The sequence below is a fragment of the Setaria viridis genome, chromosome 5 (genome assembly GCF_005286985.2).
Source record: "Setaria viridis chromosome 5, Setaria_viridis_v4.0, whole genome shotgun sequence".
In the NCBI taxonomy this organism is placed as follows: Eukaryota; Viridiplantae; Streptophyta; class Magnoliopsida; order Poales; family Poaceae; genus Setaria; species Setaria viridis.
In genome coordinates, this window is record NC_048267.2 from 5393495 (window position 1) to 5515390 (window position 121896).

The following is a 121896-nucleotide window of genomic DNA, read 5'->3' on the forward strand; positions in this document are numbered from 1 at the left end:
TGATCCCGACCTTAAGAAACAAATTTTGGACGAAGCACACCTGTCCAAGTTCTTGATTCACCCCGGCAGTACCAAGATGTATCACGACCTCCGACAAAATTTCTGGTGGAGTGGGATGAAACCCGACATTGCTCGATACGTTTCAGAGTGCGATACCTGTCAGCGAGTTAAGGCAAGCCACTTGAGGGTAGCTGGCCCCTTGCAGCCGCTGCCCATTCCCTCGTGGAAATGGGAAGACATAAGCATGGACTTTATAGTCGGATTACCCAATACCTCCCGCAAGCATGACTCCATATGGGTTATAGTAGAGCGACTAACCAAAACCGCACATTTCCTTCCAGTACACACCACCCACACCATACAGAGATATGCAGAACTGTACCTTGATCGGATTGTTTCCTTGCATGGTGTACCTAAAACGATCATCTCTGATCGAGGTAGTCAGTTTGTAGCACGCTTTTGGGAACAGTTGCAGTTTTCACTTGACACGAAACTGATCCGCAGTTCCACATATCACCCTCAGACCGATGGGCAAACTGAAAGGGTTAATCAGATTTTGGAGGATATGTTGCGCGCCTGTGCTATTCATTATGACAAGAACTGGGATAAGTGTTTGCCATTAGCGGAATTCTCCTACAACAACAGTTACCAAGCTAGCCTAAAAATGGCACCTTTCGAGGCCTTGTATGGACGTAGATGCTGAACCCCTCTGAGCTGGTCGCAACCCGGAGAGAGAACGGTGTATGGACCTGACCTGGTCATAGAGGCCGAAGAAAAAGTGAGAATCAGCCGCGAAAATCTCAAGGCCGCCCAATCTCGACAGAAGAGCTATGCCGATCAGAGAAGGAGACCCATCCAATTTAAGGTTGGAGATTTTGTATACCTACGGGTTTCACCGACCAAAGGCGTACAACGTTTTGGAGTAAAGGGAAAGTTAGCTCCGCGCTATATTGGTCCCTACGAGATCGTAGAGACGTGTGGACCCGTAGCATACCGAGTACAGCTTCCAAAAAAGATTGCAGCGATACACGATGTTTTCCATGTCTCGCAACTCAAGAAGTGCATCAGAATTCCAACTGAAATCATTACCCCGGAAGAATTGGAGATTGAACCCGATTTATCATATAAGGAGTATCCAGTTAAGATCCTCGACCGGAAGGAAAGATACACTCGTCGGCAAAGGGTCAAGATGTACAAAATTTAGTGGAGTCACCATACGGAAGACGAAGAGACATGGGAGACGGAAGAATATCTCAACGCTAACTTCCGCGGTTTTCTTTTAGATCAAGGAGGTACGTTGCACCAGCCACACTAGTTCCTTCTGCACTTGAATCTCGGGGCGAGATTCCTTTAAGGGGGGTAGGCTGTAACAACTCTACCTAAATTAAGTGCTTTAATCCTAAACCAGTGTCAATTAAACCCCTAAGCTACGAAGTGAAATGACCTTTTTAAACCTAAGAAGCTCTCTTTTGGAGTTTGTTTTAAAGCTTGAAATTCTATATACAAACTTAAGTTTCTGCCCAAATAAGAGTTGTAAAACTTTTAATTTCCCACAACTTTTGTTAAAGGCACCTTGTCTAAGTCGGAGTGGAAAGGAGTCAGAAACAGCAACCCAAGCCGGTTCTCCTGCAGGACCCTGAAAATCTCTTAAGTCCTGGAATTTGAGTTTTCCTCCATCTTTGCAAGCTTTCATCTCCTGTTTTCCTATCTAAACTCGAGTCAGAGCCTTAATAGAAGTTGTAGTACCTCAAGAGTGTTCCAGCTTTGTTACACTGACCCAGATCCAAATCGGGCCCGAACTTGTTCAAAATCCCGGTCAAAGTGAGGTAAACCAGTCAACTCACCCCGGATGCTTAAAAATCCTAAGTCTGGAATCCCAGATTTTTGGCTAATTTTGGACGGAAATATCTTTGAATCCTTTCACAATCTAAACCGACACCTTAAACAAAGTTTGAAGGATTACCAGAGTCGAACAAGTTTGTTTAAGGGAGTTTCGGGTGTTGTGTTGAAAGATTCGGAGAAGGATCGCTCCAAAGCTGGTCTGGCTTGCAGCCCGAAGGGAGCCTCGATGCCCGCGCGCCCGAGCATGTTCGCTCGCGCGCCGCGTGGCCGCCGGCCACCAGCAGCTCGCCGGCGCCCTATACCCAGCGCGACAGCGACCGGACGAGAGCCACGGTGCCCAACCCGCACCCGCGACAGGACGGAGCAAGCGCAGGGCTAGCCAATCGCCGGCTGAGCGCAAGTCGCCTTCCGTCTGCCACGGCTCTGCTCCACCAATCCTGTTCCGCCCGTTCGCCGAGGAAGCTGAGATGCCCCCGACGTCCCGCGTCTCCGCCCGCTCGCCCAACCCCCGCGGTAGCCTTTCCGCCTCGCCCGCCCGACAGACCGGAAGCACCAGACGCTCGCCGCCCAAGGCCAATCGCCACCGAAGACCACCCGGAGCTCCGCCTCCTCTGCCCAATAGCGTCGTCGGCCAATGGCCGCCTCGCTCGAGCACTCGCCGCTCCCGGCCTTATCCTTTCCCCACCGGAGCCCCGCCTCGACCCTCCGCGCCACCCCGGGCCTATAAAAGGGGACCCCCTCACCGGCAATGCCACCCCTTGCCACCGCCCGCACCTGCGCCGCCGCTTTCTCCTCTGCGCCCTGCCTTCTCCTCTGAGCCACCGCTTTCTTTCCGCGCCGCGCTGAGCTTCTGTGGAGCTCACCCCCTTGCGCCACCACCACACTCCGGTGACTTCGCCGCCACCCCAAGCCGCTTCATCCGACACACCCGCCGCTGCTCCTCCGCGCGGTACTAGAGCTTGCTTGTGTCCACCAGAAGCACACCGCCGCCGGACCACCGTCGAAGTCTCGCCACCGCCCAAGCCTTCGTGCGTACAACCTTCCCGCCCCAGCCTGCTCCTGTTCGGCCCCAAGGCATCACCGGTAGACATGGAGGTAAGCTACTTAACCTCCCTGTCTTTCCGTCCCGCCCGACCCCTATCCTTGTTCGGTTCGTCCGACCCCTTTGTTTCGGTTCGTCCGAACCCTTTGTTTCGGTTCGCCCGACCCCTTTTCTTTTCGTCTCGCCCGACCCTGCCAAGTTTCGCCGACCCTCTCTCCGCCTCGCCCGAGGGCTCGGTTGTAATTCTTTTTCTTTGACCCGAGGGTATCGGTGAAATGTTTTCGGGGATTCCTCTGTGTTGAGTCTGAGGACCTCGGTACGGTTTTCCTTAAACCTGAGGGTCAGACCCTAAGTTTTCCCCAATCCAACCCTTCCATCCTACTCTCCACATGCAGAAGTTGAACTCCCCCACCTTTCCTGTAGCTTTGCTACAAGTGTCCGTGTTAAAGCATGGGAATGTTGAAATAACCATCTAAAATGTTTAACCCCTGCATTGCATTTCCGTGTAGAGTTGAATCTCGCCGACGGGACGTACGAGCTTCATCCAGCCCCGGAAGAAGACCCCGTCGAGGAACAACTGCACCCCTTCGAAGGACAGCCCGAGCCAGCGCAAGACCCCGAGGACCCCCAAGCTTTTTCTGAAGGCAAGCCCCGGTGCATGAACTCCCTGTTTTGCTTTCATGCCACTGATTGATTACTTGATTGCGCATTTACATTTTGAGGACTTGTAATGGAACCTTAGATGCATAACTTAGTACCTTGTTTTGAATACTAGTCTCTAAGGCCGAGTAGTTGCATTGCTTAATAGGTCTCGGTAAAAGTCGAGTGATCTCCTGTCACTCGCGAGTTATAGGAGTTGAATGTTTCAGTTTTGTCGCAACTATAAGGACGACGGACGGGGTCAGGCTTGTGTTCGATGCTTGGTGGATTGCCCCGTCTGTCTAAATGAAAACGAACTAAGGTCAAAACATGTCGGCGTTCGTGATCAAGTGATTGAAAGTACTAATCTCATACCTAGCATGAGATGGGGAAGCCTAGTACCTGATTGAATTGGGGCGTGGCATACCTTCCAGCTGTCCTTGGAACGTCGTTCCCATGGTGCATCATGTGGGTGCAAGTGCGGTCACAGTGCAGCACTAGGCCGGGACTGTGGAGCATTGCATGCCAAAGGAAGTTGGCCCTGACACGTGCCTAAGAGATCGATGGGGACGGCTGACAAATGAAGCGACCCTTCGTGGTGCGCGGATGTCGTGAGATTAGGTTTGCCATGCATGGTTAATAAATTCGAATCGATTCGTCTGCCTCTCACAGATTGGGACTACTTGATCGCTATGCTGCACTGAGTAAGGATGGAACATGATGAGGTTTTAAATCTTGATGTTTGATAAGTAATTGTCTGGAAACCATGTTTGTTTAGTATAAGTTGCTAATTTAGAATGGATAAAGAACATAGAACATGAGCTAAAAGGTTGAAAGTAAGGACTAACTTTAGACGCTTTTGGCAAGAAAAACCCCAGAGCCAGAAAGCATTGCATGTTTAGGTCTCGGTCGTGTCCTTCCGACGGGTCAGTCTTGCTGAGTACTAGTTGCTCAGCCTTGTTGTGGCTAATCTTTTTCAGTTAATGTCAGTAGCTTTGGTGTTGGTACCACTTGGCCGACCCAGCTTCCTCCAGGCTGGACCGTCGAGTGGGATCCTTCCTCGGACGGCGAAGGGAGGAATTTTTGATGTCATGATCGGATCCGTCATGATGTCTTGTATCAACGTTTAGCTTCCGCTAGTTTTAATTTGACCTCGAACCATGCAAAATTTCGGTTGAAGTTCCAAAACTCTGATGTAATAAATTGTTGAACTATGTTGTCATGATGGGATGTTGTAATCTCTGTGCTACTCACCTTCGCGTGAGCGATGCTTCTCGATCCTGTTTACGTGGTTTATCGGAGGAAATCCGACGGTCGACCAAGTTGACTTGCTTAAAGTGCATAATCGCATGTCAGGCGACTTCAATGCATTTTAGTCAGGTTAATTTGGGCGGTTCCGCCACACTGAGACTACTCCAAATTGACAAAGCCCGCTACACGCTCAGCGACCGGCTCCAGATCCTCCAAATACTGCGTGAACGCTTCATCGCTACAATCTCCGGTGATACCGTATGTGACCAACGTCAAGTTAGCGATAGAATACAGAATTATGATCAACAAGATACGAGTACAAGTACTCACCCTCCAATTTTTGCTACAAGGACTTGTTGGGCGCCACCATACGACTCCTCTCCACTTCAAAATCATGCCTTTTAATTCGAAAGGACTCAATGACATTTTCATACTTCTTCAGGAAGTCAGCAGTGCAGCGGTGCTCCTCAGTAATGTCCTTCTCCAACTGCGCCACAGGGCGCGCAGCCTCACCCTGCTCTTGGACAACTTGGATATTCTTGAGAGATTTTTCATACAAATCCTCCACAATCAAACAATTAGTACTCTTCACGAGTACATATGGTGCCAGGCTACAAAATTAAGCACTCAAATGCAGTACTAAGAACTCACCTGAGTATAAGCCATCAACTGTTGATGCAAGTTCACAAAGTCAGATATCGGTGGCAGCTCATCTAGGGGACTCTCAAAAATTTCAACTTTCTGCGACAATCCTGGAGCATCGGCCACCACACTAGCCCTCACACTCGACGTTAGGATTAGCTTCTGAGAAAAAGAAGCTCCAACCTCTGAAACATTCTTTTCCGCTGCTTGCTCAAGCACAGAAGTTGTCACTACAATCTCGGTTGCAGGGGGAGGATTGTCATTAACAACCTCGGAGGCTGGCAGCGCCAGACCCTCAAGTGAATAGATTACATCTCGCAATATGGCGGCTGCAAGAGTCACTGCACCTGTGTCACCAGTATGCGCTGGGTCTTCACTTATCAAATCGACAACAGGTGCCGCAGCAGAATCCGCGCCCGATGGATTTTCAACCTGTTCTGCGCTCACTTCTTCGAGAACAATATCCTCGGAAGTTCTAATATCAAACACGATTCAAGATTAAAAAAGAGACTACTGATCGTGAAGTCGGTAATCAAACCATTACAATAGAGTACTTACTTGGCCGACCGGGGAGGAACTCGACGATGTTTCTTCGCCACGGGGACTGGATGTACACTCGGAGCTGGCTCACTAGCCGGTACGGGTGGCAACTCCTCGGTGTTTTTGCCAAGATCTGAAAGAACCAACTCAGAGACAACGTACGCACGACTACTACCAGTACTCGCGTACTCACCGCTAGCTGGGACTTCAGGCAAAGTGGTGTCAGAAACTGCTTCGGGCATTTTCACAATTCCACTTATGGTAGTCTCTAACGAGTCGCCCGCTTCACCACTCGCAACTTCAAGAACAACGGCTACTTGAGTGGTAGCCATCTCGGGCATCATGGCTGCATCTTCAGCGGATGTCTCCAAAGAAATCACACTACCAGCCGCATCCTTAGCTATCGCGACTACATCATCAGAAGTAGTCTCGCCAGCTCTGTACGCTGCATTCGCGGCTTCCTCAATGTCTTCATCCATATCATCAACAACCTGCAAACACAAACGTCAAAACAAGTCAATTCGACTAGTCAAGGTAATTACCGGCGGTGGAGCCTTGAACGTCTCCAAGTGCTTGCTGACAGATCGCTTATGCAATACGGTCCGTCTCTTCTTTGGCATTGGAGCCTGGACCTCTCCATCACCAACATCTCCCGCTGGATGCTTCAAGGTATCGGTTCTAAATTTATATCCTTTGAGAACTCGAGACTGCATAGGGAAACATGATCAGACAACTCGGACTCAGACGATGCAAAATCTGAACCGCCAAGCATCTCAGAGTCCCCATCCTCCTCCTCCTCCTCTGAGGGATCATCAGGCAAGCGCACGTAGTACACAGATTTCACGTTCTTTGCACCATCAGCATCAGGGTGAGGAGGAGGAGAAAAGTATAAAAGGACATCCTCCTGCGTAAGGAATTACTGGTTGGCAAACATAACGACTATTAATTATGGGTACTCAAAAGGAAAGCAAGTTACCTCTCTGGGTTGATACCATTTGTCAAACTCCTGAATGGACTCATCAACTTCGGGCACTCCTTGAAAATTCTTCAAAAATTTGCTCAACAAGTCTTCAACCGCTTCATTAGATATATCTTCAATAGACATCCAAGATGGATCATCAAAGCCTGAGGACTCGTAGCCCCAAGTCTAGCGCAACTGCAATGGTTGTTCTCTTCTCTTCAAGAAGCTGGCTGCTACATTTATCCCTGTCAGCCCTGCTTTCTTCAATGTTGCTATCATCTGCAACAACTCAGCCACTTGATGATTGTCCTCAATGCTAGGCTCTTCAAGCCACTTGCTCGAGTACTTCGGGCGGTACCCGGTAATCACTGGCATTGGAGGCTCATGGTTCTCAATATAAAACCAGTTCTATTTCTAGACACCATGGGACGGCAGAGTCTCATATTCCAGATACACTTCGGAGTCCCTTAGCTGAAACCCTGCGCCTCTGAGTACTGCCATTCTATCTTGACTAGGCTGGGGCTTGCAGCAGAAAAGCTTACAAAATAATTGAAAATGGGGTTGTATTCCCAAATATGCCTCACAAAGATACACAAAGATTGCAATGTGCAGTATCCCATTGGGATTCAGATGAACAAGCTGAATGTCGTAAAAGTTGAGGATACCTCTGAAGAAATCCGATGTTGGAATAGCAGGTCCTCTCTCAACAAAATGAGCCCAAATCACTGTCTCTTTTGGATGGACCTCAAGGTTCTAGGCATTGGCATAGGCGCACCTCCAATTCACGACAACCTCCTCCTGTAGCAATTTTACATCCACCAACTCTTGGATTGCTTCCTTCTTCATGGTGGACATCTTCCAAGTGGATGCTTGATTTGGCAAAGCAGTCTGATCGGTAGGCCCACATTTGGGTGGAGGAAGCTGCGGCTGCTTCCCCTTCCTGGAATCTTTCATCGATTCTTTTATAGCTTTTCCCTTGGACTTGTCAGTCTTCTTCCCCATCTTCACATGCATCACCATGGGGCGTGTAAGAGGAGGAGGAGAAAACTACTATAACACTTAAAGTTGCTTACTTCAGATGATGGTGGCGGCGGCGACGACGCAAGTGGCGGCGTTAGGGTTTTGTCAAGATGGAGAATGACATATGCGAATGGCTGGAAGCATAAACAATGGAGGCTACCGGCCTTATCTTTTATAACAGCGCAACGGATCTAAAACAGCTCCACGATTCTAGGAACACAGCCGGTAATCTCGCAACGGTCTGATACTCTCAAGATTTATCTTGATATTGAAGTCCAACGGTCACGTTGATCATGATTGACCCCTTCATCACCTGGAAGTAATCGATCAAGTGCTCGAGGGCTGCATACACCTCGCCTGTTGGATAAAAATTTCTTTTTCTTCAGGGATTAAGGAAAGACGAAGCAAATTCAGTTTGACCCTCAGCCTGATTCTTCGATTCAACCTAAGGCTCGGGGGCTACTCCATATGAAGTGCGATTTTCGTCGCACTTCCATATTAAGGCTTGAAGACAAACTACTCAAAACCAATGTCAGAATGGGGCAGGAGTACCTTCCAGCCGCATGATAGCATTCGAGTACTCGAAGACTAGCCACGACAGAAGTACTCAACGAGCACCAAAGACTAGTCGAGCAACGTCTGCTGAGTACTCGGAACTGTTTCATTTGACTACAAAGTACTCGTGGTCTTGGCGACCATACATCCCCGAGCCCACCAGAAGATCTGTACGGACCCACTCAAGGGGATGTACTCGAGACGTATCAGAACATGAGGACTACGCTACAGGGCAATGTAGACTACATGGAACTTCTGAAGGACTAGTCGGAATACAAGGAAACTACTCTGCCAAGTTAGAGTAGGACTCTGTAATCTTGTCCGACTAGTACTCTTGTACCAAAGACTACCATATAACCCTGCTCCCCCGATATATAAGGGCGGGCAGGGACCCCCTCAAAACAAGTTCAATCGAATACAAGCATACAACACACAGGATGTAGGGTATTATGCGATCTAGCGGCCCGAACCTATCTAAATCGTGTCCCTGCGTCACCATCGACTACTTCATTTCAGCGACACCCACCAACCAAAACACTATCTCGGGTACTCCCTTGATAGGTTGCTGGGTTAAAACACCGATAAATACCTACCAACTCCATGAGGAGGTCAGAAAAGGGGGTTTTTGGAGCACCTCTTGAGGTATTCCAAAAAAACGTGGATCTACCCCCTGCTCCACCTTTTTCCTGGAGCCGCAGTTGCTGGAGCTAGACGCGTTTGGCTGCGAAATTTTTAGAGTTGGTGAAGTAAAGCAATTTTTTCTGAAGTAAAGTGTTGTCAAACAGTAAGACCTACTGTACATCGATGCAAAATTTACCCGATCGCTTATAACTTTCTATCCCGCCATTGCTGTTATTAGTAGTAGTTTTTAACTAATACTAGTATGCCACAGTTACGTACGGCGTCAAAACGGACGGCAACATCTCTCGGTGATCCCATCAACCCGCCCACGCCGCCACAGGGCCGCGCCCCGCACCGCAAGCTCGCGGGATTCGGGCGCCGCGCGCCGTCCGTGCCCACGCATGGGGAGCTCAGCAAGTTCTCCTACTCTGCCTGTCTGCCTGCTCTCCCGCCCGTTCGACGACAACGCCCCCGTGAACGGCTCGCTGGTTCTCGGCGACGGTGGCGGTGGCAAAAGCCGTCGGGATGCAGTACGTCCCGGCCCTTTGGTCAAGAGCGCGGCCGGCGACATGGCCCTGACCGGCGTGGTAGTGCAGGAAGGCCGTGCGGCTGCCGGAGCGGGCGTTCTCCGCCAAATGCCTGCGGAGCGCGGGGGGCGCCATCGTGGACTCCGGCACGACATTCGCGTACCTGGACCCGAAGGTGTTCCAGGCGGAACTGCTCCTGCCTCCGCGCCCGTGCGCCCGACGTCAGACGCAGCGGCCTCCACGGGCACCGCGCCCTGGCGAGCGCCCCGAGCCACCTCCGGAGCAGGGGAGACCCCAGACACGGAACCTGCGCGACAAGCCGGCGTACCAGGTTCGGGTCGGCCGGCTGCTTGGCCGCTTAGGCTTGGGTTGGGTATGCGCTCGACATCGACGGTTTCAATTTTCAATGGTATACAGAAAATCTTCTCATCGATTAAGCAGTCTACAAGAAATCACAAAACAAAGCAATCGCTAGGCAGCATAGCATCAGGCATCGTTAGCAACGTAAACAGCTCGTCCTCCGGCTGCTGTCCTGAGAAACAGGCAGCCAGAGAGACACGTCCACACATCACTCGCGTCTCGTTCTTCAGAGGAACCTGTCGAGGTACTCGTCGACGGTGGTGTACTTGACGTCCGGGTACAGCTCGCTCGCGTCCACCCCCTTCGCCGGGTCGATCTCGAAGCCGGCCTGCTCCCCCATCACGTACGACGCGTGCCCGATCGCCAGGATGATGTTCAGCGGCATCGCCGACTCTGCACATCCACGCAATTATTTGCCATGTCAATTAGCCAAACACACACGTTCCAAACGCTCCCACAGCTCCTCTCCCCGGCGGAGCCAAACGCACTGGCTGACCTTGGATCTGCTTGAGCACGGCTTCCTCGGGGATGTACACCCGCTCGAACGCCTTGCCGGTCTTCTTCTCCCACAGCGACAGGAGCTCGTTGTGCGACAGCGTGTTGGCCGGCGGCCTGACGTACAGCGTCCGGTTCTCGGCGCGCGGGTCGCCGGCGGCCAGCACCGTGTACGTCCCGATGTCGCCTTCCTCCACGAACACGGCCTTGGCGTTGCCGTCGCCGAGGACGATCGCCTTGTCCGTAGGCGCCGCCGGGGAGAGGAGCTGCCCGATGGTCGGGAGCGCGTACCCCGCGAAGTACCCGGCCACGGCGTAGGTGTAGGGGATCCCCGCGGCCTCGGTGGCGCGGCGGATCGCCGCCTTGCCGGACAGGATGGTCTTGGCCGGTTCCACGACGCCCGTCCGGTCCACGTCCAGGCCGAACTCCGATGGGAAGAACCTCTGCACACACAACGACCATCTAGCTAGTGAGAATGCGTGTCCAGGGATTGACAAATGGATGGACGGTGAGAACGAGAGCGAGGAGCCGAGGACCTTGACGTTGCCGGCCTCCTTGATGGCGTCGATGAGCCTGGTCTGGTCGGCGATCTGCTGCGACCCGACGGTGGAGATGACCACGTCGGCGGACTTGACGGCGCTCACCAGGCTGGCGTGGTCGTAGAGGTCGCCCTTGAGGAGCGTCACGCCGGCGTCCTGGAAGCTCTTGAGCAGCGCCGCCTTGGCCGGATTGGACGGCGCCGTGTCCCTGACGAGCGCGAAGGTCGGGTGGCCCAGCCGCGCGCTCGCCGCCACGACGTGCCTGCCCAGGTACCCGGTGGCGCCGACCACCAGGATCTTGCTCTTCTCCGACGCCATCCTGTGTCACTACCCGACAGAACCTCAGAAACTCGCTTGGCGTCTGATTGGCATCCAGCGCCACTGTATATAATGGTCTGATCGAGTATCACATTCACAGCTGGTTCCATCGATATTTTGTTTCGTCGACTGATGGTTGTGGTGAAGCGTGAACCTGGTTGTGTTTCCGGACTTGGACATTATGGGCCGAAACCTTGGTGTCGTCATTGTTCAAGGATGACGACATTTGTGTTTGGCCTACTTTTTCGGAATTGCTATATTGTGCCCGAGTATCTTGCTCTCTTCCACCCACTTCAAAACTTTTCTCTTCGCCCTATCACCAATTCTAGCGAGATTTTCTGTCTCCTCCGCCTCCGTTGTGTTAGCGATATCGGGATATTTTTACAACACGGTTGGAAATCTGGGGATGAACAAAAATTTATGTAAGAAGAAATAAAAAAGAGAAATCGGTGCATGAAGAGAAATTTTAAATTACCATTGTGGGCTTGTGGACACGGACGGGGAGTGGATGCTCTTTTTAAACTTGGATGTGGTTAGAGTTGGACCAATTTTATGCCTAAAGCAGTGGTCATTTTTTTCATTTCTTTCTCTCCTCTGCACTGGGAAATTATTCCACTAACAAAGACAACATTGAGTAGAGTTCATCAACAAAAATGGCAAAATTTGATAATGTTTAGTAGTCAGGCGTCTTCAACTAAGGTAACTTCCCGTCAACTGTGGCCGAGTCCATGGTCGGCAAAAGCAAAATTTGGCCAGATCCGCTCAGCCTAATTTGGAATTCTGGATAGAGCTTGGGGGCTAATGATGAGTGATGATAATGAAATAAGCGTCAAAGAAAGGTTTTAGATTGCTCAATTCAAGATCAAGTTCGTACTGTCGAGTCTTATTAGCATACACATCATCCCGACGAATTGATCTACTTGTATACGAGTAGGAGTTCATAACCGACTACGACAACAAAAGTGGTTCTCGATCGGTATATGTACGCATCATGGGGCGATGTACGAGACACATAAGCTTTTGGGCTTTTGGGTTGCATCTTGACCTAAATACCAAATTGTTTGTGCTCACGGTAATAGAAAAAACTCTTATACTCAAATCATGAGGCCTGAACCTGTATAAATCGCCCGCGTGCTATTCCGGTTCTTGACGCATCTTAATATTGATCGTGATCTTATATTGACACATCATTCCTTGTCGACTTAGATCACCAATCCTTGACAATTTAAATTACCAAAAATGATGAAAATTACAAGGTGCATATTGTTCTCGTCTCGTCCTTCAGAGGAACCTGTTGAGGTACTCGTCGACGGTGGTGTACTTAACGTCCGGGTACAGCTCGCTTGCGTCCACCCCCTTGGCCGGGTCGATCTCGAAGCCGGCCTCCTCCTCCCCCTTCACGTACGCCGCGTGCCCGATCGCCAAGATCATGTTCAGCGGCATCGCCGCCTCTTCAGCTGAATGAAATGAATTGCATATTTTAATTAACCACGCATCCACAGTGATATAGATTCAGATGTTATCCCCCGACAGTCCGACACCATGATCGATCGAGCCAACAAGGCACTGACCTTCTTGGGTCTGCTTGAGCACGGCGTCCACGGGGATGTACTCCCGCTGCAACGCCTTGCCGGTCTTCTTCTCCCACAGCGACAGAAGCTCGTCGCGCGACAGCGTGTTGGCCGGCGGCCTGATGTGCAGCGTCTTGTTCTCGGCGCGCGGGTTGCCGGCGGCCAGCACCGTGTTCGTCGCGATGTCCCCCTCGTCCACGAACGGCACTCTGGTGTCGCCGTCGCCGAGGATGACGGCCTTGTCCTCTCCCTGCCCGATCCCGATGGAGGGGAGCGCGAGGGCTGCCAAGTACCCGGCGACGGCGTAGGTGTAGGGGATGCCCACGGCCTCGGTGGCGCGGCGGACGGCGGCCTTGCCGGACAAGAGGGACTTGTGCGGCTCCACGTCCACGACGCCCGTCCGCGCCACGTCCAGGCCGAACTCCGCCGGGTCCTCAGGGGTGTTTGGATACACCACCTAAAGTTTAGCATGTGTCACATCGGATCTTTGGATAGTAATTATGAGTATTAAACATAGTTTAATTATAAAACTAATTGCACAGATGGAGTCTAATTCGCGATATGAATCTATTAAGGGCCTGTTTGGACGCGAGGTCATAAAGTTTATGACATGTCACATCGGATGTTTAGATACTGATTAGAAGTATTAAATATAATCTAATTACAAAACTAATTACACATATGGAGTCTAATTTGCGAGACGAATCTATTAAGCCTAATTAGTCCATGATTTGACAATGTGGTGCTACAGTAACCATTTGCTAATGATGGATTAATTAGGCTTAATAGATTCGTCTCGCGAATTAGTTTTATAATTAGCTCATGTTTAGTCCTCCTAATTAGCGTCCGAACATCCGATGTGACCCCTCCTAAAGTTTAGTACCTTGTATCCAAACACCCCCTAAGCCTAATTGGTCCATGATTTGACAATATGGTGCTATAATAACCATTTGCTAATGATGGATTAATTAGGCTTAATAGATTCGTCTCACGAATTAGCTCAGTAGTTCTGCAATTAGTTTTATAATTAGCTCACATTTAGTCCTCCTAATTAGCATCCGAACATCCTATGTGCTAAAGTTTAGCACCTAGTATCTAAATATCACTCTTAGAGATAAGTATCCTAGGTTGTTTACGAACAGAAGTTAAGTAAGAATGGATTCTATCCATAAGGATCCAATCCGAGTTGTCTTAGTCATGAAGTCAAAGATTCCCGATATAATTGAGGGATATGGACTCATTGAAAATAAAAAAGAAAGCAATTATATTTCCCTCGATCACTCTCCCTTTGTTCAAGCGCTGCAACCCCCCCCCCCCCCCCCCCCCCCCCCCACACACACACACACCCACACACCACAAACTAGGACTGTAACATGGTGGAGGAGCGAGCGTCGATAAGTGGCGCGAGCAAGAGATGGTGGCAGGCGGTGATAGGGTTCACAGAGGAGGAAAAAGGCTGCACGCAAGATCAGACGGCTAATCTCAAATATCGGAAGTCTCTCTTCTTCTGGAAGATCATAGGATCCGGAAGCCGACCGATCAACCAGGAGATTACTTAACAAATGGACCGTCCATTACAAAAGTCGTGGTACATACCAATGCAACAAACTGGATCACGAAAGGGATCGGATCTTATTGGCGTGGAATTGACGGGACCTGGCCAGTGCAGGTACCCTCGATCGATCAGAGACACATGGTACTATCGCGCATGCTGTGCTTCAGCAGTACAGGTGACAGTAGGCAAAGCACCAACAACCAACCACACGTCACGCGCGCCGTCTTCTTCAAAGGAACCTGTTGAGGTACTCATCGACGGTGGTGTACTTGACGTCGGGGTACAGCTCGCTTGCGTCCACCCCCTTCGCCGGATCGATCTCGAAGCCTGCCTGCTCCCCCCTCACGTACGCCGCGTGCCCGATCGCCAGGATGATGTTCAGCGGCATCGGCGACTCTGCACCAGAAAGAAACAATTGTTAACCACGCCATCGATTCCACGATGATCGATCGAGGCAGCAAGGCACGTTCTGACCTTGGATCTGCTTGAGCACGGCTTCCTCGGGGATGTACACGCGCTCGAACGTCTTGCCGGTCTTCTTCTCCCACAGGTCCACGAGCTCGTTGTGCGACAGCGTGTTGGCCGGCGGCTTGATGTACAGCGTCTTGTTCTCGGCGCGGGGGTCGTCGGCGGCGAGCACCGTGTACGTCCCGATGTCGCCTTCCTCCACGAACACGGCCTTGGCGTTGCCGTCGCCGAGGATGAGCACCTTGTCGGCGGGGGGTCCCTGGGCGAGCAGCTGCCCGACGCTGGGCAGCGCGTATCCCGCGAAGTACCCGGCCACGGCGAAGGTGTAGGGGATGCCGGACGCCTCGGTGGCGCGCCGGATCGCCACCTTGCCGGACAGGATGGTCTTGCCCGGCTCCACGATGCCCGTTCTGTCCACGTCCAGCCCGAACTCCGACGGGAAGAACCTCTGCATATCCATCTCATTTAGCTTTTTATCTAGTGACAACGAGCATGCCGGAAGAAAGACATTGATGGCGGCATTCATGAGAAGGCGCTCAAGCAAGAACAAATTAAAGAAAAAGGAAGGACCTTGACATTGCCGGCCTCCTTGATGGCGTCGATGAGCCTGGTCTGGTCGGCGATCTGCATCGACCCCAGCGTGGAGATGACCACGTCGGCGGCCTTGACGGCGCTCACCAGGCTGGCCTGGTCGTAGAGGTCGCCCTTGAGGAGCGTCACGCCGGCGTCCTGGAAGCTCTTGATCAGCGCCGCCTTGGCCGGGTCGGACGGCGCCGTGTCCCTGACGAGCGCGAGGGTCGGGTGGCCCAGCCGCGCGCTCGCCGCGACGACGTGCCGGCCCAGGTACCCGGTGGCGCCGACCACCAGGATCTTGCTCTTCTCCGACGCCATCCTGATTGCTACTTACTGACGAGTGAGCTTGCTATCAACGAGCTGATCGGCCTGCCAAGTACTCGCTCAGTCTGCGCTGCAAATCTCGTCTGCCGTTGGATTGCCATCAGACTCCACGATATATAGTGGGGGAGTAGCAACGGGTTCCATATACTCGCATAGTCGCATCGGTGGTTGCGGCCCATAGCGATTAGGTTGGCTTTCTTTTCTGATTGATTAGGACACGACGCCTAAAAAAGTCATGCTACCTCCATATAATCATGGACGATTATTGATGCAGGCAACACTAGCTAGTGTTTGCCCTGTCATGCACTCCCTTTCGATTTTCAGGTTAGGCAAATGGGGAATAGGCCACCGTATGTTAGGCAAGAGCAGTCCCAACCCTCCTCCGATTAGGATGGTTTCTATAGTATTAATTGTGCAGCTACATAGAATCTTTTGCTTATGTGATTATATATTAAATAAGAGAGAATTGGAAGAACAAGAAACTGGGTCTCATGCAAGACTCAGTATCAGCACGAGAACCTAAATCCTAGACAGTGTTAAATTTGCATTGGAAGAAGATGGTGTCTTCATAATTGATGAGGAATTGAGAGGAGAGATGATGAATTAATTAAGGATCCACACTAAGAAATCATAGGTTGTAGAATGTAATTTCTAAAGTGATGTCTTACTTATGTGGCAGTATAGACACACAGATATCATGGGTTGGGACTACCCTAAGCATAACCTGTCTCCAACTTCTAATTGAGAGCATATCGACATGCACCAGCACCAATATATTTCTAGTTATACATTTTATGCTCACATTCATTGTATATACAGTCCTTTTAATTACTCCCTTGCTGTGTAATGAAACTGAGAAAGAGATAAGATAAATAATAGCCTGATTTGTTGGTGTCCAAAATTTACCATACTAAAATTTGAGTAGACCAAAATATAGGGCATGTTATATCAAAACCTAGGCAAGAATTTTAGAATAGGACTTAATTGATTGCCAACCAAGCGAATGCCAAAATTTATGGACTCGCTCTAGTTTGGCAGGGCAGATTTTGGGAGCCAACCAATCGGTCGTCAATGTTGGTACCGTGTTCTACTCATCATAAAGAAAAATGAGCTTTACCGGTGGTAAATGCTTCATTTCGGGAACTTTCTAGCGGTAATACCCGGACTAGCTTCTAGAAGGCACGCATGCTAACGTGTCGTGACAAAAGCCGGGGAGCTAATAAAATATCGAGGCCAATCCCTTTCAAATCAGACATTTTATAGTCAGTTTGTTGGTAGCACCATCATCAGGCATCAGCTCGCACTGCCGGGTGCCTGATTGCTTGGCCCACCCCCACTACTGGCTGTGTGTGATGATTGGTGGATACGTTGTTCTCTGGCGTTGCCAGTGAACCCACCACTCGAGAGGGTACAGGCAAACCTTATTCACATCTAAATTTAAATAATTAATATTCATTTTTTACTCTCTCCGAGGTGGATAATTAACTTTGTTATATATATATATATATATATATATATATATATATATATATATATATCCAATTGATTAATTGTACCTTATTCTATTCATTTCTAATGAGTATATAATTTTCTACCCACACCCTCCTCATTTGAAGTAGGTGTGGATTTGGGGAGAGGGAAGCGGCACGTCTAGCTGCTAGTGCACCCGGATAGTGACGTGAATTGTTTTTTTTCCGATCTTTTTTAATTTTGGTCTTAAGAAAGATTTTTAATTTTAATTACCAGTTCAAGTACACTTTCACACCCCGCACCCGGACGTGGTTGATTTCTCGTCCTGGCGTCCCCGATGAACCTGGCCAAGTTCCCGGCCAAGTGGTTCAGTCGACATGTTCGTTGAACCAAAGACTGGCCGTCCTGGAACTTGCGATTGAGATCGAGTACAAAGGTCCATCGCAAGCCTGCAGATCGGTCGGATCGTGGGTCATTTTCGGCTTAGGATCGGAATCGACCGATCATCACTCGGTAACTAGCTAGAGTCACGATCTCGCGCCAATAAGCATCTGTGCGTAGATTCTTTGGCCATTGGTGTCTCACCTAACGCCGTCGACAGTGTGACGACGGTGGAGGTTCGTAGATTCTTTTTCACACCTGATTCTTTTCTTTTTCAGTAGTAATTTGCGCGCGCTTGGGCGCGCGTAGAGCTTACGACTTCTATTGATAAGCATAAACTATTATTGGAATATAAAAAAATATTTAAAATAAAAAAGACACATTTGGTTAAGCTACATCTTAAGTGTATCGTTCATTTATCACGCGGAAATTGGAAACTTCAGAAATCAAAATCCACAAGAGTCGTTGGTTTTAGTTTTTTTTTACTAAACACATAAACCAAGATTTTACATAGTAAGCAAACAACGGTATGGAGCGAAACTTTCGCATCTACATAAGCAATTCAGATCCACCAAACCAGAAGAAAAAAAGTGCAATGGCGATGTCCAGAAGCTCAGGAGACGAGAGGAGGCAACAGCCGGCAAAGGAGGAGGCTAGGCCGATCGGCCTGACCTCCCCATGCCTATCGGCACCACCCCCTCCTTTGGCCGCCACCTTCACCCTTCACATGGAAGCCAAGAGGTGCGAGTGGAGTCCGAAAACTCCGCCAAGGACCGCTCGTAATGCTCGCATCACGTTGGAGGCAAGACGCCATCTGGAAAGCTCGCAGATCGCAAGTTCATCGTCCTCTCAAGTGATGATGAAGCATATAAGAAGAAGAAGGAGATTGTTGTCGCTCCCACAAGGCGTTCAGCAAGGTTCCTCGGGATCAAGCGCAAGAGCTATGTGAAGAACACGTCCGAGTACTCGCCGGCTGACTATGGAGGTGATAGCGATTGGGAGGACGATATGAGCCCCAGATCGTGGGGTGCTGCAGGCCATGATGATGAAGAAGATGACAACACGTACTGGGATTGGGGTGAAGATAAGAAGAAGAGCAAGGAGCAAGATGGCTACCATCAAGATAAGGGCAAAAAAAAAAGATCTCGAAGACGACGAGCCAAAACCAGAGGAGCATGAACTAGACGAGCATTATCATACGTGTTGTACCGCTTGTAAGAAGAACATCCATTACCTCTTCAACACTATCGGCGACATCATGGAAGCCTTGTAAGGTCTGGATCAGAAGGTAGAAGACAATGATCGTTGTCAGGAGGATGACTTCAAGTTCTTGTAGAGGAACATGAGAAAGCTCTTCGGGATATGTGGCAACAAGAGGAAGAATAGAGCTCATGACGAAGGAAGCAGCAACCATCCGGTATGCAAGCAGTGCGGGTAGCGTCACTAGTGTGTTTGCAAGCGCCTTTCCCTTTGTACTTCATGTGGCTACGATGAGGACGTCATAGATTTTAAGCGTGGGGTGGGGGGAGATCATCACTTGTACAAGTTTTTGGATCTAGTTTGGTCGAGTCGAGTCGTGTGAGAGTCTAAATTAGTGTTTTTATTTTAATTAAAAGTAGATAAAGTAGTAGTCTTCTTAAGCTTCTGGGAAGACTTAGGACTAGATCGCAACTTTAGCGTCTTTGTGAGAAGAAGCATGAATAAAATTTGAGGATGGTGCGAGTGTTTTTAGTGTCTACCTTAGCTTGCTTGTCTTTATTTTGTCTGTGCAACTTTGTATCATGAGCATTATCCTGAATTCTAAATCTCTGTTGTGGAATTGAGTAATCGGTTTGTTTATACAATACCCATGCTTTATGATGATCAAGTGCTTTGGTTTTGATTATGCTTTATGAGTAAGACTTGAATTGGAGGTGACTCAAAATTTTATTGCTTATCTAAAACCTCTGTAAAAACAAGATTGATCAAGATCTTTTAACCAGATTGAGAGTTATTATTTATGCTACCCAATGCCTTGAAAGATTTATTTGTACCACCAAAAGCAAGATTTGACGCTTTGAATTGAGTTAGGATCGTTCTCTCTTGGTTTGCTTTAATTCTGAGCACCGATCATATCCTTTTTACCATCTCTGATTGCTAGGCTCGTCAATATTCAGTAATGAGATTTCTTCACTGGAACAATCATATTTTCTACTGAATTCCTAAACCTGAATCATAAATTTCCCAATTTTATTACCTATTCCTTGAACACAACCCAATATACACAGATCTGTTTTATTTCTGGTCAAGTTTTATGAAAAATAAGGAAAGATACAAGATAAGGAAGCTTCACCAGAAAGATAAGCCAAAGGGGAGGAAAGGAGAGGCTAGGCCGATCGGCCTGGTCCCCTCCAGGCCAATCAACATGGGGCTCCTTTGCCTCGGTTCACGCGTAGAAAAATTGTGGAAAGCCTCTGGAAGGATCTAAAACTAATTTTTATGGTGTGGTGTTTAGAGGAGGTTCGGAGAAAGAGATGAAAAATGAAAGAAAGAAAGAAAGGAAAGAAAGAGAAAACATATTGAGAAAAAGAAAATGAAATAATAGTGAAAAGGAAGAAAGAAATAAAGGAGGAGTTTTTACTGTCATGAAGATCAAGAGAAGTGCAAAGAAATATGACATTATTTTTGGAACGGATTTTCATTCCAACCATGTGCAATCCGATGATGAGGACATCGCTTGTGCCTCAGAGTCACTATTTTATTTGCCTTTGCACATGTCCACCATTCTATATCTTCTCATCCTTGAAAACCTCATATTATATGGATATTCTTTTGATCATTGGCTCAGAAGGTAGGCAACCGTTAGAGAGTTTTCTTAATTCTATATTACAAGTGTTGATTCTAGCTAGCCATACCCAAGCTCCACCGTATAATTGAGTGACCTTTTGAGAGACGAGAGCTTGCAAATAAGTAGGATAGCCACCACTCATTTGAGCCACATGTAAGTACCTGGAAAAGAATTCTTGTTTCAATTTTATTGCAGGGAGATGGTTTTATGATGAAAGAAAAACCCTCCAAAGAAAGTAAGAAAGTAAGTGTAGTTGATTCCTAAAGTTACTTGGTTCTGAATAATAGCTGTGGGAGAATCTTTGCTTAGATAAATCTTTGAACACCCATACTTTGATTATCTTCGCTGCTCCTCTGATATTTTGTTTGGAGGCTAGGTACTTGACTCCTTGCTCAGGTTTAGTTCAAAATCTTTGTTCAATCCTGCTGGAGAAGTTTATAGTCGCATGACTTGATCGAGGATGAGCAAGAGCTAAGCGTGGGGGCATTGTTGACGCTCGTTATTGACACACTTTTAGTGCTATTTAACTAGTGTTTTCATGCTTATTCTTATACTAACCTACCACTTGGCACCTGAAATAACCCCATTATTGCATGTGTTGTATTTTGAACCATAAAGTATTTTGGCAGGAAATACGACATAATCAAGGGGGTTTGTATAAAGATCTTAATGGATATTTGGACATGGGTCGTCAAGGGAAGCCAGTATGAGGAAGGAGAGGGCTAGAAGGGCCAGGAAGCCCCCAGGCCGATCGGCTTGGGACCCTCTAGGCCGATTGGCCTGACCCATTGCAGCGCCCGATTGACCTCCCGTTTCTTTAGCGTGAAGTCTACGATGATCTCTAGGTTTTTTTCATGACATTGATCCAGAGCCGCCGCCTATTGGACACTATAAATATCCCCTCATGGACTTCAAGAAAGAGGAGTTAGAAAGAAGAGGAAATCACCACATAAACACCATCCACCGCCGCTACAAGTAGGAAAAACGGAGAGAAGATTGGATTCAGAGGAGGCCACGCGAAGAGGAGCACCAGGGGAGGAGGAAACCCCCTTAGCCGATCGGCTCAGAGGTGGCCAGGTCGATCGGCCTGGGTCTTCCCTTCCCCCGTTCATCATCATCTTCGGACAGGTTGATCTACAGGGCATCCTTTACCCCAAAATTTGTCAACATGTGTAAGATCATGGGGTAATACATTTGTTTGTCCTCGGGGTTGTATGGAGATCTTGATTCGTAATCGCCGAACCTTTGGTTAAGACCTATTTTGTTATCAATCAATCTTGATAATGCTCTTTCATGTAAAGGCTAGCCAACCCTACTTTGGGTTGCTTATTTTCTTACCTAGAATAATCATCTTGATGTGTTCTTATGTTCCGATAGTTGAGTATTCCGGTGTAGTGACAGTATTGCGGGTGAGAAAGTTTTGGGCATGGTTCACAATCACTCACGATAACACCTAGATCTAATTCATTCATGCATGACGATTGCATCTACAAGTGATCCTAGATCCCTAGGACAAGCATTTAATCTATCTTGTTCACAACCTTTACTCTCTCCATCTTAATCTAGATTGCTTAGTTCTTTTGTTAGCATAATCATATCCTATATAAAGACCTTTTGATTACATCGATTAGTGCTTAGTTAAGCACGCAAATCCCTTTTTCTGTGGATTGATAAACCTTGGGGGAATCTCTAAGGGAAAAACTACAATTTGGCATGCTAACTGTCGTCAACATCTGGGAGCACCGGTTCTACCGGTATGATAAGCCGGTCTGACCGGTCCATGCAGCATGTGGCTGTGGGCTGCTATCAAGAGAAGTACAATATCATCCACATCAAGGTTCCTCGTCTCTCCAATATATTTGACAAGGTATGCTTTGCAAGTAATTCCTAATCAGATCATATATCTTCAGTTAATTCATCTATTAGTGATTCTATCACAAATAATTCCAAGAGATCGATTAAGGATAGTAATTTACTTGCTAGCTAGTAGTAGTATGCCTTCAGATTGTCTTAGCCAATGCATTGTGAAAGTTAGAAAGGCTGATCATAGTAATACTTTAGCATTTAAATTTTCTCCATCGTCATTTCCAAAGTTTTTCTCTACATGGTTTGCTTATGGTCATTCTAGATTTAAAAGCAAAAGATCAAAACTGAGAGTCATCATGAAATCCTATGCTAACATAGTGATAAGCTCTAAAGCATCGGGTATGAGAAGCACAAGGAGAGGTATAGCTGAATGGATCGGTGAGAAATTTGGAACATTTGCTTGCTTGGCCTTAAAGCTTTCACCACGTTGACTACAATTAGTCTTGATTGCAAAGGCTCATTAAATTGGTTAGAGTCAACTGGTTCATCTAAAGATCCAAACTTAATTGCCAAAGAGGAAGATTTGAAGCTCCCAAGTGATGAGAAGGACATCGTCCATGACTTGCAAGTTCAAGCAATTATCACGGACGATGAGCCTATCAAAATCCTAGAAGTTACTTGGGGGGCACAAACGGATTTTTCTCCATCAAATCAAGAACCTATTGCTCCTGTTGTGCTAAGCGAACAAGTCATACCGGTTTGGCAAACAGGTCTGACCAGTTCGGCCAATCAAGTCAGACCGATGTCCCAAACCGGTCCGACCAGTTCTAGTCTGAAGGATTTAGAGATGTCAAAAATCTGAACATCCTGTGCTGAATGGAGGTAAAGACCATGTTAAGCACAATGGTAAAAAGCTGAAGCTCACATTTGATGAACTTCTGGCTAAATATCAAAAAGGTAATGAGGCCAAGCGTGCTAATCGGTCAAGTCATGTTAAACCATCAGGATTATCTCCTAAACTTAATTCTGAGAATTGGAATTGGCAAAGGAAATTTTTTTATTCAATGGCATCATATCCTCCTTTTGGGCCATCAATGCTAGTTTCATATGCTCCACATCCCACTAGTTTTCATCCTTACTCATCATGGGGTGAAATGATCCATGGGCACATACTCCTTCATATTTTAGACCATATCATGTAGAGTATGCAGCTCCAAGAGAACCATCATGTGCAAGGCAACCATATGTTGAAAATGATTGTCTTGAGCAAAAGGACCGGTCTAGTGTTCAAAAGAAGAAAAGGGTTGTCAAGCAAGTTTATCGAGTGCAAAGAAATGGTCGCAAAGATAAGAGTTCATATCTGAATTCAATTAGTGAAAAGTCGATTAATCTGTTAAGCACTTCGGTTACTAATGGCAAAGGAAAGAAAATATCAGCCGTTGATCCTCAAAGTGCCAAATCTGAACAAAAGGAGTTGACAAATTCAAAAATCAAGGGAAAATCGCTGTTGTCCAAAGCTGAAGCAAAGCCAAGCCATCCACTTAGTTTATCAAATTGGCAGAAGAAGAAGAAGAAGTTACAGAAGCTTAGTGCTCAAGAGCTGAGAAAAAGGAATATGGCATGGGCTCCTAAAAGAAGCATTCAGATTCAAAACAAGGATGATGCTCAAGCAAAAGGTGTAGAACAATTGAAGAAGAAGAAAAGATACGAAAGACGATCTTCAAAACTGAGGTTTGCACCAAATCATTAAAATTATTGGTCATTACCTCATCCACTTGCTTTACAAATGTCATATATGCCTATGTCTTGGAATTCATCCTTGGATATGATTGGTCATCCCTCACACTCTTATTTTGATCCTTGGTCATATGGGTCTTTATATCACAGAGGGTTATCACCAAGTTGCTATGCATATTGATTAAATTGCAATAAATCTTGCCATTAATTTTCAAAAGCCAAAATATTTAGTTCCTAGAGATGGTTTAAATTCTTGAATTTATATATCTCTCTACACTTTTATTTCGGTTGCGCATACTCTTATGGATTAATTCATTATGGATGATATTTTATTATCATCCTTGGCAACACATACGGGCGATGAATACCTTTGGTCATCATCCTAAAGTGATAGCCTCTCGATGAGAGATCATTTATGACTTTGTTGATGGCTTAAATGCTCGGGGGCAAGATATTAGCAAAAGGAGTAATTTATCATCATGGAGTTTGTATTTTTTAAATCGGCTTGCAAAGTGTTTTTAAAATATTGGTGCTATGTTTATTTCACCAAATTGTGTTGTTTTGAGACCTTTAGCTGGTTGGAGTGTTTAGCATCAATAATCAAGCCAAATATGAAATTTTTCTATTCAGGCTAGAGATTTTGGAATCCATGGGTGGAAAGCATGCAAAAATATCTAATGACTTGTTGCTGGAGGTGCAGCAGGCATTTATGTTTAAATGAGCCACTAGATGTTTTTCTTGATATATATCTAGAGGATCATCTCAACTTTATAATGAGTCATGTATCTAGGCATAAAAATTTAGGATTAGCACTCTGGAACAATGAACATCAGGTCACAGTGTCCAAAAAGACATTTTCATAAGAAAAGACCGATGTTTAGCAATGCCAGGGGCACATCCTGGACAGACCGGTTTGACCAGAATCCCAAACCGGTTTGACTGGTATGGCTACTACTTTGGCTGTTGAAGTTTCAGAACTTGGTGAAGCCAAGGTTAGTAGCTGATGGAGAAAGTTTGTTGTTAGCTATTTGCATAATCCAAGATACATTGAAAGACAAGTCGAAAACAAACAAGAGGGGTTCAAGAGCAATCTGGCCATCATCAATTCAAAGGTAATTGTGTCATGTTCACCTTTTGGACTGATTACTCACCTTATTTTATTTATGGTCAAAATAACTTGTGGATGCCATATTGAATTAGTTTATCTTTCTCCATTCTTAATTTGAGAGATATTGCAAAGATCAATTGACATTATAGCAATTTAGCCGCTTTATGCATCCACAATATCTTACAGGTGTGAGAAAGACTTTGAATTAGTATTTCAAGAATCTGGGCATCATAGGAGTTTGCTATCTGAATTTAGGCAAACCGGTGAGACTAGTTTTACCATTGTGTAGATCTTGTCGAGGTGATTGAACTGCATATGTAGAATATCCAATTGAACTGCATATGTAGAATATCCAATTTGGAGTTCAGATGGGAGAGTTACGGCTCTAGCAAGATTCAGCCCTGTGCAGACCAGTCAGATTGGTTTGGATGGGCGATCTAACCGATTTGGCCAGCTTAATCCAAGTTATAAGTTGTATTTTGAGACGGGATTTATGTAACCTTCAACACCTACTAGGGCAAGACCTCCCCACCCTATAAATATAAAGGACCACGGCTGATCGAGGACAACCCAATCGAATCAATCTACTATTTACTTTTATCTCCTAAACCCTAATCCTCTTCCAACCTCCATGTTGTTTGTCCACTGATCTCCACGACCAGAGATGGTGTCCTAAACTTGCTGGTTGACCTAGGGCACGCCGACGACATCCACGCCCTGACGGGGTCCCTCCCAGGTGAGAGTTTCGATGATCTTTGCTAGTTTGCTCATAAATTAGTCGTTCTTCGTCACGTAAGTGCGTTGGTTATCCCTTTGTTGATTTGCTTGTAAACCTCGCCGTCCTCCATCATGTAAGCGTGGTAGTTATTCTCTCGAACAATCAACTCAGTCTAAACCCTAGGAAACCGGTCTAACCGGATTGCTGGACCGGTTTGACCGGTCTGGGTGGCATACTGTCGTTCGGTCTGTTCGAGACCCGCATGCTAGTACTTTTAAATTTGCGGCAACAAAAATACTTTGGGACGAAGCACATGCAACTCTCGTATGGGAGTAGATTCATGATTGAAATGCGAACCTAATCAGTGTTGCAAATGTTAATCCTTCTATTTAAGTATAAGTAAATATCCCAATTTTCGTCATTATGGCTGGGATCAATGAGGGGTTCTTTTAGGAGTGTAGCGCAGCAAAGTGAACAAGAAAAGACATAAAGCAAAAAAAGCAAATTACTTTATCAATGTTGCAAATGTTTTTTTACCACTATTTTTTATATAATATTTTTATTTCAGACCTATTTAATTTGCTCAAGGGGAAATCGAATCTCGACCTACTGGATATGCTACTCAGGTACTTATCTAACCACTAGGTTAGATATTATTTCGCAATCTTCCAAATGTTAAACCTCCTATCTTACTATTACTAATTGGAGGCTCCTTTTGAAGCCTTCAGGTGAAGCCACCTAGAATTTCTAGGTGGACACTTTAGAAAAAGAAAGAAATCCTAGAAATTCTCATAAAAAAGCAAAACATCCAACCATCGATCGATAGATTCAAATAATCATAGCCATTGGATCTATTATATTTTCTAAAAAATCACCCACATATACCATTATGCAAATAGCCTAAAGTAACCCTCTAAATCTATATATAAATTACCCACCTCTACCATTATATAAAACAAACTAAAGTAACTCCCTAATCTTCATCAAAATTACCCACTTATGTCATTATAAACAATATTTAAAATAACCCCCTAATTTGCAACCGAATTGCCCAACACTATTACTTCAAAACTTAAAGTAACCCGTTAAATTTGCATCTATATTACCCACACATGCCATTATTAAAAATAACATGATAACCCTACGTTTGAATCAAATAAGCTTAATTAAAAATATACATCAATATATAATTCTAAATCGTCTATATCTTGCACTATTGGTATACGATATAATAATTAAGGTCTATATGCATGATGTGTGTCACCATTTATAAGGATATAAAGTGATGGGAATATAGATTTCTATGCTAAAATTGTATCTCAAACTTAGGGTTCATTAAACAAATTCAAGCGCATACCTGCGATCCAAAAGTGAAAAATTAAAGATTATAAATATGGATAAAAATATTATAGAGTAATTACTAACTAAAATATATCACAATTGGATGAAGATATTAAGTATTTATCTACATAAGTATTGTGTTCGAATATTTAACAAACGAGAGGTAGCCTATGGTAATAGTTCTGTAGCAATGTAGTCTCATTTCTTTTTCCATTGGAGACTCCGCATTAGTTCCCACGAGACAAGCTAGAAAAAAGAGAGAAATTCTCATAAAAATTAAAAACATCAAACGCCAATCGTGTAAACTCTAATAATCATAGCCATTGATCTATTATATTTTTTAAAAAGTTACCCACCACTGTCATTGTGAAAATATTCAAAAATAAGCTCTAAACCTATATCTAAATTACCGAGCTCAGCTATTATAAAACATAATCTAAAGTAACCTCATAATCTTCATCCAATTTACTAATATATATCATTATAAAACATAACTTAAAATACCATTCTAAAATTTTTATCTATGTCACCCACGTATGTCGTTATTAAAAATAACCTAAAGTAAACATCTAAATCTTAATCTAATTATCTTCATGTGCATCATACAAAAATATCAAAAAATAAACAAATATATGTGTTGGCGCTAGAAATCGGTCAACCGAACCCCAGCGACCGACACACGACCCGGGAGAATCTGCTTAGCTCCTGTTCGGGTGAATGCCCTGGTGCGGTTCGCGCGGCGTGCCAGCCAATCTGACCTGTTGATTGGCAAGGAATAACACGTGTCAAATTCAGTAACCACGATCGGCTAAGTTTCCGATCGAGATAGCTTATCGGCAGATCGGCCGATTTACTGTGATGATGAAATCGGCTATAAGACAGCACGATCCCCGTAGCTTCGTAAACAGATAAATACTGAAGCAATCGGTACAAAGCTTATGAAAACAGTACTAGGAAAAGATCTAATCGGCAACGAATGGATCTGACTACAGAAAGCAACGAAAGCCGATACTACCGATTCCTAGCAGGATAACTGATGATAAAAACTAGAAAAACAGGTAAAAACCTATGAATCTAATTGATATCGATAACTGATGAATAAATCTAAACGAAACGACAGCGATGCGCCAGAAGTTAAAGCTTAGATATTACTCGATAAACGGAACTTACAGAATCGGCCGGAGATCAAGATGATGCAGCCCTGCCAACCCGCACGAACTCGTGAGAAGGAAAAGTAATAGCGAAGTCGCCTGCTTGACAGTAAGTACGAAGAATAAAGTAACTTGTTGTATTGATTGATTGTTGTGTTTACAGATTTACAAAGGTAGCTATTTATAGCCCCGTACACATAATCTTCTTAACCGACTAGAACTCTATCTCTAATTCAAACAGAAAACAAACATCTACCAGCACAATCCGTGCTAAACCAACTACCCCACACTTCGTGGGCTGAACTCCACCTTATCCCTCCATTTTTCCAAGCCCATACAGGCCCACCTTAATCCACCTTCCTGATCGGCCGATTTCTTATCAGCAAAGGATTGCCGATTGGGAACTCGGCGTATTCACTCTGAAGCGAGTAAAAGCCACTTGACCGATTCCGCACTGTAGCACCTTTTGGCCGATTCCCATCCGAACCCCTTCAATCTCTTTCTTCTTTGGCGCCGATTCTACTGATGACGAAATCCGGCGTCAACACATGCCCCCCAATTTCGGAGTAAAACATAATCTTTTACTTCTAAATTCTCTAATAACCTCTCCTCCGAAACGGCCGCAGTGAAAATATCCTTCTGTTTCGCGGTCTCCCGGCTGATCATTGCAATTTTTTGAAACGGGCGCCCACGACAGCCAATACCCCGAAAAACTCGATGCGCCGGCGCGGTGAAAATTCCATCTTTACCCTTTCTTCAGGCACCCTATAAATACCATTTCACCGCAACTCATCTTCAAGCTCACATCTCTTTTCCAGCGCGCGCGCCTCCTTCCTTTCAATCTTGCCATCGAAGTCTTCCAGTTTTCAGCTCCAATCACTTCTTCCCCTTTTCCCTTCAATGGCGACTCCTTCCGGCAATTCCCCAGCACGCGATGCTCCAGGGACAATGCCCCCGGTGGAGGTAGCGACGGTCGTCACTTCTTCAACAGATACAAGGGCTTCATCAGAAATTCCAATGGCGGTCCCCATAACAGCCCCATCATCTGTGCCAACATCGGCGACCACGCCGATTACTCAGAACTTTATCCCGGAGGTAAGTACCGAATCCCCTCCTTATCGGCAATATTTTAGATCTACTCCTTACATTCCTATGCCCCTTTTCCTTTTTAGGCGGTTAGAGATAGAATTACTATTCACCTCACGGACAGTCCTGGCCTTGTTTGCCTTGGTCCCATGGGAAACCCAGATCCGGCGATTCTTATAGATTCGGAAACTGACCGGATACCTTTCAAACGGTCCGATATGAACTTAAATCAATGGGCAAGTACTTTTAGATCCTGGCCGAATGAAACCCCAGGTTGGAGAGAATGGTACCAACGGGTGGCCGCATCAAGGAGCGTCTCATGGGATGAGCTTAAAATCGGCCAATGCATCAACCTTTCTTTGTCGCAAATGGAGAAAAATGAGCCGCTAGTGATGGCAGCTTCCTATTTTTGGTCTGATGCCCTTAATGCATTTTTATTTGGACATGGTCCTATGACCCCCACTCTGGCCGATGTGGTCCTCTTGACTGGCTTAGACGTATCCTCTCCTGACACGCCTTTCCAACTTCTAACCGTTCCTTCGCATCGGCTGGACACAAGAGGAATCGGCGGCTGGAAGGGCTTTATTAGTGATAACAAGAAGATCGGTACTGTTGATAACAGGGAGCACACCGCTTTCCTGATGATGTGGCTGGAAAAACACCTTTTCTGTGGAAGAGCCGCCGGCCCAACAACCAACACCCAATCTTTAGCCGAGGCACTGTCCAAAGGAAGTCACATTCCTCTCGGGAAACATCTTCTGGGTGCCGTGTACCACATGCTCCACCAAATCGGCACAAAACTTTCCAAGGGAGAACCAATCGGCAACCCAGGTGGGCCTTGGTGGTTTGTTAATCTATGGTTGAACCTCTATATGAGCAGGATTACCCGGCAGCCAGTAGACCATATGATGTTCCCCAATATTGAATCAGCGGAAGACCCTACCGAGCGTCGCCGATGCATGTCTTATGGCGAAGCAGCGTCAGCTTTTCCGGGTTGTGCATATTCTGCTACAAAAGTAGCCGAGTACTTTCGGTGCTTCTACAACGGATTCAATGAGGACGCTACTATCTGGTTCCCATACCAGCGAGACATCCCAGTCTTTGAGCTCCCCTCCTGTTTTGACTCGACTTCTGGCCGGTTTGATGAGGGTCTTTATGAAGAATTGATCAAACCAGGACTTTTACCGGCCAACTTCTTCTCGGGGAAAAATGCCCCCACATATGAGTTCTACAACCCATCTACTGCTGCTCGACAATTCGGCATGGGTCAATTGCCGATACGGGTGTATTTTGCCGGCCGAATCAAGTTCAGAGAAGCGCTTAAAACCGGCCTGGATTATTGTCGGTTGCGAGACCGAATTCCGGATTCCAGTACGATTAATTTGAATGAATGGCTATTATATCCATTTGCAATCCAGCCTTTCAAGCTTTGGTGGGCTGAATGGAAGCAATTCTTATTCTGCAACTCAGCATCGGCATACTGCAACCTCCTAGACCCAGCCAACATTGATCCCAACGCCGAGGTATTTCCGATTACCGATTTTTATTCCTCTCAACATAGTTGGGCACTAATGATTTCACTGTCTTTTTAGATCGAGAGTCAAGCCCCTCCAACACACAGCCGCAGTGGTCGGCTAATGGAGAGCTATCCGTACACCACTTATCCTCTTATCGGCTACGATGCTCCGTCAGTTGACATGATTGCTGGCCGATCGAAGAAGGTTCACAAGAAGGTCGTCAAGAAAACCAGTCGCCGAGTCCGGGCTCGTACGGCATCAGCGGACCCTCCTGTACCCGCATCGGCAGAAGTCTTGACTGCACCGTTCCCGGCCACACAAAGTGCTGATACTCAAGCCATTACGCAAGCCGGAGCGGCTGCCGCCTCACTATTGCTGGAAGCTTTACAAGTGAGTTCAAGCTTTATCACTTCTGATTTGTCAACTCGGTATTAATTCTTGTTCACTTTGTGCTTCTTAGGGCTCTTCTATGGAAATATCACAGTCAGTGACAGCTCGACCGGATGCCAACACGCCCCTGCCTTCATCCATTGAGGTACGGTACCTGTCTTATGGACTCCCTTTGGGTATTTGCATAACATATTTAACCGATCCCTCGATGCAGACCATCGGCACACCAAGCGTTTCTCGACAACCGATTCCTTCCCAGGGAGCCGGTCCGAGCACCGTGCCGATTGTCGTAGAGTCTTCTTCATCGGATGAACCCATGACTCAGGCCACTGAACAAGACACAACGGCTCTACAAGCGCAGCATGAGGAAATCCGTTTTAAGATGGTAAATTCTTGAACCAGCCTCACCAGCCGATTTACTCTGTTCCCCTGCCGATTTACCCTTTTTCTTTATTCTTTTCAGGAACAGGACTCTCCCAACAACAGTCTCTTCTCTTTCGCAGTCGCTCTCTCTGATGATGAGGAGACTTCTTCTCGCCAAGTGGCCTTAAGCTCCGTCCCTGACGACGTCCGGGCTAAGCTTACCAATATCCGATCCCTCCTCCAAGGGGATATCGGCCGATTGGTAGAGGATGCTTCGCCGATTCGGCAACTTTTTAGTGACGTCAGCGGACGAGTACCAGAGGAAGCGGAAGAGGCGTTGGCACCGGCGGCTTTTATTGAGTCCATGAGGATTCCCGTTTTTAGGGCCCTTCGTCATATGGCCGACCGCGCGAAACTGGCCAAGATCCGTGAAGATGAAAATGCTTTCAAGCACCAGGCTCAAGAAGCGAATCGGCGGATCCATGTCTTGGAAGATTCACGGCCGGCGATCATTAGTGAAATAGATCGCCTCAAACGACGGAGAGCGGACCTTGCCAAAGAGATGGAACAAGTGACCAAGGCCATCAGCGCCGAAGAGAGCAGACTTCAAGAATTACCTTCGGCTATCGCCGATTTGACACGGGAGAGGCAGCGTCTTGCTCAGGAGGCTCTGAGACTCCACCGCACCGCATCGGAAGTTCCTGGATCGGCAGAAGAAGACCAACGGGTTCTTGACTCCGCCGATCAGATCCGGCGTCGGGCCATCACGGCTATCGATACCCTTTTGGGTGATCTGTAAAACACCGACCGTTTTGTATGAACACTTACTGCCGTCTTTGACTGACCTTTCGTGATGCCTTCTATTTACTGCCTCCCTTATTACCGATGGGATGTGGCCTCAACAAATTTCACTGTATTTCCCCATAAATATCGACCCCGACGCTTCCCCCCGATAACATCGATTTGGCTCCCATCTCATTTTTCCTCTTCCTCTCATCGGCGTAACCACTTTGTTATGGCTTCGTCATCGTCCTCTTCCGTCAACCAGGTGACGCTTCGCCTTCTCCTTCCAGATCTTAGGAAATGAATGCGCCAACTTATTTTCTCTCTGTTTCAGCCTCAACGCCTTAGTTCGGAGCTTGTGCGCGCTATCGAGCGCCTACATTCTGAGGACCCTCTGACCCCGGAGGACAAAGTTCTGATTTTAGCTCATCGGGCGGAGCTCCAAGACCATATCACCGCAGATGCTCGAGTAGTCCTGGACGCCGTGGTGAACGAACACCGCCATATGTCCCGAGCCACGAGGGGTCATCGCCGCAACGTTCCTGGTGGTGACATCACTTCGTCGACCTGCACGATCCTGGATTTCCTGGAAAGGAACGGCAACTCGCAGCTTCCTGCCGATAGGGCTCGTCCGCTTCTTCGGAACCTGCGGCCTTCCACTGATGGGGTCCGCATGCTTCCTCGGCCCGTCATTCTGGCGGCGGCGGAGGCCTCGCGCCTTCCCGTAGATCTCCCCCGTCAAGTCGAAGCGGAGAGCTCAATGAAGGCCATAGAAGAAGAATACGTTCGACTCATGATAGAGTTAGGTCGGGCTGAGAGGGAGCGTAAGAAAAAGAATAATTAGTTGCTGTATTTTTTATTCTAAGGGCGACTTAGTGTTTTGTCGGCCATGTAATCGGTCGCCCGTACCGAACGAATGTAATCGGCCCGAATAAATGTAATCGGCCATGATAAATATAATCGGCCGTTCCGGTCGATTTCATATGTGTCTTGAAACCGAGTCGTGTCGGTCATTTTTGACTGTGTTTATCCCTTTAGGCCCCGACCCATATACTCGGGTAGTATCTTTTTAAGTATCTCCCATTCAGAGCCCTAGTGAATTCTTCTCCCTCTGTTGTTTCCAAAATATACGCATTCCCTGGAGCGCATCTGCCGATTTTATACGGCCCTTCCCAGGTAGGAGACCATTTGCCGAATTTAGGATCTTTCGACCCGATCGGTAGTACCAACTTCCATACCAAATCTCCAGGGGAGAACTGTTTGACTTTGACCTTTTTATCGTACCACCTGGCTACTCTCTCTTTATTTTCTTCGATGCTTATTAGAGCTCTCAGTCGTTGGCCGGCCAAGTCATCAAGTTCTTCCTTCATCAGAGCCGAGTAGTCATCGGCCGACAACTGATCCTGAAGTGAAATGCGCCTTGATCCTGCCCTTGACTCCCATGGAAGTACTGCATCGTGATCGTATACCAACTGATAGGGGGATAACTTGGTTGCCCCATGACAGGCCATTCTGTATGCCCACAGGGCTTCGGTCAAACATAGGTGCCATTTCTTCGGGCATTCTTCAATCTTCCTTTTGATCAACTTGATTATTCCTTTGTTGGAGGATTCTGCTTGCCCATTGGCTTGAGCGTAATACGGAGAAGAATTTAGCAATTTGATGCCCATATCGGTCGTGAATTCCTCAAATTCTCCCGATGTGAACATTGTTCCTTGATCGGTTGTTATAGTTTGAGGGATACCGAATCGGTAGACGATGTGATCCCTTACGAAATCGGCCATGATAGCCGACGTCACGGTCCTTAGTGGGATTGCCTCCACCCATTTGGTGAAATAATCAGTGGCAACCAGGATAAACTTGTGCCCCTTGCTTGATGGTGGATAAATTTGGCCGATGAGGTCTATTCCCCACCCTCTAAACGGCCATGGTTTGATGATGGGATTCATGGCCGATGCGGGTGCACGCTGGATATTCCCAAACTTTTGACATTCCTGACACCCCTTATAATATTTGAAACAATCCTCGAGGATCGTAGGCCAATAGTACCCGTTGTTTCTGATCATCCACTTCATCTTGTGTGCTGATTGGTGAGCTCCGCATACCCCTTCATGGATTTCTCCCATCAGAGTCTTGGCTTCTTCTGTCCCAAGGCATTTAAGAAGAACACCATCGATCGTTCGGTAGAACAGATCATCTTCGAGCAACACGTACTTGGTAGCATGAAAACGCACTCGTCGCTCAACCTTTTTGGACGGATCTTTTAGGTAATCGGCAATTTCCTTACGCCAATCATCAGCTGCAAGCTCTAAGGCCATGGCGCCCGGAATCGGCCGATACCCAGATGCGTGTTGAGCGAGCTTGTTTGCTTCCTCGTTGTCGTCTCTTGGGACGTGCTCGATTACTGCCGATCTGAATTCTTTCAAAAGCTGTAAGCAATCTTCGTGATGGATTCGCAATATGTCATCTTTGCACTCAGCTCTTCCGGTTAGTTGATCCACAATCAGCATCGAATCTCCGAAGACCTCAACAGAATCGGCCTTGACTTCCCTCAATAATCGTAAGCCTTTTACAGCTCTGTATTCTGCTTGATTGTTTGTGGCGGCGTTTTCTATCGGCAGAGAAAAATCATATCTTGCCCCCCGAGGCGATATGAGGACGATGCCGATTCCCGATCCGACTCCGCATGAGGACCCATCAAAAAATAACTGCCAAGGCGCTAGTTCCAAGAAGGCGATCTCCGGCCCACAGTGCTGTGCGACGAAATCGGCCATGACTTGGCCTTTGACGGCTTTTGCCGATTCGTAACGCAGATCAAATTCTGATAAAGCTAAAATCCATTTACCGATTCGTCCTTTCAATATCGGCAATGACAGCATGTATTTTACCACATCATCTTTGCATACGACTATACATTCTGCCGACAGTAGATAGTGTCTGAGTTTGGTGCACGAGAAGTAAAGACACAAACACAAACGCTCTACTGGAGGATATCTTGTTTCGGCATCCAGGAGTCTTCTACTAACGTAATAAATCACCCGTTCTTTGCCTTCAAACTCTTGGACTAGAGCCGACCCAATAGCTTTTTCATCGGCTGATAAATATAGTTTAAACGGCTTACCCGTTTGAGGGGGAACCAGGACTGGGGGTGAGACCAAGTATCGCTTGATATCCTCTAACGCCTTGCGTTGTTCTTCTCCCCATATAAATTCCTGGTCTGGCTTCAACTTCAGAAGTGGTGTGAACGCCTGAATCCGTCCAGATAGATTAGATATAAACCTTCTGATGAAGTTTACCTTGCCGATTAGAGACTGTAATTCAGTTTTGTTCTGTGGAGCGACGACTTTGTTGATGGCTGCTATGGTCTTCTGATTGACTTCAATGCCTCGTTCGTGCACCATGAATCCTAGGAACTGTCCGGCGGAGACGCCGAAAGCGCATTTGTTGGGATTCATCTTAAGACCATGTTTCTTGGTACACTCTAGGACCTTTCGCAAATCGGCTAGGTGTTCCTCGTGGCTTTTGGATTTGACCACAACGTCGTCGATGTAGATCTCCACCAGGAGGCCGATGAGTTTGTGGAAAATATAGTTCATGGTCCTCTGATACGTAGCGCCAGCATTCTTCAAACCGAAAGTCATCACCACCCACTCGAATAGACCAAGATGGCCTGGACATCTGAAAGCCGTTTTGGGTATGTCCTCTTCGGCCATAAGTATTTGATTGTATCCGGCGTTCCCATCCATGAAGCTAATAATTTTGTGCCCCGCGGCAGCGTCGATCAGTACATCGGCCGTAGGCATGGGGTAACCATCCATCGGTGTGGCCTGATTGAGATTTCTGAAATCAACGCAGACGCGCAGCTTCCCGTTTTTCTTGTACACCGGTACGATATTAGAAATCCACTCGGCATAACGACATTGCCGAATAAATTTTGCTTCAATTAGCCGAGTTATTTCGGCTTTTATGTCTGGTAAAATTTTAGGATTGCATCGCCGTGCGGGTTGTTGGTACGGCCGATACCCTGGCTTTATGGGTAGCCGATGTTCAACAATAGACCGATCTAATCCGGGCATCTCGTGATACTCCCAAGCAAAACAATCCTTGAATTCTCTTAATAAATTTGTCAATTTACACTTGTACTCCGGATCTAAAGTTGCACTAATAAAAGTCGGCCTTGGTTTGGTCCCGTCACCTAAATCTACCATCTCCAATGAATCGGCCGACGTGAATCCGTGTCCCAGCTTCCCGTCTTCTCGGGCGAACTGATCCATTTATTGCGCTTCTTCGGAGCCGACTGCTCGGATCGGCTGTAGGCCAAAATCGGTGACCTTTAGGAAATCGGTTTCCCACGCCCTACCTGATATGCACCTAACGGTTTCGCAGCTCCACTGCTGTGCGTCGGCTGCTGCGATGCTGTACGCGGAGTCGGCTTTGACCACCTCGATGTTATCACCGACCCATTGCACAAGGCATTGATGCATAGTTGACGGGATGCAGCAGTTTGCGTGTATCCAGTCTCGGCCAAGAAGCATATTATAGGACCCTTTGCCATTGATGACGAAAAATGTGGTAGGAAGGGTCTTACTGCCGATAGTGAGGTCGACGCAGAGAGCACCGCGAGCGTTTGACACCTTGCCTTCGAAGTCCTTGAGCATCATGTCCGTCCTGGTCAGGTCGTCGTCGCTCTTTCCCAGCTTTCGGAGTACGGCATACGGCATGATATTGACGGCAGCTCCCCCGTCGACCATCAATCTGGTGAGGGGGCGACCGTCAACATGCCCTTTAAGGAACAGTGCCTTCATATGTTGACGTTCGTCGTCTTCGGGCTTTTCGAACGTGGCCATCATTGGTTCTAAAACCAATCGTGCTGTTCGTTCCTCTATCGCCGACACGTCCTGTTGATCGGCAGGGGTCATGAATTCCATCGGCAATATGAAAACCATACCGATTTCGGCTGCCGATTCATCGCCCACCGACTCATCGTTGCCGTTGTTGTTTCCTTTGGGGCGCCATACCCGAGGCCTTCCTTCCTTCTTGTCCATCGCGCTCTCTTCTTCTTGCTGCTCCCATTGGCGAAGGCGTTGGACTCTTCGTTTTTGTGATTTGGTTAAACCATCGGGACACCACCTGGGGTTTATTGGCCTCCCTTCTTTCCTGGCGCGTTCCCATTCTGGCTCGCGTCCTAACGGGTTCTCGTCTGTTACCCGAGCATCGGCCATGTCTTGGAGCCGACTGTGAACGCTGGCTTTGCTATTTGATTGATCGTGTCGGTCGGTCCTGCCCCCCTGCCTATTATGGCTTCCACTTTCTGACCGGTCATATCGGTCACTTCTGCCCCCCAGCCGATCACGCATGGAAGGGCGCTGATCATCTGGGTTGCGCCGATTCCTGCTGATCGATTCTGGCCTCCCATCTCTGGAGCGAGACCTGGTGAACGGCCGATTGCTTCGATAGGGACCGTTACACTCTGGGCAAGTATCGGCCGATGGTAGTCTGAGGTTATTTTCCCAACAATGGATGAAGAATGGGCATCTCCAGTGTTCCTCGTGCCGCCGCATCGCTTCCTCTCGGGACCTCGAACGTTCATGTTGGCGTTGGTACTTTTGGAGCAGGAACTGGGAAGTAATGCGTGGTCCTTCTGACTCACCATCATCGGTCTCCATTCGTCGTTTTCCCTTGACATCCTCAGACGTGACTTGATTTCTGGGATCGACGGCACCACTCCTTTTTGCCGATTCGGATGTCAGCACTTTTGTCTGGGGGGGATTTTTACCCGTATCCACCATGTTGGTAGGAAAAGGATGCTGATCAATCTTCATTGGTTTGGCCGGTTTTGCCGGCACTTCAAATTTAAGTCTGCCCTGCTCAATGGCCGACTGTATTTGTTGCCTGAAGATTTTGCACTCGTTGGTATCGTGTGACGTGGCATTGTGCCACTTGCAATACTTCATCTTCTTCAATTGTTCGGCAGAAGGTATCGTGTGGTAAGGCGAGAGTTTAATCTGCCCTTCCTGGAGTAGAAGATCGAAGATTTTGTCCGCTTTAGTTGTATCGAAACCAAATGCTTCCGGCTCCTTCTTGCCGAACGGGCAAGATATCGGCTTCTTTCCCTTAATCCACTCTGCAAGTCCGATGTCGGCATCTTCCTCATCCTCTACTTCTTCCAAGAATGCCACTTTCTTCTGGAAATTCCTTCTTGGATCAAATGTACGCACCTCTTGCCCGGACAATCGGTGTACGATCTGGCTCAGGCTCTCGAACTCTTGTGAAGCATATTTTTCTTTAATGTGTGGCAGCAGGCCTTGAAAAGCTATATCGGCCAACTGTGCATCGGTTAGAGCCAGGGAGTAGCATTTGTTTCTGATTTCCCGAAACCTCTGTATGTACGAGGGTATCGGCTCATCACTTCGTTGCCGGAGGCTAGTCAAATCAGACAGCTTCATTTCATGGACTCCAGCATAGAAGTATTTGTGGAACTGCCTTTCTAGATCGGCCCATGTGATAATCGAGTTTGGTGGCAAAGTGGTGAACCATTGGAAGGCCGATCCAGACAAAGATGACGAGAACAACCGTACCCGTAATGCATCTTGAGTAGCTGCCTCTCCGCATTGGATGATGAATCTATTCACATGTTCCACAGTAGAGGTATCATCCATCCCCGAAAATTTGGTAAAATCAGGAACTTTGTACCGATGGGGAAACGGCAACAAGTCATACGTAGATGGATATGGCGTCCTGTAGGTATAAGTTTGTACTTTCGGCTTCAGGCCGAATTGTTCTTGCATTACCTCCGCGATTTGCGCCGTCCAATCCGGTTGTTGTTGGGGAATAATTGGCGGTGGAATCGGCACATGTGGATAAATCGGAGGTTGAATAAAAGGAGGTTGATGAAAAGGTGGTATCTGAGTATAAGCCGGCGGTGTAGTAAAGGACGGCTGCTTGTAGGCGCCACTCGTTTCATCATATAGCGTGAGCTCTGACGTCTTGTTGACCTCCGGAGCGATAGGCTGGTATGGTGGTATGATCGGCCGTGTGGCCGTTTGTGAGGGTGTCTGGAACGGAGGATTTCCTTGGCTGACCGATTGATTCAAACCGGTCGTATTTAAGGGTGCCCCCCAGGGTAAAGGGATGACTGGAGGGAGTGGTGCAGTGGACGGCTGGATGGGGCCGTATCCCAAAGGAGTTGATGACGTGGAAGCACCGGACCCTCCGACAGAGGATTGGATCGGCTGTGAAGTCTGATAAGCCTGATTTGGTGGAATCGGCTGAAAATACGTAGGCCCCCTGTACCCCTGTGGTATACCTCCGGCGAAGGAGTTGACAACAGCATTGTGCACCATGTTTGAAAGTACCGGGGATTGGTTGATGAAGGCGTGATGAAGAGATTGTTGAATCATATCGGACATTTTGTCCGAATCTTCTGAAATCGTGATCTGGCGGGGAGTAGGGAAAGGAGACTTTTTAACAGTTTCCCCGCTCCTGGAACGACTGAAGGATTTCAAGCAAGTTTTCCAGACTTGCTCCAAATACTGATTCAGATCTTCTTTTTGGTCGTCCTTTAGATCTGCTTCCGTCACTTCGATGACGTTATCTTCGGAGACTTCAGCAGCTTTCGACATTGCGGCGGTTGTAATGGTCCCACTGGGCGTGCCAAAAGTGTGTTGGCGCTAGAAATCGGTCAACCGAACCCCAGCGACCGACACACGACCCGGGAGAATCTGCTTAGCTCCTGTTCGGGTGAATGCCCTGGTGCGGTTCGCGCGGCGTGCCAGCCAATCTGACCTGTTGATTGGCAAGGAATAACACGTGTCAAATTCAGTAACCACGATCGGCTAAGTTTCCGATCGAGATAGCTTATCGGCAGATCGGCCGATTTACTGTGATGATGAAATCGGCTATAAGACAGCACGATCCCCGTAGCTTCGTAAACAGATAAATACTGAAGCAATCGGTACAAAGCTTATGAAAACAGTACTAGGAAAAGATCTAATCGGCAACGAATGGATCTGACTACAGAAAGCAACGAAAGCCGATACTACCGATTCCTAGCAGGATAACTGATGATAAAAACTAGAAAAACAGGTAAAAACCTATGAATCTAATTGATATCGATAACTGATGAATAAATCTAAACGAAACGACAGCGATGCGCCAGAAGTTAAAGCTTAGATATTACTCGATAAACGGAACTTACAGAATCGGCCGGATATCAAGATGATGCAGCCCTGCCAACCCGCACGAACTCGTGAGAAGGAAAAGTAATGGCGAAGTCGCCTGCTTGACAGTAAGTACGAAGAATAAAGTAACTTGTTGTATTGATTGATTGTTGTGTTTACAGATTTACAAAGGTAGCTATTTATAGCCCCGTACACATAATCTTCTTAACCGACTAGAACTCTATCTCTAATTCAAACAGAAAACAAACATCTACCAGCACAATCCGTGCTAAACCAACTACCCCACACTTCGTGGGCTGAACTCCACCTTATCCCTCCATTTTTCCAAGCCCATACAGGCCCACCTTAATCCACCTTCCTGATCGGCCGATTTCTTATCAGCAAAGGATTGCCGATTGGGAACCCGGCGTATTCACTCTGAAGCGAGTAAAAGCCACTTGACCGATTCCGCACTGTAGCACCTTTTGGCCGATTCCCATCCGAACCCCTTCAATCTCTTTCTTCTTTGGCGCCGATTCTACTGATGACGAAATCCGGCGTCAACAATATGATTCCAAATTACCTATTTATGTCATTGTTAATATAAAAATACTAAGTTAAAGTATATACATATGATGAGTGCCACCATTTAGACCATTTATGCATATACATGCGAAATCGATGAAAAACATTGATTTGTATGCTAAACATAATGTATGGAGGATTGGAGGTGTGATACAAAATGGAAAAAGTATGAATATGGATGAAAAAGTGCATAGAGTAATTATTAATTAAAAATCAATCACGACTGGACAAAGATAGGTATATAAGTATTATGTTGAAGTATTGAAAAAATAAGAGAGCAGTAGGTAAACAATTTTGATTATTAGCTAAGAGTTTAATTTCTAAATAATTTTCAATAAAATAGCTTCTAAAAATATTAGCCCGTGCGGGAGCACGGGTTGATGAACTAGTTAAAATAAAAGAGAATAGCTCATTTTTCCTCATTATTATCACCCTATGTTGATTCAGAGCGAGTTGCTAAGCTCTTGAGATGACTTCGTAGAGCCTCTCAATTGACAGAGGCATCGCATCTGTTCATCCGTGTACATATATATATGCAACTCACAGTCACAGCACAGCATACATGTAACCGGTGACTACCGACGCATGATCAGTTGATCCCTGCGCACTCTCGGTCAAGACCTGCGAAAGCGCGTATCAAACGACTCAGAGCCACCTGTTGAGGTACTCGTCGACCGTGGTGTACTTGACGTCGGGGTACAGCTCGCTTGCGTCCACCCCTGACGATGGGTCGATCTCGAACTCGTGTTCCCCCTTGATGTGCACCGCGTGCCCGATTGACAGTAGGATGCTGTTCAGCGGGATTGGATCTTCTGCAGAATTCATAACCCCATTCATATCATATAACAGTTCATCTTCCACAGTTATATACATACAAAAAACTAGTCTATAGCCGGAGGAATCCGGTCAGGTGGCAAGCAAGGTGTCTGACCTTGGATCTGCTTGAGCACGGCGTCCTCGTCGAGATGCACCCGCTCGAACGCCCTGCCGGTCTTCCTCTCCCAGACCGCCAGGAGCTCGTTGTGCGACAGCGTGTTGGCCGGCGGCCTGATGTACAGCGTCCTGTTCTCGGCGCGCGGGTCGTCGGCGGCCATCACCGTGTACGTCCCGATGTCCCCCTCGTCGACGTAGGACACCTTGCTGCCGCCTTCCCCGAGGACGACGGCGGGCTTGTCGACGGGGGGTGACTGGGACAGGACCTGCCCGATGCCGGGCAGCCCGTAGCCGAAGAAGTAGCCCGTCCACGCGTACGTGTAGGGGACGCCGGCGGCCTCGACGGCGCGGCGGACCGCCGCCTTGGGGTTGATGATCAGGGACCTGATCGGCTCCACGGCGCCCGAGCGGTCGGCGTCCAGGCCGAACTCCGATGGGAAGAACCTCTGCATATGTAGTGTACACATAGCCGTGTGTATGAAGAATCCATCGATCAGACTAACAACAAACTAAGATGTTGCTAGAAGTTAGTGTGGTTGATTTCTCTTTATCACCGTCGAAAACACTGAATTTCGCCAAATCATCTGAAATTTTGGGGAATTTTCGTATTTTCCGAGGGATGAATGATATCTTCCATCCAATACCCAAAAAAAAGTGTGAAATTTTAAACCCTGAATACGTCCGCAAGAACACACCGCTAGCGAATTTTCCAATCGACGTACCTTGACGTTGCCGGTCTCCTTGATGGCGTTGATGAGCCTGGTCTGGTCGGCGATCTGCCGTACCCCGACCGTGGAGATGACCACGTCCGCGGCCTTGACGGCGCTCACCAAGCTGGCGTGGTCGCCCAGGTCGCCCTTGAGGAGCGTGACGCCGGCGTCCTGGAAGCTCTTGAGCAGCGCCGCCTTGGCCGCGTCGGAGGGCGCCGTGTCCCTGACGAGCGCCAAGGTCGGGTGCCCCAGCCGCGCGCTCGCCGCGACGACGTGCCTGCCCAGGTACCCCGTGGCGCCGACCACCAGGATCTTACTCTTCTCCGACGCCATCCTGGCTCGTGAACTGGATGCCTCGATTGGTTAATGGCAGTCGTGGTCTGGCGAGGTGGAGCCGTGGAGGAAGAAGATTGCAGGAGCGAGAGTGCGAGACTGGTCACCTCACTTGTGGCAGTCTTGCTCTGCGTCACTCGTGGCTTCGTGAGATCAGATGGCGACAGACAGAGCAGGCCAGTGCAGGCCCAGGGCGAATGCCTGCGATTTTTTTTTATTGACGCCTTCATTTTTCTGTACTTGTCGTTTTTCTAGTGCGCCTGGACCGCTAGACGGTAGTCTTGTAGAGGCGAAGGTCGTTTTCTGCTCATGAAGTCATGGGTGATTAGTTGATGTTTACGACAGCAGGACATAAGATGCCCGTCAATTTGACTGTCCAAAAGGTCAGCTAATAATTCCGACCAAGGGGTTCAGTATTTTGTTTGGTCAAAGGAGTTGAAGGAGTTCAAGGTTTTAGCTTTTAACTGATGGGAGCATCCGTTAGTTAGAGCAAGTACGTTGGTGTCGTCTAATAGGTGGTCTCATGCATTGACACGTAATCTTGAGACGATTCAACAGGCAACCCGTACAATGGGTTGTCCTATAAGTTGTCTGGTAGTGGTATATAATTCCTTAATTTGTGCATAAGAAAAATAAAATATTATGAGTTGCATGGCAACAATAACTCGTACAATGGTTGTTAAGTTGTCTCGTAGTCCTACAATTTAGCTCATGAGGTGGTTGTTTCGCGAAGCAACGACCTCTTTCTCTCTCCTCGCTCTTCTCCTCCACATCATCAAAAATCCTACGTGGCACTGCATGAGATGACCTATAAGACCGTTGACGTGTAGCAATGTACTTGCCCTTAGGCCCTCCTCTAGTCCATGGACTAAAGTTTAATCCATTAACTAAATTTTAGTCACACCCTTGTTCGGTTCCATGGACTAAAATGGACTGAAGTCCATAAATGCTGTTAAACAAAGATCCTTTTACCCTTCTTCCCTACTCCTTGGTACCCCTACGCCTACTCATTCCTGGCACAAAACCAACCCAAAGCGTCCGATTTAGAAGCGGCCGGAGCCGGAGATGTGGGCCGTCGCTGGATCTGCGGGTGCCTTCTCCTCCATCCCCGTGGCCGGCAGCATCGTCCCCCAATCAATCCGGCCCCCGACGAGCTACCACCACCACCGATGATGGCAGGCGAGCACAGCAATCAGCAGCGGCTGGGGTCGCCACCGGTGGTGGCACGCTCCTCAACCCATCGCGGTCGGGCCCCACCATTATCTGCACCTAATCTATTCGGGGGCGACAGCGGCGACTGGCGATGGCGTCCGCTCTCTCCTCCTCTGCTGTTGTGGGGTGCTGCGCTGGAAGGGAGGGCGGCGGGTGGTGACAGGCGGCGGGATGGAGGGTGGCGGGTGGTGACGGCGGTGGGTGGGAGGGAGGCCGGGTGGGAGGGAGGCGGTAGGCGGCGACAGGTGACAAGAGGGAGGGCAGCGGGCGGGAGGGACGGCGGCGGGCGGTGACGGCGACGGGCGGGAGGGAGGCCAGGTGGGAGGGAGGCGGCGGGCGGGAGGGAGTTGGGTGGGAGGGGCCAGTAAATGAGGGGTAGGGGTGTCCCTAACACTCTTTAGTCCATTTTAGTCCAGTTTTGTGGACTAAAGGACTAAAGGCTTTAGTCCTACTTTTAGTCCAAGTGTTTGGGTGTTTAGTCCAACTAAAGTGCACATTTTAGTCCAAATTTTAGTTCATGGTGGGAACCAAACACCTGAACATACTAGAATCTGTTAAACTAACAACTCACTGGCTGCAGCGTATATAGACAATCACAATACCTTAGTTTTCTCACACACTTTCAGTAAAATCAATAGTAGTTCAGCAGGCAAGAATAAGCGTGTGTTTGGATTGAGGGTCGAAGTAGGTTGGGATAGGTTCGACCTACTTTGACCCATGTGTTAGTTGGAAAGTCATGTGGGTTGGGTCGAACCTAGTAGGGAATATTCCTTGTAGATGCGGGTTCGTCTCGTCCGCCCAGAACGTGCGGACCGCGTCGACCCACTTTGTTCCCCTCGCATGCCGTCTGACTCCATTCGTGGGGATGGGCTCCAAGTGTGGTGGGCTACCGTGCAGACGCAGTGTGGAGGCGAATCCAGCGGAGCAAGACCGTGCGGGCCCCGTGGCATGGAAGCGTCGGCCGGCGGAGGAAGGGCCACCCCAGGGAGCTCCGTCGCCGACCGCCCTAGGGAAGCTCCGTGGCCAGCCGTCCCAGGGAGCTTCACCGCCGGCCGGCTGAGGGTTCCGCCCAGGGGAGCTTCGCTCGCTAGCTGGGGCTGGGAGACAGGCGACGGCGGTCGGAGCGATAGGGAGAGGGTAGGTGAGTGGTGGGCGGCACAACGCAGGGGAAGAGGCTGGCCAGGGCTAAGCGATGGGCGAGCGGCGAGGAGAGGCTTGGGCGTAGGGAGGCTTCGGGTGCTTGACTGCTTGGCCCAACTAGAGGAAGAAGATAAGGTGCTGGAAAAAAATAAAGAATGACAGATGGGACCCACATCTGACAGGTGGGATCTGCTAGTAACCGATGCTAACGGTGTTAAAGAGGACATCTTCCATCCCTCTCAACCCCTCCAACCAAACAAAAAATTGGAACGGACCCATCCCTCCAAACCAAACAAGATATAGGATGAACCCAACCCAGAAAAGTGGGTTGGACCCAATCTATTCCATTTCATCCTAAAACCAAACACACGCCAAGATGGTGACTTGATCATTTGGAACCACAGTTCAGAAGTCAAGAGTGACAGTGACTTGTGGCATTGCAGAATAGTACTCCATCCGTCCTAAATTGCAGGTCGTTTTGGCTTTTCTAATTGCATAGGTGTTTGTATGCACCTAAATATAGTGTATGTCTAGATGCATACAAACATCTATAAACTAAAAAATTCAAAATGACCTACAATTTGAAATGGAGGGAATATGTATTACTGGTTTCTTTAATTTTTGAGTGTAACAACAGAGTGAACCTCAGAAAACAAAGCACAAGCACTCCATCTCAGCCTTCTCAGGTTGAGTAGATCCATCGGCTGGAAACTGATCCTAATTGGCGTTACAAATGTCAATTCTCCTTTTACGGGATAACTGAATAATCCACATTTGCACACTATCTTGAGACTTTTTTAACCTATTGCTTGATGTATACATATCAACGTATGTACGTATATGAGAAAATAAATCTCGATTTCGACATGAGTCCTAGCTAGTGCAATTGAAAAAAAATATGGGAAGTGCTAGCGCCCGGACATCCGATAATTTTTTTTATCGGACGCTCCGTCGCAACATTAAAAAATAACTATCAAAACATCAAAACTAAATACTTGCAACAACAAGGATTGCAACACCTTTATGTGCATGAAACATCACAAACCGCTTCGTGCAACATTCAAAACAGACATATTGCAATAAAAAAAAGTATCTCTTACAGCATTGCAACAACGTAAAGAAGAAGAGACCGAAACAAAGAAAACAACTATATGCAACATCATGAACAAGTTGGTGCAACATCCGATTGCTGGCAAATCAGACTATTGCAAAACAGATGAAACATCAAAAGCCACCGTTGCAACATCCAAAAATAACCATTGCAACACCATGAGGTACCTATTGCAACACTCAGATCCACGACAAACAGCCTGCCCGTTGTCGGCCGAAGGAGAGGAGATGCTGCCGGATCTGAGGAGGCTGCCGCCGGCAGGGGAGGGTCAGGGGCTTGCTCAGATCTCGCCGGGGTCGGGAAGAGGGCCACTGGATCCGAGGGCGTTGGGCGCTCCCGGTGGGTTGAGGACGCCAGAGTGGGGGGAGGGGCGCCGCCTGGGTGGGGGACGAGTCCGCCGGGGTGGAAGAGCGCGACGCCGTTGAGGTGGGGAGGAGGACGCCGGCATGGGGCGCGGGTGGGGGACGAGGCCGCCGGGTGGGGGAGCGCGACGCCGTCGAGGTGGGCAAGGAGGACGCCGGTGTGGGGCACGGGTGGGAGATAAGGCCGCCGGAGTGGAGGAGGAGGACACCGGGGTGGAAGGTTGAAGAAGAAAGAGGATGGGGAAGAAAAAGAACTGTGGGAATGGATAGGAAGCGGAAGGGAGCGGAACAACGTCCGACACGTCCGGACGCTCGGACGGTAGCGTTTCCGAAAAAAATATATAGCATCTCTTTATTCCACGCTTGAGCCCAATAAAGTTTTCGTGCGAAGGGAAGAATTGAATTGTAAGTGACATGTGCACGTTTCCTCACCAAAGGTCCACAAAAGTAGCTAGGTACCTCGATCACACACAGACAGCACCCTGAACGCATGATCATCTCCATATCAAAGACCGTACACATCCATTACAATCAGAGCAACCTGTTGAGATAGTCATCGACGGTGGTGTACTTCACGTCTGGGTAGAGCTCGCTCGCGTCCACCCCTGACGATGGATCGACCTCCAGCTTGCTCTGCTCCCCCTGGATGTGCGTCGCGTGCCCGATCGACAGTATGAAGTTCAGTGGAAACGAAGCCTCTGCGGCCGATCGAATCGTCAACCACTCATATAGGAGTAACACATATCAGTTCAAATTTCAGCACAGAGAAGTGAGAAGCCATGTTGTTCTAGAAAGAAAGCTTCTTATTACCTGGGTTCTCCTTGAGCACGGCGTCCTCGGCGACGTGCACCCGCTCGAACGCCCTGCCGGTCTTCCCCTCCCACATCGGCAGGAGCTCGTCGTGCGACAGCGTGTTGGCCGGCGGCCTGATGTGCAGCGTCCTGTTCTCGGCGCGGGGGTCGCTGGCGGCGAGCACCGTGTATGCCGCGATGTCCGCCTCGTCCACGAACACCACCCCCGTGTCGCCGTCGCCGAGGACGAGGGCCTTGTCGACCGGGGGTGACTGGGACAGGACCTGCCCGATGCTGGGCAGCCCGTAGCCGAAGAATTAGCCGGCCAGCACGTGGGGACGCCCGCGGCCTCGACGGCGCGGCGGATCGCCGCCTTGCTCGCGTTGATGAGGGACCTCGTCGGCTCCACCGCGTCCGAGCGGTCGGCGTCCAGGCCGAACTCCGACGGGAAGAACCTCTGCGTCTGTGTACGATCCGATCGATCAGACGAGCAGCAAACATTCATCTAGCGAATTTTCCGGCAGGGTCGATGCGTGTACCTTGACGTTGCCGGCCTCCTTGATGGCGGCGGCGAGCTTGGTCTGGTCGGGGATCTGCATGATTCCGACCGTGGAGATGACCACGTCCGCGAGCTTGACGGCGCTTACCAGGCCGGCGTGGTCGTCCAGGTCGCCCTTGAGGAGCGTGACGCCGGCGTCCTGGAAGCTCTTGAGCAGCGCCGCCTTGGCCGCGTCGGACGGCGCCGTGTCCCTGACGAGCGCCAAGGTCGGGTGGCCCAGCCGCGCGCTCGCCGCGACGACGTGCCAGCCCAGGTACCCCGTGCCGCCGACCACCAGGATCCTGCTCTTCTCGGCAGCCATGTCGATCCATGCTTTGGACACTGATCGCCCGGCTGCGACGCAGTGTCCCAAACTGGCCTTGTATATTCTTCCTCAGTACTCACTGTGTCGGATAGAAGTTGAAATATGCTTGCACATCGCCTTCGCAGCGTCACTCGTGAGATCAAATGGCCAGGCAGCGTCACTCGTGAGGTCAAAGGGCAACAAAGCAAGCCAATGCAGCGAGCGCCGGCAATTTTTGTTTTATTGTATATCCCCACTTGAAATTATCTATTCTACCCACTCCAGTCACTGATATAAAACGGTTTAGGAAACTTGCATAGCGCGGTTGATCATCGATTTGCGTAAAAGTTTGTTATCGTAAACAGAAAGTTTTATATGTTATGAAATTGCATTTTAGGATGAATCTTGTAGCATCAAACTTGGGGTATTTTTAAGTATTCATGATGAAAGCTAAGCAAAACATACTTATTTGTGTGATCGGATAAAGTAGTAGTTTCAAGTACCTGGTTAGAGATTGTGAAAAACAGTTTGTAAATCTTAGATTGTGGAAAGTCGAGGCTTCAAAAGCTGGCAGTTGTTTGGCAAAATGGATTGTAGCTTATGATCATTTTCTTTTCTCTTACTTACATGTGAGCACAAATGACACGTTGGGTGAATATTTGTGCCATACTCTAACAAAAGCTGGGGGGGGGGGGGGGGGGGGGGGGGGAGGGAATATATTATTGGATTGCACAATCCTATCTATTGCGCATTCTAGAATTAAATTTTGGTCATTTTCGTTTATGTTAGGGCTTATAAACAAAGCCTTTAGTGGACCTGGACGCCAAACTGGCAAACTGCCATAGTGCCCTGCCGTCCGGAATTAACTGCCATCCTTTCCGGCCAAGTGGAACACAGAAACACGCCCAAGTTCAGGTCAGCAATTAAGGCGCTTGTGTGATCATAGACTTATTGGTAGTTAGGGCACGTTTGGATTGCGCCAATGTCTTCTTTGCCAAAGCGAGGGCTTATTTGGTGCAGGAATTCGCCGTCATCATTTTGCCGTTGTGAAATAAAATTAGCCATCGATAATGGCCTAATAAACTTCCATTAAAGATTGACTTTTTTCCATTTGAAATATGTAGGCGGAGTATTTGGTTTCAAAACATAGGTCGTTTTAATCTTGTATGAAGTCAAATTTCTCTAACTGCATTTAGAAATATATATATATATATATATATATATATATATATTGACATTTACAATACTAAATAAGTGCACTATCAAGATATATTTCATTGTGGATTTAATTAAACAAATTTAAAGTTGTAGATGTTGATGCATTATTATAAAAATGGTGAAATAGATAAGTATGAATAATTGGGAATGCAGGGAGTATTCGACTTGAGCCTATTATAGTACTTGAATTTATATTCTGCTTGGATTTTAATTGAGATCATGAATGTGATGCAATTTTAAATGGTGGTGAATAATGAATGAGGTACCTACGAACAACTCGGTTGGTTAGGTTCCTTGTGGAGGAACATGTTCACGTGAGTTCAATTCTTCGATTCAACATGACTACTCGTATTTTTATGAATTTATATTAGAAACTAACGGTTGTTCTTTCTCTTTCAATACTAGAAGACATGACCGTGGACACTGTCATGGTGACTTCGTCATGATCTAAATTCTTGGAGGTACTCAAAATGATAGGTTTGTCTGCATGTATTCTCTATAAGTGTGCTCAAGATGTTAAATTTGAAGTATTTGTATGCATAGTAATAAGTTCAGGTTTAACCTATTTAGTCCATAGGAAGCTCTTGGTGGGGTGCGCGGGATACTATTGCTTGTTGGATTCTGTACACTCACGGCTAGTTGGAAATTTGAATTAGTGCATTAGCTAGAAGCTTGAGTGATGAAAATTTTTGAGGCACCGGAGAACTAGGTGGATTTAAAATTTGGCGGATCTTTTCCAACTCTTAGTTTCCACTCATTCATTTAAGGTCTCTTATCACCTGGTTACATTCATAGCCATATTCTAAGGTCAAAAGAAAGCTTTGCAATATGATAAACATATTTATGTGACCCATTGTGTCTTCACATATCTCTTCACCTCTTTAGTACTTCCAAAAGCCATCCATGTCCATGGTGCCCATAGACTCCAGGGTTGCAGACACCATAGACGATATATCCATGGCATTGGTCTGGTGAAGGCTCATCCCAACATCTTTCTGAGACAAGATCGATGAAGCCTCGCTCTGCGGTGCAGCCATGAAGGTGCTGGCACTTGCTGTTCCTATGCCCAACTGGTGGGAGAAGGGCATCGGTGGCGGAACGGCCATCATGTTCCCAAACAAAGCACTGTTCATCTGAAGCATGTCGTTGCCCGTGCCTGCAGTAATAGGTGGAATCACGGGTGACAACGACGAGGAGCTCACACCAGCAATGGAGTAGTAGGACCCCACCGGGTCCATGGTGAAGTTCGGTAGCATAGGAAGTTGCAGCGGTGGGGGCATGGGGATGCTGCGTTGATCAATCCCACTATCGACAATAGCATGATTGTATGGAGGTGGTGTAGGTGCCTTCTTTATCCCTGTGGCCTTGCGGAACACACGACAAACCACCCACTCATCCTGTGTAAATTTCAAATATAAACCAGCGGAGAAATTAGGTTAGGGTAAGCAAAATAAGTAGTATTGATGCATGTATGCTAGTGCTACCGTCGCCTCGGAAGCTGAAGATGATTTCATGGTGGTGGAGGTTGAGCTGGATGAAGGGTGGGGGGACTTGTTGTTGCCTTCGAGCCTATACTCGTGCATGACCCAAGTGGTCTTTTGGCCCCTAGGGGCCCGTCCTGTGTAGAAGACGAGCGTCTTCTTCATACCAATGAGTACCCCTGTCATGGCCCTGTAAATCTCCTTATCCTTGCCCGTGGCCTTCCAATAACCGCCCTCTGTGGCACGGTTCATCCTCAACCCCGTCCGATACTTACGGTCCTTCTCGTAAAAGAAGTACCATTCCTTTTCTCCTGTCTTCGCCTTGCCTGTACCATGTAATTCAAGGACTCAATTCGCAACTCATAAGCTTGTGTCAATGGACCAAATAAGAAGTACAGGTGTAAGCAAGCATACCAGGGAGTTCACATGGCTCGGTCCTTTTAAGGTCAACCTCTCCGATGGCGATGCAGGTGAAGCTCCTTTGCTCCACCTTGGGCTTAAGGTAGAAGGTGACGATCTCTTCATCGCTTGGGTAGAAGCGGAACCCCGGAGGCAACTCAAGGTCGTCGCCAACTCCTATCCCATGTGGTTGTTGGTGCTGGTCTCCCGTGGTTCCTTGATCCTTAAGTGATCAGAATCACCAGTATATAAGCTAACCAATCGACTATACAAAGCAAAATGAATCTATATAGTACTGAAAAAAGAGTAGTAAACCATACATGTGCAAACAGTACTCCTTGATCCGCCATTCAGTCTCGATCTGTCAAAACAGAGATTGAGGCTGAGTTATTGTGGTGCAATTAGCTGGGGACTGTGGCAGCTTAAATAGGCAGGAGGCGTGCGTGACAGCGTGAACAAGGAACTTGCAGCAGAAGCCTCTCTCCCACTCCCTGCTTTTACGGTGATGTCAGTTTCTACTGGCAATCGGCGTTTTCCCCTTTCCATCTGTGCGACGCTTATCCTCGCGTACCATACGGTCCCTTTTGCACCGGGCTAGGTCTGCTGGCGACAGGTATCCAGCATCTCGAAGCTCTCTGGTTGCGTACCTACTGTGATCCTCCTCCGGTTTGCCTGCCTCGGTTTGCGATTTTAGTGAGGTATGCATTGCCAATGCATGCGATCTCCGACCATCGGTTTGCATTAGTGTTAAAGCTGTAATGCACAGCCAAGGGCCGGCCACTTGTCATTATGCGCGTGCTTTAGCATGTGTTCAGGGTCTGCAAGGCCTTTGTGATGCAAAGTAGACAGGCCAACACGAGTTTCTTGTTGTTCTTACATCGGTTGTGGGCATCCATTTGGAATAAGGCTAGTGACAAGTTGTCATGATGGGTAAGCAATCATTCCAACTGTCTTGCCGTTCAGTATTAGATGTAAAGAGTGTGTGGTGTGTTGGTCCTATATCATTTGGTGCGTGATTGTTGTTGTTGTTGTTGTGTATCTAGGCAGTCGATGCATCTATCTGTTGAATAATGTTCCGCTTGTGTCTATCATCACATAGAAACCGAGCATATATCGGTGTCAAACTGAGGTCCTCTTTGGCACGGCTTATTTCGGCTTTGGCTTCATCTATTTCACGCAAATCGAGATACTGTAGCGTGAAGCCGTTTTGTAAGCCGGGACTAAAATGAACTAGAAGCCAGATAAAGCCAGTTTTTTTGACTTCACCGGTGAAGCTGTTTTGGGATAAGCCGTGCCAAGGGGGTCTGAGTGTTGGATAGTTGTCAAACTGGCAGGTGTCCCTCTTGCACCGGGCTAGGTCTGCGTGCCAGTTCTGGTAACCATGGGTAGTTTGCCTATTAGTATTGAGCTAGGTTGGGCAATCGGCGGCTACTCTTGATTTGTGCATCCATATATGAGATTTACTTTCCTTTTTTTCTATTTTCACCGCCTATGTGTGCTTTCTAGGCCGAGTGAAATGGCACGAAGATGCTAGATTTACAATTAAACGTAAAAGTTGTGGTCATTCACAGTTTGTACAGTTAGGCGTGCACCATTTAGCCCATAAAACATAAGGCATGAGAAGCAGATTAAGCCCAAGATCGGTCGAGCCTCAGCCCAATTTTGTTCAAGGGCTCCACTGACTTTTTGCGTGGCCAGACCCGCCCACCCCCCCCACACCCCCCCCCCCCCCCCCCCCCCCCCCCCCCACACACACACACACACCATGCGGCGGGCCCCAGTGGCAGAAACAGCGTTTCTGCCCGCGCCCCCTCGCCGAAATATTTGAACGAAGCAAACAGAAATTCCCCATTCCCCAAATCCGAACCCGTCTCCGGCGAGCCCATCCCTTCGCCGCCTCAGACGCAATGGGAGCGGAGATGGAGCGGTCCATCTTGTCTCTGTGCGCGTCCCTCTCGTCGGTGCTCGACCACGCCGACTCCTCCTCCCGCGAGCTCGCCGACGTCGTCTCCCGCCGCCCCATCCACCTCGGTAACCACCACGCGCACCTCCCCTCCTTCCCATACCCGTATCCGGGGATCCAGCGCTCCTACTCACGGCGGCGGGACTCGCAGAGTCGACGACGACCGCGTTCCTGCAGAAGCTGGACCGGCTGACGGAAGCGGCGAACGAGGACCTCGCGCACCTCGACTCCATGACCTTCGGTGCTGTCTCCTTCGAGGAGCTCCTCGGCCACTGCGGCGAGGCGCTCAACGTCTACGCGCGCCACGCCGACGCCATCGAGTCCCGCCTCGCCTCCTTCGGCTACGAGCCACCCAGTAACAGCGCTGATCCCATCGACTTCACTTCGTTTCCCAAGCTCTGCACTATTTGTTTCGCGATGTTGAGAACCGATGTTGGTGCGCTCACGCAGAGGTGGAGCCTGAGGTGGATACGGAGGTGCAAGATGGTGATATCGGGAAGCTTGGGGACCCTGCGAGTGGCTGCTTCGGTGTGTCCAGTTCATTGCTGAGGTCCAGTAAGGGGCGGTTCCGCGATGACGAAGACCCACTGTATCCTTCTCTTTGGTTTCATTTGTTTGGAAAACTATAGTTTCAGGGTGTCGCATTCATTTGTTTGGAAAACTATAGTTTCAAGTGTTGCATATGATAAAAAAAAATTCGAACTAATTGAAGGAGTAGCTGCTAGATTCCATCCCTAGGAGTTGTTTTGAGTTATTTCTTTACTACTAAATTACTAATTAGATTTGGTGAGTCACTGAAGAGTCTTGGGTTTTCGGATGCTTGTCTAGCCACTCTTTCCTCTGAAGGTATGCAAGGAAATATTTTGGTTGTCCCAGCTGGTTAATTGCATTATGCTTGAATTAGTATTTCCTGTCAGATGCTAATTTTTGGTTTGAACAATGATACTTTTTTGGGATTTTGCAGTCACGGATAATGGTGAAAACCTAAAGGAGCTTTACAAAGATCCTGAAAGGTAATAGAAAGAATTACATTCATATATCTAGTATAGTATCTATAGTTATCTGCTTTCAGGTTTCCCTGCTGTTCTTTGTTTACATCTAATATTTCTTTACTTATTTTAATCTTATCTTATAATGATGCAATTTATTTATTTAATGCTCTATACTGTTCAGTGCTGATGAGGGTAAAAAGATCATGAAGGAAGCTGAACTTATAGCTCCCCAAAGTAAAAGAGATAATCAAGGTGATCAGCATGAATGTCTTGGACATTTTAAAGACAGGTCAAATCTTACTCATTCTGAATTTTTTTTCCGCTGTTGATTCCATGAAGGTAATTCTTTCAAAGAAATGATAAGGGCATCAAAGGAGGAGTATGAGCAACTTCCTCCTTACATGAAGAGTCTAGCATCATGGGAGGTCTGAATTTCTTTATAACTACTTAACTTTTGTAATTTTACCCATAGTCCTTTATGTGGATACCGATGGTTGCAAAATCACAGCACATAATTCTTGAAATTAGTATATTATTTTACTTCTAAGAAAATCAATTGAAGACAAATACTCTGCAACATCTTCACTTCCTATTTCCTCCAAGTTGTTGATTTTATTTTTCTGTCGTTGCATTCTTGATCATGAATGGACCTGTGGTTTTGTAACTCATGAGCCATGAAGATAGTTATGTTATCCTAGATTCCTAGTACCTCAAAGCAATTTACTATATGATAGCTTCGTCATCCTAGACTCCTAGTCATCTACCTCAAAGCAATTTACTGTGATGATTTTTTCCGCTTTCTATTGCATCAGGAATTGCAGGAGGGAATATCAAAACTAAATTCATACTTCGGTAGTGACGAAGCCAAGGGAAGCGTTTCGTTGAATCAAGATGATGTTGGAGCAATAGGGTTGGGTATGTGCAGTTACTTTTCTTAGCCGATTGATTTGAAAGATATCAAATGTTATAGCACTCCGAACAAAATCTTTTTGTCAGATTGCTGCTCCATTGACACATGCTCTTGATGAATTTTCTGTTGTGGCTAACATCTTTGTGGTGTTTCCATTCTGCATTTGTTCCCTCTAGGGCGCAAAGGAAGAGCCTGCTTGCTTATGCTGCTCCGGCTGAATCAATTAACTATGGAGGCAGTTGATGGATCTACCTTTTACACCCTACGCAAGAACAACTCGTAGTCTATTTTTGGAACTCTGGGAGGTGCATCGAATTTGAATAGTCGATACTTGATAGCCTGATACTAATATAAGAGTGTTGTGTATTAAGTTCTGGTTCAAATCTTGTGTGTTGTTAATGCATACTCAAACTCAGTTGAAAAGGTGAATTTGATTGCACGAGCAGAAGCTCTTTGCTCGTGTTATGTTTACTCTCTTTCTGCATGCTTGTATGACAAACAACATATGTGGCGGACTAACATGGTCTTCGATTTGGCACGGATTCGTCGATCCGACGATAAGGCATCCAGCGGCCCCGCGGCCTTTGCCAGGTCGAGCTAGATTTTATTCCCGCTGCCAAACGCGTAACCTTGCCGGGAACAATAACGGCACTTGTTTCGTTTGGCCAAAAAGAACAAGGCAAGGTTCTAACTCAACGCAGACCATAGTTTATTCACGCTTTCATTAACAATAGCAGTTCAGCCAGCAAGACACTGACTCATCTTGCCATCACAGAAACGAACAGTGACTTGCGCTGGCTAATGATGCGCGTAGCATACATACAGCAACATTCATCCACACGTGAAGAATGGTGGGAGGGTCGAATGCACCAATCTCGTAACTGATTAAGGAAGGTGGCCGAGGTATCATCAACGGTTGTGTAGACGACATCAGGAGGTGGCCTCCACACCAACCGCTGGATCGATGTCGAAGTTGCTCTGGTCACCCCTGGCGAAGATTGAGAGCGCGAGGGACAGCAGTATGTTCAGTGGAAACACAGCCTCTGCATGAACAGAACAGGCATCAATCATAAGAAATTAAGAAGTCTCTAGACTGATGTGTGCATCATAGGGCACGCAGGCAGGTAGAAGGTGTGCAGATGAGATGGGTGAATCAAATTCAAATGCCCCATGTGAGCAGTCAGCACCTTCGATCCACTTCAGAATTTCCTCCTCTGGGAGATGCACCTTCTGCAAGGTCCTGCCGGCCTTCTTTTCCCACATCGAAATGAGCTCATTGTGGGACACCACATTCGTGGGCCGCCTCATGTACAGGATCTTGTTCAGGGTCCTCGCATCATCAACCACCCTCATTGTGTAGGTGGCGATGTCATCTTTGAACACAAACACAGCTGCATCAACATGTGTGCATCAACAATCCAGGCAGCATTGATATATCTGCTCATTCTATAGGGAAAAAGGATACATCGGTACGCAACTCATTGGTTCTTAGTTACCTTTGGCATCACCATCTCCTAGGATGGTGATCTTGCTGGCAGGAGGGCCAGCACCGATGGCCGTGACATCGCCGATGCTTGGGAGGTAGGTCTCTGCGAAGCTGTTGCAGCTGACATAGGTGTGAGGTATCCCCTCTGCCTCGATCACCCGCCGGAAGTTGGCTTTCAAAGCACATAGTGACACCGCTGGATCCACCGTGTGGAGTCGGTCCACATCGGAGCCGAACTCAGATGGCACAGACCTCTGTACAACAAAGTCTTCAGTGTTTGCAGAGATCAATATAATACAAATAAAGGAAGAAACTCCATTAAAAGTTTAAAACTGACCTTAACACTGCCTGCCTCCTTGATTGCAGCAACGATCCTTGTTTGCTCGGCAACCTGATGAGGCCCCACTGCCGAGATGACAATATCGGCACACTTGATGGCCTTTACCAGGCTCTCATGGTCAAACAGATCTCCCTAGCATACACATGTGGGAAAGGTATGACTCTCAAAATGAGCATGATGTCAGAGCATCCTTGTGACAGATAGTGAATTGGGCAACTCTTAATGCCCTAATAATGTATAGGATGCATCAGGTTTATTAAAATCCACTGAAGGAGTCTGTCCGATAATATTTCCATTGCCAGTTGGCAATTGAAGGATCTTGAATTGACATGTTGGGACAGCACACCACATCGGAGGTTAAGATTATTCAGAGTAGTTAAGAGTTAAGACTTATTTTTTTAAAAAAAATAAGTGCTCAACTTTCAGCAAACAGGGGAACAAAGTATATCTAATACTAGCCCATTGGAGATGATGATGCATTGATGATTATTGGTACCTTGAGGAGAGAAGCACCGGAATTAACCCAACTATTGAGGAGCTGCACCTTAATTATGTCAGATGGTGCAAATTCCTTGATGAGGATGGCAGTTGGGTGGCCGAGGTGGACACTTGCAGCAACTATATGCTTGCCAATGTCGCCTGCGCCACCAATGACGAGGACCCTGCTCTTCTCCATGTCCATATCCTCCTTTGGTTCCATACTCCAGCTCTGAATTTGAGGGCTTGACCACATTATGTATGCTACAGGAGCTCTTTAGCTGTGGTCTCAGGTTAGGAGAGGTCGTGAAGTTGTGCGATCATGTCAAGCTAACCATTTTCTTACTTCAAAAGAATCCTTCAGAAAGAAATGACTAATAAGTTTCAACAACCCCCACCAAACGTTTACATTCCCATTGTCCCTCCAAATCATCTTCTTAACTGACTATTAACATCGCAACAGAGATTCATAGACATGCCAATGATTCTTCTTCATCCCTGATTTTCATCTGCAAAACTGTACGCTGAACCATGGTGATTATCTCAAAACAATAGTAACAGTATAAACTATACCCTGCCAAGTAAGAAAAGAAGAAACCGTACAAATAGAAAACTCCCTGTCAGCAAGGAGTCTGTTCAGTCAAACTCTGTCCATTGTAATTTTCTGTTAAGACAATAACAGTGAGCCAAGATTGCCTATGTTCAATAAGGAAGAAAGCTACATTTGCCTCAATCCAGATAGCCTTATATATATGACCACAATAGCTTCTGCCAATGACACAAATTGGCAAAGAGGAGGCTGCACAGACATTCCATTTTGACACAAATAAGATCACATGAATGCAGAATAGAGTATGCAAAATCATCAATGTTTAATACAGTTAAAATCTCCATGATTTAATACAGCAATGAGAAGCCAAAAGTACATTTCAAGTAAAACACACTAAAATCTCCATGATTTAATAATACAGTTAAGAGCATAAGCAACAATCTTGGTAGACACTACTTCAAATCGAAAAAGCATGCACCATTACAAATACACAAACTCTAAAGTTGATTAACAGGTGAAATTATTTTATTTTCTAACCTAAAGAACATCAGTTCATACTTAAAAAATAAATCATTTGAGACACAAGAACTGTCAGCATGACGTTGCTGCCAAGGAAATCACACAAGAAAACTGCATGTTTTGTTTACTGTAACGAAACTATGACACAGATCTGACAAGCCTCTAGGGACAGAGCACCTCAGATGCAACCATAATAATCAGTAAGGCAATGGAAGAATGGATCAGAGTTTGTGTAAGGCTCCTACTAAAACTTTCAGAATTTATACTCATAACACAAAATGGTCAATTCAAAAGAGAGCAAATTTACATCAAATTGCAACTACCGTATCTACAAATATAGCCAGCAGCATAATTCTTCCAGCTTCAAAATCTGAAATTAGCAGTCAATAAAAACATAAAGAAATGTTTCAGTTTGCACATTATCTAGAATTCTCATATCCTGTTTTCTTTAGATACCATCAACATTTCTCATAACACATTGTAACACTAAATTGAGAGCATTTCAAGTGACATTAAATATGGAAATATCATTGCTAGAATCGAATCGCCATGGCATATGAATCGGATGTTACATAACAAAACTGTGGAGTCTAGCACAGTGGCAAAAAGAGCCCAACCTCACCAACCAAATGGAGGCCTAAAATACAACAGCAAGAACAACCTCACCAGTCACAAAATTCCCGTACATCTCCAATCAGTAAGGATTCCCCTAACTAATCTTAGGATTACTTCCGTTGCTTCTTCTTTGTATGCTCTACTTGCTCCAGAGCATTATCGTCATTGTCACCTCTCCCCCTCTTCTTTTTCCTCTTCTTCTCACTGTCCGGACCACCATCACTGACCATTTTCTCCTCCTGCTTCACATCCTTGAAGTTGACTTCCTCCTCTTCATGCTTCTTTTTCTTCCTTTTCTTCTCCCCACCAGCAACATTTTGTTCTAACCCACCATCGTTGACAATTTTTCCGCCCACTTTATTCACATCCCTCGCTTCATCTTCTAGTTTTACACGACCCTTCTCCTTTTTCTTCTTGCTCTTCTTCTCACTCAACAATTCTTCGTCCACTAAATCAGGCTCCTGCTTCACATGGACGATGATTTCCTTATTTGAATGTTTCTCCTTCTTCCTCTTCTCGCTGCCGATTCCTGCTGAAGAGGGAATGTGCGATTCAACGCCAGCAGCAGCTATGCCCTGCTGCCGATCCTCTTTATTCTTCTTCTTCTTGCTCTTCTTCTCACCGGTGGCAACATCTGGCTCCACCTCCGCGGCGGAATCGCGCTGGGAACCACCGGTTGGAACAGCCATGTCCCCTTTCCTCTCCCGGTCTTGGTGCTTTATCTCGCCCTCATAGTCATGGGCCTGGAGATTGGCGGCGCCCTGCTGCTGATTACCGCGGAGCCCGCGGCGGAAGAGCTCGTGCTCCCTGGTGGCCTCGGTGGCGGTGCTGAGGTAAGTGGCGCAGTCGGCGGAGGGGAGGTCGGAGGCGGCGGAGTTGTAGAAGAGGTCGAGGATGCGGAAGGCCTTGGAGAGGGAGCAGGGCTTGGAGGAGACGACGGCGCCTGTGATCGCCCTCATCGCCCCCGCCGCCGGCTAGTGAGCTGAGCTGCGCTTTGGGGGTGGGGGTGGGGTTAGGGTTTTAGGAGGAGAACGGGGGAGAGGAGGAGACGAGAGATTCTATGATGGGCTAAAAAGCGTGCCGGGCCAGCCCAGTAGTTAGCCATAGCGGGCCCAATGTTAGCACTTGCATATTGTGCCCAGCATCCACTTTATAATTTTTTCTGAAAGACACTACTGTATTAGTATTACTATTGATTTGATTCGATTGCTCCATGTCGATGAACCTGCAAATTGATGTGATCGCTCGATTCACATTTGATTCCAACTTTACCCTGCGAATCACGATTTGTAAATAATTGTTCTTTTGCTTAGGTTTTTCTGACTTAAAAATCTGCTTACTTAGTACTAGTTACGCACCATTCAGCACTTGTTATTACGAACTCAGATCCATGTACATGCATACATCATACATAACGATGGGCACTGAGCAGGCTCGAGCACTCTGTTTGAATGCACGCCAATGGTTGATTTCCCAAGTTGATCAGTGATAGCCATGGGCAAACTGGAAGCTCAGATCATTTCTTTCGCACAGCAGCAGAGGCAGAGCCACTCTTGCCTCCGGCTTCGTCGCCGCCGTCCCCCTTCTTCTTGGCCTTGGTGTACAGCTTGAGGTGCACCCCCGGGTCGCCGCCGTTGCAGGAGCTCTGCAGCAGCAGCGAGTTGTTGATCACCTGCACGTTGCTGTTCACGAACGCCGTCAGCCCCCTGCTCCCGCCCTGCTCCTTCCCGCCAGCGACGCTGCCGTCGAGCTTCTGGCCGCGGCGCTCCTTCCCGGCCGCCGAGTCCGCCTTGCCGTCGGCCACGGCGGCGCCGTCTATTTTCATGGACGCGCCCTTGTTCTCGCCGGCCAGCGTGATGACGGTCGTCCCTGCCGCGGCCGAGGCAGGGCGCCCGTGGCCGCCGCCGGACGACGGTGCCGAGGCGCTGAGCTTGTGCACCATGTCCGCGACGCCCTCCTTGAGCTCCTTGTGTAGCTTGCTGCCGTGCTCGCCGGCTACCTCTTTGCCTTTGTGCTTCTTCTCCTTCTCTTTTTCCTTCTCATTGTGCTCCTTCTCCTTCTTGTCCTTCTCTTTTTCTTTTTCCTTCTCCTTTTCCTTCGTCTCTTTATCTTTCTCCTTCTCCTTCTCTTTATCTTTTCCCTTCTCCTTCTCTCCCTCCTTGCCTTTTTCTTTCTCTACGGCCTTGCTGTGTGTCTTGGAGTCTGCAGGCGGTTCATGGATGATTTTCTCCTGCGGGATGGTAATGTCTTTTTGCTTAGGAACTTCATGGGCAATAGGATGAGGAGTGGCAGCTGGCTTGGGCTCCTTGGCAACAGGTACAGGAGCCGGCGCTGGAGCTGCTGCTCTAGCGTTGGGCTCTCTGATCGGCGAGAGCGGCGGCGCGCGGGCCGGCGACGGGGACGGCCTGCTCGACAGCCGCGTCGGCTGTGGATGAGCCGGCAGAGAAGGGGCGGCACCAGCGCCTCTGGATGGCGGCGTCGTTGCCGGCTGAGGGTGCGGCTGCCGCCGCGACGGGGATGGCGTTACGGGAGGCGACGCCGGCGGCGGCGCCGGGCGAGTGTCCCGCCTCGACAGCTGCGGGCGGACCGCCGGCCGAGGAGCGGGTGCAGGCGGCGGCGGCTGCGGGGGCGCGGTCCAGTACGGGAACCAGTACCGCTGCGCCGGCGGCTGCTGGTCGTCGGCCATGCTGCCTGAACGCCGGCGATGGACGTAATCCCTCCTGTCAGAAGATGATGGAGAGCACGATCGGTGATCTTGGCTGGTTAGTGGTTACACAGATGCGTTGCGATTTGCAATGGCGAGCTCTCGCATTTATAACTACGGATGGGATTCACCGGACGATCGGCAGGGGTGACCGGAAAACTGGTTTCGTGAGGCATTGAATCATTTCCGGCATCTGATTCTGCGTGCTCTTTCGGTCTGCATCTTATCGTGTTGCTGGCGTTTGCTCTTTTCTTCGCGGTATTGATCGCGAGGGCGGGTGGGGTACGTGTGCGTTCCTTGCTTGAGGTCGTTGACGTACTCCTGTCTCTGCGGCTAACCCTGCTTCCAGCATTTGGAATCTCTGTCAACGTTGTCCAAGAACATTTCCTCCAGACTGAAGATTTCGGCTTTCTTTCACCGGCATTTCTCCTCTTTGCAGATGAAAAAGCAGTGACCTATGAGGCCTGTTGTCAAAGGGAATGGGATATCTTTTGCTTTTATAGCTTTTGATTAGATACCGAGCGTGCTTTTTTCAGCGGATGTTATAATGTAAAATTTGAAAATCACCAAAGTCTCCCAATACAAAAATATAATTCGGACTATCATTTATCTGTGCCGTCTACTGAGAATTCTCAAGTTCAGTTCACTGTAACCATGTAACGTGCGAAGTGATACAGAAACAGGACAACTAGAACTCTAGCTTCTTTTTTTTAACACGCTGAGCATGTTTGAGAAGGGGAAAGAAACCAGTACAAAGCATCCCTCCGAAGCAAAAGAGAGAGGGAAGAAATAGAAAAGAGTAAAATGCACGGGCGGTACACAAATTTGGCAGAGGGTATCATACTATCATACAGCTCCCCGAACTCTCAAAATGCACATTAGAGTCCGAGCAGTCTGACGTCATCCCTTCAACAACGGGTTGAAAATTTACCCAGGGATAAAAAGACTTCACAAAGCTCAAGACCTGCTTGGAGATAGATTTCGTCATCTTCTGAATATTGCCATCAATCTTCTCTGGCGCATCCTTGAGTATCTCTGATAGCGGACGAGGCTCTACACCTTTAGCTGGGGGCTCTATCATATCCGCAATCAGTTGGGCGGCCTCACAAATCTTATTCAGGGTGAATGTGGCAGTTTTCGCCTTAGCCTCGCGATCTTTGATGGTCTCCATGGTAGTAACAAGATCAGCCTCACCATCCTCGCGTATCTTCTTCTCCTTCTCCAAGTTATGCTACAACTTCTCAACTTGCAAGATAAGTTTGTTGTGCTAGTCAGTCACACGATAAAACACATTGGTCCAATCGGTAGCTTTCTCCTGGAGTTCTTTATTCGACTTCTCAAGCTCTGCATATTAAGGTAGTAGAGGGTCAGTACCACAAGCAGAATCAGTATTCGGAAAGCAGCAAGAATAACAATTACCTTTAATCCATTGGTTCAAGAACTTGTTGTGTCCGCTGAGTCGGTCTTTCTCTTCTTCAAGTTGCAAAACGTGATTCCGGTATTCAGCGGCAGCTCCGTCATACTTCATCATTAATCGAGAACAGTGCTCCTTCTCCTTAGCAAGTTCTTTTTCAAGGGCCTCAGCACGAAGTACTGTGTCCCCATATCCTCCAAGCATCTGGGATTTGCGGCGGGAGCGCTTGATGACATCCTGCGACACACGCAATAGGTACTCGTATTAGTACACAACTACAAGTTACAAGGCAATCATCAACAAATCAAGTCAGAAAGAAGATACCTCTGCATAATTACCGATACGGCGGTGCATCTCCATCATTCCAGCGACCACATCCATATTCAACAAGGGATCATCAATCAGTTGGATTTCTTCAAGATAAATTTCTCCGACCAGACCTGGCTCCAAGGATGCGTCGGCAGCCATAACTTCCAGAACTGTCGCGGCTTCAATTTCCACCTATGGCTCGGGGGCTACAGGAGCAGCCACGGTGCTAGAAGTAGTCACCGCCACTTCTTTAAGTACTTGTCGCTTGGGGGCTAGCGGCACAACATCAGTCAACGATGCCAACACAACGAAGAGGGAGAGGAGATCACCACGAAATCACCATCCACTGCTGCTACAAGTAGGAAAAACGGAGAAAAGATTAGATCTAGAGGAGGTCACACGAAGAGGAGCACCAGGGGAGACGAAAACCCCCTGAGCCAATCGGTTCAGAGGTGCCCAGGCCGATCGTCATGGGTCTTTCCTACCCTCGTTTGTCGTCGTTTTCAGTCCAGTTGATCTACATGGCATTCTTTACCCTAAAATTGGTCAACATGGGTAAGATCATGGGGTAAAGTCTCTGTTTGTCCTCGGGTTGCATGAAGATCTTGATTTGTAATCTCCGAACCTCTTCGTGAGATCAACATGTTATCTTTCATATCTTGATGATATACTTTCATGAATGGCTGGCCAACGCTACTTTGGGTTGCATCTTTGCTTTCCTAGAACTATCATCTTACCGTGTTCTTGAGTACCCCTATGTAGTGACTAGTATGCGGGAGGGAAAGTGCTGGGCTTGGTTCGCACCCACTCATGATAACACTTAGATCTGTTTTGTTAACTCTTGGCGATTGCATCTGCAAAGTGATCCTAGATTCCTAGGACGAACGTTTTATCTATTTTGTGCACACCTTTACTCTCTCTCTACCTATTTTGATCTAGATTGCTTAGATTAGCTAGATCAATCTCATACACCAAGTGCTTTCGGTTACTTAGATTAATACCTAGTTAAGCGTGCAAATCCACTTGTTCCACGGATTGATAAACCTTGGGGGAGTATTTTGAGGGAAGAGCTACAACTGATCCGAGCGTTTGCTGTTCACAAATTGGCATGCTAACTACTGTCAACAAAGACCAACCGCCCCGCTCGGGAGTGTTCCGCCCCGCGCCCGCCACTGTGCTTTCCCCTCCAGTGACTCCTCCGGCTGCCGGGGCATCACCAGACCGCCATCTAGCCGCGACTCCTACCGTGCGCACCTCCCTGCTGAACTCGTCGTCTGCTTGCCATCACCACTTCGCGCGCGCGGCCGTTGCTGTGCTGGCCCTGCCCCGAAGAGGGGAGAGAGCAGAGGGTGTGGGGAGGGGGAAGAAGAGGAGCGGCGCCTAAAGCTCACCGCCTGCCGCCCGTTGACCATGGATTTGGAGCTCAAAAGTCCCGTTGTGCGAGCAAGCTCGGTGGTCGGCCCTCAATCCCGTTCACCCAAGGTGTTAGGTGCTACATCTGCAGCAACGATCCCCGCACACGTCGATTCGGAAGGAGGGAAGGTAAAGGAGCGAGGATTGCGTGTTGATTTGGGGCGAAGGGCAGTGGAGGAGCTAGGTGCGGCTACAATTTAGGATTGAGGGGAGCGGAGGAGATGGGGCGGCCGTGATTTGGATGAAGGCGAAGTTGAAGCTGGGGCATACCCGCAATTTGGGACGGAGGATGGTGGAGGAGCTGTGGCCCAAGGCGCTTCGAGGGTGGAGGAGCAGGGTGGGAGAGCAGCGACCCGGGTGCTGCGAGGAGAGGAGCAGGGTGGGGCGGGGAGGAGGAAGAAGAGGCGAGGGGGAGAGAGGAGGTCAATTCGCAAATTAGCTCTTGAAAAATATTTTATTTGTGAATTAGTCCTTGGATGAATTTTAGGTATCCAATTTTACTAGAGCTGTTGGATAGAAAATATAAGCTCATCACGCGTCGGTGGCTTGGGAAGGACATCCCGGTGCCGGACTGGTTGGTTCCGCGTCTCAAACCAAACACCAGACGCGCTGATCAGAAATTGTGTGCTGCCGTTGCCACGAGGAGCAGACCAGCGGTGCGCCGCGGCCGACCGCCCGTCCCCGAGGTCGCACCCGACTACCCGAGCTGGCCGAGACCCCCAAGATGCGCGGACGGCGGCGGACCACCTGAAACACCTGCGCTTCCGTCCCGGCGGTCCCGCGTGCGTGACGCCGTACGTGGTAGATTCCCCCAACCAAATGGGGCGCATCATCATCCATTTCCCACGTCCTTTTCATCCCCACCCCACCACTGAACCCTCCTCCATTTGCCACTCATCACTCCATAGTGCGGTTGCTAGCTTCAGTCCCCGTGACTCGCTCACACCCCGAGGCCGCGCCACCCACCCGCACGGGCGCACCCCGCCGCCGCCGCCGCCGCCAGGGGCGGTGAAGGCGGCTAGGTTTACGCGCCACCCCCCCACTGATTCCCTTCCCCCATCCGGCCCGGCCGCCCGGCGTCTCCTCCCCCTACCCTCCGCCCGCTCGCCCGCGGCCCCGCGCCGCTCCCAATCGAATCCGATCCCCGCCCGCTCCCTTTCCGCTCTCGTATTCCCCCACACCCCCACCCACCAATCCGCACGCCACTCGCCGCATCGCCTCCCCCATTCCGCTCCCCGCACCAATGGAGGCCAAAACCCTAACCCCTGACGCGGACGCGGAGGCGGACGCCGCCGCCCAGACCCTAGCCGCCGGGGAGCTCGTCTGGGCCAAGCCCTCCAAGCCGCGCCGCCACTGCTGGTGGCCCGCACGCATGCTCGCCGCGTGCCCCGCCACTGGCACCGCCGCCCGGGACGCCCAGGTCTGCTACTTCGGCGGCCCCGCCCCCGCCCCCGCCGGCTCCGGCGTGCCGTCGGCGCCTCCCGCGCAGGTCCGGCGCTTCGCCGACCCGGACGCCGACGTGATGGCGCAGGGCAGCGTCGCGCGCGTCTTCCTCGCGGCCGTCGAGGAGGCCCACGCGCGCGCCGTCGCGGCCCTGCGCACCCAGCTCACCTGCGGCTGCATCCCGCCCCCGCTACCCGGGGAGGAGGGCGGCGGCGTCGGCGTCGTCGCCGAGGTCGCGAACCTGTCGCCCGCCGAGTTTCTCGCGGCGCTCCGCGAGGCCGCATTGGGCGTGCGCGCCTCCCCCGTCGGCCTGGTGGACCGCGCCAGGCTCAAGAGCTGGGCCCGCGCGTTCGGGGAGGGGTGGGGTCCGGATGGTGCGCGGCACTACCCGCGGCGCCCGCTGGAGGACCTTGTGGACAAGATCGATCTTGATGTGCCCGCCGGCGAAGACAGAGATGCTGACGATTGGCTCGCTGAGGACGACCGCATGCCATTGAAGAGACCACTGGAGACACCAGTGCAGAAGAAGCGCAGTGCCCCCTCAGTGATGAAGGACCTGGATATGGTGGAGGATGAGGACCAGAGTGACAGCCCTGGGCCTGTAACGTCCAGGAAGAGAGAGCGGAAGAAGAGTAAGTACCTCTCGCCTCCATACACCAACTTGGGTGTGGATGTGCTCCCCCGTAAGCCGGTTGGTACGCCAAAGGCATCTGTGCCCAAAGCTGCTGAAGATGGCAGTAAGGTATTGCAATTGCCAGACAGCATTGTTGTGGAAGATGTCTTGCTGCTTGTGCGGGGCTTAGGGAAGGACCCCCACCACATGGTCATTTTTCCAGAGGCTGCAGAGGGATTTCTCCGTTTGTTTAGAAGCTCAGCGTTCGTAGAGGGTGATGACTATGCGTCTTATAACACGCATGAGTGTCCAGGGGTGCGTACCCTTAGAAATGCCAGCATGAATATTGCTCCGGGTCGGGTTTCTGATTCACATCCTGTTCTGGAACAAGAGAAGCGTGTGCCAAAGAGGGGCAGGAAAAAGGATGGAGATGGGAGTGGTGGCTCTTCCATCAAGAGGAAGAAGCGGGAGAACACCTCTCCTGCACTTGGCTCTGGTATACCAATTACCCCTGCGGTTCCTATCAGGCAAGTGAAAGCAGAAGATATAAGAACCCTAATGAAGGCAGGAAACAGCGCAAGGGGTATAATTCAGGATGAGAAAAACAAGCTATCACTTTTCAAATGTCCTGTTTCAGCTACAGTTCCTGGGGCAGCAAAACCAGGGCATGAGCAGGTCAAAGAGAATGATAAATCTATTCTGGAGAAACCTCAGGCCTTGGGCAATATGCTGCCTGAAGAAACCACAAAAGATATTGATGAGGCTAAATTGGGGACAACAAAGTCAGAAACAAATGTGCAAAATGTTGCTGTAGGTGTGCCTGTCAGAAATGTTCAGACAGAAACAATGGAATCAGAAGCTAATATTCACATAGATGTGAATGCACAAAGTGTCAGTGCAGATGTCCCTGTCGGATGTGTTTCGAAGGAAGCAACAGAGCTAGAAGCTAGTTTACACAGCAACAAGAATGTGCAAGGTAATGTTACAGGTGTTCCGAAAAGAATTGTTTCCAAGGAAGCAACAGAGTCAGGAGTTGATACCAGCATAGATGAGAATGTGCAAAGTGCTTTTGCAGGTGTGCCTGACAGAAGTGTTTCGAAGGAAGCAACAAAGTCAGAAGCAAATATTCACATAGTTGAGAATCTGCTAGGTGCTGTTGCAGATGCGCCCATCAGCAGTGGACCATCTCCTATGCATGATGACATGGCCCAGCCCCAGCCTATAGATGAAAATAAAGAGCCTGGAAGTGTAGAAGTGTGTACGGTCCAGCAATCTTATGCTTCTCTACAAGCCCTGGTGCCAGAAATGCTTAAGAAAGAGAACACTAATGGCACAGATGTAATCGCTATGAATCACGCACTCAAAGAGGAGTGTCCAAAGGATGAAGCACCTGTCCAGAAGGTGAAGCTACCTGCTGGAGCTGCATCAAATCATTCCTCTGGTGAAGCTGTGAACGGCACTTGCCCTGATCCTGCTAATCCTACTCCTAATAAAAGGAAGAAGAAAACTGCACAGCACTTTGAGAATCCAGCAGCCATTCTGGTGGAGTTCACACCTGGTGTCATTGTCCCTTCCAGAGAGGAGCTACTCTCCGCATTTGGCAAGTATGGCTACTTGATAGAGTCTCAGACAGAAATTGTAAAAGCTGACCGCAGTGCTCGTGTTGTGTTTGGGAAAAACACCGAAGCTGAGGCGGCATACCGTAACCGAGAACTTCTTGGTCATTTTGGGGCTCCATTTGCAACACTAAGTCTCCAGTATCTTCCTCCGATCAAGTTGAGTGTGCCTTCTCCATCTCCTTCGCCTTCACCTTCACCATCTCTTGCTTCCAAGCCTCCACTGACAGATATCAGGAAGAACCTTGAGAATATGATTGCAGCCCGTCTTTCAGCTCTAAACAAGGCAACCCCATCGGACGGGTTAAATTCTGTCACAGATAAGCTTCTGGGGGATATGCAGGGCCTTTTGGCAAAGGTTGACAAGATACTCAGTGAGCCATCTGCTAATACTGCTCCTTAACTGTGCCATGCTGTGAGAATTATGGCTGTAACCTTTTGGTAGTTAGAGAACGTAGTGTTTCAGTGTCTGTTGGCTGTGCTGTTAGTTGTAGCTACTTCATTTTAAGTTTATGATGAACTATATCATGTGGCCATTTCAGCAGCTGTGGTTCGGAACTCCTCTGAATGCTAGGGGGCTACTGTGTCACTGCGTCGTGTATTATATGCCAATAAAAGGTCGCAGCTTTTTCTGGTGCCCGGATTTTGTGTTATACTAGAAAATATGGCGCCACGCCTTTCTATGTTTTTGGCCAGTGATACTAAGTTACTCCCTCCGTATATGAATCAAAAAAATCAAAACAACTAATAATTTGGTATTAGGACAGGGAGTGGACGATACTTTGACCATTCATCTTTTATGTACCAAAGGGAAGCATTATATATATTAAGCAGCAGGATATATTACAGATAATATATTGACAATGTTTCGATCTTGGTATGTAGAAGCACTTAATAATATTTGTGACGTGATATAGCTAGTAAAATAAAGTGGGTGAGGAAGAAGCTTTTGATCCTAGAAAACGCTGAGTTTCCTTGATGTGGATTTGCCTGATGCATGTCATATGTGTTTGTTGATTAATCGGTACTTTTTTTTATTGTCCATTCATGCCTGTTCATGTCACTATGTAATTCACACTTTTTTCATCCACAAAGAACTTCCATTAAAACCTGATGCTAGTCAAATCGCTAGCCACCGGCCCATTTATAGAAGTCTGGAGCATCATCGCCCCTCGTCCAGGGAAAAATTGGTTCTGCACCAGAAGATTGCCATCACAAAAGATATCATCCAAACAATGACTGGATGTAGCATTCCGTCACGTGTCTACTTATCCTAGTGACACCCCTCGGCGCTATAGAAAAACCCCGGGTGAGGCTCCCGCGCCGGCAAGGCGGCAACAGCGCTGCGGGAGGGCAGCCTCAGCCCCCGCTCGGCTGACCAACCGAGCCCCACAGCTCGGTCCTCGCGCAAGCATACATAGTTACTACCTCCGGTTTCATATATTTGACGTTAGAACAGCAAGATTAGTTCGAAAATGAAGCTGTCCCAACGTCAAATATAAAAACGGAGGTAGTATATGTCATTCCAACTTTTTTAAGAGTTAAAACATCTCAAATTTGACTAAATTTATATAGTAAAATACTAACATTCGTGATACAAATAAATACAACTAGTTTTTTCATTAAATAATTTTTATAGTATATCCGGTATCATAAATATTTGTGATGCTCTATAATTTTGATCAATATAAAATACTTTAACTTTAAAAAAAAAGTTAGATTCAGACATATACATGTATATGGGCTGAAACTATCCGGAAGTTTCGTGGGCCACTAGAGCCTGATTGCGCGCAGCCCACAGCTTCCTGGTTTGGTTCTGACTCCCGAGTCCCGGCGCATCGCCGCCGCCGCCGACCCTCCCCGTCCCCGGCACCTCGGCCCCTCAGTCCACTTCTGTGGCGGATGCGCTGCTCCACCCTACCTTGGTCTAGAGTTCAGCGGAAGGGAGATCTGCTGGCCAACTCTGGTGGGCAGTGGTAGACGGCCGGCGACGAGGTGGGTCCTCCTCCTTGCTCCTGCTCCTCGTTCCTCTCTCGAATTGAGGCATGGTGGTGGCTGGGTTAGGGTTTCGGTTCGGGGTCGTCGGGGTTCGTGGTCGTCGAGTTGAGGCATGGCCGGCGGGCTTAGAGGAGCGTCTGGCGGCGGCAGTAGGCACGGCGGCGGTGGCGGATCGAGGGTGGCGAGGTGAGGCTGCGGGGCGCCGCAGGCAGGGCGGCGGACGACAACCGGCGGGACGGGCCGACGGCAGGGGCGAGCGGGTTTCTCAGTTAGCGAATGGCGGGGTGGAGGGCGGCTTGTGGGTGGCGCGGCCGGCGGCGCCATTGCCGGCGGTGGCAGGGTCAGTCCGGGTTCATGGAACCGGGACTGTGCATGCCGTGGCCCCAAATCTTGCATGTGCAAGCGTCAGTAAAGTCCATTTTGTTTTTGTGAAATAAGGTTTGCTCAAGGAGGGGGGACGCCATGGTTGAAGGGGACGTGCTGCTGGACCTAGACAAGCTCCCCATCAAACGCCTTGAGGCCATCGATGAGGCTGGCAACGAGCACTATCCACCGTAAGCGGTCTGCAAACCCCTCAGCTGTTCTGCTCAAATCCACCCTGGAACTCACTTGCTTCTCCATTGCTCTGTGCTTGTTGGGTTGTCTGCGGCTGCAGGGATACCAGCAACAAGGAGCAGCACCTTGCAGCCATCCGCCGGATTGACTTCTCCTGGGTCATCGAGAAGGATGCTAAGAAGGCCAAGAAAGCAGCTGAGGCCGACACCGCTCAGCAGGCATGGCCGTGGCAGGGCCTTATGGAGAGCCTGCAGCAGGCGCAGCAGGAGCTCTCTGTCGTGATTGACCTCATTGGCACGGTTGATACATGCATATACACATCCAATTTCAGTCTCTGTGAATGCCATGCAGGCAACTGTTTCTGACTATGCTGGAAATTATGCTGCAGGTTGAAGCAAATGATGCAGTGGCAGTCGCCTCGACAACTAAGCCCAAGTCGCAGCCAAACGAAATACTTGTTGACATGGCAGTCTCTGCTGCCACCAAGCTCCAGCGCCTTCGGGTATGCTCTGTGCCATCTCTATCCCATTTAATTAGATAGCATATTTTGACTTTTGCAAATAATAAAACCAGAGTTGAAAGGAACTGTAGTAGAGAATGTTTCTGTATTGATGTTTGAAGCTCTGCTGTTTATTATTGTGCTTACTGCTGCAATCTTCATTTGCGCCTTTTGGGACCTCTCAGCATTTGTCAAGGTACTTCAAACAATCTGCCAAGACGATGGAGCAACAATTTCAAAAGGAGACTAGGTTCTATAATTCGTTAATAAGGTACTCATTTTTGTTGAAACTTTGAATCTAAAAACTCTTCGAAATTGAAGCTTTTGACATAAGTGATTATGCTCCCGCAGATTGCAGCAGAACTGGAAAGTGAAGCGACAACGGGTTGTTGGGAGTGGTCCAGGAAGTGAGGGCTTCATGTTTGATTTAGTTGATAGTTATCAGTTAGACACAACAACGATGCCTCGCGTATCACCATTGTCTTTAGTTCCAATTGATCAAGACTCTTCAGGCACTTTATCTGTTCAAATTCCGCAGAAGTCTTTCCGTTCATTGAGCCTTCAATTTTATGGAGACACTGCCAATAATGCAGAAAGCAGTGCCAGCAAAAAGAAAGAAGACACTTTAAGCAGCAGTTCTTCTGAAACCGATAAGGATGCTTTGGAGAATGATGATGTCAATAAGTCTGTTAAACAAGCCCATTCCATTCTTCGCGACATCCACAAGTCCATATTTGAGGAGCAGGTAGGTTAAATGCCTATGAGTTCTTGAAAATTTCTCTTCTGACTAACTAGAGCAACATTTCTAGATATAATAACGGAAGTCCTTCCTTCGCTCTTTGGCTTATTTTTGTATACCATCACACTTAATTTAGTGCATATCTCGTGTAGGTATTTGATATGGTGATCCGTGACACATTTACCCAATCTCAAGGCATCAATGTTACTGGAATGTGCGAAGATTTTCTCCAATTAGCAATTGGCCAGGAGTGTTCATTGTGTCTTTTGCTTGTGCCCTCTGGACAGAATAGTGACTCAGAAACAGTAGGTCAGGAAGATCATATGGACTCGGAGTATTCTGGAAATCTTGCAGTAGCCACTGTAAATGGGAAGCAGGAATCTTTGAACAAGGATTTGAGAGGATTTCCTAACCCCAAAAGTTTAGAAATTTACCTGTTACATATGTTCCATGAGAAGATTGTTAGAAAAATCAGGGAGAAATCACGTTTTGTTGTTCGCTACCAGAGTCCTGCTCAGATTGCACCTGAAGAATGTGGCCTGCTTGGTCATTTCTGCATGACAGTGGCTCACAGGATATTTTCTAATAAAGTACACTTGGAGCTGGAGAGTGTGGTACAGCTACTTTACTGTTATTAATCAGTAGGGACATAATTGGGGTGTAGACTGGCATTCTAACTCCCTTTCTCTATTGCAGGTTAGTAGGGTTCCTTATCTCCATCTGTGTTCTCTTCCTACATGGCATTCTCGAACATCTTCTTGGTCTCTCTGCTTGAAAGTTCCTCAGCCTATCCTGGCTGCTGATCGAATCACAAAGCCTTCAGATGTTCACGAGCCTAGGTACAAATCCAGGTCGCAGTTTAATACAAAGGTTATCTTGAAAGATGGCCAAATTAGTTTAATGGGTGAAGGCTCACCAAGCATTGCTGGATCATTGACTGGGAAGCCATCTGATGGACGTTTAATAAATAGTTACAATTGTGACTTGGAAGACCTCCCAATGATGCTTCTGCAGCAGGTAAACGTGTGACACCAATCTTTTGAGTCATTCTTTTTTTCTATCTTGTAGATCTGTGTGATGAAATTATCCTGTAAACTACCACTGGAATTAATTGAGGAGATAAAAACAACAGAGTAATTCATTTGCCCATGAGATAGTGCATTTTATCATGCCAGGGTCAAACTCTGCCACATAACTCTGCATGATTAGAATATTGAATCGTGGCACTTCAAATCTTACCTCATGCCCCTCCCGAAAACCGATGTCCATTGTCATTTGGCTGTATCACCAAACTCTGCAATCTATTTCCAGTGCTATAGTGAACCTTATTCTGCAAGAACAGGTTGATAACTTACCTTGTGTCTGCAGGTCGCCAGCCAAGTGATCCACTGGCTTCATGAAGAAGCGATGGTTCTTGGGATGAATGTGACTAGAGATTTCCTGTGCCTTTACTTCGATCTTGACCAAGGCGAAACGCTTGGACTTGTGGCACATGTTGATCCGGATGATGCCTATGGGTGCATCTCGTGGTACCTCACCGTTGATCACCCGACGGAGGAGGGAAAGATGTCAGCTGATAATCTGGAGTTGGAGAAGCGTAGGTTTTTGGGGTATCTTTCTCTGGAAGTGTTGTACTCCACCCTGATGGACCTGATAAAATTGTGCAGCACAGGTGTCCAACACTAAGACTGCTAACAGCTTGGCCCGATCAGATTTGCGCATTGCGCCCCTTGGTCTACTTAAGCTGAAGAACTGATGTGTATTCCTGTTGTATTTGAGAGCATGTAAAGCTTTGGCATTTTGTGCACCTGATGTGCCTTCGTTAAATGATAATGATAATATGCTAGCCTTTTTTTATGCCACGTGGTATCAGTAAACTGGAAAAGGAAGAGGAAAGCAAGGAGGCCTTACGATGTGTTTTCTTGATGCAATCTTACCAGAAAATATATTTAATATCCTTCAGAAAATGTAGATGATAAAATAAAAGAAATCAAATGTAAATCTGGGGAACTACAATTCTAAGTTATAACAAAATCCTTAAAATGCAAGCTGATCTAAGAGATATAGCTTTCAAGCCAAAATTTAATATTTCACGAAAGACTTTACAGGAAGGTCAAAATTTTATGGATGTCGCGAGAACAATTGAAACGTTTCCCTGGAAATATTTCGAAAAAGCAATCGCAGACGTCCCACCCTCCCGTGTCCTTCGCTTTCCTCCCTTTTCTCGGCAGTTTCCCTTCGCGTCCCCAAAACCCAACCAAAACCCCTCCCTTCTCTCTCTCCGCCATCTCCATCCATCTCTCCGCCGCGCCCGCTTCCCCTATGCCCGCGGCATCCGCCGCGGCCTACCCGACGAAACCCTAGCTCCGATTCCCTCCTTGATGGCGGGCGTGGCGACCGCGCGCGACGTGGAGGAGGTCATCCAGAAGCTTCACTCCGATCGGGCCAGAGTCCGCGATGTGAGTGCCCCTCCCTCTCGCAGAAACAAACAACTGTTCCGGCCTGCTTTCCGGCTGACCGCTTCCGTCGTGTCCCGCAGGAGGGGGTGAAGCTGCTGGGTACATGGCTGCAGGGCGACCGTGCCGCCTCCTTCTGCCGCCTCCTCGGCCGCAACACCGCCAGGGTCAAGCCTGGCCACGGCCACCTCACAGGAGGTCAGCTCGTGCATTTCGCTTCGCTTTTGTGGTATCATTGCCTTATGAGCTCTCGCTTTTGTTTCCGATGATCGCTGATCCTGTTTACTTGCAGCCACCACGTGGCCACTCCTCATCCTGGCGCTCCTCAACTGCGTCAAGGAGGACATCTCGGGTAAGAAGCGCGGGGCCACCAAAAGCACCGCCGCGCGTATGCTCCGCGTCGCCATCCAGTGCGCCGAGGACGTCAAGCTATCAGGTTTGCTCCAATTCGAAGGGCTTCAGACATCTGCAGTGCTGTACAGTGTTTGCTTTGCTGCGGTTAATTGAACTTCACCAACATATGTTTGTAGTTCAGTAGAGATGAGGTGATGGTCTTATTTGTAGTCACTTCTGATTTTTATCTCTCCACTATAGTATAGAGAGTGGTATTCTTGCATGTCAGTTTGTGACTATTGGAATTCTGGCATGTCACTATCAGTCTATCAGTTCAGATCAAAACCATTTCCAGACCATGCTAGAGTGTTGGTTGTTTCCAGATCATGGTATGGATTTACACAACAAAAATCACATATGTTTTTGTTTTGACCAAGCATGAATTGTGTTAGATAATGTATCTCAATTGGCAGGTGACTAAAAAAACATTTCTTGTAATCCTTCAAAAAGGGAATATAATGTCTTTACATATTGAACACGCGTGCCTTTTGCTGTCTATGTCATATACCCAGTGTATCCCGTAACATGACACATCTTATGTTCTTGTTATTATCAAATTTTGCAGTAGGGTGCTACTTCCTCATACATTATGATGTTTATTCTCTCCACATCTGCCTGCTTATATGAAGTTTCAAATAACATGTAACTTAAAAAAATATTTTATCATCTAACACTAGAGATGTCTTTTTGTTATAGCTTTCAGAGCATGTAACGTGTTCAATAGCATTCAATTTCGTATAGTATTGGATGAAGGTGCCTAGGCATATTCAATGTATAATTTTGCTAACCCTGATCGTAGCTTGGTCTTAGAATGATGGTAATTTTCATGTAGTCTTGGCATTTGTTCGGGTTGTGTGTTTCAGCATTCTGGTAAATTCTTGTTCTAGATGTATATCTTCCACTTTCTAGCATCATGTTTCTGATGCCTTATGTGCATGCAATCAATTTTTCAATATCTCTGAAGAAAAATATATCCTGCATTTCATTCAAGAAGAAGCTACCTGTCATTGCAGGGCATTCCTTACTTTTGATCTCAGTTGCTAGGCAACTTTTCAGTCATGTATGGGAGGTCGTAAAAGATGGCCCCAGCTTTCAGTTAGAGTACAACATGATTCTCAGACAACTTTTAGCTGTTAAGGAGTACCGCTATCAGATGAAACCTCGAACATATAGCAGTGAGTTTCCTTATCCAAGGTGCTGTATGCTCATATAATAGCACTCATTTGTTTCTTATATTTCCCACATGCTTGTCAGGTTTTGTAGCGCTCTACATGAAGAAGGTTGCTACAGTTTTCAATGCAAAATTCAGCAACCAGGCGAGCTCCAAGGATGAATCCTTCCGTTGTACATTAACACTTCACGTTCTACTTGAAAACCCACCGGGTGATTACCCTGATATCATGAGGGAGGAGGTTATTAATGGATTTTGTGCAATCTTTTCACATATTAGGCAAGTAGTCTGTGCCCAAGTGCTTTATTATATTTTTAGTTACTGTTGGTATATGCCTAGAAAACTTTATGGTCAAATCTGTGCTTTGGAGACTGTTTGGTCATCCTAAACCACAAATAATCAGACAGGAGTTAATAAATAAATTGATTCTGTGAAATCAGAGAGGAGGAGGGAAAGCTGACCCGCAAACTTATGGAATGCATTAACACCTTTTTACTGAAGGATGGGCCAAACTTGGGATACAAATCTGTGGAGATTCATCATGTAGTTCAAGAGTTTATATTTCATTGTTGGCCGGCAACTCTTGATCAGGCTTTGAAGGTTCTGGTGACCTGACTTGCACTATTGTATACTTTGTTTAGATTATAACCTCGTCACATTTTCTGCCTCATGTATTTGATAGTCATTTCTGGTTCCAGAGTTTGTTCATCACCTATGCAAAAGTTCAGCTGAAGCTTGCTAGGGCTATTCCAGAGATTTTGGAAAAACTTGTTGACATCATCATCAAGGAACTGGACAAAAATGTTAACACCGGACCAGGTTTTCTATGGTAGTGCAACTTCTGTTACTGACAGCACCTTATGATTTTGAGCTCTTCATTGATCAAGTTCAATTAATGCAGGTGTGAGGCACCTCGAGATGAGAAAGCTGGGTCCTTAAGATGCTTCCAAGAGGAATGCATGGATCTGTCTGCTACTGTTTTTTATCTGGTATGAATCTGCCCATCCCACCCTTGCATATGCGCACAGACATCCCCACCGCCATGCAAGCACTCACTGCGAATCTTTTACTTAATACAACATGTCATCTTTGCACGGTTACAATCAACATATACAAACATTTAGGCCCACAAATGCACACTGAAGACACAAAATAGGGAGAAAAGGTTGAAGACAGAGCACATTATGAACCTCATCGTTGATGGCCTTTTGAAAGGATCTCTGTTTTGGTAAGTTTATTACTCATCATCTGTAACCCATCAAATGAAAAACATCCTTTATATGGTCATTTATTAAAGCTTAGGTGTGTACCCTTAGTTTTGTTCCTCCCAGGCTTGAACCCACCCTTACTGCTGTAAGTACTTAGATCCAAGAGCCGCTTGTTATAAATGCCACCTTTTCTGCACTTCTCCATGGCTCTAAATTTGGTTCCTTGTTTGTGTGGTGGCTATAGCTTCTTCTGACAAGAACATACGGTTTTCTCACATATATCTGTGTAAACCAAATGAAGTTTTTCCCTTTACGATGCTCATGCAAGCCTTGCTTCCCTGAACAGAAAATCTTCCATCTTGTGTAAAGTCATTCTATTTCAGTGTGTTACCTGAATCCTCCTTACCTAAATCTTGGGCACCATTATGTTCTAATAAATGTTAGAAGTTTGGTACTTTGGGGTACTTTCGTCCATGCACACCCCGGCATGTAATGTGCTGTCTAGTTGGACTGTGTGTCATGCCCCTTACAATTGATAACCTTGCTGCTACAATGATATGTTACAATTGAGAATTTTCCTGGTGCTTAAGTGGTGAGAACAACATTTTATGCTCACTTTGTGCTTTTCTTATGTTGGTCTCCCACAGGAGCGGCTCTGTTTGTTTTCTGATCCACAAGTATGGATATCGAGTGGAAAAATCTTTGCTAATTAGTTGGTTTGAAGCAAGTTGCAAAGCTTTGAGAAGGTAACTTTACTTTCATAGTTTTTTTCCCTTACGTGATAATTTGCCATAGCTAGTAAATTGAACACTAGTGCTTCGGTTCCTTCTTTCTGATGCCTGCTTGCAGTAAATACTTCTGCTGTGATGATCTTGTGGTTTTCAGATGTATAGTGTAGGCATTCCAGATATGTGGCATTCCAAATCACATAGTTGAAATTACTCTTCAATGGTATAGAGAAAAATACACCAACTCATAAATGAGCTTATATAAATTCCAATGCATGCATGGCTTTTCTTCTCTATTAAAGCTGGATGAATGAAATAACTTGCTATTTGCTCAACACAGACAAAGCATGCTAACTGAACATGACCAACATCTTTAAATTTTGAAATTGAATTGAACAATAGACGGTGGATGTCTCTAAAGTTCAATTATTTTCACATGCTTTCAATAATTACTAGGTTCCTAGAAGATGCTCATGTTAACTAGTTTATACTCTGTCACTTTGGTTGTTCTGTAATATATGATTCATTGGCTACTGCTGCTATGTTGTACAGTGTCTTGAGCCATGCAAATGCCATAAAGTTTCAGGACTCGATACTCTGGCTTCTCAGGTTTGTTTTGGTTGTACTGATACCTCCTTTTGTCCTTTTTGTTTTTCTTTTCTTTTTGTGTTTGGGGTTTGGGGGGGGATATTCATTTATAGATTTTTGAAATGTAAATGGGGACCAAGTAAAATGATATAGAAATCATCATCCACTGCTTCAATCTTAGCTTTTAGCAGTTTTTAACTTGTCATTGTTCTTAACAGGGCTCTCAAGGAGTTCTCCATGGTGCTCATGTTCAATCCTAGGGAGGAATCACAATTTTGTTTAACAAAAAGCGAGGTTAGATTTTCAAATCCACATTTTCTTTTGCATGTGCTGTTTGAACTTCAGGTTGTTTTTGGTGCTTAGCTTCTTTGCTCGAGTTAACTATTAGTCAACTAGCCTGGGTTCTCCTTATATTACTTACTAATTACTATAAGCATGCCCTAAAAAAGTTTGCCTCATCATCTGCAATCTCGTAATGTCCAAAAAGAGAACATTCACAGAGTTGTAATTGTCTGGGAATATCCATTGAGTGATAGTAAGATTGTACACAACTCTATATAGTCTGGGAATTTTTCTTCCTAGATTTGTTTGGGGGAAACTGCTCCAAAGATCTATTCTCGAAAGGATCAATGATTACATAAGAGGTGCTACTTTTTAAGTTTAAGTGATCTCTGTTGCATTTTGAGTCATATGCAGCTCATTTACACTACAGTCATCTAGATATCCCCTTGCCTTCGATTTTTGATCTAGCTGAAAGAACAACTTTTGTTGCTTGCAACCACACCATCTAACTTGTGGAGATTTTTATAGGAACATATTATTCTCGGCCAGTCAATAGACAACCCTTTAAATTGTATGCATATATCATGAATTGGGACCACCCTTTATTATATGTTAATAGCGTAAATGCTACTGCTTTCCAACTGGTTCATTTTAAAGTTTGGACACCCTCTGTAGCTCTTGTCTAATGCTTCCTCAGAGCAATAACTTATTTTCCTATTGTATTTGATTATAATCTACATTCGTTCTTATTGTTATCAGCTTGCTGAAAAATGCTTCAGTGCTTTTGCCAACCAAGTTTTACCCTTTTTGTAATGCAGTGTGAACTTAATGTTGTGCGATAATTTACTTGTTTATTGCAGATGTCAATTGTTGAAAGTTGCTGGCAAGACATATGGAATTCTCTTATTCATGCACTCCCTGTGTTTAGCAGCACAGCACTAGTTGTGAGCACCCTTAATATCTATATGGCCTTTTTCTTATATGGTTGTATTGCTACTATATATTTTTTAAACAGTACTTAGCCTAACGAAATGGTATCTAACTAGCCATAAGTTGTGTGGTGTTTATTGAACAAACATTATACTCTAGCAAATTAAATTGGCAATCGCTGTGGACTGTTTATTGGATAATGGAGTTACAAACAGCAGGATAGATCGGCTAACTCGCCCTCCGCAGGAGGCTCTGAGATGCTCTCTTGATCTATTTTCTGCTTACCTAACCTAGGACTCACGGCAGCCTTTTATAGACATAAGGCACCTAACAAACCTACTAAGAAATCTTATCCACGAAACTAACTGATCCTATTTGCTAACAAACTTGAACGACTAATCCTATCTGTTGCTGCTGAACTGGTTCTGGCTGGGGCCGGCCCACTTTACCATAACAGCAATTAAATGGAAGAGTAATATGACTCTGTTGACTTCTTTTTTGGTTATTGTATTCTATTTCCATTTCTTTCCTTTTCCACAATTTCCAGGATTCAAAACTCTCAAATGCAATGATGTCTTTGCTAGTCCGCATACTGGATGGACTATTCTATATTAATAGCTTCTGTATACTGATGATGCCTCACTGTTTCTCGCAAAGCAGTGAACTATCACCATAATTGCTTGAATGCAATTAAATTTCTCTGGTACTGCATTTGAGTATGTGGAATTCAGAAACTTTTAAAATTTGGCCACATTGTTATTACTTATAAAACTGCGTTTGAAGTAGTGACCTCTATCTGATTTACCATGGTTCATTACATTTTTTTAAAGACCAATCAGGCTGCAATTGATAGCTTAGCACCACAATCAGTTTATTTTTTATAAGTTTATTTGATGTGACAAGTTGGATGGTTATAAGATTTGACTGTTTTATGATGCTTCCAGAGCATGTTTTGGAGTTGCTGTTTGCCTAATAATTCTAGGTAGAACTCTGTTTCTTTATGTACAATAGCAGTCTTTCGCTGGGAACTGTTTCTGTCCCATCTTACAAACAGTTCTTAATTCATTACAGCATGTGGCACCTATCTACTTCTACCCTTTGACTGTGTAAACTGTGTGTACTTTTGTAGGCTGATTCAGCGCTGATTTTGCTTGGTGGAATGATTGTGCGGGTTAGTTTGTCATCCTTAGTTACCAATTTACCGTGCAGCACTTGGTATGAATAAACTTGTAGCTAGCACTTGGTGTTTCTAATATTATGTTCTGTTTCCCTTCTTCCAGGACCAAGTTCATACATCATTTCTATCAGAAGATACATGGAACCTGCAAATATTTAAACAAATGCCATCACCGTATGCCTTCTTGTTTCTTTTTTTTTCTTTTTAATTATTATCAACTGATTTATCCTGCCTCAGTTTCTACAGTGGCATTATTTTAGCTACTACTTTTCTTAGTTGACACTTCCATTTTTTGTTCTTTTCATTGATTTCTTTTGACATATGGACTGCACCTTTCTTTTTTATTATTTTGATAGTAGATGACAGATAGATAGAAAAAACAGCAGAAGGTTCCATTTCTTGAATAATACCCGTTTGGTTATTGGAACTCTAAACTGACTGCTTTAAGTCACTCTGAGATTATTCAAATGTTACACAGACCAATTCACATTATTTGAACCTAATTAACTGCAGAGTGATGTGAAATTGCTCAACATATATAGATATACTCCCTCTGTTCCAAAAGTAGTGCTCTTTAGCTTTGTCCTAAGTCAAATCATCCTAAGTTTGACCAAGTTTATACAAAAAAATGCCAGTACTTATGATACCAAATAGGTACCATTAGATTTGAAATATATTTTCATATACCTATTTGGTGTCATAAATATTGTTGCGTTTCTTTATAAATTTGGTCAAGCTTAAGATAGTTTGACTTAAGACAGCCCTAAAAGAGCACTCTTCTTGGGCTGGAGTATATTTTATGACGATTAATTTAGAGAAATGGCGGTTACTATTGCTTACATGTTGACTGCAATAGGAGTCAGTTCTTTGAATAAGTGTTATGCTGTTAAGACAGTTATGCAGATTATAAAATTACCATTTACATTTCATAAAGATTGTTTAAAATGGGCTCCAATCGCTACAGATATGTACATGTACATCTACTTGTTAGCAATTTCCTTGCCCCCCTTGGCCGGTACTCTGTTACCTGGCTGGAACGCTACAGGCTGTTGCCATATTGTGCGTGACCTCCCTGGTCTCCCTTCCCTTGATTCTGTTTCCATAAATCAAGGTGGTTAGGATTGCACCAATCGAGATCTATATATTGTAATCCTGTGCTATCAGTTGAATACAATCCGTTTGCATGAATTCATCTGCCATCACTACTGAGTCGAGACTATCGTTGGATTGAAAAAAGAAGTAATTCTTACATTATATATAAGCTATTTAGGCTCCTTAATGCAATGATGGTACATTTTATTTATGGGAACTGGAGAAGAATTTTTCCTCTCATAAACCTGAAACTGAAAGTAAAATTGCAAACATATTGTGATCAAGTGTTTGCTTGCACCAAGAACATAATGGATTGGCTGCGATTGTGGAGAAAAGTAACTTGTGCACCATTGATTTGATTCCTTGCAATTGTCAGGTGAAGTCATGTTCATGGTGGCATAGTAGTTCTGGCGATTCATTTTTATCATTCTGTTATATGTCCGACATCTTTGCCTAGTCTTTCATTCAACATCCTTTACTTAAGTGGATGTTGTAGCATATAGTCGTTTTCAATATTCTGGCTTATTGCGAGTTAAATTCCTAGGCTGTCATGTTGGTTACTATGGAAGTGATGCTTACAGGCTTTGTTGCTCCTAATTGCTGTTTTAGGTCTGCTTTGTATTTCATTGCTTGTTACTTCTCAAGGATAGGCTTTCAGGTATGTTTGCTATCTTATGCTACTTTTGTTACTGCAACTGTTCTTCTATTTGGAAGTACTGTTCTCCTATATATTTTACTCCTGTAATTAGGTAAAGTCAACAGGACGGGACAGTAGAGAACATTCTGAGATCATTCTTTCAATCCTTTAGTTTAATTTCAAAAATAGTATCAATTGATTTGGTTATGTAGTTGAATCTGCAGTTCCCAAATGGTTGTTTGATTTTTTTTTTGGTATTTTTGTTTTCGTATTGCTCAGTGATCACATGCAACATGTTGCTGGTTATTTTGAGAACTATAATGTGCATAATTGTATTCATAGTTATTAATGGTGCTTATGCTGCAATTGATTATCCTTTGCCCATTTTGCCAACAATTAAACCTGAGTAATGAGTAAAAGATGAGGATTCTAATCTTGAGTTTTGTGTACTCTCCATGCTTGCAAGACTACAATGTAGAAATGATTATTGTAAATCAGTCCATAATAGCTAGCATGATAATGTGTATTGATAAGACCAACTGAAAAAAGTTAATTTCGTTTGTGTTTTAATAATGTGCGTGGCGAGCATGTATACTTGTGAATGTGTTGGGGTGCGTTGGAGTGTGTTTAATGTCTGGTTTGTACTCTTTGGTATACTTTCTTCTTAATGAAATGGCACACAGCTGTCCTACATCGTTTAAGGAAAAAAGGCAACTGCAGTCACTTGTGAATTAGTTGCTATTTATATTCTTTATTTCAAATATGCCAAAAATAATGATTCTTTTCTTTGATAACACGCTACGCAGGGTGACTTATCCAATTCTATCTTTATTCGGAAGAATCTGCTAAGATCGACTTTGGAGCTAGTTCATTCAAAGGTTATTGCTTTATATCTTCTTAATGCAATAACAAGCAGTTCACTGCGTGTTCGAGGGAAAAAAAACTTTCTTCTGGTTATTGTTGGTTCCACTTTTGTTCTAGTATTCTGCACTCCTTGAGAAATGACTGTATTCTTGTTTTTGCCGAATATATGTCCTAGAGTGTGTGTACATATTGTCTGTTGTGATAGATAAATAAAATTTGTGCCATAGTGACACATTTAGGCAAGGGACATAATATGTATAAGCATCATCAACTTGATTTTTGGACATTTATATACAGAAGTGAATTTTGTGATTCATTGCGATGTAGCTGCTGCATTGAACAAAAACACAGATGGATGATGCCATATGTATACAATGCTGTTATTGCACTTCAGTTTGGGGCTTTTTTGTTTACTATATGCTACCATGATGATTAAATTTGTGCTATTTTTACTATAGGCTTTTAGTCTGGCCGTTTGTACTTGTTTTTGGTGACACGCAGTTCTCCTGCGTTGTTCGAGAAAAAAAAACTTGGTAGGGTAGTGGATTCGCGGTATTACATTTCCACCTACTGAGGTTCAAATCCTGGTGGCGTACCCTTACTCATGCGTTGCATTTTGTGATAAAATACTTGCCCCTGTACGCGAGTTTATTGTGTGATAAGGGCACACCTGGGTTTGTGAGTTTGCTGTGCATGTGTAGTAGTGGGTGTGCATGTGCCTTTTCCTTGTAATTGCCCCACAAAGGTTATAGTGCTATATGGGTTAACATTATGTTGAATAAGAGAGGTAAATGGACTTTAGTTCACTTTTAGAACTCCATAATGTATTTGTGATTATGCTATGCACTACTATATCCATCTATAATTCAGGTGGAATGGACCATCCATTATTTCTTCCTTGGGATATGCAAGCTCAATTACTGGTTCATTTTTATGGCAGGAATTCTCTCTTTTGAATGAGCAAAATGTTGTTCTCATTCCTGAAGCTATTTTCTCACTGTGTGCTGCTTTTTCGTCATTACCAATTAATTCATCAGATACATTACAGCTGTTTGGTGATTGTAAAATTTATTCCAAGGTATGTTATTAGTTAGTGATCACAAGGTTTTACAGATTGCATCGAGTATTTTTAAGCTTATTCATTTGTTGACCTTGTGCCAATTCGGTTGTCATAAAGTCTCTTGAGGACGAGAGCTGGGTTCTCAAAGATGAACTGCTCTACTCAGTGGAAGCTTTATCAGAAATCACTCTGGATAGTTCTGCCAAGGTGCTTTACTCTTAGTCCTTTTTTGTTTCTGAGTTACTCTGCTAGTAGTCCATTTAAACTTCATGAATGGTTGAAACACACTTTGCCTGGTAATGTATTCTTCTATTTCTTCTTCTCTCTTTGATTTGGTTTGAACCTGTGGCTGAAGCTTTTTGGGACAAACAATTTTTTCATATTGTAACTAGAACTCTATTTCCTTCCCCAGTGAAATGATACATAGCACTTCCAGATGTTGATGGAAACCAAAGCATGCTTTGAGCTGCATGGCTTTTTTATACTTTTGCTGTGCACATGTTGGGAGATGGAGGGGTCTTTCTCTATATATGGTACACTTACGGACCACCTCCACAAAAGCTCATCAGACCTGAGACTCAACATGGCACCAATTACACTTTGTGCAATTTAGCATGGAAGCGGTTTAATTGAAAGAGTTCATCTGACTTTGCACTTTTGCAGTGCATATTGGTGCCATTTACTATTAGTTAAGCGTCAGTGTACTGGTGCATTCCATCTATTAGTGCTTGGTATTTTGAATGGTTCAATAAAGTTTAGCAAGGGTTGCAACCATGGTTCTCTGTCTTAGTAAATCATACTTTGGTGGTTGTAGTTCATGAAATGCAATTTCTGTTTTATTGCTTCCATCATAAAGTCACAGAAGATGCTTTATTGGTAAACAGGTTATTTCTGATAAATGCCACCGCGTACACCTTCCTGGGACTATCCAGCAACCAATGCTTCTTGAGCTCATGGACTTCATCAAAGGATTTGTGGCCTCAAATGAGCAGTTTGAGAAATTGGACTTACCTAATCTTGTATTTGTTTGTTCTCTTCTCTGCAATCTGGTTCATCGTGCATTGTTGTCAAGGTATTTTTTTAATTGTCATCTCTTAGCCTGCATTTATGTCTTAGTGTATCATTGGTACAATGCTTACATCTACAAGAAAAATTTGGATCAAATGAGATTGAGTATCATATCTTTATAAGTTAGTTTTGCCTTGAGTTGACAGCAATATAGTTCTTCCTATAATTCATAATTTTGCCGTGTATAGGGAGAAAAGATAACGCCCCATTGGTGGGATCTTGGGTAACCCCATCCTCCCCCATTTTTTTATTCCTTATGCATCTATCCAAAGTCTTGACCCAGCCTTGGTCCAGTCCACGTGGTTCTCAGGCTGGTGAACTGGGTGGTTCAATAGGCCGGTTTCCAGTGGTTCCATGTAAAACTGGCACCAACCAGTTTATTCTGGTTCACATGCATGGGCATTGCACTGGCCGACCCTGGTTTAACTGCCAGCCTGGTCTGGTTTAATGGCTCAAGCTATATCTTGAATATCACGCAACACCAATAATTCTTATAATATTTCTCTATCGTTATGCTTAACATCCTTTTTGTTTCTCTGAGGTTTTTCCAGGGCCATGGGAGATAAATCTTCACTTATGCAAGAAGTATTAAATTATATCACCAATATTCTAAAACATATTGTGTCATTTGTTATGAAGAGGAACAATGAACTTTCTCATGGTCTCACTAACCTAAGTTTACCATTGGATACAACGGGCTCTGCTTTATCCTCATTCAAGAGCTTTCTATCTTCTCCATTATTTAATCTGTCAAGAGTTGATAATAGAGTTAGTTCTGTGGTTATCAAAGGTGTTACTGAATTACTTGATGAACTCTTGGTGGCAATTTCTCAGCTGTTTTCTCAGCTCTCTAGTTTAGTGAACAGTTTTGATGGAGAGAATGCCGGAAAAGTGTTGCCAATATCTTGTGTCAACTCACAGGATCTAAATCCTATTGTTGACTGCAAAAGTAGTGTTGCTGATATGGATCTTGATGTGATGGACTCTGGTGAAGTAGATTCTGTCACAACTAGTGGGAGTGGAAATATGGGTAGCTTCTTACGACCATTGGAGTGGAAGCTAGAACTAGTTAGCATTATTTCAACTTTTTTCTCAGTTTCGTCGCTTCATACATGGGAGATCTTGTACAACTTGGTGGAGAAAGAAAGTGACGTGAAGGTACACATTTATAACACGCCTCTTACGTTCTTTACTGCAATGCTATCCTTGTAACATCTGGTTTCTTTTTGCAGGTTTGTCAGGTCATCTTGCTTAATCTTTGCAGAAACATCTCTGCTTCATCTAAAACTGTATCTTCCATGGTACTGTCTGCCTTATATTTGCAATTATACCAAATTTATACCTGCACTGCTGGCTTATGTGTTTAATTTTAACATGTTGATTTTGCTCATGCAGGTCCACCTTATAAATGATACGAGGGACAGATGCACAAGTTCATTACTTAATTCTACAGGGTGCTTAGCTTATGTACACGCTTTGTTAAGAACATTGGTAGCTCTGCGTAACAGTGGGCAAAATACTGATGGAAAGCAACAAGGATGCAAAGGGATTTTCAGTGAGGTTGGTATTTGACATATGATATAATCTGACCAGCCCTATTGACTTTCCGTGTCACACTTAATTTGTTTGAGTCACATTTTTTTTGTAGCTTTTGTCTTGTAACAGTTTATTTATTGTTTTAGGTATGAATATGAGCTTTGTATGCTGCAACTTTTAATTTTGTATTTGATGGGAATTTTGATTTATTGAACCAAAATCTCAGACTAGATTAGACTTCTAGCAGCCACAATAAACCATGTCATGAAATTGACTTTCATTTCTTTAATCATGAAATACTTTCTAATCAAGTCGAGCAATTATTTAAGGTATAATTTATGCACGTTTTCTTCTGCTGATCTGCTAACTTCAAACTTCTTCAACTTCTTTATAGTTGTTTAAATTTTTACATGATCTATTTCTGTACTACAGCACCATTTCCGAATGTTCTTTTCTGGACCCTGGTTGGATTGATCATTCTAGACCAGCAGTTTCAACTAGTGATGAGCTTATATCTTTTATCCTCCATTGAGTTTTGTGTTAACTGCTAGGTATATTCCTATTATCTGCAGAACGAGGATGTCCTATTAGACTTGGTAAATAAGGCTACAGAGATAAGTTCTGCAGATTGGTTTTCTCGCATCAAGCTCATTGATTGCATCTCATCTTTTATTTGCCTGTTCCCTGATGTTGCCCAGGTGATTTATATATTCTTTGTGTTCTCAGAACTGTCATTTAAAATGACTACTATACTAGTAATTGGTTTCCATTATTATGATTGCAGGATCTGATTGGATGTTTGCTTGACATGCTGCATGATACTGATTATCGTGTCAGGTTGTATTTGGCCAGGGAAATTGTTGTGTTATTCCAAACGTGGGAAGGGCATAATGAATTATTTTATGATGTTCGGTAGGTATTTGACAACTAACATCTTATGGCTTTGTGTCAATTTTCTGAAATGAATTAAATATTTGATATAATTCTTACAGTTCTGGTTCATTATCATTTATCTTAAACATGTATTTTAGATAGTAGCTATTGCTTTTCAGATCATAAACCAGCACCTAAGCCAAAAAAGTTTGCTAATACAGTTAGGAACTTAGGATTGCTGTATGGACCACTAGCAGATGGCTGACTGCTATGCTACATGACTGGAGCTTTGCTATTTTTCCTGATTATATTGCAGCTAATTCTCTACTTCGACGGTAGCATGGTAGGGGAATAACGGTTAATTGGGTAGGGGAATGCATAGGGAGAGGGGTGTCTATTTTTGGTAGTCAGCATTTTTTTTTGTATTTCAGATAGGATTGGCAATCTGTTGGAGCACTCTTATCCCCTGAATTGTAGTTCTTTTGGCATTGGGGACGGGATTAGTAATCTGCTGGAGATATTATCATTACCTGGAATGAACTGGCTAGGAATAGGTGCAACCTTGTATCCAGTGTTTTTCCCATGTTGTTAACATAAGACTTCTGATAGTAGGTTTATCCTACTTCCCTCTGCAAGACTGATTTTCTTGTATTTCCGACTTTCTGTGCCCTGTCACTTAGTTGAACTACTGAAAAGGTGATATGTGTTAATGTAGATAAATCATAGTTGACATCCAGATGTAGCACTATTATAAATGTGAGTATTGACTTACCAATTTTTTCTCAATATCAGCTCAACTATTGGTGCCAAGATGGTGGCTTTCTCAATTAACTCTCCAGTCACAGCTAGAGAAGTCTTAGCTGTTGGTCCACAATCTGTTCTTGTAATTGAAACTGCCCTCATTACACTAGCTCATTTGTCTGTGCACAGTGAGGATGTTGAAGTTGAGGTATATTCTTGTTTTTTCCATCGAACATGCAGGAGAGCTGCGTATCTTTGTATTAAGAGCGAGTGAATAGTCCAATTACAAAAAAAAAACATCATCTCACCTTGGGCTAGAGTGAGAGATGATGGTTTTGAGCAGAAAAATAAACCTTGAACATTAACTAAAAGGGTCTGACAATTGTCTTGATTCTTAAGATTGAAGTATTTATTTCCCGCTTTTGATGGTGATATCTTAAGTCTTGTAGAACACGTGTTGTCTCGATTTGCTTACACTTGTGTGGTCTCACAGAGCAACATACGTTGATTAGTTTCGGTTCAATATGTTCATGATGCATATTATATTCTGTATGCAATTCGTATTTTGGTTGTTCAACTGAGCTTTATGTCCTTTGACTTCTCACTCTGCAGTGCGTGTTCATGATTTCTGCTGCTGCTGCTATAGAGCCTTCTCAGCGGTATTTTCACAACCTATAGCTGTATTTATGTTGATGCATGATTTTTTAATGATAACTGGGAACTAATTTGATGCTTCCTTTACTTTTATGCTGTTTCCTTTTCAGAGAATTAGCTTATGCTTTATTTGATTCCATCTCAAAAAGGCTTGGTTATGCTTCACGAAGCAAGGTGACTGGAGATTGACTCTGAAATAATTTGCTTATAATTTATTCTAAAAGAGAATGACTTGCTGGCATTACAGTTCACATATTTTGGTTACCTTTCTGGTATGCAGTATCTAGACCAAGTGATGGGTCCGATTCTTTTTCGATGGGTTGCTTGCGAGATGAGTCTAGTTTCACTTGTTGAGGTAACTTTCTGTTCTAATGCTTCTGAATATGCTTTCAATGTCAGCACTGCTTCTCAATATGATTTTTAGGTCTCTGTAGTGCTATAAATGATTGTGATTGTGAGATTAACCAAACTTTAATCATGTGAACCTTTTGAATGTTTGATCACTTTAATTGGTAGTTATCCATGGACCGATTAGTAAATATATACATGACAGTGTAGATGAAACGAGTAAAAGCCTGTATGCCCCTGTCTATGTACATTTGTGAAGCACATACTTGAACCATCATACCACCCTAGCCTTACACACGGCAAGCTAGATTTTTTTTCAAACACGCACTGCTAGCTAGATTCCTATTTTTTTATTTTCTGTATTGACTGCAGTTTGATGCATCTTGTCGCACTGGGGACTGAATTTTGAAAACCATTATCATTTTTGAATTTTGATAAGGCATAAGTCACATTTTTTATATCCACAAGAACATTAAGCTGCTTTACAAAATATTTCTCCCCTCACATTTCCTGGCTGCACTTTTCCATCACCTCTGTATTGCATGTTTTTTTTGCTTGGTTTAAATTACTAACTTTTATAATTGGGGGGAACAAGTTATTTATGCTTGATGCCATGATGATGTCCATAAGCTATTTTTTTCAGTTGTTACCATATTTAATATACTTAATTTTTTTCAAAGTTGTAATGTCCTATACTGCTGACGCAACTTTTACAGGTGCAAGAAATGTTTGGTTATGGTTCGGCTGAGCCAAAGAACTTTGTTGAACATTGTAGCTTATGGCTTCTGCCTTTCCTTATTCTCAGGGGTGATGCTGCTGACCTGAATTGGATATCGAAGGTGAATGCTTACTGTTATTCTAGAAATACTAGTCAGTACTGAGGTAGCATCATTTTAAAGTTACATAGAACACCACCTTTCCTGTTAAAGCATATTTCAGAGACTAAGTACATCATTTATTCAATCATATTTCTCTAAATAGGTTTCACCACACATTTTACAAATTTTGTGTTTAGGTGCTGTCTCCATGCTTTAATCCCGTTTTTATATATATTTGTGGCTCAGATTTTATCGCAACCTTTGCCCGTCATTATCAAGAGATACTTTGTTCCAATCTTCGGATTGTCCATTGCCGCCAGATGTGGTACAGGGCCAGAGAAGGACTTAGCGGAAACTGCCTTGTGTGAATCACTTTTGCAGCTCGGTGAAATTTCTGAGCTTGAGCGTGACGATCTCATCAAAAAACATATGGTATGCTGCTTGAGTAGAACATCCCTTAATCCAGACACTTTTATGATGTTCCCTAGCCATTGTATTTTATCTTGTATTTATTATCATATCTTGTAAGTATTTTAACCGCCCCTAAACAGGGTTATTTGTCGCATCATGTTTCCATGACACTGAAGTAGCATTATTTATGTTCTTTTTTTTTGTGATTATGGTGTTGTACTGTGCCATGGATGTGATACTAATTTATTATTCAAAAGGAGTATGTAGAACAGATTTGTCAGAATTGTTGAGGTCATTTTGGACCTGCGAATCGAGGATGGCCAAATCTTCATAGCTACTAGGATAATATTATCCTGGCAGTTGACATCTGTCGTCTTTGAAAATTACTGACTAAAAGTGCAAAACAGAAGTTTCATGAATGGGATGATCTTTGCATTACCTCAAAGGCACAAATTGTGCTCAATGCCAGCATATTCTCAATTTGTAGTTTCATCCTTAATTATGATATGGTTGGCTTTCATACTGTCAGAACTTTCTGGTGTGTCTATTTTATTATCTACAATTGTGTAAAGCCACTTCAAGCTTTGATTTCTTATGACACTCATTCTTCTATTTTTAGGTTTCAATTGTTGCCCTTTTGCTCTCGGTTTCATCATCTTCTCATGGGTCACAAATCCCATATTTCTCCAAGGAGGTTGTTGCACTTTCGGTGAAAACGGTCGTTGATGGATTTGTGGATACCATGTACAACCTCATTCATTGGCCGAATGCATTTCTAATAGCTACATTTTAATGCAATGAACTATAGTATCATGACTGTTTCACATTTCAGGGACGATGATTTGGCTCACACAGTTGTTATTGATAAAATTAATATCTTCCGTGCTGACAGAGTATTTAAGGTATTCTGTTTTATTTCTTATCTTATTTCTCAATTTGGAATCTCCAAAGGATAATGCATCTGTCCAGCCCCTAGATGCTGCAGTGCCTTTTATTTTAGGTAGTATCAGGTTTCCAAAATCTGGTACCGTACTATTGAGGTACCAATGCTTTTATCGTGTCAAGAAAACGGAAAAATATGAGAAAATAAATAATAGAAAAATGAAATTAAAATTTGCCCTATTAGTTTCCAAAAAAGTGTGGTTAGTAGCCCAATTACTGCATCCACTGGGTAATGGGATTGACCTAAAACTGAAAAGTAGAACCCTACTTACTGGTAGGATGTATGGCGAGATATAGACTTCATAGTTTAGCATCCACTGTTGTTGTTATGCTCGGATACATAGATAACTTCCCATTGAGCAGTTATTTTATGTGTCATCTTAGATATAATTGTTCATATCTCTTAAGTATATGGATGTATGTACATGGTACCAGGTACCTGCGTAGATGATTCTTTTGCAGTATCCTTCCTGTGCTATAAATTATTATTTTTATCTGGTACAAAAAAGGGGATATGGAAGAGTCCTGCTATACATATGACTGGACTGTATGACTAGTTCAAAGCAGGGATTAGATGGAAGTAGCTATATACACACCAGATTGTAAGGCACCAGTGTTTCTGTGTGGGTCTGAATCCTTAATTTGAACCACAGAAGGCACCAGAAGTTCGATCATACAGTCTGTTCGCATGTGTAGCAGGACTCGATTAGATTCACAACTCTGGTGGTACAACTCTGTCGTGTGTATATTTATTTCTGATATGGAACTCATCATCTAGGATAGGTCATACTTTAATGATAAACTCGAAACAACTCAGATATCAACATTTGGAAGTAAAGAAGATACAACATCAAAAGGAAATTTCTTTGTATAAGATTCAATAGTTATTGCTAGTTGCATATCCATTGTTGTCCAATTTGTTTGTATACTTGTATTTTTGCCGGTTATGTAGATGTATTTTGGTTTGCTTACACTGTGATTAGAATACTATATGTATTTTGTTCCCTCTTAGAAAATGAATCTTTCACATTTTTTCACCATTTATTTGGTATTTGGGTATATGGTGTTTGCCTTACTATCTTATTTATTTATTCTCACAAATAGTGATGCATGTAATATCTGTGGCTCATTCTGTGATTGTGACCAACTTCTATCTGCATTCTTTATTCATGCAGTTCCTACTTGCAATACACCAGCAAGTTGCAGATGCTTGCCATCCCAGGCACATGGGTAACCGGCTTTGTGCAATTGAAGTTTTGATAGATGTACTTGGACACAGAGTGGTTCGTGAGAGCACTTGCTTGTGAGTGTCTTTTTTGAACTGTTTCCTGTTTCAATACTTGTGCTGTGTTTGCAAGATGTCTGCCTGTTTGGCAGTTCGGGTAGTACAACAACTATGCAATTACCTGGCCAAAAAAAAAAATAATGTAGCAGCTACCATGGCAAAAGAATCAAGCCCCCTCCAAGAAAGGAAAAGAAAAAAAAATAGCCAAAAAAAACCACTTGTTATGTGGTTCCTCTATAATGATGCTCATGTTAACAGCCATTGGAAATACATTGTTCAATGCTTTATGAGGACAAGTAACTTGCCATATAACAGCACTTATATTTTCTAGGTTCTAAATTCCTATCTTAGTTTGACTTTATTTGCTGTGAGTTAATTCCATCCTATGAGCCTTAGTTTAATCACCGGTTGGTGTTATTAATTTTCAGAAAACACCAAGAAGGTAAGACTCATGATTATCATTTTTGGAAGATGAGAAAAAACACTTTCCTCTGTTATCCTAGTGGGTCCTGCTCTTCTGTTTTTCCTTTTCTTTGTTACAAGAAGATTTTATATAAAAATAAGTGCAGTTACCAATTGCTACATATATTGCATGCTGTAACTGATATGGTAGAACTAGGGATAGCACGAAGAACCTATTCGTCACCCTCCCTCGTACTAACAAAGATCAGGCGCCTACTAACAAACCAACTAACAGATTCTATCCAAATAGCTAACCTGCTAACAAACCTAAACAAAACTGAACCTTATCTTGTGGTACTGTTCACGCGCTACAGTACAGTGGGCCCGGGCCTAGAGCCGGTCCCACTACCATAACAGTAACTATGTCTTAGAGATAATTGTGAGTTTATATGGCTTTATGATTATCTGAACCTTCGAGATATTTTATGTTTATACTGCAGCTATATTATTTGTATAGTGGGGAACTACATCCAGCAAAAACCATTGCAAGGTCAATGCTGTAATATTTTGTCGAAATTGTTGGCTTATTTTGATGGAAATTCCTCTGCCGAAACTGTGGAAGTGCTTGGCAGGCAGCTTCAGGTGGATTTCACAAACAGTTCTCTGATACTAATTCTGTTTAATGAACTTCTGGTTACCTGTGCTTCCAACTGAACTGTTACAGGTTTTAGTTCCAAAATTGATCACTGCTTGCCTAACTAATGAAAAAGAAGAAAGAAGTGGTATTGCAGATTCATCAAGGGTTCTTTCTTTACTTCGGCAGTTGACAGTGGATGCTGATCCTATGCTTTATGATTACATAAGAGTATGCTTCATCTCCTCTATGTATCTAATGCATTCTTACTGGTAGCTTTGTGCTATTCTTTTCATTAGCTGCATAATCATTTCTTCTGTTGATTTATTTCATTCTCAATGGCCTTACAGGAGTTGGAACCACTTCCTTGTCTTGATTGCTTGAAAGATATACGAGAGTTTCACACTTCACTTTCTGCCTCCTATGCTTCAAGAGATCAGTTCTTAAAGGTTCCTCCCCTTGTTATTATTTTCTTTTTTTCCTAATGTTTATTATGAGCTGATTCATTATGTTTTACTTCCTGTAGTTTGTTAATAGGGCTCCTCATTTGCCACCGGAACTGTTCTTGTTGAGGTAATATTTACCTATTTGTCTCTGCATGTAGTGCTTTTTAAAATGGGCCTGTCAACTGGAAAGTGCAAAATATGTAGCTTAGAAAGTTAAAAAAAGTGTTATGTTTTTCCTTTTCCATTTTTCTGACATCACTTCTTTCACGCTGTTCTTGTACTCTCAGTCTTCGTATGTATCACAACAAGTTATTGTTGGGAGAAATCATCAGTAGAAGCGATCTATCTGCTGCTGATACGGACATAGTTAACTGCTGGTGCAGTGACCCAGATGTAGTTTCTGCTGTATGGACTCTTGTTGACATTTGTAGCTCATCTCCTGTAGCAAATGAAGCTTCTCCGGTGGTTGCTGATTTTATCTCCAGGGTGTGCTTTCAGTCTTTCATCCCTTTTCATGCTGCAGTATGTTGATGTGCATTTTTCTCTTCTCAGTTATTTGATTTTTCATTAATATTCACACAGGCTGGCTTATCTGATGCACATCAAGTAATATTCCATCTGCCAACCCTTATTCGAAAGCATCCTGTAGAACTACATAGTGGTTCTGCTTCCAAGGATGATAAATTGTGCTCAGACTATGGTATTTCTGATGATATTTTGGTTGAGCTTCTGAAACTTTTGAAGACTTATTTATCTGATGAATCTGTAGAGATAATAGATGCCGCTTCACAAACATTGAGGGTATGTGTTAAACATTGAGTAAAGCTCTGACAAATACTGCGACGTCAATGCTGCCGCAGCATTTTATACCTTCATACCACTTTAGAATAACTTTTTATCTAGCTTGCACACAAAAATGTATCTAATGATATTTGTGGTATGGTGATTTAATGTGCACCAAAACCACGTTGAATAGTGTCATCCAAAAAATAGCTTCCTTAGAATGCCATATATTGCAGGTGCACAAACCCTCTTCTGATCAGCCTATAGTTTTGAGTTTCTTTTCTACCCTTTCTACATTTTAATGTGTGTTGGAATTGAAACTTTTTCTTTCTCGAACACACAGGAGAATTGTGTCTCGTTGCATTAAGAAGATAGAATTGTTTGTTACAACTGTCATTCCTGTTTCTTTTTCTCGAACATGCAGGAGAGCTGCGTATCTTTGTATTAAAGAGAGAAGATAGAAAGAAACCTGGTCCCTTACAAGCAATCACTCTGGCTCACCTAGTAGAATAGAGAGATTGCAAAGAAACCCGGTCCTTCCTGTTTCTAGATTTACATTCCCACCCTACCAGAGCCTATATGCTATCCTCTGCTGGCTGCTAAAGCACCTACCCTTTTGTGCCAGCATGGCACTGGATTGAAACCTTGAGTGCTCGTTCATTTGGTGTCTCTAATAAGTGTTTCATTACTGACATTCTATGAATGCAATCTTGCATGAGTAATCCTAAGCTTGGTCGCACTGGTATTATTGGAAAAAAGGGAAAACATGTTGTGCCGTTGGGTCGCTTGTGTTGGTTGTAGTGGGATTTACTTGTATTTTGAGGCCCGGGCTTGTGTGTTGGTACTGGGGCCAATGATCAGCGGAAACTATGGTCAAGAAAACAGAGAACTAGAAGGGCTGTAGCCTAGCAAGATTAATTTATTCCTCCTGTTTGAATCTAAAGGGAGATATATGGCATAATATTCATCCATTTGTTACTACATCTATATATGTTGGCTTGCCTCTTAGATCTAGTACTCATAATCTACTATGCCTGAAACCTTTGCAATACCAAAACTTGTTCCTCACGTTGCTCAGTTTTGAGCTTACATGCGTGAACATGTTGAAAGCCTTGTTGCTCGTGTTCTATATTGGTTTGCTCTCTGTTATTTCTCCTTTCATAACACCAATCCAATTAGGAGCCATCAACTAAAGACAAATCAAGTGAACCAATAGATCTCAAGAAATTATCGTTCATTAACCAATCCTACTATCCTAGCCTTCAACTCTCAATTCTTTTTTTTCTAGGCAGATGAACTGCAGAGAAAAAAATGTTTGAATGCTCACATTTGAAAAATGTACATGGAAGGTTTCTGGTTCCTGTCTGTACTTTTTTTTTCAGATGGAGCAGAATCATTATGTTTCACAAAGTACTCTTGTGTTTTAGAATTATAAATTGCAGGAAGAAGGGCTTCTTTTTGGATTCTAGGCATCAGTAGCATCATTATCCTGCAATTCCCTTAATATATTTTTCATGCACAGGGTGTTCTGTCAACAACAAAGGGGCTCAATGCTCTTCAGAGCCTTGATTCTCTTGATAGGTCTTTACTGATGGTATGCATGAATTGCTGTATCTCATTTGTTTTGTTAATTGCATTCTTCTGTTAATCCTGTTCTCTGCTCCAAAATTACTGCACATGCAGGTTCACTCTAGAGGTGTAAACACCCAGATAGTTGAACAGATTATATTGGGCATGGAAAAGTATTCTGGTGGTGAGTGATAGCTTACTAGCGTGATGTGTTGGTTCATTTTGTTTTTACTAATTTCCTGAGCGCACTCAGTTTCGCTACAGTAAAAGTGTATGCATATGACGTAAAAATTTGCTTTCTTTGTTTCATTACGCTGCAGAAAAAGTAGCCTCCTAACTAGATGTTTTGAAGACCTATGCCAGATGTCCAAAATAAATATCCACCCATACATTGAGATTCTTGTAAAGAAAAATTTTGACTGATTGCTATTTAAATCAAGGTAAAATACATTCTGCATTTTGCCCTGGAGATTGGAAACTACAGTTTGTAAAACTTGCAAGTTCTTCTCTACTCATCTCCATACACAATAGAATATTTGTAATCAAAGTGCTCTTAATTTGGCTATTGATACACATCAAATTTCATGGGCGATTCATCTGTACATGTTGTGGACGCCTTTGTTGGGTGCACCTACAGGTGGCGTAACAAGAAGGCGCCTGCAGCTCCAGCAACTTAGGCGCTCTGTTGGTTCAGATAGGCGGCAGGTGGTTAGCAGTAGATGGTCTGGATGTTATCCAGTCCTTGGTTTGTTAGCAGCTGGCAGTATATAAGCCGGTTAGTTCATTGTGATAGGTATGCAGGGATTGAGTAATTAAGATTCAGAGCCTCTTTGAACGGAGAGTCAGACTCATTCTTGCCATTGTTTCCCTTTTCCAAGATCAATAAAGCTAACCCAGTTCCTCGCCCATAACAGTACAGTAGAATACCAAAAAAACAAGCTGTCCCTCTTGCATTGGTTCGAAATTTGTCTCTCTATAATCTGCATAAATTGTGTATTGATACTTTGTATTAACATAATTTTGATTTTCGACATCAATGAAGAGACTTTTTAAAGGTGCATCAGATGTATCTTTTTAAAATTGGTCATTTTTTATTTGGAATAAATTTGTGTTGTATGCCATTTATCTCAGATTAAGTTAACTGCTTTTTCTTGAATGTTGATTCTGTAGTTTCACTTGAAGATTCAGACATGTGGCAAACTGATGGTCGAACTTACGAGCAATGGTTGTGCACCCTAGTGAGCTCACTCATTTGCCATTGTGATGACATCATCTTGAGGTAATTTTCGACTAAAAAAAGTGATCTTAACATTGACAAAGCTTAAATATTAATACTCTTCAATAAAACCTTAAGATGTATGGCTTCTTGACATTTATATTCTTCTCATAGACTTTGTAGGAGTCTTGCTTTTCTCAAAGTTAAGGCTGCTGAGCTTTTGTTTGCAAGCACTCTCTTGAACATCGCTGGCAATGTTGATTCTAATGCTGCCATCTGCAGATTAATTTCAACCAAGGTTTGTCAATTTCCAAAATACTCCCACCGTTCACAAATATAAGGGATTCTGGGACTTTTATGAAAGAATAAGGGGGGTAGAAAAAGGCTCGCATGCCCCCACGTTAATGCCCTAGTGCCAGCTCCTGATTGGCTATATTAAGGGGGTCTGTTGGGGGTGAGCTCCTGATTGGCTAGATAAATGGCTAAATTGATGCCTTGGGGCCAGAGTACCTTATATTTGTGGACAGAATTTGAACCCTGGAGTCCCTTATATTTGTGGACAGAGGGAGTATTTGTTACTTTAAAGTTGCTATTAAGGGTTAATCTCAATCAATTGATGATCTGCAATGTGCTGTAGGTTGAGAAAATAATTTTTTCTGACTCCAATCATTCACTGAAGTCAATCCATCTGTTTTTGGATGCACTTAATGTCATTAGATCCTTTTATGTTGCTGAAAAAGCCAGAAGTTGCCCTTCTAATACTTTCCAGGTATGCATTTACTGTTGGTTTCTAATGAAGTGACATGATGCATTGTATATTTGCGTTGCATATAGTGTTTCACGGTGAAGCAGTCATTAAATTGATCGATCATTCCATCACCATGCACCACAATCAAATGTGAAGTTGTGGATTCATTTAAAACTTAATGAGTACCATCTCTGAGTTGATGAGTATCAACTATCATGGCTTATACTTCTGACATGTGTAAGCCAAGGAAAAATTGATGGACCACTGTCACTTTAATATGAAGCTTGTCTGTGATAATGTCTTGTTAATGACCTCTTTTAAGGTAAATACAGTAGGGGCCCCTACTGTGGTAAGTATATTAAATTAGTGTTAAAAAAATGTACAGAAAGAAGAAAAGAGGTCAGAAAAGATCTACAAGGGTGAAAACGATTAATGACCTCTTTTGATTCTTTTTGGTATTGTTCAGCACTTTCTAATGGCCCTCTCTGTTAGGAAAGGGGCACATGTAGCCTTTTTGATCATACAGTACCTGGATGATATTTGTTAGTTGTTACTACCTTATTCTAAATGTCTATTTGCCAATTTGCCTCAGAACAATATTATGAACTTGAGGTACTTGTTTCTCTTGGTTTCACCTTTTGAAGTCCCTTTGATCTTCACAGGATGGTAGATCCGTTAGATCAAAAAGTCGATCACCGGCAACAACTGCATCATCGTCGTGGAAGAAGGCAAACATTCTACTCATATTCTATGTTTTTATTCCAGTAATGAGCATATCACATTTATTTATCTGTGTGAGTTCGGGTTCTGTAAAGGTTCCCTAAACCTGTTTGGTACTTTGGGTTTCTAAACTCTTTTTTTCTTCTTAACATATTGATACGCAGCTCACATGAGTGTTCGAGAAAAAAAATCACATTTATTCAAGACTTCTACGCGTGTTTGTGGAAAATTTATGTTCCTGCTACTGCTATCTTTAGACAAGTTATCCTCTTGTGTCGTTTCTTTGAATGTTGTTCCTGTTAGAAACAAGAATCATTCTGTTCGGATTGGGATTAGGTCACTCAATTCCTCTCTTTGCTCTCTCTATCTCGAACACACAAGCATATGAGAGATACCATAAGTAGTAACTCAAAACTTTATAGATTCACCTACAAGCATACAACTCACTTGATCTTCGCAACCAAGCAACTACTAGTGTGATCTTCACAACCAAGCTCTACCTTCTATATCTCTTACACTCCTCACTAGCTTACCCTTTGTAGCTTCTACATTTCTCGCAGTCCATTTCTCATTCATTCACAGGACATGTCTACTACATGGGAGTGCAGGCTCCTTTTATAGACATATGGAACTGTCATACGCACAAGAGCACAACTCATCCATAGTTAAGCACTAGCTAAGACACTTTTACAACTCATGTAAATCTAGCTGCTAGTACTCAATTTCTCTTTTCCAGGAGCTAATTTGACTAATCCTTCCAGCTGCTAGAGACTTCCCATGACTATGTAAAAATCCCTAACCAGATTACACATGCATATACACATTCATGCTACACCAATACATCTACATGACAAGATTATTCCAAACAGTTCCAGGGGTCCACCACAGCAATGTCTCATCATTCCAGAAAATAATCTTATGAGACTTTGTCTCATGCATTTATAAGGCTAGACTCTGTGACTGGTAGATTTATCATGGATGTCATGTTTGACCATTGCTTTTCATAATGTTTTTTGTTATATAGAAACAAAAGCTTATGAGAAGTGATTATCAAACATGTAAATCGGAGGTTATATTGATGTCCGAAACAACTAGTTTCTTCTTTTTTGTCGAACATCCCAAACAACTAAAAAAAAGAGATCAGAGGCAAAATCATTATATGGTGCGCGCATGTTGGGAGTTGTAGCAGTGAGCACTAAGCACAGCGCCTCACAGAAACGGAGAAGAAGAGAGGGGTTAGGGTTTTCGGTGTTCGGAGTTGTTGGGCTGTATCCATAGCCAGCAGGCTTAGTGGGAGGGCCTGGGGTGGCGGGTAGTGAGGCAAGGCTGCGAGAGCACCGCCGGTCAGGGTGGTGGACGACAGCTGGTGGGCCATGCCGTTGGGGAGGGCGAGAGGTGAGGTTAGGAAGGTTGGGCTAGAGGCAGTTGTGGTGGGAGTTGAACGGCAGCCACCGGTGGTGGTCGAGGCCAGTAGCAGGGGGTGTTACTTGGTGACGTCGATGAGGAAAGGAGGAAGAGTGGACTGATGTAGGAAGAAGGAAGAAATGATGAAATGGTGGAGGAGAGGAGGAAGAAGAACAGTAGATCTGCTGCTTTGGTCTCTGCTAGTGGATAGCAATGCTTGCACACTGACTAAGGGGGGGTCATATTGCTTTCGCTTGTATGGATTCTTATTGGTACATGCATGTGCTATATTCCCGTGTCAACTGACACATGCAAACTAATGTTTATTTCTCTAAAAAGATTTTCTGCATCCAGTGTTCATTTTTCTAACATGTTTATTCTCTAGGTGTACTGGCTTTCAGTTGATTATCTTGTTGCGGCCAGAGCTGCTAGTGTAAGTGTGCTACCTTTTCATCTATTATCAATTTTTATCTGCCTATGTATTTTGTTTTTTTTCTTGTATTATATGCGATTCTCTCAATAGATAGTCATCAGATGCCTATTTAATTTCCATTCAATTTATTTTTTGAAACTAGGGACCCCAAGGTTCTATTTCTATTATGTTTTTATTGTTAGGCCTGGATCATTGGAAACCTGTATGCTGTTTTGTGGGAGTTTCCTATTTAGTGATCAACCACTAGATAGCTAACTAGCAGTCAGTTTCTCTTTTTCTTATATTTGTTTGATTCCCCTCAGGGCTTGCTCCCTGTTTTGGCTTGTGATCCTACACACCCAATACTCATGTGTTTTACGTCCCTTTTCTTTTTAGTATTTTCCTGTGGAGAAGCCCATCCCTCTTGCGGTTGCATCCTGATGTTTTTATATTCAAAATTTTCAAGTATTTTATTGAACACTTTTGTTGCTTTACTGCTTACAAGATTGTTGCTTCAACAATTTGAAATTGTTTTCTTTTTTTAGATTTAACATTTTTACACGATATGTTTTTTATGAATTCAACATTTATTTTCTGAGGTGTTGACTCAATATTTATTAAAGACCGATCATTTTTTTATCAAGTCAATATTTTATTCTAAGATCTACTTAATCAACATTTTGTTTCGTTAGGCTGGCATTTTTTTAAACATGACATTAAAAATTTCTGTGATGCTTTAATATTTGTTATGTGAGACCGTTAATTCAACATTTTTTTCAAATAGCTTGAAACATGTGGGCTTTTTTATTTTAGTTTTTGCATTTAATTCCTAAAAAAGTTCCTTGAATTTCTGTAAATAAATACTAAATGGTAATGGCACCAAAATTTAGCCAACGTTCACAACCACTCCTAGTGTGTTTAGATTTTTTTGGAACTTTTTGGCATGATCTGGATGCACAAAAGAAACCGAAAGCTAAATTAAAAACTGGTGTGCGTCCACACACGCATACAATTAAATACATCATGCAGGAAGAAGGTAGCAACTAACCAGTGCGCTGAGTTCAAAAGCGCACTAGTATGGGCCCTGTGCATCTGTGTGCCAATGCTCTCCACTGGGGCTCACACCTGCTGTTCCCCTGCGCTCGGAAGAACTGAGCAAAAAGGTGACACAAGTTGATTAACAAAGGCAAAATTTGCCACAGGATGCTGAACTTTGGTAGCATTTGCTATTTCACGCTGAAGTCATATTTAGCTGATGGACACTGTAAAATCGTGGCCATTTGCCATCATTAGAATTTAGAATAATATTTCCTTCTATTTAGGCGAGAGAAAAATATGAGGAAATGTCTTCCATGCCCCTGGAGGGTGCCGCATCCGCTTGGGCTGGTACATCTATCCCCTATCCATACACATCCCAGCGCCTCCATTCCTGCTAGTCCGTCATGACCAATGCCAAGGAACCATGTTGATCTGCCTTCGTCCCACATGGCCTCTAGCTTAGTTGGTTAGGTGGCTCTAGTAGCACTCCCTGGGTTCGACTCCCGTGGGAGCGAATTTCAGGCTGAGGTTAAAAAAATCTCCTCGTCTGTCCCACGCCAAAGCATAGGTCTAAGGCCCGGCCCAGGTTGTTGGTCATCTCACACGGGCTACAGTGCCGCTATGTAAGGCTGGGGCAGGGGTTCGGGGATTTTCTCGACCTGCGTGAGAAGGTCTTCTTCTTCTTAGCAAAATGCCCGGGGGCTGTCTTACCCCCCGCAGGTTGAGTTTTGAATGGGACTGCTGCCTCCATACTTGCTCGTATCCCACTGCTACAATGCCTGTGCAGACTGTCAATCCAGGGCTCCTGCATCGCCTCAGCATTCCTCTCGTTTGTCTCCCTGACCCTCCTCACTGCGCCATCTCCCTGACCCACTCCTATTCTTGATCTCCAGTAAGGAAGAGAGATCATCAGATCAGCAAGAAAGAGAAGAAGAGAAATCAGTTGTGCCAGGTGCACCTCCAGTCCTTTCACTTAGCTCTAGTTGAGAATTAATCCAGTCTTAAATGAAAGCTTATAAATCTGGAGTCTGGAGTATATCTCCTACAAACATCTCCTTAAGGATTCCCCTTTTTGGTTCATGTCATTCCTATGGAAGGAACATTAGTAATACATAAAAGAAATAAGCTTTCACTTCTGGAAAACACTGATGATCAACTGATAGACAATGCATGATAGGTCTCCTATGGGATCTAAGATGTTCCTGGCAGTTTTTACTTGAAGCTTATTATCTGCAGCCTGCTCGAGTTGCAGCAGCGATAGCAAAATGCTTGCCTTGTGGGCTTCTGAACCTAAAATATATATTTTTTCAAGTCTGACTCATATCTAAACAGATGATTGTGTTGACGATGGCTTCTTAATCTTCCCAGAGATGCTCATGTGACTTCACTGCACTAATGTATGTTGAACTATGGTGTGAGGAACAATTCAACAGGCTGGCAATAGGACCTCCAGATTTTTCACATGAAGAGTCGGTGAGCCCTCTTTTTCGTTTCTCCATGTCTTTTATTTAGCTCTGTCATTATGTCACATGTTGATTTATACTTTTCACTGTTTTCAGCTGCCACCACATGTTGGTCTGTTGGTTGCTGCATTTACTCGCATAAATGAACCTGATAGCATTTATGGGATCACACTAGCCAATGAGGTTATCTTTAAACTTTTTATTTTGTTAATTTTCAGTTTTATGCATGAGCTCTGTCGTGCTTAAGGTGGCTGTGGAAAGTTTATCTGCTGGCCTATTTTCTGTTATAATCTTTCATGCATCCCCCCCCAATTTGGGATATTGACAGCCTGCAAAGCGTCGAAACTCTGTTGGTTATTTTAAGTACTTTTTTATTTCTAAATTTTCATCGGATATGTTTTACGATTTCAAAGTTATGTACCAAGGTTGTTATTCTTGTTGTCTCCTAGCAGATAACATCTCAGATCATCAGATACGAGCATGAAGGTGATTGGAGTAGTGCTCTTGAATATTATGATTTACTCGTAAGGTCAACACCAAAGGAGCACCTTGGAAATTTAACAGGTTCAGTGTTGACTGGATCATCTGCTTCTAGAGCAGAAGATAAGATGCTGAACTGCAAAATGCACAAAGGTCTGATGAGATCATTGCAGAAAACTGGATGTAGTCATGTGCTTGATGTCTACTGTGAAGGTTTGACGCACCTAAAAGGGTCTCTTCAACAAGATGCAGAGTTTATTGATATACAAGTTAGTATAGCATCTCTCGTATAACATATTTGCATTATATTACCATTTTTTATTAATTTGCTACCTGTTTTATCATCTACCTTGCAGTATGAAGCTGCTTGGAGGGCAGGAAACTGGGATTTCTCTTTTTTCATTCCATATTCATCTCGTTCTTCAACCCGCACCCAAAGTTATTGCCTTTTCAATGAAAACTTACACAGGTTCATAATTTCCATTATCCCTTTTATTTGTAGTCAACATTCTTTACACTTTCGATCTGAAACAAGGGCATAAATATCTGTAGCATTGTCTTAAATTTAAATGTTATAGTAACTAATTATTGATCAAGCCTTTGGACCTTCTAGAATAAAATTAACTGAGGTTCCAGATAGGCTTGAGTACCAACAATTTAATTTTTATAATACTAGAAAATATTCATATTGTTGTTGTCATATCATCATCAAAAAATCACTGTTTTCATGTAAGGTATGACTGTTCTTAAGATAGAATATCTGTAGGCATTAAGCATTACTCACCGGCAATGTTACCCTAAACGCTAAACAGTCGGTCACCTACCGTTTAGCTCTTTATTCGTTCTAAACGGCCAATTAAACAAGTTAAACGGCCATTTAACAGGCTAAATGGGTGATTAAACGGACACGGCTAGGCACTGTGTAGCGTGTAAATAGGCTAAACGGCCGTGTATGCGAACACTGCTCGCCGGAAGCTATATCATGAAGTGTATGTGATATGGCTAGTTTATTGGGCAAGGAACACAATAGCAGATCGGCAGGTACCTACTCGCCCTCCCTGGGAAGCTCTGAGTTTAAGGTCTGTCTCTGCTTGATTCTAATCTATGGCGCCTAGGGCCCTTATATATTGAGCCAGCCAACAACTCTTATCTGACTAGGACTCTATCTCTAATCTAATTCTGTTACAATTCTTAACTAAATAGGAGGCTAATCCTTATCTAATTCTAACTGATCTGCCGAGCCAGGATTGCCTGGCCCTTTGTTCCTTCAGTGGAACTTCTTGCCAAAGTTGTCCACAACAGTATGGCTGTGTTTCTTATCTATAAGGACAAAGTCCATTTTACTCCCTTCACCTTCACTTTGTCCGTCCCACCCCCTCACCAAAATGTTGGCTTAATTTACTCCCTCATCCTATTGGTACCGGCTTAAATTAATACTAAGTGGCATTTGCATCTGGTTTGTCCTGCATGGCATGGTTTTGACCATTTCAACTCAAAGTTGTCTGACGTGGAAAGCTTTGCCAGAGCTGACCTGACCCAAGCGCCGAGCCCATGCTTTTCAACTTCCAAGCTGAGCTGCTCTGCACCTACTTTGTCGCTACCAACAATGCTTTATCAGCCAAGACAAGTAGATGTGTTATGGCTAGATTAGTGGATACTAATGGCAGAATAGATCGGCTAACTCGCCCTCCCGCAGGAGGCTCTGAGATGCTCTCTTGATCTATTTTCTGCTTGCCTAACCTATAACTCACGGCTGCCTTTATAGACTAGGCACCTAACAACCTGCTAACAAATCTAATCCAAATAACTAACTAATCTTATCTGCTAACAAACTAACTCTAATCTTATTGCTGCTGAACTGGTGGCTCTGGCTAGGGCCGGCCCACTTGCCATAACAAGATGACCAGCATCTTCCCTCTCCCCGGAGACGCAAGATGCGATACGCCTTCTGCATCATCCCCCAAGTCCGCAACAGTGTCCCCTTCTCTCCCCCTTGGCTTCTATTCTTCCCTTATGTCAATTCTATTCCGAACATGTTGACTGGCATTTGGTTCAAAACGTGTTCCTGCGTGTTCCTGCTGGGAATCATTTTAACTGTTTTGTGGCAAGAATAAGGTGCTGCTGATGTACTGGTTGATGGCTGAGCATCTATTCTGTTGCCTCAATTGAAAAACCTTCATGCTGCATCGTTTTCCTTTCTCTAAAGTTGACAAAAGAGCATGCAGATTAGCAGGATGCAAGACTTGGGAGTGCAACCTGTGTGTTCCTGATGGCCTGCAAGTAGAACATGTGCTTCTACTGCCTTGCAGTGCTTGGATTCAGCCTGTCATGCCGTGCAGTCTAGAGCGGTTCTGATGACGTGCCGTGCAGAATGGTTGTTAACGGTGCATCACTGAGTGGACGACATGCCAACAGAAGAAACAGGTGCAGCGCGGCACGGCCTGGGACACCTGGAGCGAGCGACCGATTACGCTGATGAGCAGCCGGGCTTGCAACCCACAGCTTGAGGTGTTTGGCACTGTGGATCGGCTCAGTTCTGGAAATGCAGTCCACATCATACAGATGAGTTAAGACCAGTGAAAACCATGCCACGTAGGACAAACTGGATGCAAATACCGCTTAGGGGTTAATTTAAGCTGGTATCAATAGGATGAGAGAGTAAATTAAGCCAACATTTTGGTGAGGGGGGTGGAATGGACATAGTGAATAGGCGAAGGGAGTAAAATGGACCTTTTCCTATCTATAAGTTCCTTTTTAAAACTCATTCATTATTTCTTATCTGTAGGAAAGTGTTCTTGAAACGTTTATGTGATTAGCTTATTTCTGGGTTACAAAGAAAAGTTATTTGTTGTTTTGTTAAATTTCCACAATCTAGTTCTGTGAGAACGGAAGCTTACTGAGCCCTAAAATACAGTTGCAAAATTTAGGAAAACTCAATTTTGTTTAGTCTCTACAATCTACTTCTGCGAGGACCAAACTGACTGGGCTATGCAGATGGCACTAATTTTCCTTATTTTGATCACCTTTACAAACCTGCTTCCTAACTTCTGATATTGCTGACTTATTTGTTAAATGCTTCAGTTGCTTAAGATCTCTGGAGAATGGTGATTCTGAGGAGTTCCATGCGAAACTTTGTCAAGCTAAGATGGTATTATTCACAACTTCTTCTGTGGTAACTTCCATAAGTTGAAATTGATGCGAATGTTATTTTAAAATATTTACTTTGTCCCCTTCTAGGATCTTGTGTTGGCTTTGTCAAGTACTAGCATGGAAAGCACAAAATACATACATTCTACCATCCTTAAGTTACAGGTTAGGCCTTCTTATCGTATGGTGTACATATTGGTGGATCATTCGGGTGCATTATGCCTTGTTGTTTCCCATAGATGCTTGATCATGTTACCATGGTTTGGGACCTGCGTTGGAGCCTTTGTCACAATCAAACATCAGAATCTTTACCAGGAACCAAGAAATTTTCTCCTGTTTCCACTATCCCTACTGGGATGCAGGTTCTGCTCACATCTCTCTTGGCCAGTTCTATCATTCTGTTTTAGATGCATGCAATTCAATTTATATTAACACTTCAGATGATGAGTTCAGGAACTTTGCGAATGTCTTTATTAGCATGATATTGTATGTTGATGTGTCAAGAATTGTGGAATAGGGACATAGATTCACTTGAACTTAGCAGTTCATTCCCATTGGCTGCTTCATTTGTACCTTCAAGATGCTGTTTGTTTGGCCAAACTTAAGCACCTTTTCCTCTGTAGAAACAAATAAACTGTATAACTAAATAGAAAGTGTTTACTCTAATACCTCTGTTAGTTGTTTTTTTTTCCTGGCTGGCTAATTTCTTTAAAATTTTTGCTATGTAGTTGGAGCTGCTGGATAAAGAGTGGAACTTCATCGTGTTCCAAACAGAACATAACCTTGATCTTTTTGAACCTTTCCTAGCATTCAGGCGTGCCCTCCTTAAGGTTTTAGGTTGTGAAGAACATCTCGTAACTCATTTATTTCAATCCGCTTCTGCACTCCGAAAGGTACTCTCATTGTTGTTGATCGTGGCCACTGTTTCACATTGTAGTTCTTACGTCATTATGATTCTTTTTCTGGATTCAGGGATTAAGGTTTTCTTTGGCAGCAGCTGCTTTATATGAACTGAAAGAACATTGTTTTCACCAAGATGGGGGCATCATGCCAAATACTTATTTCCTTTCAAGGGTACACATTTTACCATTGAGTTATCAAACTGTTGGTTCCATATCACCACTATTTGAGTTGCCCTGCATCTATAGTGATACAGTTCCATCATGAAAAGAAAAGAAGTATTGTACAAATTCTATCCTTCTAGCATTGTTAGGAATTTTGTTGCAAATTGAGGCTTTGTTTATGCTACTATACAGTCTTCTATATTGATGTTTGTGAGTCCAAGTGCAATGTTCTAAATAATACTCCGGCTGGTTTCTTTTTCTGTGGCGTACTGGATTTGTGATATTTTACCAAAAATATATTGCTTTCAATACAACAAAAACTTTATTCCCAAGCAAGTTGGGGTAGGCTAGAAATGAAACTTCAATTTTTACCAAAATATATGGCATTCATGCAGTTTAATTCTATTTTCTCCTTATTCGTTTCTGTTGTAGCCTTGAGTTGCTTGAGGGATTTGGGGATAGATTAGAAGGGGAAATTAAAGGAAGAGGAAGGGGCAGTATGGTTCACATGAACAATAACACAATGAACGACTCAGGTTGTTACCTTAGAAGGATGCCCTTCCTGCACGTGTTTTACCCTTAGTTTTCCCTGGTTTTTGTCATAGCTTTTTAACTCTAAATTCAGCAGCACCTTAGGAGGATGCCCTTTCTGCAGGTGTTTTACCCTTTGTTCTCCTTGGGTTTTGTCATAACTTTTTAATTCTTAAGTTCACATATGTTACAAAGGATTTTTTTTATACGAATTCTATTGAATCAGCTGTCTCCTATGAAAATCTTGTGCAATTCCTACCTTCCAAATGTACTTCAAATCTAGATTAGTCATAGAATTGTATTGCTTCAATAGTACTGCAATCCATGCATTGGACAGCTCTAGCAATTCCTTCGAATCGTACAATCCTTTTTCCTTTTTGTGTCATTATGAAGTTTTGCAAATGGACTAAGCAGCTTCTGAGATGTTGTATTTTGCACTAATAATAATGCACCTATTGATTTTTGAAATATACTGAATCTACATCTTTGTTTGAGCTTAAACATTTTGCTGTTTATTAATCACCTCCTTGTGAGCATTTGTTGTCTTTGATCTATTGGTGCTCGTATTATGTTAACCCTACATTTGTTTGCTCTACAGCTTGAAGAGGCTAAACTGCTGAGAGCACAAGGGCAGCATGATATGGCAATTAGTCTTGGTAAATACATACTACAGAAGCATTCTGACAAGAAAGACGTATCAGATGTCTATCGACTAGTCGGCAAGTGGTTGGCTGAAACAAGATCGAGCAAGTAACTATTGACACTTTGTGGCTCACATTTGGTCTCTGTCTTAGAACTGTTTCCAGTTTTTTGATGTGTAATAGTGTGAATGCTCTTGATAATTACTCTGTAGCTCCGGAACTATCATTGAGGATTATTTAAGACCTTCCATGGATCTTACTGAATTTAAGAAGAGCACAGACAAAAGGTACATGTCCAGGCAGTGTCGAACACATTTCCATATGGCACATTATACATATAGTTTATTCAAAAGCTACGAGGAAAGACTTTCATCTAATGAGTGGCAAGCAGCTCTGCGACTAAGGAAATACAAGGTAACCTATTGAATATGACAATCCGTCAATATTTGGCTTCAAACTGTATTACTTTTAACACAGGTTCTATTCATTGCAGACTAGGGAGTTGGAGACACTGATTAAAAGACTGAAAAGTTCATCTAAGGCAAGTAGATGGCCATTACTTTTGAGGTCCTTCAAATTCCAATGCTTTTGTTCGTGATAACTTACATGCTAATCTTTCGATTCTTCAGGGTGTAAAGACTGATTACTCAGTAAAAATCCAAGAGTTACGGAAACAACTTGCACTAGACAGAGAAGAAGCACAGAAGATTCAGGTGTGCGCTTAGGTTTGGTATTTGGTAATGATAACTTTAGAGAGGATCTTGAGGATATTTTCTCATCAATTATATTGGAATGTTTGATCATCAATTATAGAAGTATAACTGTAGTCCAATTGTTCTATGAAACATCACTTAACTGAAATAGCTAGTATACATGAACACAGAATATTAATGGGTCTAGCAGAGCCTTTTTTAACATGGAAAGCATGTATTAAAATACTTTGACTGCCAAACACATTGTTGTTTTGCAATACTGCAAAATAATGTGATATTTTGTGCATGATGTTTCAAGAAGTTTCCAGAAACTGTAAAAACTATAACTCCTAAACAGGCCCTCAGTTGCCATATCCAAAGTTAAATGGCAAAAATTTCATCCTGCTAACCAGGAATAATGCTTCCATTTATGGTTTATTTATGAGAAGTGCGTAAAATCACTATTCTAAAAATTTATACCAAAACATAGATATATCACATATCATGCTGTACACACATGTCGAATTCCACCATTACTCTGGGCTATGTACCAGAAAATACAATGCACTGCCCACATTTGATTAATTATCCAGTCATCTACGATGCAGTAGTGAAACTTTTCTCAATAGCATTAGCATAGCATTACAGATATTACATGAATGAAAAATTATTGGATTTTTGTGGATCATTGCATTATGCAGTTTTCATGAATGAGGTGCAGCCATGCAGTTTCCACTCGGGCACCAAATTCTGGATCACTTCTGTATTTAGATTAGATGTCAAGTAATCTGAACACTTAATATCTAATAAGAAACCAGTTACATAATTTAAACCTTATTGTTTAAAAGTACATTTAAATGCTGTGCAGAATCTCCCGATTAATATTAATCTTGTGTCATCATTATCCAATTTGCCTTTTCATCTTTTGCTAAATTTGAATTCTCTGGTTAGGATGACCGGGACAATTTCTTAAATCTAGCACTTCAAGGGTACCAACGTTCCCTTGTTGTTGGTGGCAAATATGACCTACAAGTGGTATGTCATTTGTATTCGGATATCCATACATCTGCTAATCATTACTATTATTTTTTTTGCCACATCAACCAAACTATTCTTTTGCTGGTAATTCATTTTATTTTGCTTCACCGGAACATTTTCTCTTCAGGTTTTCCGGCTGGTCTCACTGTGGTTTAGTCTTTTCTCAAGGGATCAAGTTGTGAAAGCAATGATGAAAACAACAAAAGAGGTTAATTTTTAAGTTCTTTTTCTTTATTGAATTTGTACTGATGTCAGCTTCATAAAAAAGAAAACTTCATTCTTGTTGTATAGGTCCAATCCTACAAATTCATACCATTGGTTTACCAAATTGCTTCGAGACTCGGAAGCTCTAATACTCAGGGCTCATCAAACTTCCAGGTATATGTATGGTTTATAATTCATTTTCTGTGGATTAACATAATTTCTCAAGTAACAATATTGTTTTCTGTAGCAGATTGCCTTAGCTTCACTTTTGAAGAAAATGGCTCTCGATCACCCATATCATACAATATTTCAGGTACCTTATATGTATATGGAAAAAATGATCACTAAATATTACTCCCTTGGTTTCATATTGATTATAATATTGCTAATAGTGTTAATGACTAGTGCTATCTGCTAAGAACAGATATAGTTTATCTCGAAAGTACTGTATCTCAAGATGATGCATTGAGTATGTTGCTCTGTTGATGTAAGATAAGAGTTGCTAGTATCCCAACTCCTGCTGCCAGGAAGTATTGTGCAAGTTGGTTTCTGTTTGTGTAACATCTGTGATTCTGTGAACGCTCACCATAAGATCATGAGGATACGAGGATCCATAATTTAAAAGCGAAATAACATATGATACGATTACAATAAGTTATACGGATTCATGAAATGTGTATGCCGATGCAGTTACCAGTTTTCATATGCAATGAGGGCTACTGAGGAAAAAAAGGCCCATCCATCAAACTTGAGTTCCATCCATAGTATTTTCCAGGGACAGTATACATGTGCTCCGGCTGAAATATTCAGAGTGTGCATCTCAACTTAGATCTAACAGATTACCGCAGTTAGTGTAGTGTGAAGCAACTGCATTATGTCTTAAATTAATATCAATTACCAGATCTTTTTCAGACTATTTTCAGAACTTAGAACTAACTGTTTTGCTGTGCATATCTTCTGTGATTAATTGGTTTTCAGCTTTTGGCTCTGGCAAATGGTGATCGTGTTAAAGACAAGCAAAGGAGTAGAAGTTCTTTTGTTGTAGATATGGAAAAGAAGCTTGCTGCTGAAAATCTGTTAAAGGAGCTATCTTCCTGTCATGGAGCTTTGATTTGTCAGGTTCCAATTCTATTGAAACTTTTACATGTTCTTACCGCTGAAGTGGAGCAAGTATTTGCTGTTACAAGATATTCTTTATGATGTTCATTTCCACATCTTATAGATGAAACAAATGGTTGAGATCTACATTAAGTTGGCTGAACTGGAGACCAAGAAGGAGGTCAGTACACTTTCCAAACAGGAACTTGGAAACTTTATCCATATTCATCATGTTGACATTATTTTCCATCCAACTTATTGTCAGGACACTAACAAAAGAATTCCGCTGCCCAGGGAGGTCCGGAGCATTTCTCAGCTTGAACTTGTAAGATAACCTTTTATGAAATATGTTTTTGTGAACTTGTTTTGCGTCCATAGCCATTTAGGCCTTGTTCGGTTAATCCCCTTTAGGCCTTGTTCGGTAGCCATGGATTAAATCCCTAGGTGGAACCTATCCAGGGAGGGATTAAGTGAATCCCTCCCATCACACTCAAACCCTGTGGCGATTGCTTCCCCTAATCCCCCTCTTGGTTTTGAGTGTTTGGTTTGACTGGGAACTAATCCATGCAGGTTTTCTGTCCTTCTCAGTAGTATAAACCAACGACAACACCCAGTGCAACAAACAGTCCATTGCTCAATGGCAAATACAATGCATGTACCCGTACAACTACAGACAAGAGATAAAAATCACGATGTAAAGCAGAAGACCAAGTGAGATCTGAAGCACAAGTGACTAATGTTTCGATAGTAAACTGGAAATGATAGACCAAAAATAACTAACAAAGAAAAGAAAGAAATCACTGTCAACATATTAGAATGACACTTTGGCATATCACAGGTCCCAATGTTGTTTCATTCCTTGTAGCCAGTTCTTTATCCTCACCTGAAAAGGAAAAATTTGGGAAGAAAACACATTAGATATAAGAATCAACACAATTTACTATGGAAGCAATTATCTATGGATGGACAGGGCAAACAAACAAGATGGCTACAAGGGGACCTTTCCTCATTTCATTTCTTTTGGAAACCACCCCTCTGCATACTGGTTACAATTCCCTCATCTTTATGCACACAAAAATGGGTCGGTTGCATAACAGTAACGATGCAAGGGGGTCAACTAAAGGACCATTGCTGCAACAGATTGCAGACAGGAAACCCCAAAGCTATGTTTAATATACACACAACAACTGGGAAAGAATTCATCGGAAATGATCACTTCATACATTAGCCAATGTTTGGAACTTCATACATTACTAGTACATATGTATACAATGAGGTGTTTAACAATGACAGCTGACAGAAGTCACAGAAGCAGAACCTGTGAGATTGTTAAGGGTTCGCAAAAAATATGCCTTCCAGTTAGGATTTGTGTTTATCAAGAATCTTACTTTAAATTTCATAGTTCACAGTAATTGAGTTAACTCAAGCAAGGTTCTGCTTCAGTCTGATCTCATGGAATGCATGTGTCAATTAGGAAAAAGCTAAGCACTAACAAGTTACTTTATACAATCACATTGTAATGTAGAGGTACATGTCCATAATGCTGAAAGTAAAAGAAACACACAGAAATTTGTTTGTACAAGCACGATTAGTTTGTTGATAGCACGAAATTGGTCACACTGATAGCCTTGAGGCTGAAGGCCATTCAGCTACTTTTGCTAAACAAACACACAGAAATTCTGACGGCGGTCATTGACAAGTAAACAAAATTTTGAGGCTCTGAAAGTACCATACAATGCTTGTATTAACACTAACGAGGCACCCGCGATGACCAAATCATCTATACATGTAATCATTGCAACACATCTACTACAGTAGCAATACTGCCACCAACGGTTCAATAGTACAACTGTTGAACCAATTTTCAGGCAAATCAACAACCCCATTTTGCGAATCAAGAACTCCTACACGAATCAAGAACTCCTACACGAATCAAGAACTCCTACATCTAGATCAGGGCATGTGAATCAGAACCCTAGCACGTAGGGGAGAGAAGAGGACAAAGGCGAGGATGGGTGACTCACCGGCAAGAAGACAACCACAGAAGGGGATGGGCGCTTAAGGGGAGAAGACCGCATCGGCGTCGGCGTGCCGACCTGCCGTGCCGCCAACCTGCCCTTGCGGGTATCCACCACTGCTGTCGGGAGGGGTCGGCGTCCTCCTGCTGCTGCACCCGCTCTGCCGCCACTGCAGCCGGACAGCTGGAGATGTCACGGCGCCGCCCCCCTCGCGTGCGCAGAGCCGCACTACCTCCCGTCGCCTCCGCCCTCGCGCAGAGCCGCAGACGAAGAGGTTTCGTTCCACGCCCCTGAGAAGATGTTCCGTTCCCGGGCTGGGGTGGGAGGAACAACCGGTGTTGGGCCGGGATTCAACATGCGCCGGGGTTAAACGAACAGTAATTTCTCGGTGGGCCAGGATCCTAACCAGGCCGGGGTCACCCCCGTGAATCAGGCTGCATTCCCCGCCGGGAACAGCATAACCGAACAAGGCCTTAGGGGGATTTTGACTTGTTAGGGATTTAATCCCTCCCAACCCCTCTCCAATCCTCTCCAATCCCCTTCAAACCGAACAAGGCTTTAGGAAGTCAGGGTAGTCTCAAATAAGACGAAACATTTTGTTCTTTATTTGTAGGACTCATAACCCATTTCAAATTATTATAGTTTGAATTTTTCTTTTGATTTCTTGTTGGCTTCACCAGGTTCCCGTTGTGACTGCTACAGTTCCAGTTGACCCTAGTTGTCAGTATGAAGTAGGTTCCTTTCCACATTTTAGTGGGTTGGCTGACTCTATTATGTAAGTTGGGTTTTGCGTTTTACACATTACTTGCTTGTTGCTCCTGGAGATTCTGTCTGATATTTGTTGACTGTTGGCGTTCTTATGGCAGGATAATGAATGGAATTAATGCTCCCAAAGTTATAGAATGTTTTGGCTCAGATGGTAACAAATACCGCCAACTTGCAAAATCTGGAAATGATGACCTGCGACAGGATGCTGTATGTTCTTCTCTTTCAGTTTTAATAATGAGATTTCTAAGAGTTGTGTTTGGCATAAAGATTTTGACAGCCTGGGCTACCAACTACGAAGAATGTTCTAGCACTTTTTATCCTTTTTCCAAACATTGAATTATGTAGGTTCTGTTCAACCTTCTAACTGCAAGTGGTTTACAGAAAGATTCCATATTTATCATTATTTATATTTGTGTGCCATCAGTGCCACAGATATTGCTGTCTTCATTAGTAACACCAATATACGCTGGCATAGGTGCAACCAGTATACACACAACTGCTGGTAGCAACCACTAGATAATTTGTTTGGCATACTAAACTACTGACCATATTGAATGATAGTTCCCAAATAAGATTTGAGATTCTAGACTGCAGTATTTATATTATACTGTACATCTCGTTACTGTTAGACAATGAGTATAGATTATGGTTCTGTTGACTAGATTATATTGGCATATTTAAGTAATAGTGCTTTATTAGATTCTCAGCCAAATCAATGATCTAGTCACATCAAGTTCACTTAGCCTTCTCTGCCATGTCATGTAATCTGATAATGTTCCCCTTAAATGTCGTGAGTTGAATTGGCAGGAGAGAATCTCAGAGTTGGTAAATGAGAATCTATTTTGTGCAGCATATATTTTGGGATGAATGAGTAACACCAAATGTGAAATTGCAGGTGATGGAGCAATTTTTCAGTTTGGTAAATACTTTCTTGCAAAATCACAGAGATACTTCTCAAAGGAGATTGAGAATCCGTACATACAAGGTAGCAGCGAATGCCATAAATTTAATAAAGTCTTCTCTGTTTTGTAATTCTGGCCCTTGAATATTTGTCTGTCATAAATTTCATCATTGCTTAGTTAAGTTATCCATTGAAGCACTTGTCAGAATTTTAATCTAGGAGCACTTGTGAAGGACTCATCACTAGTGCATGCCTTGTTCTTTTTTATGAAATATAAGTAGGGGAGAGACCTACTGAAGTGACAAGAAAATTAAGCATTAAGTTATAATACAAGAGGATGCATATGATGACAAAGACCTCTGACCCAAATAAGATTAGATATAGGATCCTAAGGATGTCTTAACATGGCAGGTAGAAAGCTTGCTTGGTACATAATAATACCTATATGCTTTTAACTTATTTGTGGTTGAATTGAAATAAGGTTGCAGATGTAAAATTCTTATGTTTGAAAAGATAGAAATCTGCACATCCCTATCTTTTATAGTACATCTGTAAACTTCATTATTGTGAACTTGGAACATTTATTCACACTATATAAAGCACAAAACTTAAACAGATGCCCCTTAATTGCAGGGCAAAATATCAAAAGAGTTTCATTCAAAAATTTAATGAATGGTGTTATTTAATGTATGGTGGCATTTAATTAATTTACTGATGTGGAAGTAAAGTTGGAATTCTAGATGCTTACTATTTCAAGATATTCTCTGCTGTGAATCATAGTTTGAATTTTTCATTTTTCAGGAGACCTGATGTTTTGTACTTGCTTTAGCCTTTTATGGATAGTCCTTAACATTTGACTAATTTATTTGCTCCTCAAACTGTGAGCCATCAACAACCATTATTAGCAAAAATATTTTTTATTTTCAATCCTTTTAAATCTAATGTTTTATTGGTAACCCCGCCCCCAATTTTTTTTAAATAACCCCTTTTGTCAAACTATGGGCCTTGTCAAGTTGTCGTAGCAAAATTGTCTGCCACACCAAGGGTCCAAGGCACATGGCTGGAGTGGCAAGGATGGGACCACACCATGGGCCTTAGCATGGGCAAATGGGCGATCACGCCAAGGCCCTTAACATGGCCAAACAGCTGACTGCACCGAATACCCTTGGCATTGCAATATTGCCACACAAAGATTCGATGAGGGTTATTCTAAAATCGTTATTTGGGGAGGAGTTATTAATTATTAAGAGTTAAAACTCCATAACATTGTATTCTTTCTATTTCTTCCGCAATTTTAACTCCTGAGTTCTGATATACCTTTGTTTCCATTTATTTTCTAAGTTCCTAGTATACATTTAGTACATTGCTAGGCACTCACTAGCTACGGTTCTGTAGCATGTTTAGGGTAATCACATTATAAGTGTATAATGGCACCATTCTGTGTAATGTGTCTGGTACTTGTAATGTTGGTAAAGCCTGATTAATCATACCCATGCTTACTTTTGGAAATATGACAAATCTCTAACTACTTGCTCCTGTATCTTAGGTTGTTCCTTTTACCCCAAGTGCTGGTGTTGTTGAATGGGTAAATGGCACTGTTCCACTCGGCGAATATCTATTGGGGAGGTCTCTGTATACATGATCTCAGTTCTAATATTTAAACTGTATCCTGAATGCTTTGTATTTATTTGCCTTTTTCTTGGGTTTATACAGTACTAGAATCAGTGGAGCACATGGACGATATGGAACTGGGGACTGGACGTATCTTCAATGCAGAGAGTATTTAATGAGTGTATGTTCACATGTTGTCTAGTTTTTCGAAATCAATTTTTGCTACTAGATCATGATGAATGTATGCCCAATTTGAAGGAATTTATTTTGTAGGAAAAGGACAAAAGGAGGGCATTTCTTAAAATATGCAATAACTTTAGGTCTTTTCTTTATCTCTATTTCCATTTGCCAATAATCTGATATGTACACAAATGCAAGATGTGGACATAAAAAGCATATCATGTGTGCCTCTTACACTTCTTCCCCCCCTTTTCCTACAATAACCAGGCCTGTAATGCACCACTTCTTTCTCGAGAAATTCTTGCTGCCTGCTGATTGGTTCCAAAGTAGACTTGCTTACACAAGAAGTGTGGCAGCAAGCTCAATGGTAATTTCTTTTAGTTGTCAAAATGCAACTCACATCATTGTCCTGGACAACTACTAAGAATACTGCATGATGCCTATTATTTTAATGCGTTCAGGTAGGATACATCGTGGGACTTGGGGATCGCCATTCCATGAATATTCTAATTGACCAAGACACAGCTGAGGTTGTACACATTGATCTTGGTGTTGCATTTGAACAAGGTCTCATGCTTAAGACACCTGAACGGGTATGTGATGAACCAGAACCATCACATTGTATGTTCTGAGCTTCTGCAAGTAATAATTGCTAGTTCTTCCTTTGTGAACCATGTTCTTTTTTTCTCCCTGGTTGTAGGTTCCATTTCGGCTGACAAGGGACATTATAGATGGCATGGGTGTTACTGGTGTTGAAGGTGTGTTTAGAAGATGTTGTGAGAAAACTCTGTCTGTCATGAGGGCAAATAAAGAAGCATTGCTCACGATCATCGAAGTATGTATGTTATCAAATGTTTTAAGTAATTAAGTGAGTTCAATACTTTAGCTCCTCCTGAGACTGGATCAAATGTATCAGGTTTTCGTTCATGATCCTCTATATAAATGGGCACTCTCACCACTGAAAGCTTTACAGCGTCAAAAGGTAAGAAAATTTGCTTTACTTGATTTCATAACACTCATGTTCATACAACTGGGAGTTACCGGTATGCTTGTTAGGACTTGAGATAGGTAACCAGTACAATAAAGAGCAGCCAGTATTAGGGACGTGTAACTTTGTTGTAATCAAATGAACTCTCAGAAGCCAAGCAAATTCAAAGATCTGAAACCTAATAAAACAACAGCAACAGCGCTTTTTTGTCCCAAGCTTTTTTGTGCAACTGGTATTTGTGTACACTGGTTTTTGACCATGCTGTTGAACACAGATATTCTGTCGGAGAATCTTCCTGCAGGCAACCCATTGAACTGGTATATACGTTTTGCAGGAAATAGAAGATACTGACTCGTGTTTGGATGACTCTCAAGAAGCTTATGAGGGCAACAAGGATGCAGCTCGTGCTATACTCCGTGTTAAACAGAAGTTGGATGGGTACGAAGACGGTGAGATGAGAAGTGTGCAGGGCCAGGTAACCATCTCGTTGATACCAAAGCGTTAAGATATTTACACTTTTGCCAATGCAAAATCACATTGATCTCTGTGTTTGCCTTTTAGGTCCAACAACTCATACAGGATGCGGTAGATGTTGATCGATTGTGCCAAATGTTTCCTGGTTGGGGACCTTGGTTGTAAGCTCCATGGAAATGGATGTAAATTTTGATCAAAGGCAAGAGCAATTTTGTTACTTGTGAAGCTTTACTCGTATGGGGTGTTTCTCCACTTACCCCATTAGACCCTCCGTCAACTTCCTACGGGGCATGATTTGCTGCCTTCAGTACCTGAGCACAAGGGAAGCATGGCATCTGGATGAAGGTCAAGGGGTTGTACAGTTATACATACCACTGCCGATAGCTGTTAGAATTTTGAAGGTCTGCGGTCAAGAGACACTGGCATCTGGCAGTTATCCAAACGTGGGTGTTTGTAAATCAGTTCGACAAGCCTAGGAGGCCACGGTCTGGCTTTTTCTTTTTTCGAATTTAATTAGTTTGAAAGCCATACGGATAGACGCTGCATCACTTGTAGATGCCATCTTGCAGCGTATGCTTCTATCGGCATTGCTGCTTGGATGGTTGGATGCCGTTACCTTTTTGTTTTCTGTTTACTTTGTATACAAGCACTTGAGGCTGTATGTAACTGTTGTACTATCATGATATAGACATAGAAAAGGGATCGTTTGATCATTGATGGTTGATGAAGCAGTACTGCAGTAGGTAAGTACAATTATGGCATTATAGCGAGCTAGCCTGTGCCCGAATTACGCAGAGTAAGAACGAACCCATGATCTGCATTCTTGGACAGATAGTTATGTCCTATAATAATTATTTGAAACATTATTCTTGAATATGCACTGCTCCCTTGTGCGGAAAGCACACAAGCTCGCTCAGTTGGCTAGAGCTCAGCTAGTGAGTTGCAAACCGATGTCATGAACTGTAGCAGACGGTGCCAATGATAAAACCTTACCCCTCCATTTCAAAATGTA

At 44.4% G+C, this 121896-nt stretch overlaps 11 protein-coding genes and 1 pseudogene across 16 annotated transcripts; 4 read left to right on the top strand and 8 right to left on the bottom strand.

Moving 5' to 3' along the window:
* Nucleotides 1–10052: 10052 nt before the first annotated feature.
* LOC117858522 (isoflavone reductase homolog IRL) lies at nt 10053–11407 on the bottom strand. The gene is made up of 3 exons (XM_034741596.2): nt 11032–11407; nt 10497–10938; nt 10053–10393 (listed from the first exon to the last, which is right to left on the bottom strand). Exons 1-3 carry the CDS (start codon nt 11350–11352, stop codon nt 10227–10229), a joined length of 930 nt encoding a protein of 309 aa, XP_034597487.1. The 5' UTR covers nt 11353–11407; the 3' UTR covers nt 10053–10226.
* A 1135-nt stretch (nt 11408–12542) lies between these two features.
* LOC117856149 (isoflavone reductase homolog IRL-like) lies at nt 12543–14442 on the bottom strand. The gene is made up of 3 exons (XM_034738582.2): nt 14398–14442; nt 12924–13380; nt 12543–12809 (listed from the first exon to the last, which is right to left on the bottom strand). The coding sequence occupies exons 1-3, from the start codon at nt 14440–14442 to the stop codon at nt 12634–12636; spliced, it is 678 nt and encodes a 225-aa protein (XP_034594473.1). The 3' UTR covers nt 12543–12633.
* Nucleotides 14443–14474: 32 nt separating this feature from the next.
* On the bottom strand, nt 14475–15947 carry LOC117858521 (isoflavone reductase homolog IRL). Its single transcript, XM_034741595.2, has 3 exons — nt 15517–15947; nt 14953–15394; nt 14475–14874 (listed from the first exon to the last, which is right to left on the bottom strand). Exons 1-3 carry the CDS (start codon nt 15835–15837, stop codon nt 14708–14710), a joined length of 930 nt encoding a protein of 309 aa, XP_034597486.1. The 5' UTR covers nt 15838–15947; the 3' UTR covers nt 14475–14707.
* A 25707-nt stretch (nt 15948–41654) lies between these two features.
* On the bottom strand, nt 41655–43418 carry LOC117855199 (isoflavone reductase homolog IRL). The gene is made up of 3 exons (XM_034737498.2): nt 42921–43418; nt 42197–42644; nt 41655–42077 (listed from the first exon to the last, which is right to left on the bottom strand). The coding sequence occupies exons 1-3, from the start codon at nt 43239–43241 to the stop codon at nt 41911–41913; spliced, it is 936 nt and encodes a 311-aa protein (XP_034593389.1). The 5' UTR covers nt 43242–43418; the 3' UTR covers nt 41655–41910.
* Nucleotides 43419–47464: 4046 nt separating this feature from the next.
* LOC117858263 (isoflavone reductase homolog IRL-like) lies at nt 47465–48982 on the bottom strand (annotated as a pseudogene).
* Nucleotides 48983–50530: 1548 nt separating this feature from the next.
* On the bottom strand, nt 50531–52433 carry LOC117857504 (uncharacterized). The gene is made up of 4 exons (XM_034740192.2): nt 52118–52433; nt 51813–52020; nt 51402–51724; nt 50531–51314 (listed from the first exon to the last, which is right to left on the bottom strand). Exons 1-4 carry the CDS (start codon nt 52145–52147, stop codon nt 50799–50801), a joined length of 1077 nt encoding a protein of 358 aa, XP_034596083.1. The 5' UTR covers nt 52148–52433; the 3' UTR covers nt 50531–50798.
* A 1168-nt stretch (nt 52434–53601) lies between these two features.
* Nucleotides 53602–56133, top strand: LOC117857505 (uncharacterized). The gene is made up of 9 exons (XM_034740194.2): nt 53602–53828; nt 53912–54115; nt 54211–54349; nt 54542–54606; nt 54725–54773; nt 54934–55004; nt 55092–55177; nt 55565–55667; nt 55839–56133. Exons 1-9 carry the CDS (start codon nt 53705–53707, stop codon nt 55943–55945), a joined length of 948 nt encoding a protein of 315 aa, XP_034596085.1. The 5' UTR covers nt 53602–53704; the 3' UTR covers nt 55946–56133.
* Nucleotides 56134–56354: 221 nt separating this feature from the next.
* LOC117857503 (isoflavone reductase homolog IRL-like) lies at nt 56355–59397 on the bottom strand. 2 transcript variants are annotated; one of them, XM_072294115.1, is made up of 5 exons: nt 57985–59397; nt 57486–57620; nt 57159–57402; nt 56850–57035; nt 56355–56705 (listed from the first exon to the last, which is right to left on the bottom strand). In XM_072294115.1, the coding sequence occupies exons 1-5, from the start codon at nt 58219–58221 to the stop codon at nt 56593–56595; spliced, it is 915 nt and encodes a 304-aa protein (XP_072150216.1). In that variant the 5' UTR covers nt 58222–59397; the 3' UTR covers nt 56355–56592. The 2 variants fall into 2 exon arrangements, with proteins under 2 accessions (XP_072150216.1, XP_072150215.1); XM_072294114.1 differs by having other exon boundaries at nt 56850–57053.
* Nucleotides 59398–59541: 144 nt separating this feature from the next.
* On the bottom strand, nt 59542–62575 carry LOC117857506 (uncharacterized). The gene is made up of 2 exons (XM_034740195.2): nt 61169–62575; nt 59542–60623 (listed from the first exon to the last, which is right to left on the bottom strand). Exons 1-2 carry the CDS (start codon nt 62333–62335, stop codon nt 59760–59762), a joined length of 2031 nt encoding a protein of 676 aa, XP_034596086.2. The 5' UTR covers nt 62336–62575; the 3' UTR covers nt 59542–59759.
* Nucleotides 62576–66437: 3862 nt separating this feature from the next.
* LOC117857676 (uncharacterized) lies at nt 66438–69800 on the top strand. The gene has a single exon (XM_034740476.2). The coding sequence runs from the start codon at nt 66733–66735 to the stop codon at nt 69562–69564; it is 2832 nt and encodes a 943-aa protein (XP_034596367.1). The 5' UTR covers nt 66438–66732; the 3' UTR covers nt 69565–69800.
* A 1135-nt stretch (nt 69801–70935) lies between these two features.
* On the top strand, nt 70936–74809 carry LOC117857324 (mediator of RNA polymerase II transcription subunit 17). Its single transcript, XM_034739938.2, has 9 exons — nt 70936–71156; nt 71598–71713; nt 71815–72013; nt 72103–72216; nt 72399–72484; nt 72565–72958; nt 73105–73566; nt 73649–73969; nt 74321–74809. The coding sequence occupies exons 2-9, from the start codon at nt 71622–71624 to the stop codon at nt 74636–74638; spliced, it is 1986 nt and encodes a 661-aa protein (XP_034595829.1). The 5' UTR covers nt 70936–71156; nt 71598–71621; the 3' UTR covers nt 74639–74809.
* A 366-nt stretch (nt 74810–75175) lies between these two features.
* On the top strand, nt 75176–121597 carry LOC117857323 (serine/threonine-protein kinase ATM). 5 transcript variants are annotated; one of them, XM_072294156.1, is made up of 79 exons: nt 75176–75411; nt 75492–75606; nt 75701–75844; nt 76815–76976; nt 77056–77255; nt 77420–77572; nt 77671–77801; nt 77874–77961; nt 78097–78200; nt 78828–78926; nt 79461–79517; nt 79715–79790; nt 80639–80722; nt 81838–81879; nt 81989–82059; nt 83587–83635; nt 84421–84492; nt 85419–85556; nt 85656–85745; nt 86423–86610; nt 87158–87764; nt 87839–87907; nt 88002–88166; nt 88715–88840; nt 88927–89054; nt 89808–89964; nt 90369–90415; nt 90521–90584; nt 90691–90765; nt 91475–91597; nt 91823–92008; nt 92607–92731; nt 92820–92889; nt 94105–94232; nt 95117–95258; nt 95341–95481; nt 95601–95699; nt 95777–95823; nt 95984–96182; nt 96279–96497; nt 98002–98073; nt 98163–98232; nt 99219–99327; nt 99439–99562; nt 99902–100033; nt 100675–100740; nt 102522–102569; nt 104955–105059; nt 105146–105232; nt 105502–105798; nt 105886–105998; nt 108611–108677; nt 108767–108841; nt 108916–109038; nt 109405–109569; nt 109649–109750; nt 110870–111021; nt 111125–111326; nt 111406–111453; nt 111542–111625; nt 112556–112639; nt 112770–112850; nt 112934–113020; nt 113097–113159; nt 113825–113965; nt 114069–114125; nt 114210–114269; nt 116643–116737; nt 116829–116937; nt 117626–117715; nt 119178–119257; nt 119345–119423; nt 119516–119562; nt 119690–119789; nt 119884–120015; nt 120123–120257; nt 120339–120404; nt 120745–120885; nt 120972–121597. In XM_072294156.1, exons 1-79 carry the CDS (start codon nt 75334–75336, stop codon nt 121047–121049), a joined length of 9024 nt encoding a protein of 3007 aa, XP_072150257.1. In that variant the 5' UTR covers nt 75176–75333; the 3' UTR covers nt 121050–121597. The 5 variants fall into 5 exon arrangements, 4 of the variants coding, with proteins under 4 accessions (XP_072150257.1, XP_072150255.1, XP_034595823.2 ...); XM_072294154.1 differs by lacking the exons at nt 75176–75411; nt 75492–75606; nt 75701–75844; nt 76815–76976; nt 77056–77255 and having other exon boundaries at nt 77381–77572; nt 88694–88840; nt 114210–114242; XM_034739932.2 differs by lacking the exons at nt 75176–75411; nt 75492–75606; nt 75701–75844; nt 76815–76976; nt 77056–77255 and having other exon boundaries at nt 77382–77572; nt 88694–88840.
* Nucleotides 121598–121896: the final 299 nt, after the last annotated feature.

Coding starts and splice junctions, on each gene's coding strand:
- LOC117858522 (XM_034741596.2), bottom strand. CDS start 11,352: ATGGCGTCGGAGAAGAGCAAGATCCTGGTGGTCGGCGCCACCGGGTAC. Junction 10,939..11,031: donor AGGAGGCCGGCAACGTCAAG/GTCCTCGGCTCC, acceptor TTGTGTGTGCAG/AGGTTCTTCCCATCGGAGTT. Junction 10,394..10,496: donor CGTGCTCAAGCAGATCCAAG/GTCAGCCAGTGC, acceptor GTGGATGTGCAG/AGTCGGCGATGCCGCTGAAC.
- LOC117856149 (XM_034738582.2), bottom strand. CDS start 14,442: ATGATCTTCCAGAAGAAGAGAGACTTCCGATATTTGAGATTAGCC. Junction 13,381..14,397: donor TCCGATATTTGAGATTAGCC/GTCTGATCTTGC, acceptor GCTAAACTTTAG/GTGGTGTATCCAAACACCCC. Junction 12,810..12,923: donor GCTCAAGCAGACCCAAGAAG/GTCAGTGCCTTG, acceptor CATTTCATTCAG/CTGAAGAGGCGGCGATGCCG.
- LOC117858521 (XM_034741595.2), bottom strand. CDS start 15,837: ATGGCGTCGGAGAAGAGCAAGATCCTGGTGGTCGGCGCCACCGGGTAC. Junction 15,395..15,516: donor AGGAGGCCGGCAATGTCAAG/GTCCTTCCTTTT, acceptor ATGGATATGCAG/AGGTTCTTCCCGTCGGAGTT. Junction 14,875..14,952: donor CGTGCTCAAGCAGATCCAAG/GTCAGAACGTGC, acceptor TTTCTGGTGCAG/AGTCGCCGATGCCGCTGAAC.
- LOC117855199 (XM_034737498.2), bottom strand. CDS start 43,241: ATGGCGTCGGAGAAGAGTAAGATCCTGGTGGTCGGCGCCACGGGGTAC. Junction 42,645..42,920: donor AGGAGACCGGCAACGTCAAG/GTACGTCGATTG, acceptor CTACATATGCAG/AGGTTCTTCCCATCGGAGTT. Junction 42,078..42,196: donor CGTGCTCAAGCAGATCCAAG/GTCAGACACCTT, acceptor TGAATTCTGCAG/AAGATCCAATCCCGCTGAAC.
- LOC117857504 (XM_034740192.2), bottom strand. CDS start 52,147: ATGGCGGATCAAGGAGTACTGTTTGCACAT. Junction 52,021..52,117: donor AAGGAGTACTGTTTGCACAT/GTATGGTTTACT, acceptor TGATCACTTAAG/GATCAAGGAACCACGGGAGA. Junction 51,725..51,812: donor CGAGCCATGTGAACTCCCTG/GTATGCTTGCTT, acceptor TACATGGTACAG/GCAAGGCGAAGACAGGAGAA.
- LOC117857505 (XM_034740194.2), top strand. CDS start 53,705: ATGGGAGCGGAGATGGAGCGGTCCATCTTGTCTCTGTGCGCGTCCCTC. Junction 53,829..53,911: donor CCGCCGCCCCATCCACCTCG/GTAACCACCACG, acceptor CGGGACTCGCAG/AGTCGACGACGACCGCGTTC. Junction 55,005..55,091: donor AAGTAAAAGAGATAATCAAG/GTGATCAGCATG, acceptor GATTCCATGAAG/GTAATTCTTTCAAAGAAATG.
- LOC117857503 (XM_072294114.1), bottom strand. CDS start 58,221: ATGTGGTCAAGCCCTCAAATTCAGAGCTGGAGTATGGAACCAAAGGAG. Junction 57,621..57,984: donor CCGGTGCTTCTCTCCTCAAG/GTACCAATAATC, acceptor TGTGTATGCTAG/GGAGATCTGTTTGACCATGA. Junction 56,706..56,849: donor AATTCTGAAGTGGATCGAAG/GTGCTGACTGCT, acceptor CTGTTCATGCAG/AGGCTGTGTTTCCACTGAAC.
- LOC117857506 (XM_034740195.2), bottom strand. CDS start 62,335: ATGGCCGACGACCAGCAGCCGCCGGCGCAGCGGTACTGGTTCCCGTAC. Junction 60,624..61,168: donor CTGCTGCTGTGCGAAAGAAA/TGATCTGAGCTT, acceptor TCAGCTCACTAG/CCGGCGGCGGGGGCGATGAG.
- LOC117857676 (XM_034740476.2), top strand. CDS start 66,733: ATGGAGGCCAAAACCCTAACCCCTGACGCGGACGCGGAGGCGGACGCC.
- LOC117857324 (XM_034739938.2), top strand. CDS start 71,622: ATGGTTGAAGGGGACGTGCTGCTGGACCTAGACAAGCTCCCCATCAAA. Junction 73,567..73,648: donor ACTTGGAGCTGGAGAGTGTG/GTACAGCTACTT, acceptor TCTCTATTGCAG/GTTAGTAGGGTTCCTTATCT. Junction 73,970..74,320: donor CAATGATGCTTCTGCAGCAG/GTAAACGTGTGA, acceptor TTGTGTCTGCAG/GTCGCCAGCCAAGTGATCCA.
- LOC117857323 (XM_072294156.1), top strand. CDS start 75,334: ATGGCGGGCGTGGCGACCGCGCGCGACGTGGAGGAGGTCATCCAGAAG. Junction 87,765..87,838: donor AGAAAGAAAGTGACGTGAAG/GTACACATTTAT, acceptor TTCTTTTTGCAG/GTTTGTCAGGTCATCTTGCT. Junction 119,424..119,515: donor GCAGAGAGTATTTAATGAGT/GTATGTTCACAT, acceptor TTTATTTTGTAG/GAAAAGGACAAAAGGAGGGC.